The 141,600-nt window shown below is 50.1% G+C and overlaps 2 protein-coding genes and 1 long non-coding RNA gene across 5 annotated transcripts; 2 read left to right on the plus strand and 1 right to left on the minus strand.

The window, feature by feature from the left end:
• The first annotated feature begins 2,838 nt into the window (after positions 1-2,838).
• Positions 2,839-95,010, plus strand: Fbxw8 (F-box and WD repeat domain containing 8). Its single transcript, XM_021642678.2, has 11 exons — positions 2,839-3,232; positions 15,000-15,104; positions 29,861-30,025; positions 34,079-34,167; positions 44,617-44,774; positions 62,212-62,408; positions 65,185-65,391; positions 82,076-82,203; positions 90,756-90,929; positions 92,733-92,843; positions 93,289-95,010. The coding sequence occupies exons 1-11, from the start codon at positions 2,924-2,926 to the stop codon at positions 93,431-93,433; spliced, it is 1,788 nt and encodes a 595-aa protein (XP_021498353.1). The 5' UTR covers positions 2,839-2,923; the 3' UTR covers positions 93,434-95,010.
• Positions 95,011-99,917: 4,907 nt separating this feature from the next.
• Tesc (tescalcin) lies at positions 99,918-127,801 on the minus strand. 3 transcript variants are annotated; one of them, XM_021642689.2, is made up of 8 exons: positions 127,551-127,801; positions 113,342-113,411; positions 107,486-107,566; positions 106,385-106,524; positions 105,071-105,132; positions 104,875-104,982; positions 102,133-102,180; positions 99,918-100,166 (listed from the first exon to the last, which is right to left on the minus strand). In XM_021642689.2, exons 1-8 carry the CDS (start codon positions 127,606-127,608, stop codon positions 100,089-100,091), a joined length of 645 nt encoding a protein of 214 aa, XP_021498364.1. In that variant the 5' UTR covers positions 127,609-127,801; the 3' UTR covers positions 99,918-100,088. The 3 variants fall into 3 exon arrangements, with proteins under 3 accessions (XP_021498364.1, XP_060238510.1, XP_060238511.1); XM_060382527.1 differs by lacking the exon at positions 127,551-127,801 and adding an exon at positions 123,035-123,068; XM_060382528.1 differs by lacking the exon at positions 127,551-127,801 and adding an exon at positions 114,198-114,332.
• Positions 127,802-138,300: 10,499 nt separating this feature from the next.
• Positions 138,301-139,463, plus strand: LOC132653701 (uncharacterized). Its single transcript, XR_009591501.1, has 3 exons — positions 138,301-138,771; positions 138,874-139,040; positions 139,342-139,463. It is a non-coding gene; the product is annotated as an uncharacterized LOC132653701 (long non-coding RNA).
• The last annotated feature ends 2,137 nt before the right edge of the window (positions 139,464-141,600 follow it).

Raw genomic sequence — 141,600 nt, forward strand, 5'->3', positions numbered from 1 at the left:
AACAGTAGAACCCTGGGTTTGCATATTACCAGTCCTGTGTTTTGGGGGCATGTTTCTCAAACTTTTATTCCTGGGTTTCCTCCTCTCCAAGGAGTCACACTGTGCATCTGGTAACTAGTTAATCCAGTGCTGGCTCACCAGCTTCCAAGCTGAAAGCCAGTCATCCCCAAGGGAAGAGAGACAGCACCGGCTAATTTTGCTAATACAGTTACCAACTGTGTTAGGTGCTGTGACGAGGCGAACATGGATGTTGGGGGATGAACAGCAGGGAGATATGATGGATTCAGAACCAGGATGAGAATGAGCTGTGATGGGAGATGTGGGAGTGGGTGCTCGTCCAGCCAGGAGATGCCCGGAGGAGGGCAGGGCAGGTGCCAGGCATTACTGTAATTCTCGGTTCATTTTCAAAGGTGCCTCGAGACAGCGTTGGTCTCATTACAAATGAGCAGAAGACACCAGACTCTAGTGACTAGAGCCCTGCTAGTGCCCGCTAGTTTCCATACCACCTCTACAAGCTAGATGTTTAGAACAGAAAATTGCTCACAGCCACACTTGCCTGTAAGGCCAAATGCCTACAAGCTTTAGAATAAACAAGATGTAAAATGTCGAGATGGGTTTTGTTGAGAAAAAAGATGATAGAAGCAACAGACAGAAAGATAAAACCCAGATGATTGTTCTCTGTCAATGAGGAAAGGGAGGAAATGAGGAAAGGGAGGAAAGGGCTTGCTTGTATTCAGGTTTTAAAACCTTTCTCTCAGGCAGCACAGCCAGCCTTGCAAAGCCGTAAACTGCCATGCTCTCTTTGCCTTGAGTCTCCAGTGCCCTTATTATGAAGTGAGGATCATTGTTTCTCACAATTATGAAGAACAGATGCCATCATATGCCATGTCAACATAAAAACAATTCTCATCTCAAAGAGGAATAGACATAGTTTATTCTGGAGCCAAATAGGAGTGACGGTAGTGTGGAGACTGTCTTCTGATGCCGGGAAAGGAATAGGGTCTTGGGAGGTGGAAGTTAAGGAGATTCTGATGAGCAGAGGATGAATGAGACAGTGTATTCATGAGCACACAGGTGTGTAGGCAAGCAAGCAGCCAGCTGTCAGCAGGCTTCCAGTCATTCACTGATGTCCATAGGCCACAGGCAGACTGGCATGCAGGCTGCACAGAGATAGGCACACAGGCCTACAGACAGACACAGAGGCCAACAGACAGACATGCAGACATATAGAAGTAGGCACACAAGCTTACAGACAGACACACAGGCCACAGGCCTACACACACACACACACACACACACACACACACACAGGCCTGCAGAAAGATAGGCAGGCCACCCACAAGTAGGCACACAGGCTTATAGACTGACATGCAGGCCTACAGACAGACACACAGAGGGAGGTATACAGGCCACACACAAGTAGGCACACAGCCGACCTATAGACATACACACACAGGATTACAGACAGACAGAAAGACAGACAGGATGACTGGTGAAGGCTCAGGCCTTTGAACTCAAGGCTGTATTTATACAGAGGCCGTACAAAAGTGGCACTCTGCCACAAGTAGTTGTATAAAGGTTGATATCACTGTTTACTTTGTGTTTCCAGGACATCCATTTTTGTGTCAGCCATTTTGTGCTGACTCAGCATGCTCCTTACACCATGTCCAGCCCTAGTCATTGTGGCCCACAGCAGCACCATGTTGTCCAAACATAAGCTGGCCCTTACCTCCTTTTGTTTACAACATATATCTGGGAACACAGAGTTAGGTCCTGCTCCCATGTGGGAGAGGTTTAATGAAAAGACTAAAGGAAAAAAAAATCAAGAGGCGTTTAAAACTCATCAGTGGAAATATAAGGTATGCGTTTACAGCAAGGTGAGGACCCCATTTCATAGGCCTCAGACACTATCTGGTGACATTCTCAGCTTTTGGGTTGGTGGAAGATAGAGGTCCACTAAGCTAACACATCAAAAGGTTTCACGTGACAGGACAAGGATGCAAAGTTAGACACAGAAGTGGGAATGGAATGGCTAATAAGGGGGCCAATGAGAGCACAAGACAAAATGTAATTAGGCTCCAGACCTGCAACATTCCAACCTTCCCGCAGTCACCGAAGTTCTGACCAGTTAATCAGCCTTTCAGAAGGTTCAGTGGGAGGTGGGATTTCTTTCCAGAACTTTTTTTTTCTTCACAGATACTTTCCTACTGTACTGCCTTTGGAAATCTCTGATGATTTTCTATTGCTGTTTTTTCTTTGTATTAGTAGCTTAAATGACATTTCCTTATAAAGGCTGTCATGACTATCCTTAATCACTAACTGGCCCCTTCCTTTGTCAGTTTATTATTTGACCTTATTTTCTATCTTTTTCTACCTAACCTTTCCCAAGGATTCATACATTTACATAAAAAGATTTACCTCCGTTTTATTTGAATGTAAATTTTAAGAAGGCAGAGGTGTTTATTTGGGTGTCGTGTGTATAAATTTGAATGCTTACTTCAGGTTGAGTTGGTTCAGCAGAAAAGAATGCTTGTTGCTAAGCCTGATGTCTTGAGTTCGATCCCTGAAACCCATTGGATGAAAGGCAAGAACCAACTTCTCCAAGTCGTTCTCTGACTCGCCTTCACCCCCCCCACACGTACTAATAAAAATGCAATAAAACCCCACTATATTTTTAAAAATTCTGCCTTTGCATTATGTATATAGCAGCCATTTAAAGCAGGTGTGCTGGATGAAGGAGAAGCGCTTGCTTGGTGTAAAGGAAGCAAAAACCAGGGACAGCAGAGTGGAGGGGCGTGGCCACCCGGAACCTAAGTGCCCTAGTCCCGGAAGTTTCCCGTCAACGGCGGATACTTCTAGCTGACGGAGGGTCCGTAATCGGCTGGCGGCCCCTAGGTGACGTGTAGGCCCGGGAGCGTCGAGCATGGACGAACACTGCCTGGAGGAGTTCCGCCGGCGCTGGCAGGAGGAGTTGGCGCAGCAGGCGCTAAGGCGGCGACGGAGGCTCGAGGCCGGAGAGCGGCGCCCGCGGAGGCCGGAGGCCGGGGCGCGCGGCGAGCCGGCCTCGGGGTACCTGGCGCTGGCGCAGGGTCTGCTGGAGGGCGCGGGCCGACCCCCGGCGTCCAGGCCCGGCCGGGCCGACAGGAGGGATGCGTCCAGCCGCTCCCGCTCACCCCCGGACCGCGACGCCGTGGAACCCGAGCCGCTGGTGGACCAGCTCATCCGCGACTTGGTAAGTGGCCGGGGCAAGGTGACTTTCCCTTTGGCCCACCAGGGACCCTGCACACCCAGGGAGTCCCTGGAAGCGATGATTGTCTGCTCTTGAGCTTTGCCTGCAAACATTTTGGAGTGTTGACAGTGAGTGTATGCACAGCAATGCTCAAGACAGGACACCGCCCGCTGCCGCCCTCCCCCTCAAAGAGAGAATCTACCCGTAAAGGGCTACGTGTGAGTTTGAGGAATCCTGCTCTAGAAACGAAAAGTTTACTTTGGAGAGGAAGGTCGAGAAAAAGCACAGGGTGGAATTAATGTTCACCTTTCTCCGTATCATTTGATTTTCCTAACTTAACGTGTTACTTAAATTTAAAAAAAAAAATCAGAAGAAATGAAAAACTACGACTAATAATGAGTATTATTTAGTAGGTCCTTAGCCTATGGAGGGCATGAGTCCCTCGGAGAATCAGAAAGCTCTTTCTCCAGCCTCCTTTACCAAGTCGGGAGAACCAAATCAAGACCCCTGACACGGATCCATGGCATGCAGGTTAAGAGTTAGGCCAGAACAGAAGGCTTTAATGGCTTAACTTAAACCAGGTTCAAAGAAAATTTCCGCAGAGTTGGGTAGGGAATACTTTTCTGTAAGTGAAAATTGTTTAGAGAAATAATGCGACAGACCTGGAGAAATGTTTAAGAGAACAGGCTGCTCTTCCGGAATTGGGTTCCTAGTACCCATGCCAGGTGGCTCACGACCTTCAATTTCAGGAGATTTAATGTCTCTGGCTTCCATGGGCACCTGTATACATAGTGCCCAACAACACACACACACACACACACACACACACAAATACTTAATTTTTAAAAAAATGAATAACTATGCAAAGGACAGTTTTATTTAAATAATAAATATTTTGAGCTTTTATTTTGAGTTTCAGGTCCATCTCCCCTTTAAACCAAGTGTCTTGTGCTCTGATTTGATTCTAAAATGGCCATAATATGAGGTAGACACTAACTCCTTCGACGAATGAAGGGACTCAAAGACAAAATTTTCTTCTGCAGTGTGCATATGATTACCCAGCTGATAAATTCTGGAGATTGAATTTGGATTCCTGCATTTTAACTTAACCAGGTGAAGCTTGAGTTGGCCTCCTGGGAGGCCTTGGTAATGTGTAGGTTCCTGAGTCCCCTCAGATCTGCTAAATCAGCAGCCCAGAGAAGTGGCTCCACATTTGATGTTTGAGAATCTAGTGTGGGGAGAAGTAAGGGGGGGTGAGGAGTGAGGGGGTGGAGGGGTGTGTCTGGGTATGGGTGTACATATTCTCAGCTTTGTAGCCTCTGTTGTTAGCCCTGTGCTGACTAGTTTTATGTCAACTCGACACAAGCTCGAGTTACTGGAGAGGAGGGAGCCTCAGTTGAGAAAATGCCTTCATTGGATTGAGCTGTAGGCAAACCTGCAGGGCATTTATTGTGCGTGGACACACCTGTAGGCTGGTAGTCCTGGGTTCTACAAGAAAGCAGGCTGAGAAAGAGCCACTGGAGAGCAAGCCAGTAAGGAGCACACCTTCATGGCCTGTGCATCAGCTCCTGCCCCCAGGTTCCTGTTCTGACTTTCTGCAGTGATGGACTGTGATATAGAAGTGTAAGAAAACCCTTTTTATCCCCAGATTGCTTTGGGTCATGGTATTTATCACAGCAATAGCTTCACTGGGTCAGATCCTAAATCCTATACACAAGACTTTCCAGTCCTCACACTCAGACAGCATCCCCCAGACAAAAATAAAGTGTCCTAAAGTGGAAGGGATCTATGTAGGCGGAAGATCCAGGGCATACCAGAATCTTAAGGTTTAATATGGAATCAGCAAAAGCCTTTTCTGTGTCCCATCACTAGATTGAATGATAGTAGCTCCTCTGCCCTTTCAGAACATCGCATTAGGTACTGTTAAGGTTTCTTTTGAGCAACAGCCAACTCTTCAGTTCACTGGAGTTACAAGAGGTTGAGCAACCTGATGTGTGTTAGGAATTGAACTTAGGTCCTTGGAAGAGCCAACTCTGCTCTTAACCATATGGGTGTTGCTGTGTAGCTTAGATCGGCATCAGGCTCTTTGTCTTTCTGTGTGTGTGTAGAGAGAGAGAGATCATGAAGATATTTATCTGTATGCTCAGAGGACAGTACCAGATGTTGACCCTCAGGCACCTCCACATTTTATTGCAGACAGAGGATCTTGTTGGCCTGGAGCTTTGTCATATAGCCCAAGCTAGCTGGCCCTTGAACTTTCAGAGATCTATTTCTTCCCTCTTCTTACTGTCTCTGGGATCACAGGCATAAGTCACTGTGCTTGGCTCTTTACATGGATCCCCAGGGATCTAAACTGAGCTCCTTACTCTTGTAAGGGAAGTGCTTTACTGAGCCCTCTCCCCATTCCTGGCCTTGAACTTTTGACACCTCCACCTCTTGAGTGTTGTAATCATAGCAAGAGCTTGGTGCTTGCTGTCCAATGGTTCATAGACAATAACTTCATTGTTCCCAACAATCCTCTCCCATGGCAGTTTTCAGCCTGTCCTGGTAAATGACCAGGAGGAAAGTAGCTTGGGTATTTTGTTTTGTTTTGTTTTGTTTTGTTGAGACAGGGTTTCTCTGTGTAGCCCTGGCTGTCCTGTATTCACTTTGTATACCAGGCTAGCCTCAAAATCACAGAGATCTGCCCAGCCTCTGCTCCTGAGTGCTGGGATTAAATGTGTGTGCCACCATACCTGGCCAGTGGCTTAGTTTTTAAGAAACAGTAAACTCATCCTGTATCTTCAGTCAAGAAATGGCAGTTAAAAAGCTGGGATCCTGTGGCAGTGAATGTGAGCCCCACAGTACACATACAGGGGTCAGATGTGCCAAGCAGGTGTTGGGTCCTTGACTGCTGTTCATCAGGGGCTTTGCCCCATGTCTCTCCAGAAGGTTTTGTGAAGATTTGTTTTATAGTGTCAACCAGAATTAAATACCAAACATGGTAGGTAGTGTAGGGTGTTTTTTTCCAACTGTTAGTTTTCTTTATTTAAACAAAGCTCATACATGATCTGAATAAAACTATTCTGTGTTCGAGTGTGCCCACTGGAATGTACACATTCCATGAAGTAGCTTTTTTTTTTTTTTTTTAAACAGGGTGTCTTAGGTGTGTGTGGTGGTGCACATTTTTAGTCCCAGCATTTGAGAGGCAGAAGTAGGAAGATCTCTGTGAGTTAAAAAAAACAAACAAATAAACAAGCAAAAACCCCAGGATATCTTAGTTATAATGCTGTGAAATGATACTATGACCAAGGCAGCTGTTATAAAAGAAAGCATTTAATTGGTAGCTTCCTTACAGTTCTAGAAGTTTAATCTGTAACCATCATGTTGGGAAGCAGACAGGCATGGTCCTGGAGCAGTAACTGAGAGCTTTACAGCCTGATCTGCAGACAACAGGCAGAGAGAAAGTGCCTGTGGACTTTTGAAACTTCAAAGCCCACTGTCTCTTCCTGTAAGGCCTCTCACCTCCTCCTATAAGGCCACATCTCCTAATCCTTCCCAAACAACTCTACTAACTTGGGACCAAGTATTAAAATATATGAGCCTATGAGTCTCATCTAGACCACCACACAGATGTCACTGTGTAGATCAGGCTGGCTCTTAACTCCTAAATCCTCCTGCCAGTTCTGGGATCAAAAATGTGGCTGATGTGTTGGGAAGAAGTAGGCTTTTTTTTTTGTAATATATATATGATACATGTTAGAGTTGTGTTTTTTCAATGGAATTGCCTTTTGTGAATGTTGTGTTTGAACCTTTTTTTTTTTTTTTTTTTTGTAGTCACATTATGAAAGGTAGAGATCTTAACTGCCCAGCTCCATGCCTTGTCTAGAATATGCACATATACACATCCAAAACACCTGAACACAGGTTTGGGTTCCCAGCCTGTCTATACCGTACTCCCCACCTGACCACCCACCCCACTTCTGATGCCTCTGCAGTCGTGTCAGGCAGCTTTATTCTAGTCTGGATTCTGGTGCACAGCATTATGGACAAGTTGGTCCTGGGGAATGGACCTGCTGCTGCTGCCATCTGCCTTGCGACAAGTATGAGTAGTTGGTTTAGCTGGTCTAGGGGAGTAGTGCTGTCAGGAACATTCTGTATGTCTTTTGGATTGCGTACACATTTCCCTTGGTTATTTGCTCAGGAGTAGCATTACAGGCTTGTGGGCATGCAGGTCATAGTTATAGCAACCTAGCCCACAAAACTTCCCATTCTAGTTGGTAATGGATGCAACAAAAGCAATAAATGCCAGCACTGTAAGGTAAACTCAGCAGTCTGTCAGGATCTTTTTCATCCTGTGCTTCTCCTGGAGTTTTTAACTTAGGAGTAACTCCTGGAAAGGAAGGTGGAGTTCCCCTGGGATCCTTGAACCGGTAGGCTGCTGCAGCTGAGGCAGAGTGTGCAAACCTGAAGCTGGTTCTGTCTCCTACCTACTCCTTTAGCAGCTGTGTCACACCATTACCTGTCTTGTTTGAGATGAGCTCCTGTAGCCCAGGCTGGCCTTGAGCATGCTGCTGCTGACGGTGACCTTGACTTCTGATTCTCCAGCTTCTCCCTCCCCCAGTGTGTGATTACAGTTTTTTTGTTTTGTTTTGTTTTATACCGTGGTTGAACCCAGAGCTTGCTAGGCAAGCACTCTTGTAACTGAGGTACATTCCTAGCCACCTATTGTGTTTTTGGTGCTGTCTCATTATCTTCATTATCACTGGCATGAGGGCAACCAAGAGAAGAGTTGCCATTCACTCAGCACAGCTGCATCAGAGTTCTTTGGCTGGATGGACATAGGCCGGAATCTTTGATGGACAAGCACAGCTAAAGTGAAACTGTGGCATGCCTTCTATGCAGCCTTACCTTCTTACCTTCTTTTAAGAGCACTTAGCCTCTTGCTTATGGGAGAGGCTTGTGAATACCTACTTGTACTGGATGGACCAGTACAAGGGATGGCACACCCTGCTCAGAATCCCACAGGCAGTAGACACTGCCTTCCATGCCCCTCTCCAAAGCCAGGTTTCTTATGGACAGTGGTGGCACTTCAGGTATGCTTATGTAAGCTTCTGTAGTACAGGCTTTCGACAGACTGTTGCTTGGTCAAATTTTGTTTAGGCCAACACATCTGGACAACAGAGACACAGATGCCCAACTCAAACTGGCCTAAAAACACCCACTGGGATCTGTTGATCCATGAACAGTTCCAGAAGGCGGTGCTAATTCTGGGCACTGTTGTAACCCAGCTGGGACCTCTCGCCTCAGTCTTGCTTGTCTGCTGCCTTTTCCCATAGTGGCTATCTCTTCTTGAGGAGAGGATGGCTAGCAGCTGCAGCCTTATGTTCTGCCAGTGTAGCAGTGCTGGGAGAGCACAGCATCTGTTCTTTGGTGCTCAGCTGAAGCTGTATTCTTATTGGTCCAGACTGGGTCATCTGAGCAATCTTGAGCCAGTTATTGACTGAGATTTGTCCAGGTCTGTGTCTAGTGTCCACTCCTATTCATTCCACAGGTCTGTACTGATGGTTGAGCTAGAGCTGGGGGATCAGTGACGTCCAGAGTGGGCTCTGCTCTGGCCTCTCTAGCTTCTTGACTGTTAGAATGATTTTAGTGGAGGCAGGCCAGCCCTGTTGAGGCTCTGGGTCTGCCCTGAACTCAGAATCAGACCATGCTGCTGCCTAGTTGCTTCTCTCCTGGTGTGCTGAACTCATTTGTCAACTGAGCTGGAGTGACTCCCCTGCCCCTTTTGTACTCTACCTTCCTATTAAGGCTCAGTTTCATTCCCTCTGCTGTGCTAACTCTGTCTGATCCCTCCAGTCCAAATTTCTCTTCTAGCTAAAGTGTTCTTCTTAATGCCATTCATTTAAAAAAAAAAATGTTATTCATGAAATAACAGGCCTTTGCTTGGGGGCCCTTTAGTATTTACTGAAACAAGTTTGAATGTCTTTACTGGAAGGTTCTGCTCCTTGAAGAGGTATGGTGTTTGTCCATCCATCCGTCTGTCCATCCATCATCCACCCACCATCCATCCATGTATCCACTCCTCATTCCACACTGTTGATGAAATGGCTTGTTAGCACCAGACATATTCTAAGCTCTGGGTTTACCGTAATGAACAAGATGGAGAAAGTCTGTCCTGTTTAGACAGATATTTGCCAGGTAAACAAGTGCTCTGGAGAGAAGAAAACATAGGCAGAGTGGAGATTGTCTTTGAGGAGCAGGGCTCAGTCTTTCCCAGAGCCACCTTGCAAGGCTTTCTGGGAGATCTAGCAGCTCTCAGAGGACTGGGGGAGGGGCTGGCAGAGATTCTCTGGTGCTAGCAGCTTTATGGTTATGCAAGCTGAGTGGTCACATGGGTCATACCCTGCACTAAGTTCAATGCTTGTGATTCTTCTTTATTTTAAATGATGTGTGTGTGTCTATATGACAGTCTGTGCCAGCATAGGCATCGGATTCTCTTGAGCTGGAGTTGCAGGAGGTTGTGAGCTATTTGACATGGGTACTAGGAATTGAGCTTGGGTCCTCTGCAAGACCAGTAACTGCTCTTAACCACTGAGCCATCTCTCCAGCCCCTGCAAATTTTATAATAATAATTATTATTTTTGAGACATGGTCTCTTGGTGTAGCCCTGCAATTCTTAAAATTCGTTTGACTTAGTAACCCTAACATACTTGTTTTCACAAGCCCCACAAATTCTATATTGGACCATGATGGTGAGATTGTGCTTTCACATATGTGCAGGGCTTCTTGAGCAAACATTCACATGTGGTCCAGCCCTTCCTGAACTGCACTGTCTTCCTGAGAGCACTTCCTCTGCCTTCCATCCAGCCAGGTTCCTGACTCCCATCCCAACTTGACTCAGCCAGCTCTGGGAGCACAGGATTCCTTCCCTGCCACACCTTACCCTCCTGAGAGTCCTCAAGTTTATAGCTGCCTTTTGATGTCCCTTCTCCACTGGAGTCCCTAGGGAAATCACCAGCCAGGAGGTGATGAATGAGAAACCAGTTCTAAATAAGTAAATAGATCTCAAGTGTTTTTTCTAGACATGGGCAGTGTGCAAGAACTGGGCAGGTTAGCTTGTGTAGGTGGCAGCTGTCTGTCCACATCTTTATTGAACACTGCTGCTTGTCCTCATGACTGGGCTTGGGATTAGGTTTGATGTGAGGAGATAAATTGACTTTTTGTGGACTGCTTGGGAACTTAACCTCTCTTTACAGCGAGAAAGGATTTCTGGGCTCTAAATAGCTGACTTATTAATGAGCCCTGGGATACCTCAGGGACTATCTCCTGTATTTATTCTGTTTTATATGCGATGACTTATCTCCATAAAAGATTTACCTCCTTCAGTGTAGAGGCTGTTTCTCGTACATTTGCTAATAGCATCTCCCTTCCCCCAGCACTGGGCATGGCCCTGAACTGACAGGGTTTTGCACATACATTAATTTAAGCTGGGTGGTGTGCCTCCTGTACTAATATCTAGGAACTTCAGAAGAATGAAAGTCTGGAGTTGGTGCCAAGGCTGCCACTATTGGTATTTGGTGTGCTTTGACATTCCTGTTTGCTCATGCAGGAAAAGGTATTTCAAGACAGAATGGGTGACTGTTTTGAGTATTTGAGATTTTCCCCAACCTACCAGCTTATTTTCTCAAGCCACAAATGAAACTGGATGCCATCCATTCCTTTGGTGGGACTGTGCAATATGTGGTGGTTGAGATAAGCTGTGTAGACAGAGGACTCTCCATCCCAGAGTTGGTAGAAGTGGCCCACGGATCTGTTGAAACACCACCTCAAGAGCACCTGAGTGACGGTATCCTCAGAGATACTTGTTGGGAAGTACGTCCCGAGTCGGTTTCTTCCCTCTTCACTGACTTGGCTCTTAGTAATTGCCCCTTCTTCTACTAAACAAGAGAAGGCAGATTAAATTTCTAACTCAATGGCACAAAGACCGTCCATTTATGGAGTTAGGCTTCTAGTAGCACATAGAGGACAGATCAGCCTCTCTGGGGACAGTCCCTTCACAGTGTGTCTCTTACCTTTTTGGAGTGAGTCCAGTAGACTTTGGGAAAACCCAGTATTCACGGAGTTTAGCTGTAACCCAATTCCTTTGTTGATTCTCCCCACCCCCGGATTTTTCTATCTGCCCATGGTTTAGGGCCATCATCCTCAACGTGTAACATTCACAAAGCACCTCTGAGAAAAATCTGTGAGCTCTGCCCAAAAATTTTGGGGCACTAGTTCTGGGAGGTACTTTGAACATTAAAACAAGCAATCCCACATGTGATTTCAGTGTCACACGAGAGTCACTGAGTAGAGAATTGGTCTTGGTACCACGGTGAAAGCCATAAAAGTCTTATTGCCACCAGCAAGGTACTTCCTTTGGCCTAGAGCATGAGCTTGGCCAGCCTGCTGTCACTCTCGGTCAGCCGATGTTCTACGTGTCACTTTGTCTTTAGGGTCTCTGTGTCATTCCTTCCTGAGAACATCCACGTTGTCTGTGTCATGGCTTGGCTGTGTGCTGTGAACATTGACTATGCACTGTGGGAGGAATGGCTGCATGTCATCACAGGAGACCTCTGCAGCAGCCGAGCCAGTGAGTGCTTGCAGTGGTTGCTGAGCTACAGCTTGAGTCAGGATGTGGCTTCAGGTCTGGCTTAGGTCCTGCCACAGGGTTGACCAGACTCGTAATGTAGTCTCTGGTGAGGTGGTTCCCATGTGGTAAGCTCTGAACACAACAACATCTGAAGGTTATGGGCCAGGCTCTTAGCCTTGTTTGCTCTATGGAAGGGTAGAATAACCTCTCCCTCTTCACCTGAGTGCTCATATACCACCTCTGTGGATATTGGAAGGAGGTTTCCCCCCAGCCTGTCTGTGGCTGTGCACTAGGAACCCTGCACAGGATCACATAGCCTCCCTCACTGACTGACTGGAGGAAGGTTGGACTTAACAGAGTCTACTCTGAGGTGCAGATTCATGTGTGTGTTTGGTAGGTTGGCCGCTCAGAGGTCAGAATTGAGGTGAGTGGCCGTTGTACTCAATGCACACTGTTCTCTGGAGGGGGTGGTGCTTCAGTGAGGCGGCCCCTCTGGTCAGAGGCAGCATCTAGGAGGGGTCTCAGCTGTGAACCAGTGGCAGGCAGCCTTCTCTCTCACGTGGGGGAATCGGAATGACCATACTCCATCGGTGCAGACTGTAGCACAAAAGTCAGTGTGTGGTCTCTGACTGGTGGTGCATGTCACTGAGCTGCCAGTGCTCTGTTGGTGACTGGCCTCCTTTTCCCTCTTGCCATTCCCTAACCAGTGGTTGCAACAGGGAAGCTCAGCCACATGGAAGTCAGGGAGGGGACTTAGAGTGTTTTGAATTGGCATTGTCAGTCATTTGAGAGTTTAGTGGTAATCTTTAATTGGCTCTGCAGTGTTGTTTACATTCTTACAGTTCAGCCTGGAAACAGGCTGGCCTCCAGATCTTACAAATGCCCAGCACAGTGCCTGACTGACTGTTGGTGTGGTGGCTCTGACAGTGCTGGCGGCCATTGCATCCTAGTTGATTTCATCTCTGTTCCTCACGCGCCGCAGCCAACCTTCCTGAGTGGCTAGGTGCCTGTTAGAGTTGGTGATGCTGCTTTGTGTGGTGTGTGGATCCTCCACTGTCTGGACTTAACCTCACTCTGTAGTCCTCTTGTTGCTGCTGGGAATGTCTCCACTCATGTGGGATAAGGTTCAGGGCAGTGAGTCACCAACAGGCAAGCCTAAGAATGGCTCAGAGGTCTATAGCATAGGAGAAAAAAGCTGCCATGTCCTCAAGGAACGTGGTACCCAATCTCTCTATGCCTACACCAGGCTTGCACTGGGCCTCTGTGGAGAATTTCTTTATGTTCCTTGGGCATTTACCCCAGTGTGTTAGACAGGAAGCTTATATACCTTTAGTCTGGTGACTTGGCTGATCATTTGAGATCTTGGTGCCTCCAGGCTGTGCTCATTCCAGAACTGAGGCTGGGTTCAGGAGAACAGTAGGAGGATGGGTCATGCTTTCACAGAGGGACTGTCTTCCATGTTAAGCATGGGAAATAGGCCAACGAAATAGGAATTTGATGGGAGACTGTGATTTCTGCCCAGAATAGAAGCAAAAGATGGCATCTTATATTCATCTCAATACTAATTTGTAATATGGCCTACCATAAAGGAGCCCAGGGTTTGATAGAACATGCTTCACCCTACCTCACACTGTCTCCTCAGCCTCACCCTCCTTAGCTTTGGTTGTATGAGGGACTTTTTCCTCTTGTTTCTCTACCATGTGGGTAAGCTGGTCCTCTCTGCTTCTGCAGACACGCTAATGTAGAAGAAAAGGCAGGAAAGCATCTGGGTGGCTTTATGAAAGATAGCTCCCCACCTTACATGTGCCTGCCAGGTCACGGACTAGCAGTGACTCCCACAGGGGGTTGGGGTGTCTCTAGTGGCATCAGTGCTCTTCACTGATTAGTGAAGATAGTCATTGTAGGCAAGGACCTTGCCTGACATGAGTCCCAGTGACTCTGTTTTCTTAGGCAAGACCTGTACTTCCCAATTATCCTTGCAGATTTGTTCCTGTTTTTCTCCATTACCAGCATCCTTCCACTGAGTGAACATTCTGTTCTTTCTTTGCCCACAGAGTGTCCTGGTCAGCGTCTTTTCCCGGGAGAGCCTTTTTGGCCTATATGCTTATTAGTAGCCTCTGTTTTTTTGGCCAAACACTGTTTCCTCCTAGGCTCCAGATGCTCCTTCAGTTGTGAGACTCCAAGATGAGTAACATGATTCTCAAGCTTTCTTTAACCTCACTCTTGGAAGGCGTATGCTCCTCAATGTAGCGGACACTGTTTTCTGAAGTAGCCACCTTGAAGTATGGAAACTTGTAGTGAGTGGTGACTTAGCAACTTGCTTCCAGCCAGCGAGGCAGTGATGTCAGCCAGAGCTTATTAAACATGAATTTCCCAAGCTTAGTCTGTTGGGACAAAGGGCACACTCTGCAGCTGAGAAGCACGACCACAACAGTGGCTGGCAGGTGGACCTCGGGACATTTATGTCACACTTGGCCTTTCCCTAGCCTCCCTTGGATTCCTTTGTGTGCCGGGATCCACAGGACCTTATCTTTCAGCAGAAGCCCTTACCTCATCTCTGATTGCTTACCCTAGGGCAGGCGAGCTCTTGTTGCTGAGCATTGATAAACAACACTGGAGAGCTGCTTTGTTTGTACTGGCTAGCTCAGGTTAAGCAGCGTGAGATCCAAGAGTTTAGGAAACCTGGAGGAGAGATGAGCCTGCCCTCCAGCAGAGCAGCCTCCACCCTGTCCTTTCCCCACCAAAACATGTTAGTGACCTGGTCAGCACTTTTCTAGTTGCCCCTCCCCTTTCCCCGGGTGTGTTGGGGAGGCTTGGTCAGCCTTCAGCCTTTGGGGATTGTGTCCTCCCTGGCCCAGGCTGGCTTTCTTGAGTATCTGCTGCCTCAGCTCTCCTTACAAGTCAGGAGGCTTCTGTCACGCCTTTGTACCCATTCCTGTAGCATCTGTGCTTCTCCTTCTGCAGCATCATGAGAAATAGTCATGTGGATTTCATAGTGACTGAAAGGAGGGTAGATGTGGGAGCCACAAACTCCGCTGCTTCAGATTCTTTCTGAAACAGCCTCCACTCTGGTCACCACAACACTGTCCAGGAATGGAAAGGCCTGCGAGCACAGGCTGCTGTCAGCCTCATCCTAACCTCTTCCTTCTTTCTCCACAGAATGAGATGGATGAGGTGCCCTTCTTTGATGTCCAGCTGCCTTATGAACTGGCGATCAATATATTTCAGTATCTGAACAGAAGAGAGCTGGGTCGCTGTGCTCAGGTAAGTGCTTGCAGACACATGTCCAAGGGTCCCCAGCTCTGACCAGGTGCAGGGAGCCCCCACAAACAGTTGAGTCTATAAAATCACACAAATAACAGAACTGATGAATTGTACAGCAGCTTTCCTAAAGGAAGGCTGCCTTGAACTTACATTCCCACGTGATGTATACCTTCTAGTTACTGACTCTGCACCAAGTCTGAGTTATGGCTGAAATCCTGGGCTCTGCCTGCAGTGAGCTAGCCCATGTTAATATATTACACGTGTTAGTACAAGGACGTAGCCCTTAAATCAGACTGGTAGCTGAGGGTCAGCCCAGGGACAGATTGGTGAAGTCATGTTTAGACAAATAGTCTAAATTACCCTTTAAATAGCAAAATCACACTCTGAGGTGAATGAGGAGGGGGATATGTTGAGGGTACTGCACAGGAGTGGTAGTCATGTCCTGCTGACTGTGAAGCATATGTCCATGGAGTGGAACATCTGTTTTTTCTAGCTTGGTTGCTTTTAGGGGTGTTGTGGGCATTCTTTCCCTGGGAGACATAAACAGATATCTCCCTACTTCTATAAGGTACTGATGGCAAACCAAAGAACAGTTCCACTAAAGTGTTACCTGGGGAGCCAGAGAGACTATTGGGCTTCTTTACAGAGCATGGGTGAGGAGAAACCTATAAAGTAGAGATGACCCCAAAGCAGCCACACCCAGAAAGCCTCACCTCAGCACGGATATGCACCCCAGCTGCATAGGTGGAGTCCCCCCTTCAGTTAACCTCCCACAGTTAATACTCCAGGTCTCTGGAGACTCCGGTTTGGGCAGAATTACATGGCCGAGAGGTGCTGGGAAAGTAGGACCCTCCAGTGAGGGTCTAGTGACCATCTCCACTTCCCTCACTGTCTCTGAAGGAAGTCAGCAGGTCAAATCAAGCTTCTGCAAGTGGTCACAGCAGCATTGATTATGGTGACAGTTGTCAGCTCAGTGTATAGTGTTCTGCAATAAGATCCCATGGAGGTCTGGGTAGGCCACATTTCTGACCAGGTGTGCACTGGGGAGGCCAGGGTTTATACCCTTAAGATTGCTCTCATCTTTTTGGCCACAATCATATAATTAAATTACTTTTTTTCCTTTTAGTTTTATTTGTTCAGTTGTCAAAATTTGTATGTCCATTAAAACTGAATAATTGCTCAAGGCCTTGACTTTGACTAGTAGTACCACAGCCAGAAAGTAAAACAAAGTTGCATTTGCCTAATGATATAACTAGTGCCTGCTTAGCCTGAGGCCCTGGGTTTAAACCCATCAATGAAAAAATAAAAATGATTCATTGGGAATGTGTAAATGTGGTCAACATGGCTAGTGTGAAAGTCAGAAGTTGTGTCATCATCTCAGTAGACATAGAAAAAGTACTTTGTACAGTCCCACATCTGGCATCCTTGTTCACAGGCAGCTGCATACACAGGCTGATGCAGTCCCTGGGTGGAAAAGGAACTTTCATTCACCTGTTTCAATTGTTTATTACCTCTCTGTGTTAACCTAGGCCTAGTCCTGGAAGCTTCTAGCGTCCATGCAATCTAACCTAGGCCTAGAACCTTTTCAGCCTTTGAGACTTACTGCTGAATAAGTTCACCCTTTCTTCTTCTCACTGAACTCTGGGCTAGTTGATTCAACTCAGCTGTTCTGGCTCAAACTCCTTTCCCAGCTTATTCAATCTGGCATCTCTCTTGGCCTCTCTTGCTCCTCAAACTATCTCCAGCAACCTACTGTAGTCTCCTGGCTCCTTCTCATTTTCAGGCACATTCAGTTTTCACCTGAGTTCTATCTCTGCATCCTGTGTCTGTATTACTGTCCCAGTAAAACTGCCTCCTCTCTTTGCATTGCCCCTTAGGTAGCTTCCCTTTCCTCTCTTCTGTGAGAGTTGGCTGTGTCCTATTCTGTTAGATCTTTTCTGATCTGTCACTTTCTTTTACTGCTGCTCAATTAGACATTACTTCCCTGGGTTTGGCTTTCTGTGAACTATCTGCTTTGTCGCTTACTTGGAGATGCTGAGTGTCTTTGGTATGTGATCACTTAAGTAGAGATGCCAGCACACATTCTTGATGCAGTGTGTCTATAGGAAATGATGAAATCAGTGCAACACTGAAACTTGCTCTGAAACCCGTGCCACAGTGCAAAAGGCACTCAGAGCTGTGAGTTGCATGAAGAGTACTTATGTTGTCAGCTCCCTCCTGGAAATTTGGTTTGTTGTTTTCCAGCTCACACGTTGGCTCTGCTCCCAGGAGTAGAGGATGAGGGCAGAGCTAGATCAGCCTGATGCCAGGGTGGGAGCCTTGGAACGTCTTTTGCCAGCTCCACCCAGCACAGTCGGCTCTAGGTGCTCTGATTTACTTTTAGGTAATGGGCTCTTCTTAAAGGAACATTGATTATTTTGCTCTCTCATTTTGTGGTGAGCCAAGTGGATCAACGAGTTTATCAGGGCGTGTTAAGGTCAGGTGGGAGAGGTCCCTGTGATACAGTAGGGTTGTACTGCAGGAGAGATGGGCTCTGCTGGGTAATTATCCTGCAGGTGTGAACTGTTTAATTTATAGCACACCTGTCTACATCTCACTAGAATGCTGCCCTGTATGTCCAGTTGGCTTCTGTGTGACTGTGTGTGTGTGTGTGTGTGTGTAACCAAGTTTTGAGAACGCGTGTAAGCATGGAAACTATTCTCAAGCAGAGCTTCTTCAGTGCACAGTGATGGAGTTGGCTATGATGGGAAGCAGGGCTCTCACTGAGTCTTTCCAAGAAGACAACAGTGGATGGCCAGCAGTCAGTAGGATTGGCTTGGTTTCTGTCATCGTTAAAATGAACTACAAAGTAATAAATTTAAGTGGTGTTTTCATTTGTTCTTGTGGCGTGTTTGTTTTTGCAGTAGGAAGAAAGTCCTTCTGTTGAATGGAGACCTGCTGCTTTATGGGCTCCCTCTGCTCGGTTTCTTTCTCTCTAGGTGCTTTGGGACTTAGTGAAGTGGGGCAGGTTTGTGGAATTGGACCCTAGTTTTGTACTCTTGGATAAACCTGTTGCTTAGTTCTTTATGCCAAGCTGCTCTCATACTAGCAGCAAGGAGGCCTGTCCAGGGAAGCTTCAGAGATGTCCTTTTCCACCATTCTGCCTAGACTTTGCCTCCTCCTACATTGCTCTGCTCTCGCTCTGCTGTATGGGCCTCATGCTTTCGGCACCACAGTGCTTCTCAACGGGTACCCTGCGTACTGATTTCCCCCTGCCCTTGCCAGCAGCTGACCCCTGGGCACTATGTGGCGACTGTGTGCCTCTGCTGGAGGGCTTCATTCAGAATGTCATGAAAACAGCAGGACTTTTAGGAAGCACGTTATCAGTTTGACAGCTTTAACATTTTACTGTTTATGATTTTGTGTCCATCCTTTTTCATGCCCACAGGGGCCCTAGTGTTTTAAAGGGTAATAGTTTATCATGCATATTGAGAAGATTACTAATTTCAGAATTATAAAATTGTTTGGTTTCTATGAGAAAACTAAGTGTTATTATATTGCAACATGAATACTTCTGAAGAGGAATCCTTTCTGGTATTTACCAACCTCCCTCCCCCCGAGACAGGGTTTCTTCCTGGCTTGGACTCAAACTCAAGAGATCTGCCTGCCTCCTGAGTGATGGGATAAAAGGCGTGCGCTACCATGTCCAATTCCAGCATTGTTTTTAGTTTTCTAGATTGATTTATTCTCTGTGTGTGAGTGTCCTGGCTGCATGCTTCCACATGCACCACTTGCATGCTTGGCACCTGCAGAGATCAGAGTTATCAAATTTCCTGAAACTGGACTACAGATGGTTGTGAGCTATCATGTATGCACTTGGGACAGAGACCAGGTCCTCTTCAAGAGCAACTACTGCTTCCAATTGCTGAGCCATCTCTGTAGCCCCCTCCAACATTCTTTTTAAAAATTTGAAAGTAATTATAAATCCACAGGAAGCTGCAGAAAGGCATGCAGGCAGGTGGTGTGTGTCTTTGTGCCTGTTTCTTCCTTTGATGATAGCTCATGTGCCCAGCAGCCATGGCATCAAAAACACTGATGCCCATCCACTCTGTGGTGCCTGCTCAGGTTCCACTGGTTTTCTATGTGCCGGTCTGTCTATTTAACTCTGTCCTGTCTTATGGTAGATAGAGATCTGTGTGCTCACCACCACTGTCAACAGCATAGGTGTCTCTTGGACCCTTCATGACTACCACCCCCATCTGTGCCTCCTGTAGTCCAGGCAGCCTCCGGTAGCCTTTGGTCAAAGAAATATGTGTTGTAACTATGTATATTTCTTAGTGTGTAGTTTTAGGAGAGCTGCATATGCAGTTTTCAAGTAAAGGGCAGGAGGTTGCACATGGAGATCTAAAACATGGTGGTGCCCACCTGTAATCCCAGCACTCGGGAGGCTGAGGCAGGAAGACTGTGTAGGTTGAAGAGCAGACTGGGCTACATAGTAAGACTCAGTCTTAAAACTGTCAAAGAAAAGGGGGGCTGCATCAGTGACCCAATGCAGATGGTGGTACAACCAGTGAACAATAAGCAGGCAGGACCAAAACAAGTAATTCTAGAGCAGAAGCCCAGGCTGTCAAGAGTCAGGCTGTCAGTTTTTATGGACATGTAATGCCATGAACTGGCCAGATGTCCACCTCAGGAAGCTAACATTGGCATGTTAAAAGAGCAGCTCTGATTTTGAAGTCTCTGCAAGTCACAGATCCATTTTCAAGTAAGGCAGTCCTGACTCTTACACCATGATTCTATGGGCTTTAGTTCCCAGCAGCTCTTCCATGTGGTTGTCAGATCCATCAGGGCCTTATGGAAGGGTCTTTGTGCTAAGTACCCTCAGGAGCCACTCTAATCCCCAGCCTCTGTGGCTGTCTTCTTTACACGGGTTTAGAGAAAAGCAGAGCCACTGTAGGAGGGTCCTGAATCATCAGAAACAGTTGGTGGACTGAGCAGTGGCTACTGGAAGGCCTTTATACTGTTAGCCGTATCATCATGTAGGAAATCTTTACAATTGAAACATTAGAAAGAGAATAGAGAAGACAGGAGAATAAGAAAGGCAGAGCCTCCTGGCACAGCACACACATCAGGACTATAGGGTTCATAAAAACAAGAGCAGTTCTTTCCCTTTTTTTTTTTTTTAATTGGATTTTTAAGAAGTTGCGGTTACCTTTTCCTCACTTTTCAGAGGGTTTGCTTAGGGCCTGTTCCTGACAGCAGGTGTTGAAGTGAGTAGCCTCTGTGGAGAACTTGCTTTGTAGAAGTGTCAGTCCTCTGCAATGAGTACCTTATAGCAGAGTAAGGTGGAGTTGAGTGCAGAGAAGGGGCCTTTGCAGTGAAGACTAGACAGAGGTGTAGTGAGAATTTTAGTTTCTTTAAAAACATAGAAATGTTATGTAGATATGTTTTTGTTTTAATCCCAAGTGTGGGATATACGGCTGCTTCAGATTGTCCATAGCAGCAGACTCTCTGATTTGCCTCATGCTCTGACAGGGACATGATTTTTGCTAGTTGCAGATAGTTTCTGCAGTGTATGACGTTTAGAAATCTAGTGACTTTTGAGAGGGAATGTAAGTGCAAGAGCCCTGAGAGGGACCCTGGTGGCAGCGGTGGCTGCTGTGGTAGCTGCTGCTGCTGCTGCTGCTGCTGCTGCTGCTCATGCTCATGCTCATGCTGGTTGCTCCTGGTTGCAGTTTGTTAAGTGGTTTCACACAAAGAGATGAGTAGAAGAAATTGGATATCCTGATTGTGAAGATCAACCCTGCCCCATAGAACTCAATGCCATTTTTAACAGGATGTAGGCTAAACAATATCAACACCCCCTTTCCCTCTGACTTTTCTTTCTCTCCTACCTAGTGTTGGGGGTTTGGAAGGGGAGTGAAGGGTGTTAGATAAAAGAACCCAATAAAGCAGCCTAAAGTCCGGTCACAGGGAGGGAATGAGGAAGCCATGCAGAAATCCTGAGGTAAGTGCAGCTGAGGCTGTCCTGCAGAGCATCTCCCATGGATGAGGAGTGGCAGCAAGGTCAAAATGGCTGGTCTGTGGTGTATCTACAGTGGCCAACTGAATGTCTTCCTGTTCCAAATTCATCACTGGGTCCTTGTACCTGTGTTCATGGTAAGAGGCCTTTGCAGATAGGGCTCAACAAGGATCCTGAAGAAAGAAAGTGGCAATGGGGTTCCAGGACAGGGATGGGCTAGTGCAGCTAAAAGTTGGGAGCTCAGCTGGAGAGGAAAGGACATGATGATTTGATGAGAGTTATACAGTAGAGTTAGGATTGCCTGTGGGCTGGATGAGGAGGAGAAGGAATGGTTAGTTAGGATGTCTGGGAGCATGAATGACATTTCCTGAGGAGCAAGTTTGGGGATGACCAGTGGTAGGGTGAGGCTGTGGTTGAGTCTCCAGTTGAACCCTGGGTGCTCTCAACACATCAGCAGTATTAGTAAGCAGAGAAACCAAAAGAGAAAGGACATGGGGGAAAAGAGTATCAGAAGGGTGCCCAAGATGACATTGATGAGGAGATGCGGGGGCTTATCTGTGAGTCAGGAAGGACACAGAGTTTCAGTTGCCTTTCTTGTCACTGTCACAAAATGTCTGACAAGCAGCTCAGAGAGAAAGGATCGGCTTTGGCTCAGAGCTTGAGTGCACAGACCCTCGTTGCAGAGAGCATACGGTTGAAGGTGGCTCCATGGCAGCAGGAGCAAAGAGGGCTGGAAGTGAGCTGGACTGTAAACCCCAAGGCTCCTCCCACTTCTAGCTATACCCCACCTCCCAAAAGTTCTTCATCTCCCCAAACATCTGCTCCCTGCCAGCTGGGGACACATATCCTAAAACCATGCCTGGCACCAAGGCATGAAGGCTTTCAGTGCAGCAGAAGGGACAAGGCATAAGTGCTGCTGTTTGTCATGTGGGTCAGGACTCAAACATGACCACAGGTGTTGGCCCTCTGGAGGGGCAGAGCTCCTGGGTTCGAGAGCACATAGGAAGGTAGCTGAGATAAGGAGTGGATAGAGTGCTTTTTGCTCTGTGGTGTGCCCTTCCCAGGTGGACCTGTGGAGAAAGCCATGCTCCACATCTACTGGTAAGCTCAATCCAGGAAGAGCTAATAAAGCCAACTTTTTGAGCCAAAGGCTTTTTTCTCAATGTGGTAATTCACACTGGCACTATAAAACAAAATGCTGGAGCCACTTTTATTAGTGAGTTCTTGCAGCTGAGGCTCGCTCAGTGGGGCTTTGAGCTGGGGAGTCCAATTCTGTGCTATTAAAGACCATTAGACGTTTGGAAAATTCAGGCTTGTAAACTTGCTGGGTTGTGATATAAGAAATCAAAACCATTAAAAAGACTTTCCTTTGGTGGGACCCTTTCAGATTCTCTTGTGAAAGTTTAACTGCATCCTTCTGTTTCCTGAGTTAAATCCTTAAAGGCTGTCTGTCACTTTCTTTAAAAAGAAAGAAGCTCTTGTTTTGTAGTTTCCTGATGCCTCTGTTGGTGCATATCTCTGTGTAATACCTGGTCATAAGTAGGATTGTGATCCTTGTGGAGATCATTCTTAACCCTCCCTCTTATAAGTCCTCTAAGAGGTGTGTGTGTGCACAACTAAAACTTAAACTTTATTTTGAATATTCATTTTGCAGAACACAGTCACAAAACATCCTTCTGTTCTCGGTTTCCGACTGTTACTGCCGGGTGGACTAGAAAGTGTTACCGAATATAGCTTGGTGGTTTTCTTGGAGATGGTTATTATCTGCGATGGCTTCCAGACTCCTTCAGGTTCTCATAGCTGCTTCCAACTGTTTAATGAAACCAGTTCTCCCCTTTGCAATCTCTGGCACCTGGTTCAGATGCTCTAGAGATGTCGGGGCCTCTGGGATGAAGCAGTGTGACCTGGTTGGTGCTTTTCAAAGGTCCTTCCTCCAGGTTAGTCCAACCGCCATAGGCAGGCTAAAGCAGGCAGCACACATTTGCAGAAGGACCCAGTTTGGGTGGCTGGAGGTTGGAGTAGGGAAATTGCTGCCTCAGGTTGAGATGCAGAGCTGGCGCTGAGGTACCTGGTGTGAGGAGGTTCAAAAGCAGATGGGTATAGGAAACATAGCCTCCTGTGCCCTTCATCTTAGAGATAACTCCAGACTGCTGAGGCCCAGAGGAGTCCCAGCAAAGGAATCTGTTGCTCAAACTAGACTTCTCTTAACTCATTTCACTGTGGGATTTATCCTCAGAAGGTTACCAACACTCCAAGAAGCCAGCAGCTGTCAAACATGCTTTGCGCTGCTGCCTGTGTTTATAGAATCTCTGAGACATTCTTCATACTGTGTTCAATAGTTGTATTGCAGGGTTTTCATAAGTTTTAGAGGTTTTTGTTTGTTTGTTTGTTTGTTTGTTTTTTGCCAAAAAAAGGTTATGAATTCTAAGGGTCAAAGCTCATACCCTGTGCCAAGCTAGTACTTTGTCCTTGGAGAACATGTGTTACTTCTTGTCTTAACCACAGTAGACCCTGAGTTCTAATGGCCTAGAAGGCAAGCGCCTTTTGCTCTGCGGTTGAGTGTGCAGCTCAGCCACAGCTGACTCTGTTCCGTTCTCCCTTGTGCTCAGCCTCGTTCTGGCACAGACAGATGAACAGACACTACTTGGGTAGAGTCATGGGTAGGCTCAGCTGTGGACCAAACAAACCAAAGATAAAACCACAGTGTTCTGTGTTGTAAAAACTGGAGTTGCCACTTTACTGAGTTGTTTTCCTGGTCTTTATGTTCTGACCATGTGTGCTCAGATGAGAATTTATTTGGGCCCTGTGGCTGAGGTAGAGGAGTGTGGCCTCAGTGTGGTTAAGTGGACTTGTGATTGATGGTGTGGCTGTGCCGGCATGGACTATGTAATGGACTTGTGTCAGCCGTAGGCTAGGGTTCGTGGTTTATCTTTAGCCCTGTCTTGGCAAGCTCCTGCATTTCATTCTCCCCTTTTACGGGCAGAGTGAATGGAATTTTATGTAAGAAATGGGAAATAGCAAGAGCTGGAGAGGACAGGAACTCCACAAGGAGAGCAACAGAACAAGAAAATTTGAATACAGGGAACTTCCCAGAGACTCATACTCCAACCAAGGACTATTCATGGAGATAACCTAGAACCCCTGCACAGATGTAGCCCATGCAGTTTAGTGTCCAAGTAGGTTACATAGTGATGGGAAGAGGGACAGCCTCTGACATAAACTGATTGCCCTGCTCTTTGATCACCTCCCCCTGAGGGGGGAACAGCCTTACCAGGCCACAGAAGAAGACAATGCAGCCATTCCTGATGTGATCTGATAGACTAAGATCAGAAGGAAGGAGAGGAGGACCTCCCCTATCAGTGGACTTGGGGAGGAGCATGCATGCAGAAAGGGGAGGAAGGGTGGGATCGGGAGGGGAGGAGGGAGGGACTTATGGGGGGATACAAAATGAACAAAGTGTAATTAATAATAATAATAATAATAATAAAATAAAAACAAGACAGAAAGACTGAGAAATGTGATGGATGTGAGGAATAGCTATTTTGGTGGGCATGTGGAGGCCAACCTTGGTCATGTCTCAGGTGCTGTGTATCTCTTCCCTTCCCCTTTCCTTCTCCTCCCCAACCTTGTGGGTGTTAGAACTGAACCTGGGTCCTCTGGAAGGAAGGACAGCCAATGCTCTTAACAACTGAGCTGTCTCTTTTAACCCTACCCTTTGGAATTTTATAAAAATTGAACTCTAGTTCATGTTTTGAAAGACCTTAAGGAATGGTGGATACTAATTTGAAGTTCCTGATGGGAAAATGGGAAAGAATGTTGAGAGATTCATAGTAGTTGGAATTTTAAGAATTTTAAGTAGGTGGCATGAATGTGAAGCTGTCCATAAAAAAATTGTCTGCTTTTAACATTTAGTAAATTGAACTGCTCCAGAGGCTTGAGCACATTGACCCTGAGAAGGCACAGTCTAAGGGCAGGGCTGCTGCTTGGGGTAGAAACCAGCCTACTACATATGTGCCCAATGCCAGTTATCAGTATCATGAACAGTAGCAAAGCCTCCATCTCAAGATCCTGACACCCCATGGCACCTGACAGCCCATGGGTTGGGGGACTCTTCTGTTTTGCCTACCGAGGCAAAGAGGGGTAGTCTAGAGTCACAAATATTAGGTAGCATTCTGAGAGGTGGCTATGGAAACCAGTCATGTGACAGTGGCTGGACTGAAGGAAGAGAAAGGACAGAGCTTAGTCCAGTCAAAGAATGGTGAGTGTGGTGAGGACTGCAGGGTGGGTGGGCGAGTGGGGAACTGGTGTCCTCAAAAGGGGCAACCAAGGTGGTTTAGCAGGGTGGAAGGAAGCACACTCAAACAGGCCCCTGTTGAGAGAGATAGCTCAGCGCTGAAGGGAGTGCCAAACCCCCACCAGCCAAGGATACTGGGGTGCCTTCCTGTAGTGGGATGTGCCCAGTTGATCTACACAGTACCTCTTGGTTCTCAGCTTGAGCCCATGTCACTGGCTCAGAAGAGTGACAGGTGCTGTGCAACTTCTTTGTCATTTGGCCTGACTTTTTGCTGTGGGTCCCACATGCTTGTGCCTGTAAGGAAGTGACTGCTGTGACATGTCCATTCACAGCAGATGTGGTGAAGCTGAGCTGCCGGCTGCACCAGTGTTTTCCTGGTCAGTGGTGTTTGGCTTGCTTTGGGCTAAGATAGGCTGAGCTCACAGATGTCAACCACCTTTGACTTTGTAAGTTTTAGCTTCTGTTTGATTGTTCATGTATTTTTTTGGGGGGGGGGACAGGGACTCACTATGTAGCCCTGGCTGTCTTGGAGCTATAGATCAGGCTGGCCTTGAACTCACAAGAGATCCACCTGCCTCTGCCTCCTGAGGGCCACTACACCCAGCTTGAGAGTCTTTTAGATTTCTTTTTTATTTTATGTGCATGAGTATTTGCCTGTATGAATGTATGTATACCACTTGTGTGCCTGGTGCCCATGGAGTTCAGAAGACAGTGTTAGATCTCTTAGAGCTAGAGTTAGAAACAGTTGTGAGCTACTGTGTGGGTGCTGGGAATTGAACCCAGGTCCCCTGCAAGAGCAGCCAGTGCTCTTACTTGCCAAGTCATCTCTCTGGTCTTCTTAGTTTTTGTCCATCTATTCCTTCATTATTGCCTTGGATTAAACATTTTCTAATGTGCCATTTTACTAATAGTTTTCAGTTACTTTGTCATATGATTATCACTATTATTATTTGTGATGTTTTGGAGCAAGGTCTCACTGCAGAGCAGGCTGTCCGGAACATGCAGAGATTCTCCTGCCTCTGCCTCCAGTGCTGGGATCGCAGGAGTGCTCCACCAACCCTGCCTTCACTTTTCTTGCTGCTGCCCAGGTTACAGTGCACCATAATTCAGTCACCTCAGATCTCTGCTCCTGTCCCTGGTATTTGCAGATTTTGTGCATTTGGCCATTGGTGCCCACCGGTTTCTGAGACCTTTTTCCTTTCTTCCCTAGAGTGGATGATCTCAACCTACTGGCTGGTCCTCTGCCCGCTCAGATTTGCCAGGGAGCCCTCTAGTGACTGTTTCTGCAGTTAGTCTGCTTTCAGCTCTGCCTCCTTGCTCCTCTTCAGTTACTTTTTGTTGATATTCCTGTGAGCTCCTGACTTGGCGTCTTCCTGAGCTGGCTGTCCCAATATCTTAAAGCTGCTGTCTTGCCTTGTGCTAGAGACTCCTGTGATGTATGCTTGTGTTTCATACTTGATTCTGCTTTGTTTACAATGGGGTTTAGTGGCTCTGTGGCAGAGCCTATGCTTAAACATCACATTTGAAATAGTTGCTCCTGTCCCCATAGAAGGAGTAGGTGGGCTAACTATTGTCTGCATGCTGCTGTGGCCACTGAAGTCTCACTAGGCTAGTAATTTGAATAGAGACTTCTTAACTGCTGTGAGCCAGTAACCCTCCAGCCTCTGTTGAGGGCCCATTGTGTGTTGGGACACACCTTCCCATCCCAGAAGGTCACAGCTCTGTCTGCCTTACACCTTCATGCTGATACAGAGGTTCAAGGCCAGCTGAAATCTAAAAGTAAGAGTTTTCTTAGATTTTTTTCTCCCCAAGTGCCCAGCACAACCCCTGCATGTGGCTTCTTGAGCGGTTTGGTTGGCATCTTGTCAGTCCTAACAACAGAGCAAGTAGCTGCAGTATTAACACTACTCTTTCTCCTTCAAGATAAGGGCTTGAAAAACAAAAAAACAAAGATTAAGAGCTTGCTATGTAGTTTTGGCAGGCCCTAACTCACTGTATAGCCCAGGCTAGCCTTGAGCTCACAGTAGTCCCTCTGCTGTAGCCTCCTGAGTGCTGGGAGTATGGGTGTGCGCTGGGCTGGCAGTGTTAAGCTTATTTAATACTCAGGGCTTGGAACAGCTTCCTTGCGGGTAAGAGACAGCAGCTAAAGCCTCTGCTTTCCAGCAGTCTGCCAGACAGGTCAGCTGCTGCCAGCTCTTTAGAAGTTAGGTTTGGTGAGCTCGAAGCCTGTCTGTCCTGCCCCATGCTTCCACCCTCAGTGTTGCTGGCTGGTGTAGCTGTTATGAATGTCTAGGAGATGGAAGAAGAGATAACACAGGTTCATTGGCTACTGCCTCACAGCTCTTAACAAGTCCAGCATTTCTTTTTCTTTGTTTTTAAAGGCAGGCTCTCACAGTGTGGTTCTGGCTAGCCTGGAACTCACTGTGTAGACTAGCCTGGTCTTGAACTCACATATAACTGCCTGCCTCTTGTGGACCTCAGTAGGGATACAAAGCATGTACCACCACACCATACCTTTATCCTTTTTTTAATTTTTATTTTACTTATTTATTTATTGAGTACTTGGTCCTTAAAAGGTTTCAAACTTCTCATTATCTACCAAGGTACTTAAAAAGTTAAAAAAAAAAATTCTTTTGTTGATGCATGTTTAAGTGTGGGTGCATGCAAGGTGTCAGTCCTCACCTTCCACCTTAAGATAGGGGCTTTCTCTTTTTAAATAACTTAATTATTTTGTGCATAGCGTGTGCATGTAGTGTGCATATTTGCATAGTGTGCATAACATGTGTGTGTATAGTAAGGGTGTGTGTATGTGTGTGTATGTACAAGACACAGTAGATCTGTACGTGTGTGTATGGTGAGCATGTGTATGTGGTGAGTATGTGTGTGCGCTGTACATGTGTGTATGGTGTATGTGGTGTGTGTGGTGTTTGTGTGAATGGTAAGCATGTGTATGGCATGCATGTGTGTATGGTTTGTGTATTTGTATGGTGTGTGAGTGTGTATGGTGTTTGTATGGTATGTGTGTATAGTGTGTACATATCCCAGTAAGTGTGAATAGAGGTCAGAGGACAACTTTGTAGAGTCAGTTCTCTTACCTTGTGGGAACTAGGGATCAAACTCAAGTTGTCAGCATGTGCAGTAAGCACTAATGACCCTTCTCACTGGCCTAGGGACAAGGTCTCTGTTTCCCACTGTGTGTGTGTGCTAGCTGGCCCTCCAATGCCAGGGCCTCTCCTGTCTTTCTTTTACCTCCCACATTTCCATAGGAGGCAGGCTGCTGTGTCCAGCTTTACCTGGGCCTTGAGGATCCAGACTCAGGTCCTCATACTGATACACCTGACTCACTGACCTATCATCTCCTTTGCACTCCCCTCCCCACAACACTCACACATGCTAAGTACTCTACCACTGAGCTACAGCCCCAGCCTGACCAGGAAGCACTCTACCCCTGAGCTACAGCCTCAGCCCGACTGTCATTTTTGGTAGTGCTCTAATTGCCACCATGGAGGAGCAGATTTTGAGACATCTTCACACCCCCATCCCAGCTGGTCCCTCTCAGTCTGTTCTCTCACCTCCTCCTCCTCCAAAGTCTGACTGGTCCCAGGGGATTATTATCAGCATAGGATCTTGGAAGCTTTTGGCCCCCTCTGTTTGCCAGGAGTGAACTTGAGCCTCAGCATGGCGGCAACCATAGCCTCCATCGTGCATCCGCAGTGCATGCTGGAGGCTGGTTATGTTGATCTGGGGTGGGGGGTCAGTTTCTCCTTTGCCTCTGGGAGTCCATGCTTTGTGCTCTATCAGCTTTATACATTGTCCTGTGAAGAAGTAAGCTTGTTGTACCCCTAATAAGGCTAGGAAACAAAATTCTGGATACTGTTGGGATTTGAGATTTGTGCCAGATGGAGCACTCATTTCTCCATCATCTACTGTGTCTTGTTCAGCAGCTCAAGTGTTGTATTGATACTATTACTAGTCTTTAGTTTATACATATGAGTTCTCCATGAAGCATAAGTTTGAATTTTATACTGTCAGAAATTTGGTTTACTAAAGCTTTCCACAGTGCAGGCACCCAGACTCCTGCTCTGTAAGACGGTCATGCAAATGCTGTCCATAGACGCTTCTGGAAAGCTCTGTGTGCTTATGTGGTTATGTGTACAAGTTTGTTTCAAGTTTGTTTAGTATTTTGTGTATTGGTGCTTTTTTTTTTCTCTTTCATTTGTTAGATGATAGTTTATCACGCCATCTAAAATGTGACGTTACATAGTGGTATAACAGTTTTGAAGTCTTGAAAGATAAAACTGGAAACATTTGCTCGTATTTTTTCCACCTCAGAGTGTTTTGTTAATGAGATGTTTTATGCTGCCATAAGCCTGGGGCTGTGATATAGGTGTTGATTGATTTTGGATGGCAAGGCCTCTCTAATTGCAGATCTTGACATTTGCGTCACTTGTGCTGTTGTAGGTGAGCAAGACATGGAAGGTGATTGCCGAGGACGAGGTGCTGTGGTACCAGCTGTGCCAACAGGAGGGGTACCTTTCCCAGAACAGAATCTCTGACTACTCCTGCTGGAAGCTCATCTTGCAAGAGTGCCTCGCCAAGGAACACATGATAAGAACCAACTGGAAGGTAGGTAATGGCGGGTAGCATCCCCTGAGGCAGGACCGTCTGCAGTTGTGGCCCAAGACTCATTCCCAGAGTGGAAGGAGTAGGCATGTGGAGCAGCCCCAGCCCCTGTGGACTCTGCTGACTTCAGCATCAACCTTAGAGTTACCCTTCCCTCAGTCTTGGGCCCAGGGGTTCCTCCTGCAGTGCAGGAAAGGGGCTGGGGTGGTCTGTCTGACACCCTTTCCCTGACTGGTTAGGGTCACCGGAATCTTGCTCTGTGCCCCCACCTTTTCTCTTTCCTCACCTCCAAGAGGGCTAACAGGGCAGCAGTGCTATGCACACAGATGTAGGCCTGGAGGCCGCTGTAGAGCTGCTGCTGGAGAAGTGGTGCTGAGTGCTGTCTGCTCTTTCCTCACGTAACCCTTGGCTTGTCGCCCTGGCATTTATCACTTTGAGGCTCTACAGAAATATTAGATCACAGCTAAGCATTTGCTGAGAAGCGTTTCTGGGGGAGCAAGCTGTCAAGAATTGAGTTCCAGGTCTGTGTGAGGCGCAGCAGGATAGTACATGGCCAAGCTATTTTCCCTCCCAGGCAGCTGGGAGTTCAGCCATTGGAGATGGGGCAGAGCTCAGCTCTTCCCTCACTTACAGGTTGATCTGAATAGACTTTGAGACAAGAAAGCCTTGTCCTGATTGGTGCTGACATCTTGCTTGTGTACATGAGTGTCCCTAGTCACTCTGTAACCTGATTAATGACCAGTGCACTGAGTCTGTAACATCAGTGAGCAAGCAGCGCTTACCCCTCAGGGGTGGCCAGTTTCATTACTGGTGATGTGGGATCTGCTCACTCTTCATAGGATGCTAAGCAGCACCCCAGGATCCCCACTAGATGCCAAATACACCCTGCAAGATGTCTTCCGGCATTACCAGGTGTTCCCTGGTGGCAAAATTGCACCTAGTTAAGGACTAGTCATCACTGGAGAATTGGCCAAGTCAGTCTTCCTTAGTTCATTAAGACAGCACCCTCTTAGTCAGATCTGGTGACCCCATGATGTCTGCATCTACAGAACGTAAGCGGAAATAGGCTTGTTTGGAGCCTGGGCACCTGATTAAGCCCTCTGATGGACAGGCAGAGTGATCTGTTGAACAAGGCTGCTCAGCCGAGCCAGGGGCTGGCCACACAGTCCACAGTCCACCTGAACGCAGAGGGAAGGGAGACTTAGGGAGCCGGCTTCCCTACCTTTCTGTCTATAGAGGAGGGAACCAGGAGAGTGAGGTTGTCCCTGGCTTTGAATTTGAAGATGCCAGAGCTGAGGGAAAACAACTGCCCTGTTTGTGCTACTTCTGTGGGGCGTGGTGTGTGTGCATGTGCGTGAGTTGGGGATGGGTCAAGGGGACAAGAGCAGGATGTCCTCACTCAGGCCAGAGGCTGAAGAACTGAAGAGCATTTGTCATCCTGTAATAGTTTACAAAGAAGATGTTATGTTACCCCATGTCTGTTCATAGTATTTCTCTAGTAAGGACAAACCCAACAGAAGTGCTTAGTGTGTAGTTGTCTATCATGTGCTATCATGTGATCTTGTAGATGGGCGGCAATGTGTGAGGGGCTTCTGCTATCCGGGGCCCACCTCTCAGAACTGTAACCAGTGAGGACCACTTGGGTGAGATTTAAGTAATGGATCTTTTACTAACCTACAGTTCTAGAAAGGACTGTCATCAGCACATGCAAAGGCGTCATGGCAGGTGTGACATCTCTGCATGCCTCCATTCTTACTGGGTGGCTGGAGCAGCACTGTTCCCAGACCTGCGGCTGTGGGGAAGGTGGCCCTGGGGATGGCCTGACGTGGAGCCTGCCGGTGTTCGGGGCTCTGGCCAAGCACAGATACAGTGATTCTGATTTATGATTGATTTCAGGAAGGCTTGGGTAGGCATTTGGCTTGCTTACTCCTAAGTCAGTGTCTGGAAACCCCAGAAAGGACCCCAGAGTTCTGAGGACTCTTCCTAGGGCATGATCCGTGGATGCATGTTTGCCTGGACCTGCAGCTGACCTGGGAATGGGTTGACAGGTGGCTAAGTTTGCCACAGTGTTGTCCTTCTTGGTGTTTGCCACCCTGGCATTCTAAGATCTGTCTTGAGTGAGAATAACCAGCATGGCTTGTAGCCTAGGGTGGGAAGACAGCTACTTCACTGAACTCCGTGAGTGCTGGGGTATACAGCTTTCATCTCAGGTCCTCCACTTTCTTTCAGTACCTTCCCCTCAAGAGAGCTCTTCTGTTGCCTCCTCCGAATATGCCCAGGTCCTCCCTCCCGACTAAGCTCAATCTGACAGCGCTGAATGTCTTCTGCCCCTGGGCTGTAGACTGGCCTGATGACGAAGTTAGGATCATGCAAATTTTCTTGTCTAATTTCAGTGACATAGCTGTTTAATGACTTGATTTTAATATAATTGATGCCATCATCTTCTTCCCAACAGCAACTTGGTCTGGGACTTATGCACCCTAGTGTGAATCCTTGGACCAGGCCAGCAGAATTGACAGTTCAGATCCTGTAGTATTCTTGAGCACTTCTATTTATGCTTACTTTGGAGCTCGCTGTCGTTCTGTGTTCTCCTTACACAAAGACACTTAATATCCCTTCAAATTTTCTTCATTTCTATTTTTAAAATAATTGATATGTTTTCTGAATTAACAACAAATGACCTGTACAGTCTGGAGAGTGGTGTATGATAGCTATACTTTTGATGTTGAATGAATAAATGTATAAGTGTATAGCAAGTAATAGAAGAATAAATAGTGGTTAGAGAGAAGCAGCAGATAGCAGGACATCAAGCCAGGTGCTCATCTAGCAGAGATGACTGGAGTAGCCGATGGAAAAAGCAAATAAAGGCAATGACATCAAATTGTGCATAAAATGTTAGGCAGAAATGGCCTGGGAAGTTGAGGCAGTCCTCTGGGGTTCCTGGGGGAATGCTGTCTGCATGGGTGAGCTTTCCATCAGAGTGCTGGCCCAGGATGAGCTTCCAGCTTCTCTTTTCCAGGGTTTTTTTATGCCATAGGAAAATCAGGTATGTGACCTTTGTAGAAGAGGTTTGCTAGATAGCAATTGGTAACTCTTTGGAACTCAAGGATGAAAGGTTGGTTTGTTTTTATTTTATTTATTTATTTATTTATTTATTTATTTATTTATTTATTTATTTATTTGAGACAAGGTCTATTACATGTCATGCTGGCTGTCCTAGAACTTGGAATGCAGACCAGGCTAGCCTCAAACTCTCATAGAACCACTTGTCCCTGCTTCCCAAGTGCTTCCCAAGTTAAAGTTATGCACCACCATACCTGGCTTAAGGATGAGTTTTTTAAATGCCCTAGCTACTTGCTGTTTTTTCCTCTCCCCAAAAGGGAGCCAGGACCATGCTTGAGTCTAAAATGGAGAGGCAGCTTCTCCATTTTCTGAGTTCAAACAGCACCTGACAGTTTACCAATATAAAGTACGTTTCAGTGATCATGAGAAATAGCCCAGAAGTCACACAAGGGCACACAGCTGGAACCTGCTTCCTCCCACCTTCTCAGCATCCCACCTACTGTTCCCAAGGAACAACCCAACTTTAGGGTAAGACCATTTTCTTGAGAAGTCTGACGCTTACTCAGAATGGCATTTTCTCTACCCTTCCCCTGTCTATGTCTGCTGTGACAGTTTTAATTTCTTCTGGGAGTTCTTATATATATCCTCTAAGTGCTCTCTCCTGACCTGCTTAATGTGTTTGATGCACTGCTTCAGGCCCTGTCATGTGCAAGGACACTTAACTGTATGTACACACACTTCTTCCTACCTAGTGACATTCTGGGGACAGGCCAGCATTTCATGTTCTCTGCTCCATGAAGTGCCTCTGGTCTAGAGGCTAACCTGGGCAGACTCACCATACATGGTACTGCTGCTTTATCCTTCTGAATGCCCAGTGAGTTGAGTGTGGTCCACAACACAGAAAATGACTCCCCCATATATGTAAGAGCAGAGCATATTATTAGGGGATACCCCAAGAATAGTATAAACCACGTCCCCCCTTTCCTCACACAGAATCGCAAAGGTGCCGTGAGCGAGCTGGAGCACATTCCCGATGCTGTTTTGTGTGACGTGCGCTCTCATGATGGCGTTGTCATCGCAGGGTAAGCAAAGTCGTGTACCTTTGTGTCCACTCAGTCTTTATCTTCATCCCCTGCCCTCTGCCTGACCACCTCAGCTTCAGCTGCACAGTTGGGAGCTGTGGGGAGCAGGTCTGTGCTTGTTTGTCTCGGTGTCCATGAAGACAGAGAGGTGGAGCGGGGACAGTTAGTGTTGGCACACACAGACCCCCACTTTACTCTCCAGTTTGCAGCCTTCACTCCCAGCAAGGCACTGGCCACGAGCTCTTCTTTTCCTCACCTGCAGCCAGGCATTTGTGAGTCTCCTGGCTGAGAAGTTCAAAGTAAGTTCCTGTGACTCCTTCAGCTGCTGTTCTGGAACCCACCACGAGGAATTCTTCATGGCTGTTACTATGGAGATCTGAAAATGTGTTTCTTTATTGTACAATAAGATCAACTTCGTTTTAGGGTTAGGATATCTCTTGAACTAATATCTCAAAACATCAATTTTATATACTTTTGTTGTGTGAGGCTATGTGCCAGAAAGCAAGGTTGGAGTCCCTGATCTTCAGGCCTGTTGGCTTTGTGAGAGCTGCCTCAGGGCTGCTGCCTCAGGGCTGCTGCCTAGAAGAAATCGGAAATAAGCACCCACCTTGGACTACACAGCCAATAGTCACTAGCCTTTCCTTTAACTTTTCTCTCCTTTAGTATTCCTCAGTGAGCACCACATGAAGGCCAGCAAGATGGCTCAGAGGGTCAACGTGCTGCCACCAGACCTGACTATACCCAAGTGTGACCCTGAACCCACATTTATTATATGTTAGTGGAAGGAGAGAACCAATTTCTGCAGGTTGTTGTCTGACCTCCATATGTGCCATGGCACCCCAGATGAATGGGGCTAAATGAAATGTCAAAAAAATAAATAAATAAATTAAAGCACGTTTGAATTGAAATTCCAAAAATTCCAAATAGATTACTAACTATTTTATGGCAAGCTCTCCCATTAAAAAAAAAAAGTTTTTTTGTTTGTTTTTGTTTGTTTATTTGTTTACACTTTATCTATTTACTTTTTTGTGTGTGTGTGTATGGGTGCTTGAGTGCCATAGTACGTGTGTACAGGTCAGAAGACAACTTGCAGGATTTGTTTCTCCTGCCATTGTATGGGTCTCAGAGATCCAACACAGGTTGTCAGGTTTTGTGACAGACGCCCTAACCCGCTGAGTGGTCTCGCTGGTCCTTCTGTTTCAAGAGGATCTAGCCAAGAGGGCCGGCTTCCTTTAGCTTTGTTCACTGGCCTTGCATCCTCAAGAGAGACCCCTCAGCTCTCACATCCCAGTGGGTAACCTATCCATCTGGCTGTTAGGATGCTGTCAAGCTTGCAGCTTTGTCGTGAGGTATGGTGAAGGCTTTACCTAACCACGTCTGACGACAGGTGGTGACTGTGCAGGGACACTTTGTTCTGACTTCAAGGTTCTGCCTAAGCACATAAGGCAGTGCCGGGGTGGGGGGGGTTAATGCTGAGCTGGGACTAAGAATTTTGGGGAAGTAGAGATGTAGGACACTGCTTCCCCAGGTCCAGTTAGGACCATCTCTGCGTGGATCTCCAAGAGAGAACACAGGCCAGTAGCTCTGAAGGCAGCTGCCTCCTCCCCCTCCTCTCCCTGAGGATCTGCTCAGCACTAGATAGGCCACCAAAGGCCCAGCGATGCCAGTGTTCTGGGATCGATTGTGTGAAACTTGAGCTGCGGGTCAGAGAGGCTCCTCGGCTCCTCTCGGTGAGAGATGTTCCAGTTGATGGCTCAGTCTGAGACCCTGCCATCTTGCTTGTGTGCAGAACATCTTGTGTTTATCATTAAAATTTCATCTGGTGGTTACGATGCTTGTTTTCTGGGTCAGCTCTTGAATCCCTTTTCATTTGAGACAGTGGTGTTTGTGGTTACCTCATTCCCAATCAATGTTGTGTTCTCCAGGCTTTCTGCACTTGAGCATCTCCAAAGAGCCTCTTAAAGAGACAGCACTGCCTCTCCTTGCTCTCAATCATGCCAGCTTCCTTATTCTTCCTATTTCTCTTTGTTTGACAGAAGTGGAAGGTGGCTGGGCTCCTCTGTATCCAGCCTGTGAGATAAGGGTCCAGAATTCAGACTTGTTTTCCCCACATAGTGTTCTCTGTGCACTGGTCTTGCTTTGGCTCAGGCTTCGAGGGCCCAGGCTGGCATTTTATGGACTGAGCTCATCCTGGCTCTTCCTCAGTCCTTTTCTCATATTAAATGAGAGTGACTGTGAAGTCACTGCCTGCTCACGCATTTCCTGTCATGGACACACCAGCCTGTTCAGCTGAGCTGGGCTGCGTGCACACATGTCTGCAAAACTGTCCACCTTCCTTACCTTTTTTATGCCTTGGGCATGCTGGCCTGTTACCTTTCTGATGGGCAGACTTCTGTGTAGTCTATGGTGACTCTTAACTCAAGTGCACCTGTGTCTGCCCACACTGTCTGTTCAGTTACCTGGCCACCCCTGTTTAAATTGAGACATAGTAAATATACCATGATACTCATTCTTTCAAAGTATCAAGCCCAGTCAATTTTAGTAATTTGTAAGACTGTGCAACTGATACTACTAATTCTGGACCCTTGTCTACGTGATACAAAGAAACCTAGTCCCCATTTATTTGTCTTATTTTGTTTTAAGACAGGGTTTCTCTGTGTAGCCCTGGATGTCCTGAAACTCTTTGTAGATCAGGCTGGCCTTGAACTCAAGAGATCGCCCAGCCTCTGTCTCACAGAGTGCTGGGACCAACGGCCTGTGCCACCACACCCAGTATCCCCCATCCCATTCTTGATGGGCCAAGTCAGCCCTGCCTCCCTCTAGGAGTTCCCAAGCACTCTTGACTGAGAGCTGCCTGCCCCCCTTTCAGTGCAGGCTTCCCATGTTACTTTTCATTCCTTCCTTAGATTTACTGCAAAATTCCTCAACTAGTTTCTAATTTTCCCATTCATTCACCCAATGGCAGACAATAAATAAGTCACTTCCTGTTTTCTAGATGTTCTAAAAAGTATACTGCAGACAGCATCATAGGATGCACATGACTGGACTGTTCTGTGGCACACAATTGTGTCATTGTTGTAATCATTTCATGTGGCTAGGTCTGCACATTTTTCTTTGTCTGCTTTGGTGCCACAGATAGTCTTTCAACTTAGAAAACAAAGGCTACTGTAGAAATCCCACATTCCTTGTAAATAGTGTGTCTAGTTAAAGTTTGCCACAATCACTGTGTTCATATTTTTCTAGCTAGACTCTTTTATGTGGAGCTACTGGGATTAGAGAAATTTTATATCTTCCAGACTCAGAAACTTTAAAAGTTCTTTCATAGCCCTCAATGTTTCTGGTGTAACTTGTGATTTGAAGACCCCAAACCATTCCTCAAGTTTGCTCCTGCACACAGCTTCCTACTTCTTGATATTGCCAGAAATACCATTGCCTTTTGAGCCTCATGGTAGTTTGCTCCTGTTGATTGCACCCTCCTTGAAATGGCAGGGATCATGTGTTATGTTAGGCATCTTTGGCCCCACAGAACCTGCTTGAGCCTAGCATCTAGGAGACATGGAGAGCAGGTCCAGAGTGCCAGATGAAGTGTCTCTCAGCCGCTCAGGCCTTTGCCCCTGTCTTATTGAGTCACCATAGGTCACAGCTATGAGGCAAGCATCCTAGAAAATGTAAAGGCCAACAGAGACTCCTTCCACTAGGACTAGCATTTCAGACCACTCTGTTCCAGCTAAAATTTCCCATTTCTTAGGGGAAAAAAAAATTGTGTTGAAGGTTACTACCAAATACCATCCCTTTCTGCCTTACCAGACTCAGTGTCCACCTATGTTCTCCATGCTCTGGCCTTGGCAGTGCTAGCCAGGAGGCCCCAGCTTGCCTTCTCTGTCACACTTCCAGAGCTGGGTGGCAGTGCATTAGGAAATGTCTGGTTTGCCTCCTTTTTCCTTTTTCCTTTTTTTTTTTTTTTTAATTTTGATTTTTGTAGGTGACAACTCTTAAAATTCTAGGATGTTCTTAAAATTATATGTTGGAATTGGAGGTATAGCTCAGGGATAACTATGTCTGCCTAGAAAACATGAGTTGTTAGGTCCAATCTCTACCACAAAGAAAAAGAATGACAGTAACATTCTGTGTATTTCATTGAGGAGAATTAATAGGAGCAAAGAGCCATGACAGCATCTCTGTTCTGTGGGGCTTGGGCCATACTTCTCCCCAGTGGCCCGGTGAAAGCTAAAACTTGCAAACAGATGACATCATGGGCTCAGAAAGGTCACAGCATCATAACAAGGTGTGGGCCCATGTATAGTTTGCTTTAAGTACTGCAGGAGAGCCACCTAGTGAAGAGCCTCCCAGGTAGAGCTCTTCTGGAGAGCTCTTCTGGGGTCTAGAGAGCCGAGCCCAGGCTCCCTTGAGCCCTGTGCCAGCTCTGCCACCATTAAGCTCTTAGCTCACCGAAAGCTTTTATCCATGCCCAGGAGTGTGTGGTGGTGTGCAGTGAGCTACCCCCCCCCCCAGTATCACATGTCTGAAGCATCCCATTTCCATCAGTTAGCTCACTTTCTACTCACTAGAGGACTGTGTCTCCCAGATGTTTAAAAGTATTCAGCCCTTTATATGCTGAGGGATGTTTCAGTCTACCCAGGTGTTTTTCCCAGGTTTCCATGTCATCATGTACTGTTCCTGCCTTTCCTGGAGGAAGCCACAACTATGTATCCATGTTTCTCCTCTGCAGATGGGGTTGGAGGGAAAACTATCAGTCAGTGCTGTGAAAGTTAACTCTCCCTTTACCTAACAGTGCTTGGCTGTCCTGTTCCATCTCATCTTTTAAATCAGTGGCTCTCAACCCTCCTAACACTGGCTCTCCTTAATACCATTCTTCATGTTGTGGTGACCCCCAACCATAAAATTATTTCATTGCTACTTCATAACTGTAACTTTGCTACTATTATAAGTTATAATGTAAATATCTGATGCAGGATATCTGATATGGGACCCCCAATTGGATCACAACCCAAGACTGAGAACCACTGCCTCAGTGTCCATCACCAGAACCTAAGAAACACTACAGCTTTCTGGCCAGGTCAGGCCTGGCTATGTCACAGCTGCAGGCCTGGTGCAGGTGTATTTTCTGGGATCTGAATGTTTGCTCTTGGACCTGGAGCTTCTTTAGGTTCAGAAGCTTTGAGGTCTGAATCACTGTGCGTTGTTATCTCTCCCAGGCATTGGTCATTTACAGTGAGCGACACTTAGGAATGCACACTGTAACACAGTTATCTAAGGTAAGTTAACACAGCCCACTGGCAGACATCTTTCCTCCACTTTCTCAGTGAGGAAAAGTCTGCCTTTGCGCTGACTGTGGGCCAGTATTGATAGAGGCTGTGTTCTGAAGCAGTGTACATTTGCCCCAGTCTTAAACTCTTTTCTGCTTTGGAACTGAAGTTCTCAAGTGTGGTGATGCTCTGCTGGTTTCTGAGAAGGCTCCTGGGATAGCTGGGTTTTGTGAGTGGAGATTAGTGATGAGGTTCTGTTATGTCCTTGTCACCAGTACTTACACTTAACATGGACTTGCTTTCCAGCTTTCTCCTTTAAAAAAAAAAAAAAACCTCGTCCTGGCAGTTTTCCTTTTAGCCTCGCCTCATATGGATTTTGTGCTGCTGCTTATGGCTCTGGACTGCTTCCCATAAGGGGCTCCGTCACGACCCACTAGGGACCGCTTTTTAAAAATACTTTGAAATTTATTTATTTTCTGCCATGAGGCATGCGTGCTCTTCTAGTAAATAAGTCTGAGGTAAGCTGCTCATACTCGACTCGAGGAGAGCTTTGCATTTATTACATCTTTAATGAAGGCGCTCCAGAATGTCCTTAATAAATACTGATGAACTCATGGCTGCATTTATCCATCTCTGCTTCTCCAGGGAGTTATGGGAAGGGCCACAGCTCCAATAACTCTGCATAATCATCATCGACTCTGACTCTATTGATTGTCATTAACCGAGATGTATGGAGAGCTGTTCTAAGTGTGCAGTGCCTGCACGCGCAAGGGCCATTAGAAGGTTCATTATTTTTCAATTGCTCCGTCTGACGTTCCCCTCGACGTTTGCTCTAGCGCACTTCCACAGATCAGCTGCACTGTGGGGCCGAGTTCATTTTGTTAATTGTGCAGTACAGCAGTCATGGTCTGTAGAAAACGGTAAATACTCTGGATTTTATTGATCACCACAGAATGCACAGAGCAAGTGAAGAGTTATCCAAGCTTATGTGTGCTGAGGGTCTAACTCTCCTCTGGTATGTGGGTGCTGCACCTCAGCAGCTCTCAGCCACTCCCACTTTCCAGGTGAAGCCAGTAGATCCCTCATTCTGTCACAGTCCGAATGGGTAGACTACTCACAGCACTCCTTGCACAGGAGTGTATTCTAGGGCAACAAAGGCTACAAATGCCAGTAGTTATGGAGCAGCATGGGAGATGCTGGGGGGTAGGGGTTTGGAGCACGGGCCATGACACCATGGAGAACACCCCAACAGGCCCAGTACCAGACCATGTTCTTCTCTGGAGCAGCACTCCAGCCAGTCCCAAGAATTGTCAGCACTTAGGAGTACTCGGGTGGAGGGTGGGAGGGTTGTCCCTCTGCACTACTAGGCAATGCTAGTAATCTACTGTAGCATGTGTTTGTCTTCCTAGCAGAAGCCTTGGCACATGGACCCAAGTGTTCAGAACCATGTGCTGCCAAGGCCTGAGCAGAATAGACTTGGAACTTCATTTGAGAGTGGCAGAAACAAGGTCCTGTGAAGAAAGAAACTTCACTGATCTTTGTACTTACCAAGGATATGAAATTGAGTGTGGAAGGCAGTCTTGGGTCAGCCTAGCCCCACACTCCAGCTCCTACTTCTGTAGTTTTGGTTGCTGGCATCTGGCTTGCCATAAAATAGGGCAGTGGGACTGATGGAGAGAGTCTGGGAAGTGCTGTGTCCTGCCCAGCTGAGCACACTATGCAAACTTCAAATATCTTATGTTTCACTTAAATGGGCTGCTTCTTGTGAGTGATGTCTGTTCAAAGTCGAGTAACTCGTTGGAAGCAGAGTAAGGGAGAGCTGGGCACAGTTCGAGCCCAGTTGACCTTGGATAAGCCACTAACTCTGTGTCTCAGCATTCCTCCATTAAGCCCTCCTCCTCTTGTCGAGGTTGTGTGGAAGAACCTCGAGCACATTTGTTTTTAGTGAATGAGAGCTGGCAGTGGGGAGTAAACATGGAGGCATAGTGGGAGGTTGTGCCTCCCGCTTTTCTTGTGGCCTGTGCCTTGAATAAATTGTCTGCTCCTTTTTGGTATTCATTTTAAATTGACAATTGCCCTTATGTACCAAGGAGCCTGGCTTGGGAGGCTTTCTTTCAACAAAAAGTCAGTTGCTATCTTTGACCTCCTTTGTTAGAGGTAAGTGCTGCCTTGCCAGGTGTAGCATGACTAGGAAAGTACACTGTTCTTCGTGTTCCTGGGTACATCCTGACGTGCTATGAAGAAGCCACCTCAGTTCTTCTGTGCTTATGCATCAGCTAATGTAGTTGTAGTTGTTCTGCGCACAGTAATTACAGCCATCAACGCTGAGGTCCAGAGGCTTCCTGACAGTGCGGCTGTCATAGTGGTGTCTTAATTGGTTGAGTGTAATTGTCATTAGGCAGCGATGAAGACATCTGGAGCCTTTTCCACCTCCCTCCCCGTGTTTTCCTTTGCTTCTCTTGGCCAGTATGAGTAAGCATACTTAACCACACTTTGGAGTTTGTGCAGGTCCCTCTACCCTAAGCAGTATTGTCCACTGGTGAAAATGTCTTTGTCTGCAGCATGGTTCAGTAGCACCAAGTCCTCTGCTATGGCGCTTTCTCCTTAGCTGTCAGAGCCTGCACATGGGTCCAGCAGCACCTGCTCCAGTGCGAAATCTGCCCCATCAGGGCAGACGTGCTGGATTCTCATACTTTTTTGGCTTTGAAGAACAGAGTTAATTCAAGTGACTGTCTGCAGGTTTGCCTGATGTCTCCTAGAGCTGCAGTTTAGTCTGTTTGGAAGGAGATGGAGCAGTCTGAGGAGGACTGTCTGTTCTGGGCACTTCACTCCTCATTAGTACCAGGGGCTGCTGCTTGGGAGCTTGGAGAGCCATTGCACCTGTGAGGGCACTGCCAGTGACCTGCTCCTTCCAGACAACACTTTTCTATAGCCTTAGCTGTATGTGAGGTGCAGAGAGGCAGGCCAGGTGAGGAGACCTGGCCTGCAGTGGTGATAGCACACAGTAGCTGAGTCAGCAAGGGGGCTGGCTACAGGTGGGATGGGCAAGGAGTCTGGGACAGTCCCTGGAATGAGTGGGACATGGTGAGAAAGTGTTGGAGGAACCTGTTTTTGTCCTGTGATGAGACTGGTGATGGCGCTGACAAATGTAAGGCATCTGTGCAGAAGCTAGGGAGCCTTCGAGCCAGAGCCTCAACGGGGGTGCGTGCAGGGCTGTCGTGAGTGCAGCGACTTAGCTGTGTGCTGTGCTGTGTGCTGTGGCTCCTTTTACCCTTCTTCCCTGCTCACTGCTACAGAGCAGTAGTTGTCTTACAAGGCTCACCACTGTGTAGCTCAAAGATGAAATGTGTTTTCCTTGTGGTGTTTGTTGCTAGTTTGCCTCAGAACTCTCTGGAGAGGGCATTGAGCTGGAGCCCTGGTCCCCCAGAGCCTGCCTTCCACAGCCTGCTCCTCCCGCTGGAGCCTCAACGGGGCATTACGGAACACAACATGAAGACAAACCATGGATCTGTTGAGACAGTCCAGGCAGGGCTGCCTGGAGCAAGAACATCTCACAGTTATGTTTGCTTCTCACTCACCGTGTGCCTGCGAAGAGTCAGGCTGAGGGTGCTGAGCTGGTGCCTCAGAGCAGCTGTAGGAGACACTTCCTGTGTACAGTTCCTCATGGTGTGGTCATCCAGAAGAGCCTGGAGCCTGTGGCTGTGATTGGTCAGGGCCACATCAGTGTGCAGTTTTGGTTATGCATTGCCACTGTTGAGGACAGTCAGGAGGGTTAGTGATCACAGAGTGTCAGCAGTCCAGTGTAGGGATGCCTCCCCACTGTGTGCCCCTCTTGACAAGTGAGCACACCCACAGCTCGATTTGTGGGCTACATAACATACACATTTACTGCAGATTAATAGTTGGGAGGGCATACTCCTGTGTGTTATAAAGAAAATGACCCTGAGTCAGGACACTCACAGGACACTCGGGAGGCAGAGACAGGTAGATCTCTGAGTTTGAGGCTAGCCTGGTCTACAGAGCAAGTTCTAGAATAGCCAGGATTACACAGAGAAACCCTGTCTTGAAAACAAAACAAAACAAAGAAGAAATCTCACCTTGAGTGAGTGAGATGGCTGAGAGGATAAAAGCGCTTATCTTAAAAGTCTGGTGTCCTGAGTCCATCCTTGGAACCCACATGAAAGTGAAAGAGGATCAGCTCCACCAAGTTGTTATCTGGCTTTCACACATGTACCCCTCTTCCAGCATGCATGCACACAGTAATACATAAACATGGGTATCTCTCCTGAGATTGGCCTTCTGTAGCCACCTCAGACACGATCATATCCTAGGTTTTGGAGGTGAACTAGATGTTTTGATTCTGTAATGAGACCCTGAGGGGGTGTGGTTAGGGCCTCAGGAAGATTGTCCTTAGAATCCCTGCTTCCCTGTACTCCTCAAGAGATCCCTGCCCTTGCCTGGGGGATTCAGCAGGAGGACTATAGACTCCTCAGCAACAGGCAGTGCGTAGCTACCCCACCATTCTGAAGGCCTCATGACGGAGTGGGTCATCCAGGAAGTGGCCATAGCCGCCGGCCAGAACTAGGGCCCCTGCTTTTTTTTAGTGGGCCAGACAGGTGCTCTTCGTAGGAAGGCGGCAGTGCCTGGCTCTGCAGGGAGACATTTGAGCAGACCTGCTGTCCTTAGGGACCCCAGTCGGTTAGCTGTGCTCCTGGAGGAGATGTGAGGAGCTTGAGAATGTGGGGCTGTTGGCTCTCTGTGTCCCAGATGCATCTGTATCTCTGCAGGTAGGTTTGATGGAATACCAGTACTCGTTCATGTTTGTGCTCATGATTCCTGGCCTGGAAGTGGTGAAGGTAACAACTTAGTTATGAGAGTAGAAAGGGAATGTGCCATCACAGTGTTCGTTCATACTCCCTGGCTGTCCTGGAACTCACTATGTAGACCAGGTTGGACATGAACTCTCAGAGATCTGCCTGCCTCTGCCTTCCAAGTGCTGGGGTTAAAGGTAGTCATATTGTGTTGTAACAGTATAGGCTGTGTCCACAGCCTTTTGTGGTCCACCTTCCCCGTTAGTCACCCATTCAAACTGCCTTAGGAACAGCACCTCCCAGCCAGGCCACGTGCTGCTGTGTATGGCTTCCAGATTTCTCTTGGAACCAAGAATGTTCTTCTCTTCCAGATACACGTCAGGGGATGTGAGGGTGTGGGACACCCGCACCTGGGACTATGTGGCCCCCTTCCTGGAATCCGAGTCTGAGGAGGAGGAGCCTGGAATGCAGCCATACGTCTCCTTTGTGAGGATCAACAGCTCGCTGGCAGTGGCAGCTTACGAGGATGGTGAGTACCTCAGTCCTCCTCCTTCCTGTCCCACTGCAGTAGCTGCAGCCTGCCTGCCTCCTCCAAGCACACACATTCACACGCCCCCTGCCTCCTCCATGCACATGCACATACAGTCACACACCCCCTGCCTCCTGTACACTGGGCATATACACATTCACATGTCCCCCTGCCTTCTCACACACACGTTCATGCACCCCTCCTGCTTTTATGTGAAGAAGCTAGCCAATAACCCTGGTACATTAGTAGGCACTGGAACATGGGTACCCGTTAAAACTGGTGTTTAATTCATCCTGGAACCATTGAGCTGGACATCAGTGCCAGGCATCATGAAGCTGGCCAGACCATCTTAAGCAAATGGTGTGTTTAGTTTAAAATATTAAATATACTTGGCTTCCTTTTCCTGTATCCTTGGCTCAGTGTAGAAAGAATAGAGACAAGGATGGAAAGGTGACTTGACATGTATGGGCAAAAAACTGGAAGTCAGCGCCTGCCCTCCCCTACCACTCACACCATGCACAGTCCTTGATGTATTGTCCCTGGCCTGGACAGACACTGAGTGTGTGTGAGCAACTGTGGGTTTACAGAACTGTTACAGAAATGATGGACCATAGGACATTGCTAGCTGATAGGAATGATCATGTTGCTGGTGAGGCAGCCTGCCTGTCTACTGCTCATGGTCCCCATGTCCACTGGAAAGTTTGCAGCCCGAGAGCTTTGCCCCCACTGGCCTGAAAGTTGCACCTGTGTTTAGGACTGAGTGTTCACACCAGGGTCATGCAGGTCAGCAGGCAGTGTGGTGTTATTTTGTACAGGGGGAGAAGCTGCAGGAGCTGTTATGAAGTTTTATAACTAATACTTAACAATTAAAATTCAGAGCTAAAAAGGTAAATGTAAGAATTTTAAAAATTGAGCAGAATTTTATTGTTCTGATTTAATGCTAATAGACAGCACAAACGGTCATTAGCTAAATTGAGACTGGAGGTATGGCTCAACGTTGTAGTTGCCTGCCGTGTAGGAGGCCCTGGGTTCAACCTCAGCATCCTCAAAACAGCAGCAGCAGCCTCAGCAAGGTGCTTCTATGGCCTGGTTAGGCTTTTCCATGTATGGTTGCTGGTCTCAGGTACACCATGTAGCCTCAGCCTGAGCAAGCTTACTGCTTAGGCTACAGCTTTAGAATGTGCTAACAGCACTTCCTGTCCTGCACACTTGACTGACACACAGACTCTTCTACCAGTAGGGAAAACTAAAGACTAGAGAGTGAAGTTGTTGAAACCATAGGGAGTGTTGGCTCCTGGTTCCAGTGTTGCTGTAGGGTGTTACTGACAGCAAACATGGAGACTTGTAAAGTGAGCACTGGGCTCATCATATCTGACAGCTTTGCAAGAGAGGAAAGGAGAGTGTGCTGCAAGTTAGGTGTGCAGACAGACAAACAGACTCATGGTGATGCACATGCACACAGACACCCATGGTTGCAGGCACACGGGCAACCTGGTGCATGCTAACTAGTGCTCCTCCACTGAACTGCACTTGGTATTGACAAGAATGTCTTTGGGCCATTATCACTGTCATTGCATAGGTGCATGGGAACCACATAGATACCATAGAGAACTTCCTTTATAGTAAATACTTGACAGGTGTTTTCAAAACATACTTCAAATACTTCACTTAAAAACCTTAATTTATCCAGGAGTAGTGACATTTTTACCACCAGCACTTGAGAGGCAGGGGTGGGTGGAGCACTAAGTTTAAGGCCATCCTGATCTACAGAGTGAGTTCCAGGCCAACTGGGGCTGCATGGTGAGGACCTGACTAAAAACAAACAAACAAACAAACAAACAAAAACAACAAAAACAAAACAGGACAGCCAAGGCTACACAGAGAAACCCTGTCTTGAAAAAAATCAACCAACCAAATGAACAAACAGAAAAAAAGGTAAAAGAAACTACCCAAAGTGTTCTTCAACTTCTAGGCCCTCTCTTCTTCCTAGGCCAGCTTTGTACTCCTCAGTGTGTCTTGCTGTTTTGAACCTTATGACACACTTGGGTGACCTTCTTCGTTACTCCTTTCTCTTCTCAGTGCCATGTCATGCTATGTCGTGCTATGCTGTGCTGTGCTGTGCTGTGGTCCATGCTGTGCCATGGTGCCATGCCATACCTATCGAGCCCCTATTGCAGCACATAAGAGCTATTTGTTGTTGAATGCAGTGACCTTGACCATGTGCACTTGCACACAGGGCCCAGTAAGAGCGCTTGCTGCTGGGCTAAAGGCAGTGGTCTTGGCATTTGGTAAATGGCTGCTGAATTGTCCCCAGAAATGTTCCTCAGTTGTGAAGACTGTATTGTTTTTTTGTTTTGTTTCAATTTTATGTGTATGGGTGTTTGCCTTTATTCATATACTGTGTATGCAGTGCCCACAGAAGCAAGAAGAGGACATTGAATCCCCTGGAACTGGAGTTACAAACAGTCTGAGCTGCCATGTGGATGCTAGGGATCAAATCAGGGTCCTGTGGAAGAGCTTCCAATGCTCCAACCACTGAGCCACCTCTCTAGCCCCACTCCTTGGCTTTTTGATGTAGTGACATGTCCTGAAAGCCTCCCTTTTCACACCTATGTAATCATCCTTTCTGTACAAGCCTGTGGCTCACTGAAAAGCAGCATGTCTGTATTCGCTCAGCAGCATTGTAATGAAAAGCTTTGTTCAGGGGTCCTTTCCCGATTGTGCAGGGAAATAGCTTCCTCTAGGAAGGGTTTCCAGGTGGGAGACTGAGTACAGATGTTGTGCTGTCTCCTGCTCTTCCAGCAGGTGTGAGCTGTCCCTCTGTTCTCGGTGTGGGGTATTGCTGGGTTTGGTAGGGAATGGTGCGTAAGTGTGCTTGTCCCCTAACAGGAAGGTTGGAACTTTTCTTACGCATACCTGCTGCTTGTAGACCTTCTGTTTCCTTTGTGGATATGTCATATTTAAATCCTAGCCAATACGAAGTCCATTCTGGAATGGTAGGAAATATGGACCTGAGTATTGGTGGTCTCCAGCACAGTGAGGCAGGCTGCCACACCCCTGTGGGTAAAAAAAAAGCTGTGGATAAAAAAGTTTCCACAATCCTCAGCCAGAGGTGGTAGGCAGCTCATAGCTCACATGAACCTCCTCATTCTTTTGCTCTATTTCTGAAGCTTTCCTCTGGCCAAAGGGAAGGGATAAGTTGCACACTACACTCCAGCAGCGGTCAAACACACACTGGCAAAACTGTCAGACCTCACTTTGTTTTTAAACATAACCCTAGGGGCACCCGGCCTCCAGAGCTGCCACACACAGGTCCAGATTTGCAGATAAGAGTAGCCTGTGCATGGTCTGCTCAGGGCACTCTTGACCTGTTGGTTGCTTACATCTTGTGAGTTAGGGTCTTGGGTCATGTTGGAGGGCAGCCACTTCGCTTTGAGGTAAACTGCAGTCCTTCTAGGGTTCAGGATTTGCCTTGATGCTTTGGCTTTGTCTGCTTAGGTGTGAAGACCGTTCCTCTCCCAGGAGCTCACCTCTCACCCTAGCAGCCTTTACCAGTAAGATCAGATTGTTGGGATTTCTGTTGAAGATGCCACCTTCTGGTCCTTTTCTTGATCCCAGGTAGCCTTGTCTTTAGTCCCATTTGGGTGACAGATTGATACAGTCCCAAAGAGCTGAGCCAGGGTTCACAGGTCCAGATTATCAAGTGCACACTCTCCTTGTCCTTTCCGAGAGCAGTGGCCGGTGCTTCTTGGGCAAGAACACTATAGAAAAGGACCTTGTGTCTGCTGTGTGCGGTTGGTGGAGTTAATGAACTCCAGCCCTCCCACCGTGCCTAAGTGAACCCCTTGTTGAAGCTGCCACACTCTCCATGACAGGAGCCTACCTGCAGGAGGGCTCTGGGAGAAAGCTAGCCCTTCCTTGTCCTTTCTGGAGCCGTGCCCCGCACATGCACCTGGGGGCTGGGATTTGGCAAGGCAATCCACAGTTGTGATTTTTTGAATTCCAACCCACTGGCCTCATATTTCTTATGCCTTGTTTCCAATTGTCAGCACTGGCCACCCTCCAGTTTGATTTTACCACTAATTGTGCTGCACGTTACTGTCCCGAAATGAATCAAATCAAAATGCTTTTCCTGGAGCATTAGCTAAAGCAAGCGAAGGTTCTGAGTAATGAGCAGCTGCTAGTTCAGGGACAGTGGGGACCTTGCCAGGACTCCATCTGCTCCATGCTTGCCTGCCTGCCTTTGGCCTGAAGCCACGATATTAGGGGATGGCAGTATGCTGGGACCCATTCCCCACCCAAGTTTCTCTTCAAAGCTCAGTCTTTGGTGAGAACTGAGATGAGGTGCTTATTCCATGAGAAAGTTCTTAGTCTGTCTACCTGAGTTGGAGAGAAGAGGCAAAACCTGGGGCTGCCAGCACTCAGCCTGGATGGGTCAGTGCTCTCTCGGGTGCCATCAGGCATGGTGAGGCGGCTTGTCTCCTGCAGCGCCTCGTGCAGTTGTCCTTGTCCGGCTGAACCCTGCAAAGCATTTCTCATTTACCAATGGGTCAGGTGGGTCAGGTCAGCAGGTCAGCAAGCTCCATCGCTGTAAAAGGTGGACTGCATTTGACTTAGGCAGCTCTGGAGGCCGGGTGCCCCTAGGGTTATGTTTAAAAACAAAGTGAGGTCTGACAGTTTTGCCAGTGTGTGTCTGACCGCTGCTGGAGTGTAGTGTGCAACTTATCCCTTCCCTTTGGCCAGAGGAAAGCTTCAGAAATAGAGCAAAAGAATGAGGAGGTTCATGTGAGCTATGAGCTGCCTACCACCTCTGGCTGAGGATTGTGGAAACTTTTTTACCCACAGCTTTTTTCTTGTCACTTTTCTCTTGAAGTCTGAGTAATCAGCGCTTACCAGCCATCCCGACAGTCCTGAGGTGCAGGAGCACACAGCAGAATTAAAGCTCCTTTCCAACAGGAAGTGAAAACTGCTAGACCTTATCCTTTTAGAAGACAGGACACACTATTTGCACAGCGGTGGGAATGCTCACCCACCGCTAGTTTTATCGTATTCGGAGAGAATTAACAAACTTCTGCTGAGACGGGCTCAATCAGTAAAGAAAGGTGTTTGCTGCAATGCCCGATGACCTGAGCTCTTCCCAGACCATGTGGTCGAGAGAACCAGCCTTTGAATGTGCAACACCCCACCCCCAACAGTGTTTTAAAAATTTTAAGTGTGTAGTTAGAAGTGGTTTAGAAGTATTTGAGATAGTGAACATTTTTTGGTTTGGTTTGGTTTTTGAGACAGGGTTTCTCTGGGTAGCCGTGGCTATCCTGCACTCACTTTGTAGATCAGGCTGGCCTCAAACTCAGAGAGATCTAGCTACCTCTGCCTCCCCGAGTGCTGGGATTACAGGTGTGCACCACCGCACCCAGCTTGAACATTTTTATTTTTGAGACAAGGACTCTCTATGGAGTCTAGGCTGTTCTAAAGTTCGCTGTGCATAGTAGGGTATCCTAAAACCCTCTGTGTAGTCCAGGCTATCCTAAAATTCTCTGTATGACTCAGGCTATCCTGAAGCTCGCTGTATATACCAGAGTGGTCTTGGAGACCACTTAGACTTCAGTGTGACTGACACCTAAAAAGCTGGGAGACTTAATGTTGTTGAGCTGTTGCATTCTTCCCCTCGGGGAAGAAGAGCTGAGTACCTGCAGTGCCTGTTGAGTGTGCCTGGGCAGGCTGATCTTTCAGCTGAGGCCATGCAGGTGACCAAGGAGAATTATTTTGATGAGATATGTTGTTTTATTTCCTAGTGCTGATAGTGACCCTTTCTTTGAAATAGTTAATACTTGAGAGCTAGTAATTCAAGATACGTTGTCCAAAGTCACTCCAAATATGTCTTGTGGTTCACTCTTTTTGAACAGGTGACATTATTGCCCAACAGAACTCCAGTGTCCCCAGTTGAAGTGATACTGATTGCCCCCGTTTCATGCCTTTCTCTAACTGACCTTGAACTGTAAGGGGCTCCCTGCCTGGGAATGGTGGTGTGTGCTTTTATGGCATCCATGCTTCCCCTTCAGATGGCAGCACATAGGACCTGCTCCTATGTCTCCCTTCCAATGTTTACCCTTCTAAAACGTTAGCAAAGCAAGATCATGGGCTGAGGCAGTTTTCCCACAGAAGAGAGCAGCCAGCTCAGGGAACCATTTAAGTAAACCCATCTAACTTCCTTTCTGAGAATTGCTGGATTCAGCCTCTCACCAACAGGCTCACTGTCCATTCAGGATAGGAGAGAGCCATCCTCTCTGTTAGAATGTTTGTTGTTGAATACATCAGTCAAGGAAGAGGCAAAAATGTTTCCTGAAACAACTGTAAATAAACAACCTGGGGCTTTCCTATTGCTCCTGCGGCTGGCTTATCTCTAATGTCAGCTTCTCTTCAAGGAGGGAGGGAGCTAGGTGTACCTTGCTCTCCCTTAACGATGGACTATAAGCTGCAGGCTGAAACCAAGCCTTTCTATTTGGTCAGTGTTTTATCAGAGCAGCAGAGGTGCAGCTAGAACAGTGTGTGGCCATGGAAGACCCAGCAGCACAGCACCAGTGATGGCTTGAACCCTGTTCTTGAGGATAATACTCCCATCAGCAGGAGCCAGCTGTGGGGAGAAATAGATCACTGGAACTTGGGTGAGGAAGGACAAAGTTGAGAAGCATGTGAAGACATCGCATACAAAGAACATAGGAACTAGCTCAGTGGTATCACATTAGTCAGATCTGGCATGAATAAAGACAGTGACAAATGATGACCCACTGAATAAACAGGAATCCACAAGCATTCTGTGACAAGAGTAGAGGATTAAAAGGGGAAGGTGAGAAAACCCCTTAAGCTGGAACGCCAGCTCATAAATATAGCAAAGATGGTAGGAGTAAAAAGTCACTAATCAGTGACTAACAACTATATCAGAAGAAAAAATAGTTTATGCTAAAACTAGTGGATAAGAATGAGATGAGATTAGAATTTCCTTTAGTCCCAAAGAGTAGCCTCAGAAAACATCAAAGAAAAGAGTAATGTATTGTGGGGCAGCTTGACAGAGTCTGTCTTAGTGAGGGCCATGTTGAGTATTGTCACTTATGGCCCAGGCTGATACTTCACTGCATGCATGAGGGCCCAGCAAGACCAGCACAATGCAGCTGTGACCTTCCAGCCCCACACAGTCGTGAAACAGTGAAGGGCAAGCACAAATGGAGGGCTCCATGAAAGGACTGCCCTTCTCACAGGGCTGACAGCGTTGTGGAGAGCTAGGATAGTCTCTCAAGGCTATCAGCATTTTGCTGGATGTACCATTGTTTTCTTCCTATACTAGGGATCAGACCTAGGGTCTTATGAGCTGAGCTGTATCATGTCCTCTGTGCTTAGGGAGAGGCCCACTGAGGTGTCCTGTCCTGGATCTCATCAAGGATGTGGTTAGACAGTGGCAGAGGCATGATGACAGGGGTTTATAGGACTTCTTGCAGCCCCACCAGGACTTTGAAATTGTTTCAGAATAACAAGTTAAGAATAAAACTTGTCAGTGCTCAAGATTGTACATTTAGAATTGGATTTATCCTTCCCATTTTTTTAAGTCTGTGTATGTACATGTATGTATACGTATGTGTATATGTGTACATGTATGTGTGCGTTATATGCATGTACATACACAATATCTGAACTAATGTCCTCATGCTTATGTGGCAAGTACTTTACACGCTGAGCCATTTCTCCAGCCCCTCTGTTACAAGGAACTCGAAAACTGAGTAAAATATGTTAAGCCATGAGTTTCCAACATGGTCATTTCTTAGAGAAAAGTAAAGGTGAGGCCCAAAGTTACACCAGCTATGGGTAAGAGACAGCATAGGACAAGGCAAGGGAGAAAAATAGGAGACCAATAGGAGACAGTGTCAAGAGCTCCAGGGTACTTGGTGGACAGAAACCTGCCCAGTCAAGTGACACAAAGATACTTTTATTCTTTTAACAGTCTTTCTGACAGTGAGTAGTTACCTCATACACAGTAATAGCAGAACATTGTGGGGTTAGAACATATGTAGAAGCTATTTCTATTTTGGTTGTTAGAAAAAAAAATCTTTGCTAACACAGAAAAGAAAATGTTCTGTTTGCTTAAGAGCATTTGTGCCTATACCCAATCCATCACTAGTGGTGCACAGCAGTGGCTTCTTAGAGACCAGGCAGTGCTGCTTCACTGATGCATAGAACTTCAGTGAACTAGGTGCTTCAGGAGAACTAGAAACAGAAGAAAATGAAGTAAAAACACCTATAGATAATTTAAGTATAAAATCCATATAGTACACTTAACTGTGTTCCTGGATCTAACATGAATACATAAAAATCAGTTGTATTCAAGTTAGAAGCAAACAGTTAGCAACTGGTTTATTTTTAATATGAGGGGGAGGGAAGAAAAAAGTTTCATGGTTAAGAAGGTAGGAAAGATCTGGGAAGAATTGGGGAGGAGAAAATGTGATCAAAATATATAAAAAATTGTTTTGGTTTTTTTTCAAGAAAAGTGTAAGAAAGTTGAGGATTAATTCAACAAAATATGGTAAGATTTCTGTGCCAGGAGTTTTGTGGAGTATGCTAAGGGGACTAAATAAAGCCACACACAGGGAGCTATAGTGTCCACAGCCTGCTCATCTGACAGAGATCTCAGGCAGAATCCAGGCAAGCTGAGTATGTGTGAAAATGGATATACACTAGTGCTAACGTGTAAAACCTAAAAGAGTTTAAAAATACAAAAACACATTAACCAACGAAAAGAAAACAAAAACAAAGCACACACACACACAAAAACACCACAGAGCTATAACCTAGAGGATACACTTAACTCTTAAGATTTATAAAAAAAACCTCAGTGATTAAGACAGCGATGTTTGCACCAGAGTGGACCCGTACACCAGTGGGTCACACAGAGACTACTCTGGTGTTCATCCACCCTGCCCCTTGCTCCTACCCAAAAGGCGCTAGGCCACTTCATGAAGTGCTTACCTTTTCAGTGGATGGTATTGAAGTGTGCACTGTCCCATACATCCTGAAACAACCCACTGTCCTCCTTGATGCTGCACGCAAGTTGCTCAGCGTGGATTGTAGTGCTACAAGTAAAACTTCCCGGAGAACTGTAGAAAGTCTTCACAATCTTGATCCGGGCAGAGATCCCTTAGACAAAACCCCACAAGTTATAAAAGAAAAAAAAGTTAACTTCATCAGAATTCAAAACCCTCATTTAATAAAGATACCACTTAGAAGTAAAAACTCGGGCACACTTTAGTTGGTGTGTGAGCCCTGGAAAACCTAAAAATGAGGCAAACTAAAGTCTCATGCAGTGGCCAACTTTATTCAGAGCATCAGACAATTTATACTCTGAGGGGTAAGAGGAGTGACATGAGTAAGGTGTTCAATCACAAGGGCAAGCCACACATGGCAAAAACATGTTTTTCTGTGGAGGCCTCTAAGAACAGCTGAAGTAAACTCACTCCTATACATTGCACTTGGGAGGAGCATGAAAACACATTCTGAAGACAATGCTGTGTTTTGAAGAAACTGAGGTTACAAGAGCTTCACAAGTACTCAGAATTCTCACTGCACTCCATTCTTGGACTGTGTCCCACTAGCGTGCATGCATGCCTGTGTGCATGTGTTTGACGAAGGACTTGTTAGCTTGGATGATAGGACAGAGTCTGCGTGGTCCAGCAGATAAGAACCTGGAGGCCTCAGCAGTTCCAGTCTGGCATCTTGAAGTCTTGGAAGATCCCTGAAGAGTCACTGTTCTCTGTAGCCATTGGAAGGCCCAGGAAGCTGCAGTCTGACATCAGCCAAGGATGGTGTCTGTTGCAACAGTAGGGACAGACAGGAGTGAGAAGTAAGGCAGGCAGGCAAGACTGCTTGTTGCTCAGACCTTTGTATGTCTAGACCACCTGACAGAAGGGGCTACTGTAAGCAGGTCTGCTCCCTAAGGCACACCTCCCTGAAAGTGCTCTCACAGACTCAGCAGACAGGGTGTCTCAGTCGATTTCACAGCCTAGCAGGGTGAGAGCCAAGATTGAGCCTCCCAGTCTGCTGTGTGGCGTACAGCAAATGTAGGAAGAACTTTATAGAGGTACAAACAATGGTCAGATACAGCAAGACTTTAACCATTGCTTCAGTGAGGTGCTTGGATGCCCAGTGCTGAAAGACAGAACCCAGTCTCATGGTAAAGCCATTGCAAAGCTTTGTCCCCTACCTATAGTACCTTAAGTGAAAAGACATACTAAGTGCTGGTGAGCCCAGCAGTCAGTGTTCTAGTGCCTTTCTGGTGGAAACAGCATTTAGCAAAAAGAGCTCTTTACTGATGCAGTGTGGGCTGCCATAGGGCACAGCATTCCCACTGGACAAACTTAGCTCGGAGGACTGTTAGTTCATTAACTAACACGAACTTGTGCTTGGTTGTTAGAGAATTCTGTCTGTTGTAGCCCTAAACTGGAAGCAACCCAGATGTCTCTGAGCTGGCGAGTGGTGTATGTGTTGTGTGTCCATGCAGCGGATGCTGTACATCAGGGGAGTTGGGCAGACTGCTGGCCACATGGCAACCATGAGCTGAACCTCTGCAGTGTTACAGTGTGTGGAATCAGCCAGATTGTCATAAGCAAAAGCAGCTCAGGGGAAGAAGGTGTTTTGCATGTATGTTTGTGTACCACATGTGTGCTGGTGCCCAAGAAGACCAGAAAAGAGAGTTGAAATTACAGATAGTTCTAAGCTACCATGTGGGTTCTGGGAATTGAACCTGGATCCTCTACAAGACCAGCAAATGCTCTTAACCACTGAGCCAGGTCTCCAGTCAGAGACTCCCTTTTCTGGTGACCCTAGGCTGTGTCAACTTGACTGTTGAGCTAAATGGGACGATACATAGTTTCTATTAGATAGAAGCAATCTTTTTGAAGAAAACAAGGACACCAACTTTCACTAGAGGCACCTGGCCTGTGCTGGCGTGGCTGGCTCTGTCTGATCCAGGGAGGTTGTGGCAATGATAGTTTGGGACTCTGTCAGAGTTTAATTCACTTGAACTAATCAATGAACCTTTTAGAATTTGGGTTTCTAATTTAATTTTGCCTACCAGAATTAACTATACACTATAAAATGATGAATATAATGATTGATAAAAATCTCATTACTAGTTAGATTATCATAAAGGTGTGTACCAGGTTGTTTTTTGTTTGTTTGTTATTTTTTCCATAGCATTACATGTGGCATGACTTAAGTGTTATGAAGTGTGAATGACAGCAAGCATGTATTAGTTTGTTTTAAGTGGTGTTGAGCACCCTAGTCAGCTGTCCCGGCTGAAGTGTCTGAAGCTCTCCTGGGTGCCTCCATGATGTCATCTGTCTCCTTAGGTCTCCCTGGTACACCTTCCTTCAGGTTTGTTGGCTTCTCAGTCAGTCTGTTCTTCCTTGGACTCATCTCTAATTTGCACTGAGACACCAGGATGTTAGCAGTGTGCTGTTCCTCTCTTCACCCCACTATCTTGTTCAGGGGTTCTCTCTGACAGCTTTGGGCTTGAGAGCTTGGAACTCACCCTTTCTTCCTCCCTCCTTGAGTCTCTGCTGCCCTGGCCTTCCCAGCTTCAGCCTCTGTTCTTCTCAAGCCCATTGAGAATGCAATCTAAAATGTACCTTGCAGAGTATTTCCTACTTACCGTTTCTCTTCTGGAGGCAATGGCATGCGGCCTTGGGGAAAGAGTCTGCTTCATTCTGTCCTTTTCTCCTTCATGCCTTACCTGATATAGCCCTCAGCACCCTTCTTGCACTGATATAAACCCTTATTCTGGGGAGATGCTTCTGTGGCAGAAGTGCTTGCTGGGTAGCACTCACACAAAAGCTGGCCATGGTAGCACTGCCACATGCTGTGACCCCAGCACCAGTGGACAGTGCCAAGGCAGTGAGCTCCAGATTCAATGAGAGACCGCTTCACACAAGGGAGAGAGAGACAGACAGATAGACAGAGACAGCGACCCAGAGAGCAAGCTTTGATCCTCTCAGGCTTGATGCATGTCTGCAGTCTGAGGTGAGTGTGCTGTGTAGAGTTAATGAAGAGGTGCATGCTTATGTTTAGTGAGTGCTGTGGGTGCATTTTCCATTTCTGTTAAAATGTTTTTCCCTTGTTGGAGAATTCCTTCTGTGTCCTTCTTAACTGATTGTAGAAAAGCATTTATTTCCATAGTGGGAATGGGACATGCCAGCTGTCTATATAAAAAGGCAGCCTTATTCCACGTCTCTAAGCACAGCTAATTGATCCTGTCTGTTTAGCTGTTATGGTGTTAGGACCGAGCTCCAGGTGTTAATCGTGTAAGCTCAAGAGGCTGGGGCTCACAAAGGATGCGTCCTTGCAGGGAAGGCTCCAGAGACCACAGCATACTTGGTAGTTGAAGGGTCCAGTGTGTGGCTGTCTAAACTCTAACCTTTAAGCCGTAGGTACATGGAGTAGATCAGAGGAGAGGGGCAATGCCAGTGCGTGTTTCCAAAACCAGTTCAGTGGTTATTTACCTTTCAAGCAATTAACGTAATTACCATTGTGCTGAGAAGTAATTGGGGAAGTTCTGCCCTGAGCTCTGACGGCCCCGCCGGGACAGTTTTAGTTGGGACTTATTTTTTTGATGGAAGCCTAATTGCAGTTTTGGCTTTGTGCACACAAACAGAAGCAGCTAATTGTTTAGGCAAATAGCAGATTAATTTAAATATGCATCCCTAATAAAACAAAAATGGTATCCATTATGGTCCTTGTTCCCATGCCGAGGAATATAAATATTGTGCGCAAGCACCATTAGGCGGAGTTCTTAAAGACTGTCATCACTGTTGCACAGTGGTAGCACTTTCCAGATACGAGTAATCTTTACAAAAGCTAACATAAATCAGCTTAAACTCATTTAGATCCCATTTCTAGTATGTGCAGTTTCATTACCACACTCTGGCTGGCCTCCTTTGGGAGGTGGAGGGACGTGCTGCAGACTGGCATGGGTGCCCATCCACAGCTGCTTAGCAGCCTTTATGTCTCCTCCAAAGCCTGGCCCTCGTCACTCATGTCACTGCTAATGACTTCCTGGTCTAGGGCAAGTGCTGAGTGCCCCTAGCCCGGCTGCTGCTCATCAAGGTGGAGGCACTGAGCAGGGAGCCAGTGGCGCTGCCAGGTCCCACCCCTGCCTACTTGGGGGCCATTGGCCTCCACTCACTGTCTTCTCCCAGATGGGCTTTGGAAGACAGTGTTTCTTTGTCTACATCCTTTCAAATTTCTGCTGAGTAAGCTGGTTTTATTGTGGTCCAGCACTGCCTAGAATTCAGCATCTCCTCAGCAGCTGTTAAGGTTAGCTCTGTGGAAGGATGCTTGCTGCCTTTGTTATTCTCCTGTGAGACTTGGACTCCAGCTCTTAAAGCTCCGGGCTGCTGCAGGAAATAGGAACAGGTTCCTAAGATGTAAAGTCGCTGCCGGGGGTGGGGGGCCCCGTTTGCCTTTGCTGAGCAATTGTCTTGTTTCACCATGGCCTAAGATGCAGCTGAATGTGAAGGGCGCCTTTTCAGTGCCTCCTCACTCTACAGTCTCTTTCAAGTACATAGAGGGTGGGAAGGCTCAGAGGACTTGAGTTCTGTCTTTTGGCATTGGCTGATCAGACCATGGGTGGGGACCTGTTTGTGGACCCAGGCTCACATTTTGTTGTGTGCTTGGGGGAGAAGCCCTTGTACGATGGAGCTGGCTCCTTAGAGAAAGCTGAATTGTAGAGACTGGAAGGAAGAAACATTGTAGAGATTAGTGATAAGATCTGTGACAGGCACAGGTGGCCTTGGTCCCCAGTGTTGTCTGGGTTGCTGGTTCTAATCCCTTGTCAGCTGGTGTATGACACAGCTTGTGTGACACAGCCTGTGCCTCTTTGGTCAGTTTCGCTTCTGTGGAGCTCCACTGGGGTCTCTTTCTTATAACTGAATGCTTCTTACTGAAGCAGGAAGTGCATGTTGGCCAGGCTCTGCTAATAACACTCTCCCTCTAAACCCACTGTTGGGGGTGTGCAGTAGCCTAGCACACAGCCTGCCTCTTTAGATGTCACCCGATGCCAGAAGCCAAGTCCACCTTGTTGCTGGGGCTAATCCACATCAGACTTTGAAACCCTGTACTGTTTGGAGAACGGATTTGCTTTGGTTCTAACCACTGTTGCTGCCGTCTCCCTTAAATAGTCTCATGGTGAATGTGGGCCAGCTCAACTCAGTTCCATGAAAGGTCAGCTGCTCCTTGCAGAGGGTGAGGGCGTGTGTGTGTGTGTGTGTGTGTGTGTGTGTGTGTGTGTGTGTGTGTACATGCATGAGTGTCTCAACCAAGTTTATGGATTCCTTTCTGTTGCTGGGATAAAACACTGACCAGAAGCAACCTAAGAGAAGAAAGGGCTTATTTGGGTTACACTTCCCGGTCCCAGTCCGTCACTGAAGATGGGCTAGGCAGGAGCTGAAGCAGAAACCATGAAGGAGAATTCTTGCTGGCTCGAGAACCACCTGCCAGGGAATGGTGCTGCCCACACTGGGCCGGGCTCTCCTATGTCAATGAACAATCAAAACAGCCCCACTTCCACCCCCATCAAGCTCTCTGTGCGATTCTTGAATTGAGACTTACTTTGCAGGTGCCTCTAGGCTGTATCAAGTTGACAGTTTAATCTTCACGGGCCTACGAGTGAGATGCTTTGTCATTGCCATCGAATTCCACTCTGTGCAGTAGGGACTTCCTGTTTTGTATCATCCATACCCAGTAACTAGCATGGTTCCTTGATGCAGCACAGACCCCAGTGAGCACTTACACAGTGTGTGACAGTATTGGCTTCCCTTTTTTCTTCGTGATAACCTTCTGTAGCATGGAACATTTCTCATAATGGAGGCATTCACTCTTCAGGCCTCTACAGTTGTCAGGTTGAAAAGTGATGTGATGGAAAACTGTGTTCACTGATAAGCTGCTCAGTCTGGTGTCTGTCTGTCCCTCCCTTAAGTTCTTTCTACCTTTAATGATTTGGGAACTGGGGAGCAGGGGTGGGCTTGTGAAGGCTGAGTGGATGCTTGTCACAACTGCCTAGTTGCTACCATGCTTCTGAGTTTCTGATGCTGTTGAAGGTGGTGTTGGTACATGGTGACTACACAGGGAGTCAGAAGGGGCTCTCCTTACTTCCAGCACTCTAAGAAATACTGGCTCACCCACTACTGCAAAACCAAGTATGGCAGCAGTAGTTCAGAGGTCAGGAGGGAAAATAGCTGCATAGCTCTGGAGTGCTTAACTCAATGAAAATCAGTAGTGTCACTTACAGCCAGGCTGTGCTGAGCTGAGCATGTGTCTTAAGGTCCTAAAGAAGCTGCTCAGTAATTGTAGGGAGAGTTTTGGCCAATAAGCCAGGAGAGGACTCATAATGGAGCACACAATATAAAAAACTAGGTCAGAGAAAGATAAAAAACGTATATGTAAATAGTGGGACAAGAAAGATGGCTCAGGTATTAATAAGGCCATTTGCTGCTCTTTCAGAGTTTGAGTCTCACATCCCCACTGGGAAGCTCACAACCACCTAGAACTCCAACTTGAGGGTATCCAAGACCTCTGTCCTCATGGGCATCTGCATTCATGAAGTACAAGTACACATAGACACATTTGCATAATTAAAAATGAAATAGATCTAAAAATGTAAATAGTCTTAACTTGTTTTAAAAGACCAAATAAATGAGATCTACAAGAAGTCTACTGTATGTATTATGTATTTAGAGACAAATTATGGCTCACGCTGGCCTTGTTATGTTGCTCAGGCTAATCTCACAGTGTCTGTGTGCTGCCTCAACCTCCCAGTTGCTGCAGTTACAGATGTGTGACCACGCATGGCTCCAAGAACCCCACTTTGAAAATAAAGACACAAAGCAAAGTAAATGGATGTGAAAGCTCCTTGTTTTAATAAGAATCAAACAAAGCCAGAGTTCTGGGTCAGTGGCAAAGTGGACTTCAGAGCAGAGGCACTAACCAGGGACAGAGAAAGACAATTAACTCAAGAAAACCTAAGAGCACTGCATGCTTACACACCAGAGTTGATTTTAAGTTACACCAGTGCTAATGACAAGGGGCGGCTGGCCTAGTGAGTTAGTTAGTTGTACCCATAAGAATGGAACTGAAGAAGAAAGGCTGTTAATGGTGACAGTATGGTGGGTGCTCAGAGAGAGTGGCCATTATGGTAGAGGAGCCTTGAGTGTCTGAGCAGCTTGGAGCTCGGCTCTGTGCTGAGGTGTGTTTACTGCATGTTTACCTGATATTTACTACATCCAGTAAGAAAAGGATGCCAGCCAGATCAGCCTGGCTAATAATGAGATCTGTGTCTGGAGACCCACTTCAGCTGTGCCCAGGGTGGTTAAACAGCTTCCACGCCAGGCAGAACAGAGGGCGACTTTGGTGGTCTGTCAGTCCTCACCAAGCTCCAGTTGTCTCAGCCCCAGCTCAGCACTGTCACAGTGAGTAGTCATGAAGCGGTTATCCAGCCACTTAAGGCTTCTGCTATTCCGTTTTTTGTGGAATGGAATAACTGCTCTTCCATGATGAGAGTACACAGTGAGGAGGCATGTGATGCTGAGCACCCAGAGGCTCTGCACAGCAGTTGTCACTGTGTGTTGCCATGGGACAAATGCAGAGCAGTGCTTGGAAAGGACATGTAAAGATGAGGCCTCTTGAGGAGACACTAATTCCTACTTAGTGAGTGGGCACCCACAACATGCATTTTCTATAGCACATTGCCTCCCTTTGAGGCGGAATAGAGAGCATTTACTAAAGTATTTGCCAGGGTGACCATGTCACGGAGCTTTTTGTGACCTGCCTCCCTCCATGTGATCATAGTTCTTAGAAGCATGCATAAGGTTCATGTTGAAGCCTTTCCCTGCAGGAGAGCCTTGTTGCTGTTCGGGACTGTCTGCGGTGGGCCATTCGAAAGTCTTGCAGCACCTAAGCCCATGTCTCTGTGCACGGTGGTACTGTAGAGCAAGAACCTGAGTTCAGGCACTTTGAGTATAGAGATGAAGTATGATACTAGGAAGAAAAAAAGAGAAGACAGTGGACTGCACAGAGACCAAGAGGGAGTGGTTGTCACTCTTAGGCAGTAGGAAAGTCAGGACCAGAGCTGGCTTTATGGACGAGCCAGAGAGGGAAACATCTGCACTGTTTGTGGAGGGTCTTCTGTGATGTACCCAGTAGTCCTGTGTGGCTACTGCTGTATTCAGAGGCTCATGGTGTGGAGTGACACCTCCAAGTCCTTGTACAAGGAAGCAGTGAAACAAGTTCAAACAAATAGGCATACACATTTATCCTCACATAGTAAATCTGAAAATGATAGCATAATTATTCTGTGCCTGCATGTACTGCATTTACAGCTGCTGTCTAAATTGCTTCTTTCTAGGGATTCTTAACATTTGGGACCTGAGGACCGGGAAGTTCCCTATCTATCGGTTTGAGCATGATGCAAGAATACAGGCCCTTGCGCTCAGCCGGGAACAGGCCACTGTTGCCACAGCTTCTGCCTTTGACGTTGTGATGCTATACCCTAACGAGGAGGGCTGCTGGCATGTAGCTGCGGAATTTGAAGTCCAGAAACTGGTAAGCTCTTCATGTGCTTCTTAGTTTGCATTCTTACACTCTCTGGGTCAGATATAAACAAACAGCCTGGGGCTTCTGTTCTTGAAATTTCCAACAGCCCACTGAGATGGGTGATAACAATGTCCTTCATTCCCCAGGAAGTCAAGAGCACCTCAGACTGGTAAATTGACTTGACCTTGGTTTCCAAGCCAAGAAGTTGTGATGTAATCCAAGTGCTGGTTAGAGGCTATAGCTTAATGTCAGACCCTTTGCTCAGTGTGCGTAATGTCCTTCTTTATTTATTTATTTTTTATTATGCGTTTGGGTATGTGCTCAAAAGAGGGTCAGAGGTGTTGGATCCCCAGGAGCAGAAGTTATAAGTTGTGAGCTGGGAATCTGATTCAGGCCATTATAAGAAGCAGTGCATGCTCTTAACTGATGAGCCATCTCTCCACCCCCAGCTTCTAAAACAAAAGAACACAGCAGTGCAGGCAAACATGGAGCTGGCTTCAGGGCCAGAGTGTTTTCCTTACCCATGATCCCAGCCTCTTTTCTGCCAGTATGGCACACTCACCCTGGGAGTTGGAGCTTCATTCCTGGCCTAACCCTGAGTGAGCAGCTGTGGTACATTGCAGTGTGTGTAGAAGGAAGCATCCACCCCACACTGTTGTCTACCTACAACTGAGAATAGCTTTGGAGGGAGTCCACGGATGTCAGCTCCAGGATGTCGTGTGAAGCTGAGCGAGCTCAGTGGCCTTTGCACAGAGCTCTGACAGGTTAAGTTGTTACCAGTCTTGTTCACCAAACACACGTGATTTGGTGATAAAGCAGTGTTAATCTCTCTATGCCGAATTTGGATTTAATTTGAGCATACTTCCTTTTGGCATTAGCCAGGGGAGTGAAAGAACCAGCCTTGAGTAAGGATGGATGGCAACTTGGAACCAGCTCCTCTCTCCATTTCCCTGTGGTAACTTAGATATGAGTAGCAAGCACCTAGTATCACTGCTTCACCTCCCCTAAGCATCCTCTGTGGATCAGCTCTGTTTCTCATAGTGTTCCTCTCACACGATCTGATGCTGTCAGTACATCCTGGGGCTGTGGAGAGACACATGGGGTGCAGGGCTTCCGTTTGTTCTGAAGGGCTAAAGAGCGCTATGGACCAGCCACAGTTATGCAAGCCAAGCACCCCTCATGAAGTGTAAATCCTGCCTTGGCAATCAGGTGCGATCCTGGGGCCGGCTGGAAGCTTTTGAGGTTGTTTACACCTCCCATCGAAAGATAGCCACTGCCAATCTGAGCCTCTTGGCCTGCTAGAAATTCTGCCGGAAGATGAAGTTAAATGGGTAACCAAAAGATGTATTTTAGGAAAACAAGAAATGAGGTATTTTAGAAACAGGAGTGAGCAGTCCTGCTTAGGGACCCATCAACTCTCAGCAATCTTTTCCAGTCCGGGTGCCAAGTTGCCACAGGATGCACTGTGTATCCCTGGATCAGGCACCCCTGGTCCATGGAGCCGGATCATCTTTGTTCCCTTGCTGTGCTTCCTGAATAACAGTGGCAACGTTCCCAGGTCTGTAGTGTTAGCTTGGAGCAGCTGGCCTTTGTGATGGACCCGAAGCCCAAGATGTTGGGCTGCGCAGCAACGGTTTGGGCCCAGGATTAGCAGAGACACTGGATGCTTGCTTGTGCTCAGCTCCCCAGGGCAGCCTGCAGAACTCAGGCTTTTGAGCACCTCGGGCATATTGTCAGGGCAATGGCTTTTCATGATTCCACAGTGACTCACCTTCAGCATTCACGCTCCCTGAGATTACCAAGCAGGTACAGTGTGATATAGACTACTGTGGGGAGAAGCAGATACTCTGAAAGTGTGCTGTTTCCCTGTATAGTCAGAAAACACTGACAAGAGTGTGGTTTGTCTGTGCTGGCCTCTACCCTTAGGTGGTCACATGGCACAGGGGGTCATTGCCTGACAGGCAGGCAGGAGAGAGCTAAGAACACAGATGTTTGGGCCATCATCTGATATTGTGTTTGTGGTACTTACACATAATTGGCAAAATGCTTTTGTTCATTTGGAACTGGGGGTATTTTACTTTTTAAGTTACCAGTAAAACAACAAAACAGACAAGGATAGTTCTAAACATTGCTGTGTTCAGGATTTAAAAGACCCAGAAAGATTAACAGTAGGAAATTGCCTTTTTTATCTCACAGCCTGTTTCCCCCTTGAAGACAGCCATTGTTATAAGATATACCCATGCCTAAGCCAAGTGCCTTGTGGCTCTGCCCATCTGCCAGAATTTCAGGGGGTAGCCCACTAGGAATCCTCTTCCCTTGCTCCCCCCAGCCCTAATTCATCCCTCAGTGATCTCATTTAGATCATAAGGAAGTCTTCAGGTTTTTTTCCTGTGGTTGTATGGTATTTGCTATGCGGGTGTCTATAAGTACTGACGGAGGGGCCTCCTAGGTCAGTAAGATTGGCACTCTGGTGAGCCTTGCCAGTCTCTCTTTAGAGGATTATGTCTCTTGTTCACTGCCAGCTCTGTGCCCTCAGGCCTCCAGATCCTCCTGCTGTGACAGGTGGAAATAGTGTTTGTGTAGACTTTGTTTTGTGGCTTCCCTTTTCAGAGTACATTGAATTTTGCTTTTGCTGTTACAGGCATCTTTTCATCAGCCATGTTCATCCCCCATAAGTAGTCCCTATCCCCAGCTGTTTCTATGAGCTGGGCCTATGTCCAGGGGAAATTCCTTTCTTGACTAAGTCAAGATGACTGTGGTGACTAAACAACACCTTTCTTCACAGGTTGACTACCTTGAAATAGTTCCGAACACTGGAAGGTATCCTGTGGCAATAGCCACTGCTGGGGACCTAGTGTATCTGCTGAAGGCCGAGGACTCAGCCAGAACCCTTCATTATGTCTATGGCCAGCCTGCTACGTGTCTGGATGTCTCAGCCAGCCAGGTTGCCTTTGGAGTGAAGAGTCTGGGATGGGTGTATGAAGGAAACAAGGTATGGAGACAGTGGCCTGTCCGTCATCAAAAAAGAGCATGGATTTCTTTGTTTTCAAAGGCAGCTGAAAATTTAAACTCTCTTTTGGTTTGGTTTGGCTGTTTGAAACAGGGTCTCACATATCCCAGGCTGGCCTTGAACTCACTGTGTAGCCTCCTGCCCTGTCTTGTCCTGAATTCTGGGAGTAGCCATGTGCACCACCACAGCCCTGGCAGTGTGGTGCCACTCTTGGCGCTCGTGTCTTCAGCTGGATTAGGGCAGTGTATGAGCATGGTAGAAAAATCCAAGCAATTAACAGAACATGAGATGGAGAGTTTCTCCTCCACTGCACATAAGAGATTATTAGTGACTTCCAGGGGTCCACGTAGAAGAGTCTACCATATCCATAGACGTGTCTGTAGACTAAGGACAGATCTTTGCAGGTGCCGGGTCATAGTGTGTGTCCTATTCTGTGCCTAGTGTTTTACTCAGCAATATTTTATATCTCCTGCCCTAGCTCCCCACCCTAGAGTTCCATCTTGTGCTTGGAGCTCAGAGGCCATGTAGCCAGTGCTCTCGATAGTGGACAAATATGTAGGCCGCCCTTACTGTTTGGGCTATCTTGGACAATGCTATAACCACACACTGCAACTTGCAGAAATCTTGTGTAGCCTGTCATTAGGATATGCATCAGAGTGCAGGTAGTCATTGCTGAACCGAGCTCTAAGGCAGAGCCAGTAAGACAGCTCAGCAGGTAAAGACACTTGCCACATAAGCCTGATGACCATCCTCCAAGCCCCACACATGTGTAGTGGCATATGTGTCCCCTGCCACCATTCACACATGTACATACAAACACACAAACACATGAACTAAAATGAGAAGTTTCTATCATAGTTTCTGTTGTCCCCAGCAGTGTATGAGAGTGCCTGCTGATATGTGTGACAGGGCAGGAGGACAGTCTTTTTATTAACCCTCGGCTGATGACTGTTTATCAATGCAGGTTCTTACCATCCTGATTGCAGGCCAACTCCTCAGTCCTAACATTGATTTATAGAACGTGTCCTATCACTGGGATCAGGGGAGACTTTGTTTGGCTTTCATTTCCTTCTGGTTTGCTTACTCTTGATGCCACTGGCAATTGAGGTCTTCCTGGAAAGGAACACCTGAGCCAAAGGCTCCTTCTCCTAATAAAGGTGTTCCCTTTCCTACACAGCAGTGATATGAATTGTAAAGGCCAGCTCTACATGTACACTGCCCAGCCCTGCCTGTCCCTATGACCCTGTGTGACCTCGGGCAAGTACCCCAGTCTTCCTTTGCCCCAACCCCTCTTTAGAAATTTTTTTAGATTAATATTTTATATCTTATGTGTGAGTCATTTATCTACACGTACCTCTGTGCACCACATGCATGGGCCCCTTGAGGTCAGAGAGCACCTCGGATCCTTGGGCTCCGGCCCTGAGCTGGGCCCTCCACTCCATGGAAGAGAGGTGGACTTAGTTCACATCAGTGCTGCTCCACTAGCCCTTGTACAGTTCCTCCTCTCTGCTGCTCACATTGGGTTCCAGGCCCCAGTGCAGTTCTACATTTCACTTTCCACATTTGTTTGAGCTGTGCTCAAAAACTGAAGCATCCTGGCGTCTAGTTACATACAGAAGAGACTGGTCAGAGGCCGCAAATTCTCTCTGCAAGGCAGCACTTTGTGCTTCAGCAGACCCACGCTTCTAACTGGGAAGCCTGCAGTGAGAACGAAGGAGCAGGAGGAGGAACTAGTTTCTCACAGTGTTCTGTGTCCTTCCTTGCTCTGAGGAAGGATGTGACTGCTCATTTTCTGTTTTGCCTTCACAGTTTTGTTTCCTAGTTTGTTAGTGTTCTCAATGAAGTTGGGGGGTGGTGGTAATACTAGTCTCTTTGAAATCTTGGTATTTTAAATCTTTGTCTCACTCTCTCTTTTTAGGTCCCTAGGGATTCACTTTCTAATAAGTGTGGGCTCTACTACCGAGCCATGTCCAGCTCTGTGCTCCTCTCTGTACTGTTGTAGTAATCTCGCAGGCCCTTGCTCCTTAACTTAACTGGATGGATAGATTTCCTCTACTAATGGAATTTTTTCTAATGCCTCTCAGACTTCCAACCCAATGCAAAGGATTGATTGTAATAATCAGCTGAATGAGACATTAATTTTTTTAATGTATGCTTAGCAATGCCTTGCCTAGAAAATAACTCACTCCTAGTTCTGTTGCTTCTAAATAACTCGCTGCTAGTGTTTGTTGCTCTTTTAAAGTGAGGCATGGAGGTGTGCTGACCACAAGAGTATTGCTAAACCTGTCGTTCAGCGCTGTTCTTTAGTTTCAGAGAGCATCTCCTCATCTCTACTGTGTCTTCTACATTCTCACAACAGCTGCATGTCAGTCACAGTTGCCAACCCATGTCAGTTAAGCTATGTAATGGAGGTTCAGTGACTCTTGTGAGCACTGTGATTTGGCCACATGCACTCAGCTTGGCAGTGCAAGGCCCTGCACCACCATTTATTAGCTTGCTGTGAGCCGCCTAGCAGCAGGTTTGCCTGGAGCTATGCACACGGGGGACCAGTGTCTGTGCCTCTGACCTCTATCTCTAGGACTCAGATGAAGGCTTTCTGAGAACAGAGAGTTGGTTCGTCTTCGTTTGTACCTGATACAGGGCTGGGGCTTAACTACAGTCCTCTGTTGATCAACCGTGCTAAAAGCACACTCAAGTCCAAATGCTGAGATGAATTTAGTCAGGAGCTTAAACTCTCCGTAGCCTGTAGGAGTGTCCAAGAGTAGTATTTCTGGGTCACTGGACAATGTTCTTGTGCCATATGCTGACAACATTGGGGTTTTATAGGCAGCACAGCTGTGTGAGCATTGAGTAATAGTGTTTCAGCATCCTTCCTCCATCCGCTCAGCAAGCCAGGTCATGTGGTCATTGAGGATACTTACTACATCAGTGTGTTTCTGGCATGGGAGTGTTAAACGGCATTACACACAGATTTCTTCACACTGGTCCTGTCAAGTGACTGAGCTCTGTTAATAAACCATTGATAGAGCTTATCTGCCTGAGCTTGGAAGCCGGGCTTTCCTCTGTGGTGCGGGCTGGAGGCCTCCGAGAGTTAGTATTCTCCACATCTGGACTCCCATGGACCGTTGTTCCCAGGCTTGATTTGGAGGTCAGGGCTGGTGGCTATACAGGATTTACCAGCATCATGACTGTATAAAGTAATAGGAAAAAAAAAAAGTCTAATTTATATTTTTGCCTTTAAAAGTCAGATTTTTAAACATTTTTATGTGTGTGGTGTTTTTCTTGTATGTATATTTGTGCACTGTGAGCATGCAGTGCCTACAGAGGCTGGAAGAGGGCACTGAAGCCATGGAACTGGAGTTACAGATAGTTGTGAAACCACCATGTAGACTCTGGGAACTGAATTCAGGTCCTTGGCAAGAGCAGCCAGTGCTTTGAACCTCTGAGGCATTGCCCCAGCTCCTAAACTTTTATTGTGACTAGATGAAGATATCTCCTGATCCAGATACAGATGTGGGTGGCACAAGTGGGAGATTCATCCTGGAGCCTCTCAAGCTGCTACCCATCATTTGGTTTTGGAGCCAAGTTGGTGTTGCCCATTTCTTGCACATCCCTATCTTTTTAAAGTGTGAATGCAGCCAGGTGTGGTGGTGCTTGCCTGTAGTCCCAGCACTCTGGAGGCAGAGGCAAGCAGATGTCTGCCTTCAATGCTAGCCTGATCTACATAGGGAGTGGAGGCCGGTCAAGGCTCCAAACAGAGACCCTATCTCAGAGGAGAAAAAAGAAAGCATTAAATGGCAGAACTGTGTTGCACCTTGCTTTTGCATGTAGTGAAGCCTGGTGAGCTCATTTTGTAGGACACAGAGCTCTCTGGTGCTGTTTTGTCGGGGTTTCGAACCTTCTGTCATTGTACCTGATGGACAACCTAACCCATTCAGCCTGCCACTGTGCAAGTATGCAGCACCAGTGTAGCATGAGCTCCTCGTTGAGGACCTGCTGGGTAAAGCAATGTGCTCCTTCATGGCACTGCCAGTGCTGCCTGCACTAAGGATGCTTGTGAGGGGTGACGGCATCCCACCCACAGGCCTCCTGGAGGTCCCTCCTCTCTGTAGGCTGTATGTACAGCTGGGAGAGAAGTGTGGGGCTTGGTGTGACTTTGCTGTTGAGTTCATGTTGGCATCTGTCTACTTGGAAGGCGAATGCTTTACTAGCATCGTGTGGCAGGGCCGGCAGCCCTCTTAGGCCGATGTCATGGTGCAAAGAGTAGTATCATGCATTGTTGTGTGCTTCCCCACTGCTTGTTGGATAATCCTTTGAGGGTCCATGATTCTATTGAACAGTTGGCAACTGTCTCTTCTTCAGCAGTGAGGGATGGACACGTGACTTTGGGTTAGGTGAGTGGTGCTGAGTAACCAAGGCTGTGTATTTTCTCTAAGGGCCATGCTTGCTGCTAATGGCAGGAATGATGGGCAGGAATAGGGCTTCCCACCAAGAGGAGTTACTCAGAGGTCTTTAACTTGCAATGGAAAAGAATTCTGAATTCTTGATGTTCGTTCTTGGGTTCTCAGAGTTTAGTGGTAAATGTCTTAGAGGTAGCCATTACTGAGTGGTAGGTGACAGTAGAAAGAAACAAAAGAAAAGTCTCTTGACCACATGACTTCATACTGCAGTGGAGAGTCAGCAAAGCTCTTAACACAACCCTTGATGCTCAAGCAGCCTTCCAAAATTTGTTTTGTGTCTCATAGTTGTGAATTCATCAGCAGTGCTTTTGTTTCTGTAACCATTTATAACAGCATGCCCCCTTTATTAATCTCTTTGCTGCCTGGATTGGGCTCTCTGGGTGGACAGCTAGGGCAGAGCTGCCACTGGTGGAGCATCATGCTGCTGATGAGCCTCCTGCCTCATAAAGGGAGCTGGAGCCCCACTTAGTGCTCTTAGCATCATTCTATGGATCTGGACATATTTCCCAATTTAGTTCTGAAGCACTTGGCATTTGATGGCAGATTGTATTAAGCAGCACGCGGCGCGCATCCTAATCAGGGTGAGGGATGAAGTCATCGCAGGCTGGAATGTGCTGGGCAGGGAGGCTGGCTTGGGCTGCAGCAGCTTACATCACACCAGAAAATAATTGCCTAAGTCTCTGAGCTGATGGCTTCCCACGTGCAGCTAGGATGAGACTTGGGATTGGTTGCCTGCACTGGCCACAAGGTGAGCTGTCTGTCTGGAGCCTCGGAGGTCAGAGCGTGTCTGCAGATGGGCAGCACTCTGCAACATCCTGCCACAATCAGAGAGCTGTGTTTCTCTTTTATTGGTCAAGTCTTGATACTTCACATGCAGGACAAATAAGTGAAAATTGAAAGTTTATAAAATATTTTCACATTCTCCCCAAACCTTTCTGATTTTCTTGTATTTGCTTTGTTGGGGCATTGATGGCTAACTCCTAGAGATCAGTTTTCTGGAAGGAGGAACGTCCAGCACTGTTATATCTTTCACATCAGTGAGCTGGTTGCACAGGGACAGCTTTTGTGCTCTTTGATAGTGACCGGCAATGCGGGTGTTTTCTCTTGTGAAGGTAGACACGGCGAACTCTGGGAATTCCAGAGTGCTGAAAATCTCAAACATAAATGGATGAGAAATGAACATTCAAGATTGTTTTGTGCAGGTCTTAGTATTAAAATAATGTCAATAACTGATCTTGCTGGTGTTATTGGTAATGAAAGATGAAGGAAACTCCCCTAAGTTTTAGTGAAACCCTTGAAGCATTCCCACAGAGGCCCAAGGTTGCTTGGGACTTATGCACCCCTTTCCTCAGAGGCCTCTGAAGACTTGGCGCTGAGTGTTTCTTGTTACTTCTCGGGGAAGTTAAGTATGATTTAGGATCTCTGCCTCCTAGAAGGTGAAACTACATGGTAGACAGTTTATAAAGGGAACAGGGGCTTTGACCAGGGAAGTGGGCAGGGCTGTTGGAATCATAAACTTCAAGCAAGTTACTTTCCTTGATTTTCCTGAGAAATTGGGATGATGCTTGGCATATGGCTGGTGTTCTTGTGTCTGCTAGCATTGGGGTGAAGTTGGACTTGTACATGCAGAAGCAACAGGCCTGTGGAAGGGAGCCTGAGGTGGCCCAGGCTGGCTGGACCCTGGTGGTCTGATCCCTGGGAGGTATGGGAGCCTGGCTTAGTTTCTTTTCCTGAGACTGGTAGAACAGGCCATGTGATGAGCTATGGGTACTAAGTCACTGGACAGCCTTGCTGGCAGGGCTGGCACCACACCTCAGATAGCTTCTGTCTGTACAAACCTTGCATAGTTTTGGTTGCCACTGACATTAGTAATGTTTTCTGATATTTAACTTACTTCATCAGTATTCTGAATGCATTGAGAAAAATTAGAAAGCATTACATTGGCTATAATGTCCATTAACCCTTTCTTATTAGGCTTTTGAACTAAGATTAGATTTTTATTTAGAATCTAACTTTTCCAGTGGCTTCCCTGAGTATATGTAGAATTCCTGTCCTGGTTCACCAGCCCGCACACATGGGAGACTGTGAACTTGGAGTTGACTGTTGTGATTATTTTCCCAGCACAGATGGGGATGGCTTTGATTTCTCTGTGCCAGATGAGTCTCAGGGTAAATATTGCCCAGACAGCAACTAGGTTTGTTAGTGTTAAAAATCAGCATGTTTTTCAGAGAGTCAGGATCTGAGGGGGCCTGGTGGAAATGTTTGCCATCTTCTAGGAGTAAAAACAGTAACTATGGGGTAAAACACATGCTCCCACACAGTCCAGACTATTAAGACCAATGGGCTTAGCAAGGAGGGAGAGTGGGAGAGCAAGGACACAGTATAGCGCATGGCCTCAGCAGGCTCAGTCTCCAGCTAATTCAAGTGTTTGCTGTATTCAGATAACACATAGCATGTAAAGTCCAAGACTTGGGCTTTTCACCCTGTACCCAGGAGACAATGCTTTATTAGCATAGCCCACCTCCCCGTCTTCTGTAAGGCCTTAGATTAGAGAGGGGGTTTAGCAACGTGTTGAGTTGCACAACTACTTCTAGTGAGTGGATGACAAACTACTCCTCACAACATTCCCTCAGCAATTAACTACACAGCGGATTCCCTTGCAGCTAGGCAGAGGAAAATTCTAGCTTAGCTCACACTTGAGACAGAGTGATTAAAGTTTGCCAAGTATTAAAATGAGTCCGCAAGTCCTCTGAAGGCTATCCATAAAAGGTGCCCAACCATGATCCAGCTGCTAGCCACTGCTTACCTCTGCTTCAAGGATAGTGCTCTAATGAGGGTCAACTTGCTCTTCCTAAACCTAGCTCCATGTCCAGCTTTATTCAGGTTCCTGTTAGCAGGTAGGCTTGGGCAGTGCCCTGTGCTCCTATTTCTACAGTGGGCTGGGGACTCCACTTCCCTATTTCCTTGGGTTGGGAGCTCATACATCTTGTTCACAGGAGATTTTGAAATGCACATTGAAAATGCCTCCAGAGCTAGATCCTTGTACCCCCACTCCCATTCCTGCACCCTTGCACTCCTTGGCATATCTATACATACTTGTACCCCCTACCCTTACAATACCCCTGCACTCTCTGGCACACCCACAGACACACACCCTTGCATTCCTTGGCACACACACACACCTGCAGCCTTTGCAATCTTTGTTGCACACACATCCACTATTTCAGAAAATCGTTTTATCAGAAAAGTGGCCCATGCCAAGCACTGTGGGTGAGGCCCTGTTGCCTGGCTTTCAAAACTCTCAGGAGTCAGACCCCACCCCAGCTTCCAGCTCTCTACCGGCACCTACAAGATGAGTCTCTATGCAGCTCAGAGGTGTCCCCCTCCTGCCCGGGACTAGCAGACGCCTCCTTTCCCTGCTCCCATCTCATCTTCTCATGTCCTTTCAGAAGAGGACATGAGGCCTCAGCTTCAGTCCCACAGTCCCTCCCCTGACCTCAGCACACATGAACCTGCAGCTCACATTTTGACCCTGTTGCCACCCAGCACTGTAGCTTACCAGAGGACAGTGGCCAGAAAGCCGGAGGCAAGGGCTTCCAGCCGAGGGACACTTGAGTTCCTCAGCATCTGGGAAGCAGTACGTTTGGGGGGGGGGGATAGAGTCCCGACTTGTCTGGGGGCAGCACCCACAGGAGCAGAGCTGGTGAGGAGTGTGTCCTGGCCAGGTAGAGCTAAGAGCCTACGGGTGTGCCATTCCCAGGACTACTGTTGATACTCGTGCTGGGACTGCCCTTGGGGTGCCCTGGGGTAGAGGTTTAAAGAGGGGGACATTGATGGCCAGACCCCAGTGAAGCCTACTTCCAGAACTCCCTAGCTGGGCAAGAGATGTGTCCTCTGTCAGTGCCATTTTCTTGTAGAAAGTGAGAAAAGTAGGGATTCCACCTTCTTTCTAGCGTTGTGAGGATCAGAAGAACCACGGGCACAGTGGAGTCCTGCACACAGAACTGTGCTGGCTTTTGGGAGTAGCCAGTTTAGGCAAGGATCAGGAAGAGGCACTCTAGTGTGGTAGCTGGGGTGGGAAGGACTGGGCTGTGCCTGGCCTGCTTCCCAACTGTTCCCTGCGTAGTGTGGGGCAAGTTATTTCAGATGGACTTCGGTTTCCTGGTAGCTCAGTGCCGGTGTTGGTATTCTGAATACACTCTGTAGTATATTCAGAAGGGCTTGTGGAAGAACGAGTGCCACACTGCTCTGCAGGTCCCCAGGGACAGCATTGCGTACAGTGCGGTGAGCAGAGGTCGCCATGCTTAGGGGATGTATATATAGCAAGTAAGGACACCCCATCTGTGGACTGGACTGTGCACCCACACCAAAGGCTGTGGCTGTTCACTGCTGATTTCAGCCCCCTGCAGCTGCCATTTGTTTCCACAGTCTAGTTTAGGGATCTTCTGCTTGTCTACCCTCTGAGCCTCTCCAGTCTAATTTGGGGTTGAAACAGAAGTCAGGCTGGTTAAAAGAAAGGGTAATTAGGTAAATACTCAAGTTTTCTGGACAAAGTCATCTGGTCTGTAGGCTGCAGAGTGCTCTGATCACTGATTTAAGATAACGCAGCATTTTCACCTTAAAGAATTCACATCCTGGTGTACTGCTTTGGTTTCTCCCCACACAAAGTGCATGCGCTGACCCCATGTCACATGCAGAGTGTCTGCCTGTGCCACTCTCTGTGATGACACACACCACACAGTTAGTCAGTATTTGGGCACATTTGCATAGTGACTCCAACTCTGCTGGACACAAGTGTTTCCTGCTCACTTCTGTCATCATGCTCATGATGGTCACAGCCTTAACTTCCCCTGTGGTGATGGTTACATAAGGAAATAGCTGAAGCCCATGGGAGCTACATCTGCTCACTGCTCTGAGGAGAACTGTACTACCCTGAGCATGCATCAGCAGAGAGACATGGGACCAGAGAATCCTGGACTCCACAGGATGCACTTACCCTGGCTTCCCTAGGCTTAGGTCACAGTAGGTGTTGGTTTAGCCTCGGTCTGGTCCTTTGTAGACATCTGCCCACATCACAAAGCCTCAAGCCTGGCACAGCCTATGTGATTGGCACTGCCTTCCCAGGAAGAGCCCAGTCCTGGAACGGCCAGGGTTGCAGGTGCATTGGCACGTGGTGGGCAGTGTGTGGGGCCTTGCCTACCCAGTGCCTGGCGACGCTCAGCAACACCGTCCCATCCCTGAAATATCTTGGCCTTGTGGGCTTGTTGCTCCAATTAAAACTTAAACACGAAAGCAGCCAGCTTCTTCCTTTGTGTGAGTGAGCTCGGACAGTGCCAGAGCATGTCATGGAAACTGTGGGGGGCTGTTTTCAGGGAGCTGTGCTCATGTTGAGGAGCCATCTCTTCAAGCGCTGCGTCTTGCTGGGGTGCTGCTGGGGGCGCGTGAAAGGAAGGTTTCTGTTTGCCAACAGTTAAGTCACCTCTGAGACGGTGGTGAAAGTCATTGTCCACATGTTCACAGACTTGGCTGCGCCAGGCCTCATGCTATGACTTATCTCTGGCAAGGACTTAAAATCGTCTCTCTGGCTGGTTGTCAAAAATTACATCATATCAGAGTAAACTGCTTTTAAATCAGACATCCATTATTCATGTATATTAACTGCTTTTTTATTTTTTTATTGGCTGTTTTGTGTGTGATTTACTTTTTCCCCCAGCCTCCTTGCCCTCCCCAGTTGTCCATCTTTCTCATCCTTTTTTTAAATCTGAGCTCATCTGTGAATTCCCTGGGCTGTTCACTTAGCTTTGTGTGTGAAGCAGTGTGCACACCTTGCTTTGTGGTGAAATGCCTCGCTTGTTATTACCAGGATTTATAGCCTTTCCCTTGTCTTCTGCATTTACAAAAATGAGAGTACCAGTGGCCTTACCAGGCAGCTGGACTGCCGGGTGGACAGCGGGCATGTGTGTTCATGGTCACACTCTTGAAGCCTGTCTTTCTAAGACAGTGTCGCTTATGGCCATGGTCAGACAGCGTGTGTGAGCTGCATGCTTCATCCACTTCATCTAGTGCATGGTCAGCCTGCATAGCACCTGACGCTGCTCTGTAATCCAGAGAAGTAGGCTTGTGTTCACCCCATGTGACTGGTATCTGGTGGCTATGGGACATTTCTCTCACTTCTGGCATTTGGAATAGGGGTTAGGGTCTGTCCTGTTATAACCACAGCTGTGCTGTGCCCGCAGCCATGCTGACACTTCACTGTGCCATTGGCGTTGGTTATTTTCCTGCAGTTAGTTGAGTCGCTGCCCCCTCCAACCTCTCAGACTGTTTTCTGAAATGCTTTTCACTTTACTCACTTTGTTACTGAAGCCCAGAGCATGTTTCTACCCGAAATGTCCTCATTTCACTGTCCCTCTTGAAGGCCAGCATGGCCCAATGGCCATGGTTCTAGGTTGACAGGTGTTTGCTCAATCGCTTGAAGATGCTGCTGGTTTTTGACACCCATTGACACTGGTGAATCAGTGGCTATGGAAGTAATTGCTGTCCCTCTGAGGACTCCAGCCCTCCCTTCACTATTGGAAGGTCCGGTCCTCCAGTTCTGAGCCAGCCTAGGAGCCCAGCAAAGCTTTGTCTCAAGAACAACAACAGAACCACAGCACAAGCTCATCACTTGGCTCTAATTTTCTGTGGTTTCACTCCAGCACCTCTGTATGGATTTATTTCAGTTTATCCTGTTGGGGATTTCTTGTGTTTCCTTTCAGCTGTACACTTGGGCAGTACCTGTTGAACACTTCTCTGTTCTCTCTGTGGAGCTCAGGTTAGATGTGTGTTGGACCAGTATGCTGATCCCCACTCACTTCCATCTGCATGTCTGCATGGTACTCTGAGGAAAGGCTCAGATCTAGCTTCCTGCTCACCTGTCTCCCTGGATCACCCTCGATCTTTGCTTAGCCCGTCCATCTATGGTGATTTCTAGAAATTCTGAGTTCAGTTTCTCAAATGTGCTCAGTTTGCTGCCTGCCCTGTCACATGGTAGGTGACTGTGTACACTGAGACTGTCTGCAGCCAACTCTGTGTCCTGAAACTCCCAATGCCTCCAAAGCCCATCCTGCTTCTCACTGGCTCTATAGAATTTGTCCTTTATTTTGAGTGGGATACACAGCTGGAATTGATTTGCAGGCACCACAGATGTCTGGGTGGCTCCAGGGAGTGGGAGCATTGTGCTCCCCTGAACTGAGCTGAGCTTCCCCAGGGAAGGGTTCCACCTTCACCCACCATCATTCTGGGGTCCACAGGCTCCGCTTTATGCAGAGTTCTCATTTGTGATGTCCCCTGTGCTGTCAGATGCTGGGTCCCCAGCTGCCATTCTCAGGGGTTCCCAGAGAAGCCCTGGCCTGGCTCTCATTCCTTTGTGGTCTCATCACTTTGGGCACCTGTGAATCATACCACTTCCCTTGAGGTGAGGAATGTGCAAAGAGGGGTTTGGTGGCAGACTTCAGTTGCACTTTGAGCTTTGTGCTGGCTTATTGGTATGCCGCTTTGTCAGACAGGAAGAGAGCCCAAAGGCTTGGGTGGGTGGACGTTGGGGCATCTGCCTGGGCAAGCTGCAAGGTCACCCAGGAGTGGAGAGAAGATAAGCAGGGAAGGAAAGGCCCAAACTGGAGTAAATTCTAGGTTTCCTGGTTCTTAGTCTGAACCACTTCTCAGCAAACACAAATGCATGCACCTAGCCCATTGCCAACCCACATCAGGACCATGGCATCTGGTATCTGCTGCTTGTGCTGAGCACTGCATGAAAGGCGGAGGGCAGCAGCACTTATGCTCCAGGGAGCTTAAAGCCCGAATCAAGGAAGAACTCTGCTCTGTGTGTAAGTGCTTGGTAACTAAGCTGCACCTGGTGCTCAAGACAGTCTTGAGACTGTTTGACCCTCAGTGTTGGAGAACTGCAAGCAGATGACACAGTTCAGGGTGGCACTTGGGAACACCAGATGCAGCATGCTGGCTGACAATAAACACCCCCTGCTCTGTTGATTGTAGAGAATCCTGAGTGCCAATGGTGAGGTTGGGGGATGGAGAGCGGAGCACACTTGCCTGGATGCAGACGGAGAACGTGAGGCCAGCTCGCTCGCTCTGTTCAGAAATGGCTTCTGCCTGGGGCTTTTCCCCCAAAGATCAAAGTATATGTGGTAGTGATGAGAGAGGCCGGGTAGCCGGGAGGGAGAAGAAGGGTCAGTTGTGTCTGCAATATCCAAGACTTTGGGTCAGGACTTCCCTTCGTGTCTTTGGAATTTACTCCATCCCTGTTGAGTACGCACCTTGTTTAAAGGGAAACAAGCAAATTCTCTTTGATTCAAAAGGTTCTTAAGAGTGCTGATGTCATGGGGAGAGGCCTTTTCCACCACTGACCACATTGGTTAGGCAGCCTGGGGTTCTGAGAACATTCTGAAGTTTTGGTCAAATTAAAGTCAGTTTGCCAGAACATAGCCACAATTCTGTCATCAAGGTGCCAAGCTCCTTGAAGACATCTCTGTCTATGGTGGCTCATGTCCACAGATGGTGATGTCAGTCCTGGGTTTAGGAAGAACCTGTGCTGAATACTGGTTTCACAGAGTGGAGGAGAGGGTGGCAAGCTTTGAGCTAGCCCCAGTGTAAGTGACGGTGGTAGCCATCTTCCAGTCCTTCCATTGTGATTTGGCTAGAAAGCCACAACCTCTTGACACCCTAAACAGACCTGGTCATGTGTAGAAGGTACAGACCTCCCAACCCAGAGTAGTCTCTGATGCTTTCCAGATATTGGATCTGTGGCCATCTCCTTCCCAACAGCATAGGCCAGTACAACAGCTCCCTCATGCTTGAGACACCAGCTGCTAGGACACAGCAATACAATGGCTCTGTGGTCCCAGAAGAGGCAGGTCCCGCATGCAGAAGAGTGGGACAGCTGGGACAGCAGCAGCTGGCCAGACACGGCTCTTTGATCTGGCAGTGTGTCGGCTGCCACACCCATTCACTCCAGTGCCTGCTACACAGAGGAAGACTCATAAATGTTCTCACCAGCTGCTGAATGTTTTATCAAAAACCAAATCGAAGCAACTTATTTACCAGAATGGACTTATATATGCACAGACATTCAAAAGACCCAGAGTCACTTGTATTGGAGACATCAGCATCAAGAAAACACCAGCCTCTCACAGAAAGGACTTTTGCACGTACCAAACAAGAGAGACAGACCTTCACACTAAAAACCTATACATCTATTACCAGAATGTTTGGGGTGGCTGGATCCTCGAGATGGATCACAGTGGACCACCACACTCTTTTGTTACACAATTTACTGTAATAACTCACTATAAGAGGCATTACATTTGGATAAAATATGTTTTTAAATATAGGCTTGAGAGCAGTTGGAATAGTTGAAAATTGACATTCTAAAGCTGTGTTTTATCAGAAACAAGTTAAGTTTTCTGTGGAGGAAATTAGCAGAAATAGAAAACCTTCCTGCCTGGTCCCTTATGAAGAGGATGCTTTCATTCACATAGGGTCACACAGATTCACCTGGAAGACAGAAGGGAGACGTGAGAGCTTGAGCTCACAGTGCATCTCCTGCAGATGTCTGCAGGACACAGCATCTGCTGGCGTAGCTTTAGGAAAACTCCTAGAGACACAGTGGATGGCAGCACACGCCTGGGCCGTGATTGCTGCCAACGCTGCCGAACCTGCATTTGATGCTTGGCTAATCTATCGACTCGGTGGCCACATTAGTGCAGAGCATCTGCTCCCAGACTGCAGCTGAGGGGAGTTTCCCCTTCTCTCAAGCATCTCTGAACGCCTCTGAGAACAACTCAAGTGGTCGTGGGTTAAGACTCATCCAACCAGGGCAATAAAGAGAAAAATTAGTCTAATGCATGGTCTTAACAAGAGGGAGTGTGAGCATGAATAATTGATATCACTAGTCTGTGGCAATCAGATAAAATGAAGTCCCATTTGCTCAACCTTATTAAAAGAGAGAGAGTGTGGGAGGGAGGGAGCCATGGTAAAGGTCGTTAAGGGACTTGTATCGTGGAAGACCTGCCTTGGAGATGGTAATGTGTTTTCCAATCTCTGTGGTCTTTAACTAAACGCAATGGTAAAGGTTCTCTTTGGATGGTTCTGATCCGTTGAATTATTGAACATTTTAGAAATACTTGACTGCTGACTTAGATGTCTTTATGATGAATTTGCAGAGTCTTTTTGGCGGGGATTATCTCCCTGTATCACTCAGAGATGATTCATCCACTTGTCAAAAAGGAAATAGAAGAAAGTGGAGGCCGCTGCTGGCTTCTGTGAGCCTCAGTTCTTGCGCTTTACCTGTCTGCTGCTGAAGGCCCACCTTCCTTCCACACTGATGTACTGTAAAAACAAAAAGGTCACTCCAAAATATTGAAATCTCTGTGATGATAATTAGGTCCGAAATGGTTGCTTTTAAATTTTTAATAAATCTTCTTAAATTGCTAAACAGTAACTGTACTTGTCCAGGGGGTGCCGTGGCATTTCTGTGCATGTACAGAACAGGACCTGTGCCTGAGTGTCTTACCTCAGAACTGCTGCTTCATGCTGGGAACATTTTCAGAACACACCAGCAGGTTGCTGGTTTTCAGCTTTCCTCCTCCCAGAAACCACCTGTGATAATGTCCACTCAGCTGCTGAAGATGGATTTGATCATGTCTGTATTGAAAACAGCACCATTTTAGGGCTTGTTTTGGTTTGTTTTTTTGTTTTGTTTTGGTTTGGTTTTTTAATTGTTGAAAACTTTTTGTCAGGCCATAGCACACACCTTTAATCCCAGCACTCATGGAGGCAAAGGCAGATGGATACACTCTGAGTTGGAAGCCAGCCAGGGCTATACAGTGAGACCCTGCTTTTATGATGAATGATTGAATGAATGAATGAATCAATGAATCAATGAATGAGCGAGTGAGTGAGCAAGCAGATCTAACTTTCTATAAGGAACTTTTGTGTTTTGTTGCATCTTGGCTTGTACATTAGGCGTTGAGAAGGCGTTGTGGATTCTGCCACTGTCTTTTGGCAGTAGTTAATTCCCCTGACCATGGTGTTAGACTCCCATGGATTCTTGAAGATTCACATGTTAGAAATGTATGCCACCATGAGACTGATGGTTCTCACTGTGGAGATGATTTAATTTGTTAGGAGTTTCTCAGGACTGACATAAGAATCACCACTCATAAGTGTTAAGTGTCTGGGTTAATCAGAAGAGTTCTCATGGTCTCCATGGAAATGCCAGAGTCACTCTGCAAACCCAGAGTGCTCACCATGCACACGTTCAGCGGAAGTCAGTGGAAGTGTAGTGGGAAGGCCTTTGCACTGTGAATTTGGACCAGGATTATGTACTGTTTACCAAATGACACCCAGTTGAGTAGTAATATCTTTTATTTAAAAGCTGACTACACATACACCTTCAATCCCAGTGCTCAGGAGGCAGTGGCAGGTGGATCACCAAGTTCAAGGCTAGCCTGGTCTACAGAACAAGTAGACAGCTAGGGCTACACAGAGAAACTTTGTCTCAAAAACACAAACAACAAATACAAAAACAGCAACAACAAAAGCTGACCCCAGGAGAATAAAGGTAATCCATCCTTTATTCCCCTGTGCTGAAGAAGAGGCACACACACCCTCAGTGAGAGTATATAGCCTGCAGGCATCTGCCCTCTGTCCTTCACACCCAGAACAAAGTTTCCAAACCCGGAGTGGAGAGCTGGGAGAGAGGTGCTGTTGGACTGGAGCTCAGTGTGAGGCACCATGGTGGTGTATGTTTACAGTGCCGCTTCCCTCAGTTGCTGTAAGCTCTTCAGCTAACCCCAGCACAGCTAACCCCTGTAACCTGTAGCTTTCATTCCTTAAACACAAAACACAGAAAAGTTCAGTTTAGCTGTGGAGAGAACAGGCTGCCTGACCTGCTGCTCATCATTCGTCTCTGCCCTCCTGCTTTTGCTTATACTTTGGTGAAGGAACTCTGGTTTTCCCCTTCTTGGTCTTTTGTCACTTGAGTAGCCAGTGTCCCTCTACTCTCAATGGCCTAGAAGTGTCTAAGCCACTGAGTAGCAGAGCGTCCTCTGGGGACAGAATGAAATAAATGCTCACTCAAGGTTGGCACAGTGCAGACTGTATGACATCCCCTGACGCCTAGGACTGACAATCTGTGCTTTCTTCCCACTCAGATCCTGGTGTATAGCCTGGAAGCAGAACGCTGCCTCTCGAAGGTAGGCAACGCGCTTGGAGACTTCACCTGTGTCAACCTCCGAGATAGCCCTCCCAACCTAATGGTCAGCGGCAACATGGACAGAAGGTAGGTCAAGATGATAGCTGAAGGGGCTGAGAGTGCCCCACTCTTCAGCTTTGTCCCCAGCCCCCCACCCAGCCCCTGGACTTGGAACAGTCTTATATTAGGTAATAGTTGGACCTGCTATGCCTGTGCTTCGCTTCTGAAGCAGCACAGGACAATTCTCCTTTAAGGCAGTTGGTGGACGGTCCAGTGAGACCACTTGGAATATCTTTTGTCCCCCTGCTGCAGAATTAGTTTGGCACCGAAAAGCTTGCTTTCCAATATTAAAAACAATAACCTAAGGGACAGGCCGTGTTCAGCACAATAGGGATGCCTGCCAAGTGATGCCAAGAGTGTATTTCAGAGCTCTGTGTGTCCCTCTGCTGACAGGAAAGAGACTTGATGGGAACAGATTCCACTTTCTATTTAGCTGATTAGCGGCCTTCTCTTTAACATGTTGGCTGAGGGAGTCAGTTTTCCTGGTACAAGGGCCAGTGCCAGCCTTCCACACTGTAGGATTAAAGTGTTTGAAAAGACCCTTCCCATCCAAATTTTAGTTTTTCCTCTTGTCTTGTCTTTTCCTTTGCTTTATTTCTGCTTTTTGGCTAGTTACCTGCTATGTCTGATCCAGTGCCCCAGAGAGAGGTAGACTAGATGGGGTGCCAAGGCTGCTGGCACCCCTCCCCTGGGCCCAGCCCGGGGCTGCAGGTGCTGGGCTGCCCGGCTGTGAGTATCAGCTCTGAGGCGGGTGTTTCTTTGTGCCAAATCCCAGAGCTCTGTCCCAGAAGAGTAGCAGCTTACAGAAATCACTATTGAATCACATAGTGTTTCCAACCCCTGAGCCTCACCCACTAGCCCCACCCCACCTAGAGCAAAGAGAGCCTGAGCGTGCTTTGTGGGGAGAAGGCAGTCGGTCCATCTCACAGGGGCTTCTCAGTGACTCAAAATGTGGGGCTTGTAAATGGAGCTCTGAGTTCAGTGTGCCAAGGCTTGGGGGCTGGAGAGACAGCTTGGTCAGTAAATGACTACTGGGCAAATGTGACCTGAATTTGGATCCCAGAATACATGTTAGGAAAAAAAAAAAAAAAAAAAAAAAAAAAACAACAACAACAAAAAAAACTGGCAGTCTGAGCATGGTGGTTCACGCCTTTAGTCTCAGCACTTGGGAGGCCGAGGCAGGCAGATTTCTGTGAGTTCAGAGCCAGCCTGATCTAAATAGTGAGGGCTAGGCTGGCAAAGGCTACAGACCCTGTCTAAAACCAAACAATGACAACTGAAAAAGGCATGGTCACACTCATCTGTAGCCCTAGGGCAAGGGGCACAGGCAGGCAGGACTGGCCTCAGAGATCAGTGGCCAGCAAGTCAGAGAGCTCTGGGTCCATGAGAAACCTTTCTCAAAAGATAAGGTAAAGGACAACTGATCATAGGGATGCTGACCTCTGTGACTTCCACATGGCCTTTTCACAGGTGCACACATTCCACACATGTACATGCATACACACACACCCCCCAACAACTGCCACCACCACCTACGCTTGGAAAGTAGCCTCAGTGTGTGACTAGGGAAACAGATCACTCCCTGTGAGCTGAGTGTCTCCACTCTTTCTGAGTGGAGCAGATGTCAGGAGCCTTTGGGGAGCCCAGCTCCAGAGCAGGGGAGCCCTGTATCTGAAGACCTTAGCCCAGACAGCTCTAGGATGGCACAGCCACTGTCAGCTGCCTCTCAAGCTGTCCTCCAGGACACGTACCTATTCTCAATAAAGCTGCCCTTTTCTTCTGGAGTGTACCCACCTCATCACACACCATGACTAGATGAGGAGCCACGTGCCCAGTTCAGAAGGCCCTCTTGTCTGTGTGATACCCAAAATGGATTTTAAGAAATCCCTTTTTTTTTTTTTTTAAAGAATGTAGTGGAATTGAGTTTTTTAAAGCAGGGAGGTCCCAGGTTCTCAGCACAGCACAGATGACAGACAGGGACAGAGCTCTTCAATGTTAGAGCCCTGGCTGCCCCCACCCTTTAGAATAAACCCAAACAGTAAACCCAGCGTCCAGGCCTAGGCTTGCATTTCCAGTGAAGGTTTACAGTTAGTCCTTGGAGGAAAAGCTAAGAGCTGCCTCCCCTAAGAATCCAGACTCCTCTAGCCTTCCCTTGTCCAGGCATGTAGTTACTATGGAAGAACTGAAAGCATTTTTAAGCCAGTATCGGTAAGTTTTCTTACATATGTAGGCTAGCCCCTGCTAGGGCAGCCATGCCCAATAGCTAGGAGTAGTTAATAGACCACTGTCCCCAACCCTAAATCATTATTCTTCTCTCTTCTCCTGAGGAAACAAAGGCTTTTTAAGGGCTTAAAAACCTCATTCAGTTCCAGAAAAGTGCCTAAAGCCTCCTGCCCCACCCTACAGCTCTGTCGTGGGAACCCCTGTTCAGGGCAGGCCCGTAAGAAAACACTGGGGACATTGGGAAGCCTCCTGGTGCAGCCACTTCCCCAGGGAGCTTCGCAACAGCCCATCAACTTGACTGCCCTCTGCAGCTCTAGGTGCAGAGGGCTTTTGTATTTTATCTGTGGGTTTGCTGGTGGTCAGACTGAGGGCAGCACACTGAAACCAGAACCTCCATGCTCTTGTCAGTGAGTGGAGGAAGCTTGTAGGTACTGGCAAGTGCTGTGTCTAGTAAGACCCCTCCCTGTGTGCCTCTTGGACTGCTTGTCTCTCACCAGTAACACCCAGGGTCTGGAGTAGAACATGCTCAACTCTCCGCCTGGGAGAGCCAGGGCCATAGTCAGTGCTGACAGCAGCTGTTGGATTGCTAAGGTATACTCCTTGGACCAACATTCTCACCATTCCCAGATTTAGTTTAGAGTGTGTGCGCGCGCGTGCACGTACACATCCATGTGTGGGTGTATGTGGGTGAGTGTGTGCATACTATAGCACAGTGTGGAGATCAGAGGACAGCATTGTCTGTCAGTCCTTGCTGCCTCCATGTTGCCTATGCATGCAGACTGGCTGGTCCAGGAGCTTCTGGAGATGTCAGGTGGAGACCTCATATCTCATCACAGGACCACTGGATTACAGACATGTGCTGCTGTGTCCAGCTTTATCTGGGTCTTGGGGGCCCAAACTCAGGTCCTTATTCTTGTCTGCCAAGCAAAAGCCATCTCCCCACTGCAAGTTCATTTTCAGAACCCCTTCCTTGAGGTAGAGTTCACATGCCATGTGACCCACCAGCTAACTGCACAGTTTCAGGACAGTACCCAAGACAGATGCCCTGTATCATGAGTAGTCACTGCCATCTCCCCCAAGGTCTCCATTTCTGAGCAACCACCAGCTGACTTTCCTTTGGTATGCATTTACCTGTGGACATTTGTGTAAATGGGTGACATGTGATCCCTTATGACTTATTTCTACTTAGTCTAATGTTTTCAGGGTACACCCATGTGGTAGCGTGTATTAAAACATCACTCCCTTTTTATGGCCAAGTAATACCCATCATTGGACAGACATCTGTCCATCTAATACAACATCTAATCCAAGAATTACAACATCCGTCCGTCCATGTCTTTAAGCTAGTGGATGTCTGAGTGGTTTAGTTCATTAAATTCCTTAATAGTTTTGACCATTGTTGTCATTCATGTGTCATGTTTTGTGCATCTTCAGTTCTCTTGGGTGTAGACACCTGGGAGTTGAGTTGCTGGCTTCAGTGGTACGCCACGCTCTGCCTGCCCTGGCCCTGAGGAATCTTCCAGTTCCTCCATGTCTTCAGCCATGTGCTGTCCTCCGTCTCTGTGGCTGGCAACTAGTGTGTGGTGTGTACTTGTGCTTTGCATCGCCCTCGGGGCCCACCTCCTGTGCTTTTGACCCTCTGCATGTTCCATGAGATCTGTCTATCCAGATCCTGCTTTTAGGGTTGAGATGTGGTTCCACTGTGTACATGCCTAGCACGTCACGTGCTACCACACCCACTCCCAAGTCTTGCCTGTTTTTTGAGACAGGGTTTCTCTTTGTAGCCCTGGCTGTCCTGAAACTCACTCTGTAGACCAGGCTGGCCTCTAACTCACAGAACCGCCAGCCTCCGCCTCCGCCTCCCAAGTACTGGTATTAAAGATGTGTGCCGCCACCGCAGCCACCACCACCACCAGGCTCCTAATCCTGTTTTTAACTGGGGTTTTTATTGTTGGGTTGTGGCAGATCTTTTACTTCTGTGGGTGTCAGTCTCTTAGCAGATGTGTCACTTGCAAGTATTTCCTTGTGTTAGCTGCGTCCTCACTTGTAGACAGTGTGTAAGATAGGCTTTAAGTATGATGGAGTGTTACTTATCTAAATGTTGTTTTATTGCTTGTGCTATCACCTGTTTATAAGAAACCACTTCCTAATTCAAGGTTATTGGTCTGTTTTCTTGAGTTTTATAATTTAATCTCCTGATTTTGAAATGCATGGCCTGCTAGGCAATTTTGGGTATAGTGTAAGGTGGAGTCTGGCTTTGTATTTAGTCTTCTCAGCACTTTTGTTGACAAGATTGTCCTTTCCAACCTTGAAAATTAACTGACCATAAAAAATTGAGTGTTCCCAGTTCTGATCCTGCCCTGTTTATTAGTCTCACCAGCAGCTGGCTGGAACTTGCTGCATCTGTAGTTGAGGATGTACCAGATAGACAGAAGCCAGCCATGTTCTGCAGTCTCTGTGGGTGAAGGGAGGATGTTTGTGTAGGAGGTGGGTATGGTGCACCAAGTGGGAGGTTGAGGCACAAGTTTCAGGACAACTTGGGCTATATAGTGAGGTTCTCTATAAAAAACTAAATGGGCTGAAAGGTGACTCAGCTATTAAAAGCATGTACTGCCCTTTTAGAGGACCTGAGTCTGATTCTAGGCAGCCACATCAGGTGCTCACGACTGCCTGCCACTGCAGCTCAGGGGACCAGATGCCCTCTTCTGGCCTTTGCAGGCACCTGCAACTCAAATTGCACACACAGACACACTATTAAAAATAGAATCTTAAGAAGAACAAGACAAAAATGTGCAGCATGGATATGTGAACTATCTAATATTTTTAAATGTATTATGCATGCACGATGGTGGGGGTGCACGTGCCATAGTATGCATAGAGGACAGCTGTGGAGCTGGTTCTCTCCTTCCACCCCAAGCAGGGTTCTAGGGATGGGACGCAGGTCAGCTGGCTTGCTGCAAGCCTTCAGCTGCTGAGCCTCACTCATACACTTAAAATGCAGAATGCTAGCTTAGAGCTCCCACATTTCCTATTTTGGCCCTCAGTGCTGTCCTAGGCTGGCTGTTCATGAGCTACAGTGCTCAGGATTTGGTAGATTCTCTGAGGAGTCAGCTTTGGGGATCACCCCAGAGGGGTTGATGCTTAGATTTCATGTAGAGACCTCCACCATAGTGGCACTGCTTAGCTAAAGTGTGTTAAGCTCAACGGAGCCAGGCAAGTCCACCTGAAAATGCAAGTGTTTCAGTTGCTCTGAAAATGAACATTCAAGTAAGACTGTCGGTGCGGTGCTGTGTGGGTGAGACTTGTGTGCAGTCTTCGTCCATAGCTCGGGTACAGTGAGGTCAGGCAGAAGTGTGCACCAACCTTTTAAAAATACCAGTTTTCCTGACTTGTTTAGTCAGTTTTAAATTTCACACATTTACCTTTAGTTCCTGGATAGAAATGCAGCCAAGGGTGGGTTCTTCCTGAAGAACAGCCAACCCAGAGTCTGAACACTGCCAGCTTTGCCGCCACAGTCTGCCTTGTTATCATGCAGGACTGGTGAGTCCAAACCAATAGGAAGCACGCCCCAAAGTGTGACCCCCCAATTAAAGAATCTTCTCACTTCCTTCCTGCCCAGCATACAGAAAGTTGTGGTGTGTGCTCGCGTGTGCTGCCTGCTGCCAGGGAGCGTGCAGGGCGCGAACATTACGCTCACTCCATCTGCAAGTGTTATAATGAGTTATTCAAAGCTCTTCACACAGGACCAACCAGAGCGTGCCTCCCTCTCCGTTCCAGCGCGTTTTCCTGCCCATCAGATGGATGCTCCTCTGCTGGAGTCTTTGGAAGGTTCTGGTGTCTTTTGTTTTAATTGGCGGGCTAAAGCCACCTCCTATGGTGCGGTTTTCATTAGTGAGGGCTGCAGAGAGGGAGTGTTGGGGCTGTCCTCCAAGCCCATCCATGAATATTAAACATAAGACAATTATAGCTTTCAGACCAATTATTTTTCTTTCAGCAGGCGAAGTTGGTGATACTCACTAGATGAGGATTCGCAGTTTCTACCATTGGCCCCTCTTGTCCCTGGAATGGGTAGACCTGGCATGTGCCTGTGCCCATTTGCTGGGCTACCTGTTTCCCAGTGTGGAGTGTTCGATTCAAGTGCTGAGGCTGCTGGGTCTGGCAGGGCATGCTGCATTTTGGGTTGGGACTGCACGCTGTCAGATGTTCTGGGCCAATACCTGCTTCCTAATGTGAATTTGATGATTTGAGTGGACAAGGCATTGCAGTATGTGCAGTTTGGTCTGAGACGAGAAGCCAGTTGTCTCTAAGATGTCAGAAAACTGTTTTATTGCTTGGGCTGGTTTCTGTTTCCCTAGCGAACCCAAGCTGCTGTGTCTCTGGTATTTGTTGTCTTGTTTGGCGCTACCATGCTGCTGTAAACACAGCAAAGAAACAGACGGCAAACTCTGAACTAATGGACCAAACGTGTTTGCCTGTGTGTCCATAACAGCTATGCTATAAACACTCACAGAGGGACTGTTGATAGACCTGACTAGCCAACATGTGTTGGTCAGCATCTACCCCCATCTGTTTCAGGGTCCCAGCCTGACACTCTTTCCTTGGGTGCCCAACAGCCTTGGGTCTCTCTGCCTGTAGAGGCTGAAGACAGGTGGTTGTGCATGCTTCCAGGAAAGCCTTCCCCATTGGAGCCTTGGAGTGAGTGTCACTCGTAGCCATAGACCTGAGACTCTGCATCACTATCTTGCCGTGTGGCCTCGATCCTGCACCCCAAGACTGCAATCATCTGTATGTGGTTGGCTTGTTGTTTGTTGGTGGTGTTTTGTCTTTATGACAAAGTTTCTTATACCCTAGGCTGATCTCAAACTTGATTTTTTAGCCTTGTAGTCAAGAGTTACCTTGAACTCTTGGTCCTCTTGCCTTCACCTCCCTGATGCTAGGATTCCAGACCTGTACCACCACATCCAACTTCTGTTGTTCCACATTATACCTACTTATCACTTGCTAAGAAACAAGTAAGCCATCTGAAACCAATGAGGTGTGTGCATTCTTCTGCACCAGGGGGAGCTGGCACCCTGTGAGGCCTGATCTGTAAACAGCGTGATAGTAGTGTCTGGAATAAAGTAAAAACCTCCTTTGGAGCTCTAGTTGCATCTCCCCTCCCAAGGAACTGCTGCATTTAACTTCTGAACTGTGCTTAGGGGACAGGTGGTCTGAACCCAAAAGCAGGTGCAGTAAGCCTCCATGCAGCCCCGTGACGGCTGCCTGTCTCCACACACAGCTGCTCATTGAAGGAGGACTGGTCCCTGGCCCCAGTCATGCTCACTGTCTCAGCTGAGCAGTTCTTGTCCGTCTGCACACAGTGTAGACACACAACACCTGCTCACGGTTCAGGCTCCTGGAGCAGGTAGAAATCTGAGTGTCTGCCCCAGACTCTACTGTTGGCATGTCCTGTGGTTGCCTGAAGTGGGGCACAGTTAATTATGCCAGTCCCATCTAGTCATTCAAGCCTATGCTGTCTTCAGTGCTGCCTCTAATTTCCCTGCCAGCCTAATGATCGTTCCTTAACTGGTGATTCTTTCCCCTCGGGCTGCTGAAGGCCACCTTGTATGCTCCCACTTTTCAAAGTAACAGTCTGCAGCATGTACTTTTTATTCTGATTAGTGCTCACGAGCACTAAGCCGGAGACTTCCTTTCGGTGTGATGCTGCGGCTCTTGCTGCCTGGCATGCTGCAACAACCCCTTCTTGCCTTCTCATAAAGTTCACGTTCAGGGTCTGTGTCTTCATTCTGGAAGACAAACAGCTGTTTTCAAGCAGAAGTCATGCCTGGCCAGCCCTTGCCTGTTGCTCTTTGTAGGGGCAATGACCTTTTTCTTATCACTTAAGCTATTTGGTTTTTTTGTCCTTTCCTAGAAAGTCACTTATTCATCTAAATTTGCAGTTTTGGAGATTAAAAAAAAAAAAATGAAGTCAAGCAGAAAACCTGGGTAAGTTATAGAGACTCAGGAAACCTGAAGAGGTAATAGAGACTCTTTGGAAATAGAATTATAAAATCCATAAAATACTCTGTCTGTAAAAGAAGGTTAGGTCCCCATAGCTTTGAGAGTGAGTGAAGCATAATCTCAAGGTTAAACTAATTCCCCAGGACCCTGAAAGCAGAGAGTGTAGAGTCTTACACAGCACATGCTTATCTCTCTCTTGCTGTGGCTTTTCAGCAGATCTGTTTCTGATCACAAGACAAAGCTCTCTCTTGTATTGCAGAGGAACCCCCACAGGAATGCTGCAGAGACTGCAGTGCTGGTGATGCAGCCTTCCTCAGTAACCCCTCTCCTCCTGGTGCTCTTCCTTCATCTTCCAGAGTGAGGCTCCATGACCTCCGCAGTGATAGAATTGCACTGTCGCTGGCTGCCCATCGGCTAGGGGTGTCTGCAGTCCAGATGGATGACTGGAAGATTGTCAGTGGAGGCGAGGAGGGGCTGGTGTGTGTCTGGGATTACCGCATGAACCAGAAGCTGTGGGAGGTGCACTCCAGGTAAGCTGGCTCCTGGTGTGTGCAGACTGTGGGTGCTGGAGTGGTTCCCAGGCTTCCTGTGCCCTCTCTGCCGCCTTCCTGAAAGCAGCTTTGCAGGAAAGGAGACCAAGGCCTGGAAAGACACCAATCTGGAGACTTGAGCGCCTCTCCATTCCCCACTGTATTGACCTGAGTACTACGGCTCTCAGAGAGCATCGCACTTCTTAGGATGTGGTGAAGTCTTCACAGCTGTTGCACTGGTCTCTGTGAATCCCTTCATCGTAATTACCAGGGAAACCAAGAAGCCAGCTTGGGGAGACTGATTTCCAGTGTGCACGTGGATGCTTGGCACTGGTCCCCCGTGTGTGAGACTCGGTGTATCCAAGTGTGGTCTATGTAGCTTGTGCCTCCCTTCATGATGAGGGGCCCAGGGGGAGCATCAGCCAAGGGGAGCTCCTCTCACCTTGAGCAGGAGTGTTGAGAAGAGGATCCTTTGCCGAGCACAGGCCAGGGTCTTCTGAGACCTACTGGTAAAATGGTTCATGGGAGCCTACCTCAGTTTTGGATGTAGAGGCAACCTAGAGTTCCCACCTAGCCCATATACCTTCAGCGGGGAGACTGCCTGGAGTTTTCTCTAGCTGAGCTCAGGCTCCTCTGTAGCTAGTGGATGTGGTGCCCAGCTTGAGATCATAACAGATGCAACTCTCCCACCCCGATGCAAAATCAAGGCAGCCCTGCCTTTATTTCAGAGCAAAGTCGATGGCTTTGCAAATACCCAGAAAAGTAGCAGAGTAAAACTGGTGTCTTTCTTGGCCTGTAAGGTAGTGAATACTTTGCCCATGGGCTTTTATTAGATCAGAACCCCAGTGGTATTACACTGGCTGCCCATCCTTAACTTTAATGGTGACATACTATGATGCCACCAGGTGGTGCCAAAACACAGCTCAAACTCCCACACTGGACTCAGCATTTGCCTGAATTTCAAGATAGCCAGTACCTACTGAAAGTTGGTTCTCTGCGCCTCCAGGACTGTGCCAGCCTCTCTGGGCTTCTACAGTGACATGAACAGGCTGCCCCACACCTTGTAAGCACTTGAGAGGCCCAGGGAAGTGAGGTCCCTCATGATATGAGCCTCTGTGCCTTCACATCCCTGCTCAGCATCCCAGGGCATTTTTACCCCACCCTTGGAGCCTTCTCTGGCCTTCTCCAAAGCGTTAGTCAAGCTGCTCTCTCTGACTACACATCCTCAGCCTGCCTTCCCTCACCAAGTTCCTCTCCTTTTTGCACTTCACCCTAAAGGCCTGGTCTTGCCACAGGCCTCCTTCCTTCCTGGTGGCCTCAGCCAGCCCCACATAGTGTGGTGTGGACCTCCTCTTTACTGCAGAGGTGGGCACCTTACCTTCCTGCTAGTGTGGAGCCTCTGAGGGCAAACCCTGCCCCCCTGCAGGAGGTTGCATTCTTTTGTCCCCTAGCTCACAGTATGACCTCAGCAGGTACAGGGGCTGTCAGTTTTGGCCATCACTTCAGGACTGGGCCTCACCCGTGCGGCTTGTCAGATTGCTATGCCGTATTGCAGGTTTGTTTCAAGTTGAATGTCCTTATATCCCAAACACATCAACTTGGTGTTGAAGCAGTCGAATGTGTAAAGGGTGCAGGTGTGTTTGAAAATGGCACCAGAGAAAAAGGCCTTTTCCTGCCTGCTTTGGGAGCTGAGGCTGGGCCCCAGTTCCTTTCCACAGTAGAAAGTATGCCTAGAGGGTTCTGCTGTGCACAGCCGGAGCAGGCTGCACTCTGGCCTTACAGTGCTATTCCCCATTGCTACAGGCACCCTGTGCGCCACGTCTCTTTCAATAGCCACAGCTTGATCACTGCCAACGTACCCTACGAGAAGGTGGTGCGCAACTCCGACCTGGACAACTTTTCCTGTCACAGGAGGTCAGTGAGGGCTTGGGCTAGGCTTGTGCACTCCCTGAGAAGTACCTTAGTGTGGTTCCCTGTTCCACCCCCAACCCTGTAGTCCTCTCGGGGTATCACAGCTATGAGCCCTGCTTTTTGCAGAAATTTGGAACACAGTGGCTGCTGTAGACCATGAGTATGTACTGAGTGTCTGCAGTGTTCTGCGCCTGCTTTTGGCATCTGTGGCAGAGCAGGGGCACAATGTCAACTCAGCAGCAAGGCACTCTCTACACTGAGGTCCCGTCAGATACCTCTTCATAAACATTGTCTTCTGGGCCTCCCTGCTTGCCTCAGTCATGGGTTCTGCATCTCTGACATACTGTGGGCTCAGAGCACACACTCTCACAGTGGAGGCGTAGCCTAGATTGTGTGTGACTCTTGCCACAGCTGCCGAGCTGACCATGCTTATCTCTGCTTCCTCTAGACATCGAGGCCTGATCCATGCCTATGAGTTTGCCGTTGACCAGCTGGCCTTTCAGAGCCCTCTTCCTGTCTTCCGCTCAGCCTGTGGCACCATGGCTGGGTACAGCTATGACCTAGCACTGTCTTTCCCCTATGACAGTGCTTAGGGCCTCACTCACGAAGAGGTGGGAAGGGCTACTTTTACAAATGTTAGAGCTGTAAGGAAGCTCTGTAGCACACAGTGGAAGTTTGGGGGCAGTGACCTCCCCACCCACCCCCTCCTGAGGTGTGCCTGTGGCCATACAGCCTTGCTGTCTCTGCAGCCACCTACAGACCCTCTCTCCTCCTCCCTCCTAAGGAGATTCACTTATGACTCAGAGTTAACCTTTGCAGTGGCACCTCCTCCTCAGCCTGTGGCAGCAGTGACACTCCTCCCTCCTTCCCCACGCTAGGGACGCAGGGCCTTCACCTCCACTGTCTCCTGGGTGGTGCTAAGGATAGAAGCAAGCACTCACCACCAGTCTGATCCCTAGCTCCGAGTAGTCTCTTGACCCTACCCTCACCTGTGTGAGGACTCTTCATTTCACTGGCTGTTCTGTCTAGTACAAGTGCTACAAAGGGAACAGCCATCTTTCTGTAGAGAGGGAAAGGGCCACCCCACAGGGATGAGGGTGGGAGCTCAGTCTCTGAGCCTGGCTGGTGGCATGTCTTCACTCAGTGGCTACAGCTCACCCGCCCACCTTCAGAGTGTCACGGGCAGCTCCACACACAGTAGCCAGGAGACCAGGCACCTAACAGGCCTGTACAGAGGGAGAGTCCCTGTCCCGGCAAATACCAGCTCAAAAGGCAGCAGAGTTAACAGGTGGGCCAGGTAACTCCACATTCGGTCTACACCTTCGGTGGGAAGAGACTGACCCCTCTAGGCTGGCGTAATATTGAGAGCAGCCCAGACAGCATAGAAGCAGGGTGCTCACTGGGCCTTGGTGACCTGTTTCCCAGTGCAGGGATGGAACCTGGGGCCTCGTGTGTGTGCTAGGCAAGTGCTCTGCCACCAAGCCACACCTCCAACCAATATGTGGTTTTGTGGCATGAAAGAATAAGTCCATTGTCTAGCTGGACAAGAGTACAGAAGCAAGCCCATTCTCCTTACAGAGCCCCCCCAGGGAAAGGACTTTGAACCACCCAGATGGCAGCTCACCTCTTGCTGGGCTGGTACCCCCTGCTGGCCTGGTCTTGCTGGGTCTTCACTCAAGCTTTCCCAGTCCTGCAGGTGGGCCACTGGAGAAAGTTCTGTCAGACAAGTTGGCTGTTCAGGTCAGCTCCCTTCCAGGCTGTGCAGCCGTGAAAGGCCACTGAAGAGCAGATGCAGAGGTGACTAGAGTGAAGACAGTTTCAACCATCTGTCCTCCCCCCCCCCTTAGGAAAAGCACCGGTTTCAAGAAGGGATGCCTAGGGACCTAGTCTTTCACACAGCAGCTCTGTGGGTGTTCTCTGCTGAAAGATGCTCCTCCCCCCAAGAGCAGCAGATCTACCCCGAGATCTGTCTCCACTGGCTCCCGAGGCTGCTGCCACTGCACCTGCTCATAGGGTGGAGGAGAAGTGGTCTCCGTTAGCTCCCTGTGCTGCCTCTAAAACCAGAAGACACCAGGACACACCCGTGGGAGCCAGAGGTGGCCGCACATCTGCAGCTCACCTTTGTGCCTTAATCGGCCACATCTACTGTTATTAAAGGTTCTGGACTGACTACGGCCTTGTTGTTTGCTGCTCCTGTAAGGGTGCACAGTGCTGATCCCTGGTCCCTCTTTAAGTCTTCCGTCAGCAATTGTAGATCTGGTTTATGGCCCACAGCTGGGAGAATGGGGCACAAAGGACAGGACCTGGGGGAAAGTGTGGTCATCTTTGGCTAGGCTTTGTCCATGCAGGCCACAAGCAGTTCCCATCAGCTGAGCAACAGAATGACCAACCTTCCTCAGCAGTGGGGTTTGGGTTCTTCTGGATCAAGCCCTTGGTTCCCACCCTAAGCTCACAGCCCCTTCACGAGAGGGTGGCATGCCCCAGTCCACTTGCTGTATGACACATGGCAGCAGCACCTTCACATGGCGTTGAGAACGGACTCCCCTGGGGAGGGGCTTTCAGATAACTTCCACATGACAGTGGCTCAAACAGGGACACCCACGAGCTCTTGCTTGAAGCAGCAGATGGCACAGACCATGGCATTGTGGCCATGCATCCCACACAGCCAGGCCAGATGGTTACCTGGCTACTGCAGCAGGCCCGCAGCGACTTGGCCAGCACTGCCTTGTGTGCGGTGGCAGGCTCCCTTCTCACACCAGCCTGTGTTCAGCCTCCGATGCTGCCCACTGCTGTGCACTAGGGAACGTCACCCTGGAAAGGAGAGGAACCGCAGCCTGTGCCCAGCTGAGCCTGAGCTGTGGCAGCTATCCTTGCTAGGGCAAATGCCCTCTCACACCCACTGCAGGGGCCCTTGCAGGCTTGACATCACCGTGTTGCCACCCTGCCCTAGCCAGAGTTCCGAGCCCCCCTATGGCTGTGTTCCTGCACCAAATGTTTGTCCAGGCATTTGTCTAGCTCATGGTGAAGAGACAAAGGTCCCTCGATGCCAGTGGGAGTGGCCTGGTTCCGGCCCTGGCTCCCTCAAGGTCACAGCATGCAAGGACAGCCTTTATGGCAGGTGTTTGCCAAACCCTCAAGGTGACTTGCATTTCTGCCTCTCCATCCACCCACTTGGGCCACTTCCAGCACAGTGGAACTTGGCCTCGTCAACTGCAGACTGGTCAGGATGGGATCCAGCGTCAGAACTGAGGGCTTGCCCTCTCCCATTAGCACAGCACACAGGAGTGTAAACTGGAGCCTAACAGAGTGGCTTTGTTCAAATCTCGAAGAACCTGCTTTCCAAGGGATCAGAATTGCAGGCTACTCTGATCTTGCTCTGTCCCTTACCCATAATTTGTGTGTCACTAGGCTGTAGGTATCCATCAAGCCATTTCTGTGAGGTTATCACACAGCCCTCTGGGAAACCTACCAGATTAAACATTAGCCTTAACCAACACCAAACTTAATAATAAAAGCAGCTTTATATGTAGAGCACAGTGACTCCCCCTTGTTATTCCAGCACCCAGGAAGCTAAGATAGAGTTGGGAGGGTACATCTATATCTCTAGAAATAAATATTGGTAGCAGAGTAATGTAGGGCTAGATCCCACTTTCACTTGACTGCTGTAGAATATAGAGAGGGTGGCCAGGTGTGGTGGTGCACACCTTTAATTCCAGCACGGGGGGGAGGGAGGAGCAGAGGCAGGTAGATCTCTGTGAGTTCGAGGTCAGCCTGGTCTACACAGAGAAACCCTGTCTGGAGGTGGGGGAAAAGAATATTGAGAGCGCTCCTGACCTCCACCCAGCTGCTGAGGACCTGGCTCTGTTGGCTTTGGTCTGATGCCCGTCAGCAGCCAGTGTGCCCGATGGAGTGCATGGACTCACCTGTCCTCCAGTCTCAGCACAAACCCTGCCTCACGCTGCTGATGGAGGCACCGCATCTGCCTCATGATCACACAGGGACAGGGTACTGTTGCTCCAAGGCCAGAAATCCCATGGAGTACTAAAGAATTAGCCTGCACTTCATGGGAGCAGCTGAGCAGTTCAGTCCTTCCCCTGCCTGCTTGCTGCGGAGTGTGCTCAAGTACTCCAGTTGAGTTCTACAGCAGGAATGGGGCCTGGCCTCGCTTGGTCCCAGCCGTTGTGAACAAATGAGCCTGCTTCTGGGCCTGGAGGACTGTGCTCCCAGAGAGTCAATCTCATTTTAATTAGCTGTTTGGATTAGCCGTGCCCAGAGCTTCAAAGACATTAGCAGGCCCTCAGCGGGTTGCACAAGTGGGCACGTTTGATGTGCGTCCATCGCAGCATCGTCCCAGCTAGAACTCCAGGCACCGGCTGAGGGAAGGCGATCCATTATTTATGAAAACATTTTACATTCATGAACTGCCTTTGTTGGGAAAAACACAACTGAGACAAACGGGGAGAGTCTCGGGGTACCACGCCCGGGAGACACCATCGTGATGGCTGCCCACTCACTGAGCCCCCAGCTCCCCTCACTCACCATGGCGGGGAGCACTGGGAAGCTCAGGAAGGCAACCTTTGGACGCTTCATGCATGATACCTCCATGCTGACCTGCTGGCCGAAACCCAGAAGCCAGGAGGCCCCCAAGTTGTAGGGGGCACCTTGGCGGGGTTCTCCTCAAAGCTGACTTGCTTGGCTCTGAGCGGGGAGGTGGGAGCCCTGCATCTGCTCCTGCCTGCTGCTTTGTCAGGGCCTCTGCCAGACTGAGGCCTGCATTCGGAAGCACAGCCCCTTCAGTGCCTTCAGACCTCTGTCCTCAGCAGTCCAGAGATGAGTGGGTGCTATGGGTGGCCCTGCAGTCCAGCATCCATCACAGACCCATCGGGCCAAGTGCTTACTCAGAACACCTGCAGACACCATCCCCCAACCCCCGGGCTCCTCCCTTTCCTTGGGAGTTTGACATAGTAACCAGTCTACCCACACACGCACAGAGGAACATACACTGCACACAGAGCCACCCTACCACATCCTCCAGGCAGTCTCTGCACACCCCTATAATTGACCACATAGGGTTTTGCTTTTTAATTACGAAGCGCTAATTTGAACCTCATCCCAGCAGTTGCCCAGAACTCCCTTATGTTGTCAAGTTACCTTCCCCCGTTTTGTGCACATTAAATATAGAAACACCTGTTGATGAGAAGACCCATCCACCACTTAGAACCACCTCCGACAAGCTGCTTGGGGACAGCAGCATGGAAGGGACCCATAGAAGAAGCCACTGAATCTGGAACATCTCCATGGAGACAGCCTGCCATCAGCCGTGACAAGCACCCACGGACAGAGAAGAGGCTGCGGGGGTCTCCACCAAGACCAGAACAGTTTGTCCTGTTCTGGCAACAGTGTTGTTTGTTCGGGCATGAGTCACTGTCCCCTGGGCAGCGCTAACGGCGGACAACATTATTTTACCAAATCAGCGGAACTAAGATGCATGTGCCAGGCCAGCAGGGCGGCTTAGGAGGGACAGCATTTGCTGAAAGAGCCTGACAGCTTGAGTTTGATCCCAAGAACCCATGAGAAAAAGAGCTGGATGCAGGGCTGAAAAGACAGAGTTCTGTTCTCAGCACCCACTTTGGGCAGCTCACAGCTACTTGGAACTCCAGCTCCAGGGGGTGTGATGCACTCTTGGTTTCGGACACCCACACAAGCATATACATTTTTTTTTTCAAAGCTGAATGTGTGGCCCACATCTGTAATCCAGGAGCTCTGTGAGATGGGAAGCAGAGACAGGACAGTTGCCAGAAGCCCTCGAGCCAGCTGACCTGGAGTTCACAGCAGACGTTGGGAGAGGCCCTGCCTCCGCATGATGGGAGACAAGAACTGACACCCAAAAGTTGTCCTCTGACCTCCACACATACATCATGCTCCACACATACATCCATGCTCACACACTAATGATAACTTAAAATGTGTGTGTGTGTGCTGGAGAGCTGGCTAGTTGGTTAAGAACACTTGCTATGCAATTTATAAGAATGAGAGTTTGGATCTTGGGAGTGGTATCAGAAATCGATCCCACCACTGCCAGACACCCACAGAACAAGCCAGGTGCCCTTATGACAAGCACCCCTAACCCCAAAGGATCTGACCCCCCCCGCTAGCCAACATGTACTGCCACGCACACGTGTGTATACACATAAACAACAATAATAGTGCTTGAAGAAAAAATGTCTATTGCCACATCCACCTACACATGCATGCCAAGGGCGTGGAAGGGAAACATGGCAAAGCATGGATGAAGATACACCATGACTGCCCCCCCAACCCCCGTGGCCCTTAGGGCCTGAGACTACACAAATGCGATGAAGCATGCTCAGTGTTGAGACTAGAAACTTGAAACAACTAAGCATGCAAACAGCAGTAGCTGCCAGTTACCCAGAGAACTTTCTAGGATCTAGAAAGACACCTCCCAGTGTCAGAGGAGAGAACAAAGCATCATGAGGGCAGCAGCTGACAGAGACCTGGAGAGCAAACACGAGCTGTGAGGAGACTGCCCCACGGTCACACAATGGCCATACTTTAGCTCTACCAGCCCCACCCCACCCCCGCCCACCCTGAAATGAGCAGTGACAAGCTGAGCTGCTGCCCAAAGCTGCTTACCTCTAATAGACATCCATCTTGGTTTCCACTAATGCCTACGTTAGGGGCTGGAGTGTCCTGGGCTCAGAGCTGGGGCCCGTGCTGTCAGGAGAAGCCGTGGCAGCCCCGGCTGCAGGCGCCCACCAACAGGAGCAGGCGCCAGCATCCAGCCAGCTATGGTGGTGCTGAGAAAAGCCTGTTACCTACGTTCCAGGTCTTCTGGAAACCCGCCCAGACAGGCAGACTCCTCCTGGCTTCCCCTGGGTGGAGACCGCAGGTGGATGCCCGATCCTTCAAGGAGGTAACAGATGGTACACTAGGACCAGCAGACAGGGCATGGGGCCTGCCTTCCTCACCAGTCTCTGCCTGCTCCTCAGAATCAGTCTTACCTCACCAAGGACCAAGCTCCTTTAAGGGATGTGAGGGACGGAGGGGATGGCAGGCTCATTAGGAAACCTTTATTGACATCATTAGAGATAAAAACATTGGAGTCCCATAACCCGCACCCGGAGGGAAGGATGAGAAAGGGCAATGGTTGTTACAGCAGCTTAGGCAAGGGGCTGGGCAAAGGGCCTCCGCCACTCCCAGCTTCCAGCCACCCCCTCCCTTGCGTGGTCAGTGGCAGAGGGCGATGGTCTCCATGTTGAGGAAGCGGATATGCATCTTGGTCTCAATGTCGATACCCTGCCAGATCTGCAACAAAGGGAGTGGCGTCAGGAAGCCTTCCACCACTGCCAGACCCCTGCCTAAGCCAGGTCCCCCGCCTGCCCACCTTAAGCGAGGAGCAGGTCCCACCCACGCGTCTGGCTCTACTCTGGCTCTGACCTTCAGGTGGTTAGGATGAAATCCTGAATCCAAGCTTCTCTCGTTGGGTGGGCTCCTATCTCACTCCCCTGCCTATATCCCCTCCCTGGCTCTGAGAGTCCCACGAAGCGCAGTTCCAGGGTTGCCCCGTGCTGCTGTCCACTTTCCAGATTCAGACTGGGCCAGCCTCGTCCTCAGAGTACTATGCAGACTATTAGGGGCTGTGACATGGGAGGGCATCTGCTTCAAACTTCTGCTCAGGTAGAGTGACACTGCTGTGGAGACTGTCGGTCCGGGCCAGCAGGGCCTGAACATTGAGGTCATGAGGCCATTGGCCTATAGGACAAAACCTTGCCCCACACGAGATCACCCTCTCTCCAGTTCCTTGCCAGTTAGCAAGTGTGTGATGATGGAAGGACAGAGGGGCCTAACAGGCAGGTGACCCCTATGATGTTGGGGTGCCACACTGCCAGGCTGTCACTCAGCATCTACAGAGACACCCCCTGGGCTCCCTAGGGTGAGGTAGGCCTTGGAGCCAGGCCTCCCACTCTCCCCTGCACTGCTCCTGCGGGGACACGCCAACAGTCCCACTTCTCCAAGGGCAGCCCCAACTGTAGGGAGTCTGCGATGTTCTCTGAGAAAGATCCATGATGAATTCACCCAAGTTCTGCAAGAGGGCACAGTCCTTGGGAGCGCCAGAAGGGACAAAGTGGGGAGCTGGCTTCTGGAGAGCCCTGGGGAAAGCAGTAGGGTTGATTTGTCACAGCAGCAGGGGTCTTACTCTAGGCCAGGCTGGCTGAGAAGATGCCCCTGCCTCAGCCTCCTGGGTGCTAACACTGCACCTGTGTGCCACCATGCTGCACTCAAGGCAGCTGCCCCCGGTGTCCACGTCACCTCCCTGGATGTTCAGATCCCAGTGCAAGCCCGAGCAGATTCACACACTAGCAGTGCCGGGCCTCTTCTGCCACACACCCTGTCCAGCCTTGGTTGTGGGCCTCTGGCAGGAGACAAGTGACCTCTGTCTCCCCTAAGAGGCTGGGGCCGCGCTGCCTGCCTGCAGTCGGCCTCCCTTGGGTGAGCAGAGGGCGGACTTAGAGAAGAGTGGCCCACTCTGGCCCTGCTAACCAAACCCTACAGTCTTCAGGCTCCCTCCCTGCATGGGCCTTGGCGGAGCCTGTGTGTTGGGAAGCCGGACTGGGAGTTCCTAGGTCCTCCTGTGCCCTGATAGCCCTGCCCACCTCCATATCCAGATGGCCTTGGAGACGTGATTTTAGCCTTTTCTTCCTGCTTCCAGCTAACCTTCGAGGTAACCGTCACAGCAGCCAGGAGCCAGCCTTAGCACCCAGTCCTGGAATGTGTTTGTCACAGTGAACGCTGTCCACCAGACTGGCTGCAGACGCCATCACAAAACGCCATCACAGGAGGGGGCACAGGAGAGTGGGTGGCCACTTACAGCACCCAGCAGGACACTCTAGGGAGGCAGAACTCAGCCACATGTCACCTGCTCCAGCCTGCTTGCAGAATGCTAGTGTTTGTCCAGGTGCGGAAAGTTTTTGGAATCTCTCAGAATCCCTGCTGTACTGTGGAAAGGGACTGCTCCCAGGAAAGGGTGCCAGTGTCCCAAGAGAGACTGAATTCTCCCATCTATCTGTGCACTGCTAAAGTCGCAGACCACATAGCAACACTACCCTTTCCACAAAGCCAAACACGGCACTTCACGTTCCTAGCAAAGCCTACCCATAGAACAGCCCTGGTGGGCGCCTGGGATCTGCCAACAGCCGCAGCCGCACAAGGTCCTCGTGGTGGCCTAGAGCCCCCTGCCCAGGCCTTCCCATCATTTCCCCCTGACACCTACCTTCAGGAAGTCCTCAAAGGTGATCCCCTCATACACCTGGTCCGGCTCCTGAGGACAAGATTGTGGACAGAATGAGCTGCCAGAGTCTCCCAGGCTCTTCTGAGACAGGCCACCTCCTCCCGACATCCAGAATACAGAGGCAGCATTTTTGAGGCAGGGTTAGAAAAGGGGGAGTCATTTGTTTCTAGCCAAGGCCAGTCTTCTTGGAACCCCAACAGAGGCTGAGGCCATATCCCACCAAGCTCTCCCAGGAGGGTCAGGAAAAAAACGGGGGGTGGGGGGGCCCTGGCATGGGTTTTCCTTCCCAATACAGCCTACCTCACTCTGACCTTAGAATGCCAGCCACCAAGATACATCCTGCCAGCCTGGGTCCTGCCTCAGCTCCCTGAGCCGATAACAGAACTATTCTGGGCTAATCTATGCTCACAGCCCACTGGAATAAAGGGGAAGGGCCTGGAGTACCCTCCGTGACCACCCCATGAGTCACCGTGATAACCAGGGAGCGGGGAACAGAGGGTGGCTTCAGCCAGGGGACCAGCATACTTGCCAAAGCAAGTCTCCAGCTGTGGAGGGGCGGAAGGGATGACACTGGGGCTCAGTACACACACTGAAGAAGTCCTCAAAACACTTCCCCCAGCAGCCCCCTGGGACAGTGAACATTAGCGCAGGGCGCCAAAGGTCCTTGCCGGGTACTCAGGGTCCCCTGCACTGCCCTGGTCCGCCTTCACGGCTCTCAAGGAGCTAGCCTCTTCTTGGTGTGGAAAGGCTCTGAAATGTACACAGAGCCAAGAACAGGAACCCCACAGAGAGTAAGTGCCTGCAGCTCCCAAGCTTGTAGAAGTGTCTCCAGCCCCACCTGTCCTTTGGATATGTGTCCCTCTCTCTGCTGAGGGGAAAGGAGGCCATGTCTAACCAAGGCCGTCTGATGGAACTGCGATTGGAGTCTGGGGCTAGGCTGGAGTAGCATGCATAGGGCACTGGGTTCAAAACCCAGACACCCAAAATGCAAGCGACCCAATACAACAAAACAGACACACACACATCCACTGGCACTGAGGAAAACCTCCCAAAGGTGGTTCCCTCAAGGCGCTGGAGTGGGCATGGAGAAGGAGTGACCTTTCACCCTCTCCTGGTTGCTCCCGGGAACAAGAGTCAATGCCCTTTTAAGGTTTCTTTGTTTCTTAAAGCATTTCATAAAAGCCCCCAGTTTTCCACTGGCCTGGGCCTGCCCTGTCCCCAAGGGCCATTACTCACTGCTCCTCCCCGTCCAGGGCACCAGGCTCCCAGGCTGAGTGAGGGGAGCTAATTATAGACTCCCACTGTGGGGAACGGAGCAGGAGGGTAGTGCTGGCGAGAACAGAAGGCCTTGCCTGGGGAGGCCAGGATGAAGCCTCGCCCAGCGGCCCCACCCTCTACCTGCCAAGATTCCCTGCACAGACAAGGCCGAAAGATAGATGGTACTTAGAGTCCCCGCCCGAGTCAGTAAGTGGCTCTGGAAGAACATCAAAGTGGAAATAGTGGGTGGCTCTCTGGTGACTGGCGTGGTCAGAAGCATCAGCCATCGGAAGCCAGCGGCTGCCCTGACCCACAGCTCAGCCTCAGAGTGGGGTGTGTTGATCTGGCTGATATACGGCCTGTGCTCCATAGGCAGACATACACGCCAGGCTCCCTAGTGGCTCTGTCCCTGCCACACTGGGGATCTGTGCTGGGGACGCCTCCACCTCCCAGGCAGAGTGGATTTTATACAAATCAGCAGGCACCAGCTGCCAACAATTTTACTACAGCAAATTAAGAAAAGTTACCAATTGAAAGTGGAGTGGGATGGGGAGTCATTTAGAGAAGGAGAGTGTAATTAAACCAAATGGGTGTTTGGCTCTGACACAGTTACAAGGGGAGCTCCATTCTCCACTGGGTCAGGGCCCTTCCCCAGGGCGGTTTGCATGTTTTACCAGGGCCCAGTTGCCTCTCTGAGAGAAGCACAGATGGATACAAGCCAGGAGGTCTGCTCTGCCACCACAGCCTCTGTAGAGCGAGGACCTGATCCTCAGTGACAGGCCTAGAGGGCAGGGTCTGGCATGGAGCCGCCTCCACTCTGAAGCTGTTGGCAACACAGGTGCAGAGAGGCCAGAGCTTTGCTGGAAGCTCCCTGCCCACAGACGTGGCCACCTAGCCACCCTAGCCATTGGCTCCATCCCCAACCATGCAAGAGGGACCCCGCACAGGAAGGATCACAAGCTCCGCAGACTCTTTAGTGCTGAGCCTCAGTTTCCCCACCAGTAGAATGAGGCTGAAACCATGAAACGGTGTACACACACGACCGAGCCTCTATTCTGCAGCCTTCGCCCAGTCCCTCTGCTGCCCCCCAACACCAACAGTTTTTACAAACGAAAGGTGCTGGCCCCAGGGTCCCGGCCTGAGAACACTTCCCTCAGTGAGGATGCTGCATGTGTGGACCATTGTTATCAGCACTGCCCCTCAGGGCTGAGGGAGGCCACAATGGCACCACCTAAACTCCGATTTACTGCATCACGAAGCAGTCCAGACCCGCAGTCTCCCGAGGGCGGAAAGAGCTTGCGCTGGGTTCTGACCTCCCAAGAAGCAGACTCCAGCCATAGGAAAGGCATTGTGAGCACGTGCGTGTGCATGCTTTTGTCTTTGTGTGTGTGTGTGTGTCTGTCTGTCTGTCTGTCGGTGGGCTCCTGCTCCCTACCCTTCCCACCCTCTACCCCAAGGGGCGCTCACCATCTGCCCCACACACACGCTGGCAGCCTCCATCATGGCTCCATCTGCAATGGAGCGAGCTGACTCCTTCTCAATGTGAGGGTTTCCGGAGAGCAGCTCCTCCACCACCTGCCAGTGGGGCGGACACTTGGTGACCTTGGGAACTCCAGGCTGGCCCGAGAGGGGGGAGGGGCGGGACCAAGGGAGCACACTTTACATTTCTGTATTCTTCCAGGGTGATGCGGCCATCGCTGTCAGAGTCATACATATGGAACAGAACTGCAGGCAGCAGAGGAGATAGGAAGGAGCCAGTTAGTGAAGCCAGGAGTGGGGACCGGACCCCTGCTCCCCCAGACTCCCATTCTGAAGCTATACCAACTGAACACTAGACATTGTGGCAATATCTGGATGCCAAAGCCTTAGAACAGCCTGGCACAGGGCCTGGGACCTAACTGGTCTCCCTAGTGGGATGCCTTGAGCAAGAGACTTCTCTAGGCCTCAGTTTCCCATTGGGAATTGGAGGCAGCACCTGCCACCCCAGCACACTCCAGACAAATGTGACAGAACTGGACATCTCATGAGCACAAAGCTTATCAGGAATTATCTTAAAACACCAAGTCCCGAGTCCCACTTCCCACATCCTGATTGCTGACTGGTCCTAGGTAGAGCCTGAGGGTGGGTGAGAACTTAGCAGGGCCTGGCTGCCTCCCTTAGCCTTGGCAGTGGCCCCACAGACATGAGGGGGTGGAGAGGCCACTCCCTGTCACTCCAGCACTCTGCCCTGGCATCTGTCAAGGACCAAACACCCAGAACCATGCAGAGAACTTCCTGGTCACAATGTCCTAGCTGAACCTGAGAGCCAGGCTGCCGCAGTCTACTTCACAGATGGGTTGTCAAGGCCCATGCGTGTTAAGCCGGGGATCCTGAACCGGTTCAGACCTGTGCTACTCTGATTTCATGACCCTCACCCCAGGCCTCACAGCAAACAAACACTGGGAGCGCAGATACCTGCTAAGTGGTGACATAGGAGGCCCAGGGGACACCCAGCTGCTCCCAGACTCTGCAGCGCTAAACATAGCCAAACACCCGGAGTTGAGGTAAAGACCACGGTGGTGAAAGGAGACAAGACTTGGACAACTGCCCACAGCACACCATGGGGCAGCAGGTGCGGGACTCAGGGGCTCCCCAGGCCCAGATGCAAGGTTCTGTCTGCACCTGAGTCCTCAGCCCCACAGCTACCCATACTCAGTCAACATGCCATGCCCGGGCTCAAGGCCACACAGCTGAGCAGAGGGCCTCAGGGGAAAGCCAGGTCTTTTAACACTACATCACCCCTTAGTCCCTGGCCCCTGTCCTGCAAGCCCGATGCTGCTGGGCATTTTAAGAGGCTCCCACAAAAGTGCAGCTGCACAGAGACCACCCCAAGCTGCCATTCAGGGACTGAAGGCGAGGTGATGTCCCTCCTACAAATGGCCTCGCCTCCTGCTCTGGGGGATCCTGGCACTCTGAGAACTTGGGACCCGGCACGCACATTTCAGCTTCTCCTTCCGGTGCAGCTCCACCTGCTCCTCGCCCAGGGTGGTGTCAATGGGCCGGAAGTAGGACATGATGGTCAGGAAGTCCTCAAAGTTGATCTCGTCGGCCAGGCCGCTGGCTCCCTTGCGCAGGTTCCTAAGGGGGCAGCATGGGGAGGGAGGACCTCAGTACATAAAGACATCCCTTGAGATGGCTCTGACCTCTAGATGTGCAGAGGACAGTGGCGTGTACATGCACATGACCGCACAAGTGTGTACACACACACTCCAGCTTGAGAACACGTGCACTTGTATACAAACACATACACACACACACACACACACACACAAACGTAAGCTCATGACAACACGTTCCCAAGAACCTGCACCAGAGCCGCCTGCCACAACCCCTCTTACCCCCATCAAATGACAGACCATCATCCAATCAGATCTCTAGAGCCCTACCAGCTGGGGCTGGAGCCATGCCTCCAGCACGTGCCCTTAGCCATGGCCACAGGTGGGAGGGGAAACTGAGTCTGAACTTCCTGGCCCACAGAAGCCATGAGAAGTCAATGCTGAGCTTGGGGCTAGGGTCATATCCGTGTGGGAGAGTGCCTGCCTGGCACACCCGAGGCCTTGGCTCCCTCCCAGAATCACAGGTAAAATGTAAAATGCAAGGCTGGGAGATAGCTCAGTAAGGGAAGTGCCTGTCCTAGGATTTGGTGCCCATAATCCCAGTTCTGGGGAGGTGGAGGTCAGAGGATCCCTGGAGCGCCCTTGGCTGGCCAGCCGGGCCAAGTTGGCAAGCTCCAGGCCGGTGAGAGGTCCTTCCCTCAACGGAGAAGGTTGTCTCTGGCCTCCATGAGCACGTAAACATACATGTACACCTGCATACATGGGAACACGTGCAAACGTAAAGCAAAACCAGGGGCCCTGCTAAGTTTGGAGTCGTTTGTTACAGGGCCAGCAATGGCGGACACAGAAGTGGAGGGGGCCCAGGAGAGCTGTCCCAAGCCAGCCGGGTCTGTCCAGCCCACCCAGGCTCTGCGTTTAATGCCGAAAGCAGTAGCCCCCGTCAGCCAGCCCCTGTCAGCCTGCCCCCAGGAGGGAGCACACACCTGTTGTCGAAGAAGGCACGGATGATTTTGGATCGGATCGGGTTGAGCTCCAGGTCAGGGACATTGTTGAAGTTCTCCTTGCTGTATTCCAGGATGCACGGGAGAGACAGTCAGAAGAGAACAATCCTCAATGCCACCCTGCACAGGCGGTGTGGCGTCACCTCCCCAACAGCCCCACCCTCTCCCCAGGCCTCTTGTCTGCACACTGGACGAGGATGGGAGGACTGAGGGAGCCTTACACTTGGAGGAACCTGTGAGGTGGGTGAGACACTCACACTCAGGCCGCAGAGACAAGATCTGCAGCTCTGGATAGTCATAAGGCTTGCAGGGGCCACTGTGAGCTCCAGCAGTAGGGTACTGGCCTGAAGGGCCTTCAGGAATTAGACTCTCTGGGCATTTCATGACCTGGCACCTCCCAGCATATGCCCAAGAGAAGCAAACACAGATAGTCTCTACAGGAACAAGGCCCATAGGAACCAGGGAAGGGCCAACAGAATGTCTTCTCCCAGATAAATCGATAGCTGAACTTCATGAAGACTGCCCACACAGAGGAATATTACACAGCCAGGAAAAGAACTGAGTGCTGATACCCACTTTAGGAGGATGAACCCTAAGATTGTCACTGTTGGAAAGGCACTGACATGAATAGGTCACATGATTTCATTTAAACAATGCGTCTAGAAAAGGCTGAGCCACTGAGGTTTCAAAAAGCAGGAGAGGGGGTCCAGAGCTGGGGGAGCCAGGTGGCACCTTAGGGGTGGGGGCGGGCTTCTCTTGGCCATGGACACAGCCACATGTCTCAACCGCCTGTCCTCACAGGAGGGCCACAGCTTCTGCCTGTGCCTGTTCTATGGCAATGACCTTCTGAGGGATCTAGGGCACAGCCCTATACTCCAGGGGGCAAGAACGAATGCTCAGAGTGGGGAAGGCTTGGCTGATTAAAACAAAACAAAAAACCTGAGGACATTAGGGGAGGGATGTGACACCGGAATAGACTGAGGCTGTTTGAGTCAGGAGGTTCCACAAACAGCCCCTTGTTCCATCCTGGCTTCACCTCACAAGAGAGGCCTCGGGCTCCAGACACAAGCAGAAGCAGGTGACCAGATCTCTCTTGTTCTCACCACTCCTGGGGCAGCTTCCTGACCTTCTCTCATGGCTGGACTGGTGGCATCTAGCCAGACAAGAGCTGGTAACTAGACACAGCCAGCTCTCACATTCACCAGAGCCCGGTGTGGAAGAAGAACACATTGCAGGCAGTTGTCCAGGTGTGATAGGTGTCACTATATGACCAAACAGTAGATTTGGGCAGGGTGGGTGTAAAAGGAACAGGGGGGAGGGGGGCTGGTGAGATGGATGACCCAGAGGGTAAAGGCTCTTGCTGTGTAAGCCTGGTGACCTGAGATCAATTCCCAGCAGGAAAGCACCAACTCCACACAGTTGTGTGAACCCACAGTAACACCTTTAAGAAGGAATCCAGTCAAGTAGGTGATATGGTTCAATCAGTAGTCCTGGGTACTTGAGAGCTGAGGCCCAGACTCTGTGGCCAGCCTGGGGAGTACAGAGAGACCCTGTCTCAAAAACAACAAAAATCCAACAGCATGGAGGCACATGCCTGGGATCCTAGCCTGAGGAGGCTGAGGCAAGAGGATCACAAGTTCAAAGCCATTCCCGGCTCACGGACTCTATCTGATGAGAACCTAACCAAAAAAGGGAACAAAGCAAGGACACACACTGCCACTGAGCCTCAAGAACATCAAGCTCAGGATGGAAGCCAGTACATGTGGAGTCTGGTTTCCAGGGTGATGGGGGTAGGTGACAAGGAAAGGGTTTCTTTCTGGATGCTTAAAGTGACAGTACAGCTTAAAATGGCTGGGAATGATCTCTCCCCAAAACTACTAAAAACTTTGCCTTTGGTTTCGTTAAAACAGTAAGAACCACGGCACAGTCCATTTCCACAGAGGAAGTTTCCACACAGGATAGCGACTGCTTTTGCAACTGGCAACCAAGAGAGAAAGAACAGAGGGAGCTTTAGGGCCTGACACCCAAGGTCTCTGCCCAACCCCACACAGTTTTGCTAGCCTCCAACAACCACAGAAGGAAGCAAGAGAAACCAGACCCTGGATAAAGGAGTCAAGGTTACCATGGAGACCATCAGATCAGTAGAGGCCTTCCTCTTGGTGGCCTCTGCTCAGATGACAGTCACAGGGACTGTGTGAGCGGTGAGGCCTGCAGCAGGTACCTCACCTGAGGGAGCCCTGCCCGGTGCTCCTATGACACAGAGAAGGCCAGTCACCTGCCAGGCTCACCCAGCTGTGGCAAGTCACATGGGAATCCAGGTAGAGCAAAACCACGCTCATACCCCTGGCATTGCCCTGCCCACTTTCCTCACTCTACCTCCACAGGTACCTGGAGACCCACACTCCTATCCCCCTCCTACCCCACGCCATCTCCAGCCTCAGATGTCCCATTTGTAAGATGGGGATTGTGTGAATACCTGGATCGCTGAGGCAGGAGGATGGTTAGTTGGAAGCCAGCCTATACAGCTTAGCAAGTCCCTGTCTCAAAAGTAGAAAAAGGACTGAAGGTATAGCTCAGGAGGCCCCCAAAAAGGGAGGGGAAGGGAGGGAGGAGGAAGGAGAGTAGGGATGGAGCTACTGCCCACATGTGATGTAGCAGCCTTGGTCTGGAAGCAGTCACTCACAAGAGGTAGATCTGGCCATCTGGTAACCAGAGGCCCCTGCCCTGACAAAGAGAAGGCAAGTCTTGGGGCCAGCGCTGGGCCAGGCTCAGTGGAGCAGCCTTGGGGTCTCTGTCTCCACCCTAGAGCCCTGCATGATAGCAGATTACTGCCCTTGAATGAAGTTGAGCCACTTACCGTCAGGCCAGCATGGCCACCTTAGTGGCCAGTGAAGAGAAGGGGCCCATAAAGCCCCAAGAGACACCCACCTTCCCTGCCTTCTCCAGGGCCCCGGGGATGCCCACCCCCCAGTTCTACAGTGACCTTCCTGTGCCAGGCCACTGGCTATAAGGCTCAGTCACCCTCTCACCCACAACTGGGGACAGTGATGGGTCCATTTTCGTAGACGAGAGCATGGGGGTCCAGAGAGGCCCAGCCAGTAAGTTGTGCTCAGGCAGCTGGCTAGCATAAGCGCTCTGGCTCCAGGGAGCACACCACCACTGCCCTACCCCCTCCAAGTTGTACCTCTTCGCTTTGGAAAGACTTAGAGCTCTGTGGGCAACCACTCCTGCCCAGCTCCAGCCTGAGCCCCCTGGGGACTCACGAAGAGGGTAGGACAAGCACCCAGCCCACAGAGGACACAGAGAACCAGGAAAACCACTGAGGCCAGGGCCAGCCTCTTCTGTAAGCCCAGCGTAGTAGGCCAGTTTCCGGTGGCTTCTGAGTCCCAGCTCAGCTGCCAAGGTCACTCATAGGCCGAAGAGCAGAACTCACAATGGGCCCCACATCCTGCCTCCAGGCTCTCTGGTTTCTGAGGGCTTCCGCATCCTGAGGGACCATGGTCCTTCCTTTTCATGTGCATGGCTCTGCCAAGTCCTCCCAGCACTCACTGCTGGGCAGTGGGGAAACTTCACTGCTGGACAAAGGGGAAACTGAGGCCTCACTGGGACTCTTCAGGGAAGGGACCATGTCTCACAGGGTAAATATCTCCCCTGGCAATGCTGGACACAGGACTGGAGGATAGAGGGCAGGAGGCAGGGGGAGGTGTGACAGAGGACTGGAGAGGACTGTGAGGAGTGACAGCTGAGTAAGGTGGGCAGGACAGTAACCCCAGACTCCAGGTACACTTGTGCACTTTCTGATAGACCAAGCAAGAGAGACAGACAGGCAGACACCACAGGGCAGCTCTGGGAGCAGGCAGGCGGTCAATAGGGCAGGCCCCATTCACTATTGCTAAGGAGCAAATGGGAGGGCTGAGGGCTCTCACGTTGGGACTCCAATCGGATATGTGGCTAGAATGTGCCATGGCATTTGGGCTGAGGCCTCGGTCAGGCACACAAGCAGGCAGGAAGCATGCAGGAAGCTTCCTCTAGGGAAGTTTGGGGTGAGCGCCTCTCCCCTGAGAACCCAGCCTGAGGCAACTCTCCCTGCTACCGCCCCAAGGAGCCCAGCCGGTCACACTGCTCAGCATACACAATGAGTTGGCTTAGACACTATAGCCTTCTTGGAGTGTCCCTGGGCACCTTCTGTATGAGCGCACACATGGGAGGAGTCCACCGACCATAAATATTAGCCACGTCAATAGCAAGGGTGCTGCCCACAGCACGGGGTCCCTCAGCACCCACTCACACCTTCCTCAGACCCTTCCTCGGACCCCAAACTTGAGCCCCTCCCCCACAGGACTCAGGACTTCTATACCCTCCAAGCAGGTCAACCAGGCCCATTCCACTCTCAGGTGGGGTGCAATAACTTGGCCCATTTGCCGAATGCCTGGGAGCCACCTGTGTGCATCTGTGGGCCTGCTGCTCAGATTCAAGCCCAAAGAAACAGCGTGCTTTACACAGGCCAGCTCAGAGAGAGAGAGAGGCCCAAAGCCACACAGCCAACAACCTGAGAGTCAAAGGGCTTGTCCGCCAGGTTCACCCCTGCACCTCGAAAGCCTGAAGGGATAGAATTAGACTCAAAGCCTCTCTCCAGGTAAGGCTGGGTCTGACCCCAGAGCCTACTCCTTCACAACGCTAGGCAAGGCAAATGGTTTGTTTCTGGCCACTGGCCATGACAGTTGGCTCAGAATGAGGCACCTGAGCCTGTGAGAGCCAGTGAGAAGCCAGTTAGCTTCACAGGGTGGCCAGACTTTTCCTCTGGCCTCAAAGGGCAGGACAGCAGCTGCTCTCCACATTGTGTCTTGGATAACCCATGTGGCAAATTGAGATCAGAGGCCACAGGGCCATCAGACCATAGGGGAAACCTTCTAGGCGACACTCTGGGTCAACAATGTGCCTTTGTATAGCAGGCAAGAGAACATGTGTGCACACATGGTTCCCTCAAAGGGCAGAACAGAGCCCATCTCTGAAGGAGGATGCCTCCCTGCGGCCCGTGCTTCCGAGTTTCAGTGACAACACCTTGAGACCTCACGTGTATTTTAGGCCACTGCTATCTGCTAGGAAGTTTGTGACCAAGGTCTCCTCACTTTGCAGGGTCTGGCGGCTCCCACCCGTCATTCCAGCTGCTCAGCAGGTAGGAGGATGACAAGTGAGGCCAAGGCCAGCCTGGGCAACTTAGTGTGAAACATATAAGGAAAAGAAGCAAACACAAAGGGAGCTGGGGCTGCAGGCTAGAGTAAGGTGCAGGGCCGTGTTCATCCCCAGCACCAAAAGATAAACAAGTGACGTCACAGTGGAAAATGTCAAGTTCCCCATCAGAAAGTGGACACCGCCACCCCCCTCATCTTGTGCAAGGCTGGAATGACCCAGAGGAAGTAAATTCTAGAGATAGGCCCATCGGGGTGACGCCAACACAGCTCAGTTAGCTGGCTCTCACACTCCCAGTGCCAGGGAGGATCCAGCAGGTGCTCAGGGTATGGGGGACTTCAGGACAAGTCCAGATCACATGTGACATAAAGAAGTTGGACAGGGCCAGGGGTCTGTCTGTCTGTCCCTCCAACCCCCACTTCCTTGGCTTCCTCTGTAGGTACCTGATTCTGTAGAAACAGAAAGGACTCCTTCCTTCCTCCTTCCACATCTTGTCTTAGAAAGAGTCAGGAGAATTTAAACAACAGCTTTGTTTCAGAAACTGGGACAGCCCTTGGACCCAGCCCAGAGCCACGTGCACCCACGGTAAGAGATAGCAGGATAACGGACAGAAAATAACCACAAGCCCCGCTGGGCTGCGCATCTTACCGAATGGTGGGCTGGTCCCCACTCAGCTGCTTGAACCTCCGGTGCAGTTGCTCTATTTGGTCCGAGGAGACTGAGAATAAGGGGGAAGGGAAAATGGGAGAGAGGAGAGAGAGGAAAAGGGAGAGAGAGACAGATCATTGACATTGAACTTGAGGCAGTCGAAGGCCACAGGATCCTTGTGCCCTCCTCCTCACTTGGCTACTGCCTTCCCTCTTGTGACACTGTGGCATTTCTTTTGACCACACTGAACCACAACTGAGGGACACAGCAGAGCTTCCCTTTCTGCCTGCTGGGGCAACTCTGGGTTCATCTTCTCCCTCACAAAGACCGTGGCCATTATGAATGACAGCTCCTGGTGGAGGCCAGGGACCAGCCAGTCCCCCAGGCTTTGTCCTCCCACCACCCATGAAAGGAGACCTTGTACCTGACTGTTTGCCCACCCCACCCCTGCCATCCTGTTCTGGATCTGTCTGTGCAGCATAGGCTTGGCTGGGAGCAGCCAGTTAGGGAGAGCAGAAAGAGAAGGGAGAAGTTGGGCCTGGAAGGATGTCCCCGAGACACACAGTGCCCCTGCTACAGAGAGCATGGCAGTGAGTGACCAAAGCAGGGGTCCACATGGCCATCTCTGGCTTTCCTTTTGCTGGCTACCTCTCAGAAGGCTGAAGACCACAGCACTAGCAACCCTATCCAAAGCATGCTCTCCTGACATGGGACAACACGTATGTACCCAGGTGCCTGACGCTCAGTGCATTCAAGTCCTCTTGGGGACCATGTCCAGTTCAGGCCAAACTGGGTTGGGGACCTGCCATACCCACCTGTAATCGCCTCATCCACACACCTCCACACACAGTCCTACCTCTCATTCTGAGACCTAACAGGCCTCCTGTTAACAGGCCTCCTGCTGTCTTGGAGTCTTCCCTCCCTCCACCTAAGCTCAAGACTCGGTTTATTCAGGAATCCACCACACTGAGTTCTCAAGCGTCCCCGGCAGCTGCTGCTCACCAGGGAAGAGCAGGGGAGGCTGCCAGCCTGGGCTAGGCACCGCTCCAGGCGTTAGCTCATCGATCCCACCCAGCCTGGGGAAGGCAGGGCTGCATCCCCACACGGAATGTGCAGTCACGGATGACCGCAAGCTGAGTGACATCCAGGACAGTATCTACCTTTCTAGAGAAAATGCCGGCCATGTCTGTTACCGGCAAGACAGCAAGCAAGGTGACTGGGCTCCCACGGCCAGTGTGCACCCAACAGAAGCGAGGAGGGACACGGGATGTGTGTGGCCTTGTGGCTGTGCTGTGTGAATCACTGTAAATTGGAAACCACCAATACACCTAGCAGCGGCAGACCAACCAAGGTGCGACAGGGGGATGCAGCCAACGGATGGGATTCTATATGGTATGGAAACTAGGTATCGTATGTAACACGGAACCAAAGAAGCCAGACATGAAAAGGCGTGTGCTTCATGATGCCACCTGAGCAGAGCTCATACTCCGGAGGGCCTGGCCTTCGGTGTTAGCAGTCAGGGCAATGGCTGCCCCAGGGGACAGAGTGATGAGAACGGAGTGTGAGCGGGCACTTAGGGGGCAGAGAATATTCTCTGTCTTGATGCTGGCACAAGTGACACAGGGGTCTCCCTGACAGGGTGCGGAGCTTCATGCTTATGGGTGACATGCTTTTTGTCATCATTGTTTTGACAGGGTCTCATGTAGCCCAGGCTAGCCTTAAGCTTACTATGTAGCAAAAGGTGAACTTGAACTCCTGATCCCCTTGCCTCCATTTCCTAAGCATGGAGATTACAATTGTGTGTTACCACACCCAAGTTATTAGGAGTTGGGGCGGAGCCTAGCGCTCTGCTGTGGTTTTAGGTGAGCGCTCTACCCACTGACCTATACTCCCTACCCAGGGGCACAGTGCTTTCTGATCTCCACAATTTCCAAAAAACCAAAACCAAAACAAAAACAAACCTTTATCTACCAACTTGAGAACTTTGTGGGGAGGAGTGGGCCCTGGAAATGAGCATCCCATAGGTGCAGAAAGTGTGTGTGTGTGTGTGTGCAACCCCGCTGCGGCCTACCACCCTCACGGAAACGCTTGGGAAGGACCAGAAGTGCCTCTGATTTGGGACTGTTTTCAAAATGTCTCTCTGTGCCCAGGCTGCACCTGAACTGAGCCCAAGCAATCCTCCTGCCTCGGCTTCCTGAGAAGACGCAACTGTAAGTCCTGTTGGATCTTCAGCAATTTCTCCCGCCCGCCTAACGTAAAAGTGTGGAACTGTACAGCGGAACTGGGTCACACCCCATCACGAGAACACCCGGGCTTATTCTGTCTTGCATGACATCTGTACCAGACGATGGTGCGCACACCCTCCAGCCAGCAACCCAACCCCAGGCTAGCCTTGAACTCTCTATGTAGTTGAGGATAACCCCTCAGCCTCCACCCCCCAAGTGCTGGCACTACAAACACGCACGCCCATACCTGTCTTAGGCATTGCTGGGAATTGAACCCACGCCTCCATGCACGCTAAGCAAGCGCTCTACAAACTAAACCACATCTCCAGCCCTTGAAAAACTATTTTGAGTATCGAGAGTCAATATTTAATGTTCCCAGCCTGTTATCAAGGGGCAGATCCAACTGGCCAAAATGGCTCTTCCCATGAGGTTCGTGTTGAATGCACAATGGCCACGATGGCGGGACAGAGCTCGCCAGACTGGGACTTGAGACTTGCCTCTAGTTCACCCATGTTTTCTGGTTTCTCTCCGTACAGTGCGTGGGCTTCAGCCATAAAAACATTTCCCGGCACACGGCACAGTCCATATGGGACAGCAGACACTCACAAAAGCATTAATAAGTCATCCTTGGCTCGGTGCTCTGGTCCAGGCACATGTGGTCTTATAAAGGACACACTTCCCCTTCCCTTCTCCCTTTTCTCCCTTTTGGAGACAGGCTCTCATGAGGCCCAGGCTAGCCTCCAACTCATTTAGTCAAAGATAACAACCTTGACCTCTGACCTTCACCTGAGAACAGGGAACACAGCCATGTGCTGCCAAGCCCAGTTTAAGCCATGCTGGGGACTGAAGCCAGGGTCTCGTGTATGCTAGGGAAATGTTCTGCTAACTCAGCCATAGCCCTAGCTCTTCAGCCTATATTATTCACCTGAGAAAGGCTCTTACCACGTAACTCACTATGTAGACCAGGCTGGCCCCAAACTCATAGAGATCCACCTGCCTGCCTTTGCCTTCCCGAGTGCTGGGATCAAAGGTGTGGCCACCATGCCCATATACTTAAGATAAGTGGTAAACTGTGCTTCCTGGCTTTCTAATAACATCGGACCCACATCCAGATGTGATGAATGTTAGGAATATGTTTTCTTTAGTTCACAATATCTAAAATACTACCATATCAACATGTAACCCACATAAAAGAATAACCAGGCCTTAGGAGGCCATGGGAATTCTGCACCTCACATTTCACTGGGAAGAAAGACTGATGGGAAAGACAGGGTGTAAGGGAATGTCTTATGGGGGTTCCCTGCAGCATGAGACAGGAGGCATAGGAGGGCATAGTGGCAGAGGACCCAGGACTGGTGGGGAATGTGAACACAGGGGGGGAGGGGACAGGGTGAATTTTGCTGGCTTTATCCACTGGGACAAGTTTTAGAGTCTTCACCTTCAGGGAACATAGAACTCCAAGCCAGGAACCAAGACCTGCCACATGGCAAGCCTGAGAGTAGACCCAGAGAGGGCCAGGACCTGTGGGAGCCAGCTGGTATAGCAAACCTGGGGTGAAGCAGTGGGGCACTGGGACGGTCTGCTCTCCTCAGGGGCTCCCTAAGCCTCCCTGCCTCCTGCTATCCCCAGCAGCAGCCTGAATACAGAGGCTCAATGCCACCAGGCACAACCAGGTAAGATCTGAGGACTTTCCGGAGCTCTGTGGCCCACCATCCCCATGAGACGGGGCTAGGGCTCTTTCCCAACTACACAGAGGACCGGCACAGGCCAGAGCCTGGGAGAAGAGGCAGCTTTGCGCCCCTTCTTCAGCAGGCGCCGGTCTGCCTCCTCCTCTGAGAAAACAATAACACCTCCCACCTCCTAGGAGGTGGCTTCCATGGCGACTTGCCTTCTCAGTCACAAATGCTATTCACAGCTCTCCAAGGTGGCAACAGCCCTGTCTCCTGTGGATGACTGATTGTATGGAAAGCAAAATCCACAGGCAAAAATCCTGCTCAGCAGCAACAGAGGCGCCTTTGGGACCCTCACTGGTGTACAGGGTGGTGACATCGGTGTGCATGGTCCCAAGGGCCACCTGGCCCACGTGTCTATATGTCAGACCCCCAACAGTCGACTCCATGGAAATGAAACATGGACTCTTGCTCAGCAAGGGCCAGGAGGAGAGGGTAAAGATGGATAACGGGTGGACACAGGGTTTAACTGGGGGTGATGGAATGTTCTGGAAATGGAGATGGCGATTTAGAACACTACCTGCAGGGAACCGACCAGAGTTACTTCAGAGTAGTTAAAACGGTCAGTGAGGGTGTCCGTGTGTGTGTGTGTGTGTGTGTGTGTGTTCCTGTGGGTGCATGTGGAGGGTGAAAGGTCAACACCGACATCTTCCTCTGCCACTCTCTCCCTTGTGTTCCGAGCCAGGGTCTCGGCCACTCTCTGCCTCCCCAGCACTGGAATTAAATACATGTGACTATTTTTTATGTAGGTGCCAGGGATCAAACTCTGCTCCTCATGATCACAGGGAACTTTTCCTAAACTGATAAATTTTATGTCATGTGAACTTGGGTCCCACTTGAAACAAAAGAAAACAAAAATCAATGTTTACTCTGCAGTGTTTAGCTCTGCATCTGGGTAGAGAAATAAGAGCGATCAGCCTGACTGTGACTGGCTTGCTGCGCCCAGAGCAACCCAGGTCTTCAGGGCTTTTCTGCTGGCTTTTCTGCTCCACAGGGAGGCCACCTGCGGCTCCAGACACAGCAGTGACTAATGCAGGGATGGGGATGGGGGGGGGGGGGAGGGCAGGCTGGGGACGGAGGCTGGGCTTCCGGAGGAGCTTCGCAGGAGATCTGTACCAGCTGCCCTCTCTCGTGAGTGCCCCTCCTCCACTGGCTAGCGCCCTGGCAGCTGCAGCCCTGGTACGAACCCACCATGTTGGCATGGAGTTTAAACTCTGAGGATGCACCCGGCCGTTTGAGGGGGGTTTTCAAATCCAACAGGGGGGCAGGAGCACAGACCCTCAGACCCTCTCTTCACACAGACTTCAGGCAGAGTCCCCAGGCAGAGCCAGCCACATCAGCGTGGAGACGTCACCTGGAGCCACCCTGGGCACCTAGGGTCTCCCCGGGGTCTCTTCCACCTTCCTCTGCACAGAACACATCCTTGGAAGGGGAGTAAACATGACCGGTGGATTGCCTTCACTCTGCCTCACACCCTGCACTCTGAGCAAGCGAGGCCATGCTGGCAGCTGTGGGAGTGGGACAGCACAGCTCTGAGCATCGCAGTGGGGGTGGGGCGGGCCACCTTCCTGGCTCTTCACCAGTCACCTTATTTTGGGAATACAGAGAGTGACAGCCTGACTTGGGCAGGAGCTGAGCCTGGGCTGGGCAGGCAGCACACCCACTTCCCTGTTTGGGGAGGCAGGATCAGAGAGGCAGAGTGGCTCCCTGAGGGTCACACAGCAGGAGGATTTGTTCTTCCTGCCTCGTGCTGTGCTCTGTGCCAAAAGCTGCAAGCACCCAGAACAAGGGAACACATTACATTTCTGCATTAGAGTGGAGCCATTCAGAAGGGTGAGGGCACCCTCTTTCCAAACAGACATTGAGAGTAGGCATGACACAGAGCATCCTGGAGACAGCTCAGCCCCGCCTGCAGAACCATCAGCTCCAGATTTAGCCCAAGGCTGAATCAAGTGGTGGCAACTTACCTCACACACAGGGGAAAGAAGTCAGAGAACCTGGGCCTGCTCCTGAGGGCTATCACCGGCTCCACCTGCCACTGCAAACAGGTGGCCACTGGAGAAAACCAGGAACCACTTTAATAACCAGCTAAGCTTAGAAGAAAGGGTTTTCTCTGAGCAGGGGCCTACAGGCACACTTCTGAAAACCCTGTACTTTGGAGAGAGGCTGAGGGAGGAGGATCACCAGTTCAAGGACAGCTTGGGCTGCAGGACAAGATCCTGTCTGGGGGAGGAAGGAGGACACACCTAGAAACAAGGAGACCAAGACCCACCGGGTGACAAACAGAAGCTTCGAGATGGTGTTAGAATAGCTGCAAACACTAATGGCTAAAGGTTGGGGCTTTAACCCACCGAGAGACCTCCCTGGCCTTGGGTCTGGGCAAGCTTAAACCAAGGCCCCACAAAACACTGAACCTCGAACAGTAGCCTTCCACATCAGGTGGGTCACACAGGTGGGTTCTGTCAGCCAAAGGGTGAGTGGGGCTGGGAGGAGGGGATCGAGGCCCATGGTCCAATCAAAATCCTGAGCCTGTGCTACAGCTGGTCAAAAATATGCGGCACTGAGGAGTATCCCGGGGCCCAACATGGACTAGCGGCAAGCACTTCCCATGGACCTCCCCAGCTCAGGCCCAAATTGAGAAGTTCATATAGCAGATTGGTCAGAACCCCGAGACACTTAGAACAGATGCAAAGCGCCTTGGAAATGACTTCTGTGGCTCAGGTTGCACAGGAGCCCCTTGAGAGGGAGGGACAGACAGAGCCCCACAGCAGGAGATGAACTCTAAATCTAGCCAAACCACACAAGCAAATGAACCAAATAAAGATACTCAAACTCCACAGCATGAGCCTAGAAACAATTTGTAAGTAATTAAAATTTAAAATTGTTAATGGATGCCTTAGTCAGGGTCACTATTGCTGTGATGAAATACCATCACCAAAGCAACTTGGGGAAGGAAGGGTATTTGGCTTACACCTCCATCATCAAAGGAAGTCAGGACAGGAACTCAAACAGGACAACAACCTGGAGGCAGGAGCTGATGCAGAGGCCATAGAGGGTGCTGCTTACTGGCTTGCTTCCCATGGCTTGATCAGGCTGCTTTCTTATAGAACTTAAGACCATCAACCCCAGGGATGGCCCCACCCACAATGGGCTGGGCCCTCCCCCATCAATCACTAATTAAGAAAATGACTTACAGCTGGATCTTCTGGAGACATTTATGTCAACTGAGGTTCCTTCCTTTCAACTTGACTCAAGCTTGTGTCAAGTTGATATAAACTAGCCAGCATAATGGGTAAAGGCTGAAACCTAGCTGAAGAGAGAATTAGTGAATTGAAAGGCAAACCTAAGGAAATGTTGCTGAATGTGGCTCAGAGCAGTGAAGAAAACATGAAAGAAGGGTCAAGAAGTGTTCAAAAGACAAGAAGGTCCAAAAGACAAGAAGGTCCAACATATTTATAACAGGAACCACTGAAGGGTAAGATCACTCACAGAAAGGCAATATTTTTGTGATAGTAGATATGAGTCTTCTTTAGAATGAAATAGCACAAACCATTCCCAGGTATGATCATATAAAAACAATGATACAATTTTAAAGCAGAGAGAAAATAGGTAACAACAAAAACCCATTAGACAAAACCTAATTTATCAATAGTAATCCAAAACTGGGGGTTAGGAAATTATCCAGCAAGCTAAAATTTTATACCCAGCTCAATGTTCATTCATACACACCAGCAAAACAAGTTCAGTTTATAACTACAGATCCTTGCTGAGAAATCTTTGGGAAAACATATTAAATAAGAAAAGAAAATCCACAAGGAATAGTGTTTGCAAGAATAACTGTTTGCCCCAAAAGAATAAATTAGCCAGCTTGTAGGCTTCAGAAGTAAAAACACATAGCCAGGCAAAATTTAGCACAAAGGCAGAGATAACAGCTCACTTTAGGTATGTCAAAGAAAGAGATGGGGAAATTATTGATGTAAAAATTGCCATGCAGGGCTGGCAATATGGCTCAGAGGGTAAAGGTTCTTGCTACCAAGCCTGTGCTATGGGGTATGCACACTCAAGAGCTGGCGTGCACGAGCACACACACAGACACACACACACAAATATAATTTAAGACAGTTTTTGTTGGAATGTGGCCAGCTACAGACATTTATCACTCTCTAATTAGAACAACTTGAAAATCTTTGGACTATGCATGTTTCAGGTTCCGCATTTTTATGGATGAGGTACCTTAGGGATGGAACCCAAGTCAAAGCACAAAAGTGATTTTATGTATTATTTTATTTTATTGTTTCCAGGCAGGGTTTCATGTGTGCCCAGGCTGGCCTCAGACTCCACATGTAGCTGAGGATGCCTACATCTCCCAAGTTCTGGAGCCACTACACTGGTTTTATGTGGTGCTGGGTTATTGGCCTAGGGTTCTGTGCATAGCTCGGCAGGCAAGCTATGGACTGAGACAATGTGTGTGTGTGTGTGTGTGTGTGTGTGTGTGTGTGTGTGTGTGTGTATTTGGTTAAGACAGAGTTTCTCTTCTCTTTGTAACCCTGGCTGTACTGGAACTCTCTCCATAGACCAGGCTGGCCTCAAACTCATAGTGATCTGCTGCCTCTGCCTCCCGAGTGCTGGGATTAAAGGTGTGTGCCACCACAGCCTAGCCTCTATCTTGCTTCTGTGGTGCTGGATCTGAACCAAAAGCCTCCCTACTTAGACAAGCACCCCAGCACTGTACGTGTCTTGAGTGCTCTTGTCACATGAGGTCAGAGGTCAGTGCTCAGAAGTCTGTATTCGGGAATACTCTAGATTTGAGACAGGTGTTCAGCCCCTGCTTGCCAAGAGACCCTCTTACAGCTGTACACTTGGGGCAAGACACTCCCCACAGATGGCCCTGAGGCATAGCCGGTCACCTCTTGAAGGGGCTCTCAGAGGCCCAGTCTCCTCAGCAATGCCCCTGCCTCCTGCCTTCCCTTCTGGAGGACCTTAGGCCCCGACATGACCTCAAACGCTTCCTGTCGCCTCTCAAGTAGAAGGCCACTCATGACAGCATACCCATCCACTAGGGTCATGCCGCAGGACAACAAAGGACCTTTTTGTCCTGGTGCATAAGGTAACCGCTGCTACCATCGGAAATGCCCGGTCGACCTTCTGGCTTTATGAATTAATAATTAAGTTGGAACAAGTGACAGGCTGCCTGGTAGGACTGTTCCTCCCTTGGGCCCTGGCCCTGCCTTGTTCCTAGAGCTGGGTCCTTTAGAGGTGCCCAGATCCCACACCCTTTAGCTTAAGGTACCGGGGACCAAAGCCCTTTAGGATATAGGAGCTCCGGATCTGTGCACACGGCATTCAATTTGGCCTGTCATCTAGCTGTCTGGTCTGTGTCATCCAGCCGGCTGTATGCCTGAGCAGCTCTGATTAACCTCCTTGCTACATCCGGGGGTGGAAGCATTAGCTCAAAACAAAATGCCGTGCCCATGCAGGGTGGGAAGAAACACTGGGGAGCTCATTATGCAGGTCCCCAAGCTGGCAACTCCAGCAGCTGCCACCTGCTCTCCCACAGACAGCACAAGGTCCTCTTTGGAACAGCTGGGAGCCACCCGGGAAGCCCCCAGGAGACAGACGGGGTGGCTCTCACCCCAGTCTAACCAAATCCCACCACCAAAACATGCAAGTTCCAGAACATTCTATGTCACCCAGGACCCATCCGATCAGCCCTTAGCCCCAATGCAACTCAGTATTACCAGCTTCTTGCTGTAACATACTCGTCTCTCCTGGGCATCCCAGGGACCCGTGCAGCTGCAGGTTCTGTCCTTCACACTCTGGAGTCTCTCTCTCTCTCTCTCTCTCTCCCTCTCTCTCTCTCTCTGCCTGCTCCCTCCCTTTCCCACCCTTCCCTGCACTGGAAACCACTCTAGAGGATCTGCTTTGGATTCAAATCTGGCATCTAAGTGACTGTGGGCAGTCACTTTCTGAGCTCAGCCTCTGTTCTGTCTGTAAACTGACCATAAGGATCCCGCCCTCAAGGAGCTTTTACAGGGGGCGATGCTGAGCAGCTGCTGGGCGTGGTGGCGCACACCTGTAGTCCCTGCACTCAGGGGGCAGGTGCAAGAGGCTCTCTGGGAGTTCAAGGCCAGTCTGGTCTACAGAGACATTCCAGGACAGCCAGGACTGTTACACAGAGAAACCCTGTCTCACAAAAACAAACAAACAAAAGAAGTAGATGTTTTAATTCGGTCACTCCCTACCCCCCCCCCCCCATTTCCTAGAGACAAGATCTCTCCATACAGCCCAGGCTAGCCTCAAACTCATGCTCCTTCTATTTGGGATGATAACAGGTGTGTGCCCCCATACCAGGGACAGGCGGCTTGTGATGGTCTGGCATTGAGAACCTAGAGGGATGTGGAATGAGCCCCCTTTTGTGGGGTTCCCAGGGTCGACAGCCTACCACTGCTGGGGAAACTGGCCTTGGCTGGCTGCCCTTAGTGGCTGGCTGAGCACAGAAGTATCAACCCCACGCCATGCCAGCTTTCCCCCAACCACCCCTTTCATCCAGGGCCTACAATGGTAAGGAACAATGGACAGGGGCCACTCCCAGACAAAGACACAGGCCAGAGATGGGATAATGCTAGGAGGCTCAAGCAGGAGGGCCCTGAGTTCAAGGCCAGTGTGGCCTATGTGAGAAGACTCTCTCAGAATTTTGTAAATGGGGGAGTCAGGGTAGCACTTGCCTAGCATGTGTGAGGCGCTGGGTTCCAGCACAGTTCTGTAAGACAAAGAGAACTATGGCGCAAGAAATCACCTCTAGGGGATTAGCCTCAGTGGAAAGACAGAAACCAGGCCCCAGCCAGCCTTGGCACTCCCCTGGAGAGGGGACTGTCCCTCTCATCCATCTGCAGAGCCTCCATGACCTCATCCATGCAATGGGCCACCAGTGTCCCCAGCAAGGCCCAGGAACAAGACCTCATCACTGACTGCTGGGCTGCTCTTGGCTCTTGGCAAATGGCATGGGCCTGAGCTGATCCAAGGTTCCGCTGCTCTGGCAGCTTCCTGGCCTGTCTGCAGGCGTGGAGAGATGGGAGACAGACCCCTTGCCTTTCCCAGGAATCCTCCTGGCTGCTTTCAATCAGGAGCCCAGGAGTGGGGCACAGACTGAGGGAGCACCCCAGGCTAGCTCAAGACCTCTGAGGCCCTAGGCTGAGTCCCGCCTGGATGGAAAGACAAGCTGTTGGGAAGCAGTCTAGGCAGGCACCTAGCTTGGTGGGAGGGAGGCTTGAGACATGAGTCAACCAGTGCATTCTCACCGTGGAGGGAGGCAGCATGTGGTGCCCCATGCCCGGTGCAGTCGGCTGAGTCCCCCCACCCCCTGTCAGGCATATTTCCCAAGGGGTGGCTCAGGCTGGCATGGACAAGGGGCCTGCAGGAGGAGGCAGCCCTCAGCTCAGTGACACTTTCTGGGTTATGGACTCAGCGACAGCCCACCCCACACCCTGAGTGAGCCCCGTGGGGTCTCATTGCCAACTAGCCACTCTGTGGAGACCAGGGGCACCTTTTAGGGGGAGGCAGGTGATGGTCTGAGACAGTTGATGATCTGAGGAGGTGATGGGAGGAATGGGGGCGCTAAGGACACTGGGTCTGAGCGTGTCCACCAAGGCCACATCAGAGCACCAGACAGGGCAGTTGTCTGGAAGGGAGCCCTAGACTATGGCAGCAGGAACTTTGCCCTGAGACAGGGCAGAGAAAAAAAACATCTGAAATCTTAACCCAGGACAAAGTGACAGTTGGAGTCTCCCATATAAACAGCAAAATCAAGTTGGGGCAGAGTGGCCCAGCAGTGGGAAGGTTTATGCAGAGGTCCTAGGGTGAGGAAAGGAAAAGCAAGCCACCATGGCAGCCGGCTCCTGCCCTGGAGATCATAATATGTGGTGGGGACTCTCCATGCCCCACCCTTCCACTCCCAGCTGTGGGACTGCAGGCAAGACACTTTTCTCTCTGAGCCTCAGTTTCCCTCCTGAGAGGAAATGGCCACATCTCTATCACCCTTCCTGGAAGATGAGGGTGAAGACCTTCTGGGTGTCTTATAAAGTGCTCGCTCGGGGTTGGGGGGGGCAAATCCGAGTGCAATGTGTCCACAAATTCTCACAGTCAAGCCCTGTCCAATCCCACACTAAGCCCAAGGCCTTCCTCCCTAATGTCACCTCCCAGGTCCACACAGCTGCTCAGAGGCGATGCCCAGATGAGGCACCGAGGTCCAGAGAGGCAGTAAGCTGCTGAAGGTCACACAGCAGGGATAAAGGGACCAATACCTACCACAGTGTGGCTCTGAGGGCTGGGCAGCACCTCTAAGGAGGGCACTGTTGCAACATCCATCTGACCACAGAGGAAACTGAGGCACAGAGAGCAGAAAGGACTCCCCAAGTTGGACTGCTGTGCAGACTGAGCCTGGAGGACTGCTATGTCACCCAACACTCTCACTGACATGACCAACTGCCTCCTGCCACAGGGCCTTGGCACCTGCTACTCCAATGCTTTTGCATGACTGGCTCCTTCTTAGTTATCTGGGCCACCTCCATCCACATCCTCAAAAAGCCTCGTTCATAAAGATTTATCCGATGGGTGAAAGTGCCCAGACTGTAACCAACCACCTTCAGGGCCCTCGGGACCTCAGGAAGCACTATCTCCGGGGTGTAACCTCAGATCCGCCCCCCAGGCCCCTGTTGGACTTGAATTCTGAGCCCAGGCAGCAAGAGAAGAAGCCACCCCAGCCTCCTCCAGGCAGCCACTAAGTCTGGGCGCAGCATCTGTCACCGTGGGAGGCTGGGCCCAGGAAACTGACAAGGCTCCCAGCATGCTCTGCGGCCCATCACTGTCAAACCCACGGCCCGTAGGAATTCCCCCAGAAGGCCCTGGTTGCTACCAGGGTGGGGGACCCAACCTGCACCCGGAATGCCAGCCGTCTCCGCACCAGCTGGGACAATCGGTCAAACAGAGGCAGGAGGGGGTGGGGACTCCTTCTGTCCTCCATCACGTGGGCCTAGGGAGGCGGGTTCACAAAACTTTTGGTTTGTGGTTAAGATGAATTCACAGAGGAAATACGAAAGGGGTGGGATGGAGTGGCGCGCTGCCCTGCAGTCCCAGAACCGGGGAGACTGAGGCAGGGGAGGGTCCAAGATCCCAACAGCCTAAGCCCCGCGCGCTCCTACTTGCCTCTCACACAGGCAGGGCGCACACGCTCCTGCATGCCTCGCACACACAACCGCACACACCGCTGCTTGCTTTGCACAGTGCGCGCGCACAACGCCCCTCACAGCTGCTCTCGCTCTGGCCGCCCGACGGCGCCCTCGGCGGGCGGTGTGAGTGGCTCTCGAGGATCCGCCGCACACCCTTGCCTACCGCCTGCAAGGGCGGAGGCGCGCAGCACTTGGGGACTTTCTAGGACTTTCTAGGACTGCACCGGGCTCTCGGGAGGCGGCTGGCAGGGGCACCCTCCTCGGGTGGGGCTGACCGGCTGCAGGCGACTCGGCAGCACTTCTCCACCCCGCCCCCGGCCTCAGCAGCCACGGGGCACCAGCCTCCCATTGCACGGAGGAGGCAAACCGGCTTAGAGACGACGCGAACCGACCGGCCCAAGGTCACAGAGGCTCCTGTCCGGCCACGCGCCTGCCCACTCTGGCGCACGGCCCGGTCCACGCGGTGTTTCCGAGCCCAGGGACGAGCGCGGGGCGGACGGGCGCTCGTCCACGCGTGCCCCGCCCGGCCTCCCCGGGTCCGGGGGAGCGCGGGCCAGCTCGGGGGACGCGGGGCGGGGGCGGGGGACGCACGGGGAGGCGGGAGGGTGACCCCCGCCTAAGGTCACCGCGGGCCGCGCGGCTCCACCCGCTCCCGCCACTTCCAAACTTTCCTCCGCCCTGCGCAGCCCGCAAGCCGCAGACTTGCAGGTGCGGCGCGCGCTAGGCGCTCTCCGGGGCTGCCGGGGCGCCGGCCCTCGCACCACGACCACTGGCCCGGCTCCGCGCCCGGCCAGGGAAGGCTTGGGTCCTGTCGCCTCCGGGGCCACCATCTCCCCCTCCCCCCACCCCCAGCCGGGGTCCCGGCCCACCCCTCCCCGCGGCGTCGCCCGCACCCATCCGTAGCAGCGGGAGAGCGAGGCACAGAGAGGGCCAGCCACTAGCCCAAGGTCACACAGCGCGGCGGCGCCAGGCGGGGGCATGCAGGCGACGGCCCCCGCGCGCGAGTGCCCGGCCGCCGCGTGGTACTCACAGCCGGTCTTGCCCTCGAGCTCCCGCACCTCCTCGGACGCCGAGTGGGCAGCGCCCATGGTGCGCGGCGGGGGCCGGGGCGCCCCCTGCTCGCAGGCCGGGGACTGCCCGCGCTGCGCTGCGCTCGAGCCGAGCCGGGACGCGGGGACAGCGGCGCGGAGCCGGTTCCGCGTGGGGCCCCGGCGGCCTCTTATAGCGGCGGGCGGGCGGAGCGGCGCGGTCCTAGAGCTCGTCGGCTTCGCATTTGGCCGCGGGGGCGGGAGTGGAGGGGGGAAGAGGGGGGGAAAGGACTCAAAGTTGTCATGCTCCTGCCTCAGCCCGGAGGAGTGGGTTGGGAGCCGGGAGATCCTCATCCTAACGCCCACCTCAGGACCCCAGGGGCGAAGCCCGGGGGACCGAAACAGAGGGGGGCGTGCTAGTGAGCGCAATCTGAAAGCCATCCCTCCCCCGCGCCCCGAGCCCCGCACTCTCTGAGAAACGCTGGGCCCGGGACCCGGTAAACTCTAGGCGGTCCTGACCGGCCAGTCCTGCTGCTGCTCCAACCTCCAAAAACCGGGCGCGGTGAGATGCTCACGGCAGGGCGCACACGGAGCAGGGCGCAGAGGCTGGAGGGTCCCGTGGGATCGTGTCCAGCTGATGAGGGAGGGACTGGTGCTCCGGGAGGGAGGGGCCGGGAGGAATTGAACCTCAAGGCGGCTTGGGGGCCGGCCATGCCCTGCTTGGTGACACCTGAAAAGGCTCAGCTGCCAACAGTCTGTCCTGGCTGCAAGTGCAGGGGTTCCCAGATCTTGCCAGTCATGGCCGTGGGTGGGCCCAGGTCTTTGGTGCTGGGGCTCTCAGGAGCCCACCCTGGCCAACCCAGGACCTGGGCCCTGGCAACTCTTCCAGCAACTGGGGTCCTGGCAGAGCCAGAAGAACCGGCCCCATCTCTGCAAACCCGATTGCCACCCACTCTGGGCCTCCGGGAAGCCCTGTCAGTCCCTGGAGGTCCTCCATGAAGGTCCTCCCTGGAGGTCCTCCGTCCTCCCTACAGCTATCCAGGGCTCACTGAGCCTCCCCACTCCTCCCAGGCCACGGAAGCTTGGTTGTGGGGCATTGCAGCTGTCTGGGCTGGAGGCCTCTGAGGGATTCCACTTGTGGTCCCAAGAATTCTAAAAACCCAGACAGACCTTTACAGGGGTAGGGGCAGGATAGGGCTTCCCAGGTCCCGGAGTATTGGGGTTCCTAAAACATGTCATGACCTATGCCTTCCTGCTGAGTTTCATGTCTAGATTCTGGTTGGGCTTCCAGTAGGAGGATCTGAATTTTCAGGGTCTGCCCCCCTTCCCCGTACCCAGCTGACAGTGCCTTTCCTGGGTGCTGAGTCCTTCTGCCCAGATCCCCCAATGCCCTCCTTCGGGATCTCGGCATAGACTTCCTCAGGACCCTTATCGGGTTCCCCTATTTTTCCCAGCCGCCGCCAAGCTAGGCACCTACCACATCAGCCACCTAGAGGAAGGCTGGGGTGTAGTCGCCAAGGAGAGCCCTGCCTCCCATCCCCAGGGGCTGCTAGCAGTCCTCAGGAGGCAGGAGAGGAGAGAGGACAGTTTGACTTGCCTATTTCTTCACTCATTTAGTGCCCGTTTGCTGATGGCCTGCTATGCGCAGGGTCCTGACTAGGTCTGTAAGCTGCCAACAGGGACAAGATACCACCTTCGCTTAAGATGGAATGGGAGAGACACCAGAACCGAGCAGAGGAGGGAGTGATGGGGGTGACAGCGGCAAGTGTATGCTTCCAGGGGGATGGCAAAGAGCTGAATGTCCGAGGGAGTGGAGCTTCAGAGTCCATAATTGTCCCCACCTGTGGCCCCAGAGAGACCGACAGCTCCGGGAAGCCGAGCGGGTGCTGAGGTGGCACCCACCCCTCCCCCTCTGGCAGTGACGTGAGCACCCAGCAGGACTCTGTCCGCACAAAGCCTGCTGCCGCTGGTCCGGGACTCCAGGGCTTTCATTCAATCTTACCAATGCTCCTGTTAGCGTCATCGGAGCTAGACTGAGGTCCTTAGCTTGACGTGGGAGCTGGCTGCCCTGGGAAGACACCATGGGTGCCAGGCTCCCTCCTCCCCCAACACAGGCCTCCTTCCCTCCCCAGAGCTGTCTCAGTCACCCAGTAACTAATTGCTTGTCCTTGTAAGCACAAGTCCCCTGGAGGAACTAAAAGCCAGGGGCAGACAAACCTGTTTGGCCCCTGTGCTAGTGCAATTTGCATGTCTGGTCCCTAGGAAACCAGAGGGCAGCTGAGCCCAGAGATGTTGAGCAGGGAGGGTCCTGCCTTTAGCTCTGCTGTGCTTGTTCAAGTGGGTGAGGTCACCTCCCAGAGCCTCAGTCTCCCCATCTGTAAGATGGCAAGAGCAGCAGTGTTGTCTTCCTGGGGTGGCTGTGAGGGTTTAATAAGGACTCATCTGCTCCCAGTGCCAGGAATGACAATGCCCAGGTAATTGTCCAGGAAGTCCATCGGTGGTGGTTGCCAATTCCAACAGTTTAGAAGACAGGCTGCATGGGTGGTTCAAGCAGGAGCTCAGCAAGGAGCCTGCAGGATCCTCTCTGTTTAACGAGACTCTGCACGAGCCAGCTGAGTCTGGCATGTTCCTCGGGGACTGTGGTGGCTCTGCATGTCCACATATGCAGGCTGTGCATTGGTTCTGGAGGGCCAGGAACACTCGGTCTACAAACGGAGATGTGGGAAGCCATCACGGCTCTCCACTTCGGGGCCTGAGGGGACACCAAGCACATCCCTGTTCTATTGGTGGGAGACCCCAGTGGGCTGTGAGTCACAGTCAGAGCACGGATTTGAACACTTAGCAGCCACCTCTATGATTGTGTGAGTGTGGGGTGACTGCCCCGGTTTTAGAACACTGGAAGGGTACAGAACAGTTTTCCTTTCCTTCCTTCCTTCCTTCCTTCCTTCCTTCCTTCCTTCCTTCCTTCTTTCTTTCTTTCTTTTTCTTTCTTTCTCTTTCTTTCTTTCTTTCTTTTTTCTTTCTTTTCTTCCTTCCTTCCTTCCTTCCTTTCTTCCTTCCTTTCTCTCTCTCTTTCTCTCTCTCTCTCTTTCCATTTTTTCAAGACAGGGTTTCTCTGTGTAACAGCCCTGGCTTCCTGGACTCACTTTGTAGACCAGGCTGGCCTCAAACTCTCAGAGATCTGCCTGCCTCTGCCTTCTGAGTGCTGGGATGACAGGAGTGCCTGCCTGGCCACTGACTCCAAGAAGTTAAAAGGGACTCTAAGGCGACACCCACCTTGACAGCCAGACCACCTAAAACAGGAGACCATCAGCAAGGCTCCTGTCAAATTCTTCTAGGGACACAGGTGTTCTGGTGCAGGCCTGTGATCCCAGACCTGGGGAGCTGAGTCAGGAGGATTGCTGGGGACTCACAGCCAGCCCAGGATACATAGTGAGACTTTGTCTCAGAAAAGGGAGTGGGGGAGTTAGTGTTCAGTTAGTACTAAATTAGCCTGGAATGCAGGACAGGCTGGGCTCCATCCTCAGCCCTGCACCGACCATGCGTGGGACTCCTGTAACTCCAGAATTTGGGAAGCGGAGAGTTGAGAACTCAAGGTCATCCTTGGCTACACAGTGTTCAAGGCCAGCCTGGGCTACATGAGACCCTCTCTCAAACAAGGGTGGGCAACCTAGTGGCGCATGCCCCGTGTCTCTTGAGTGTAGTTCAGTGAATAATGGTGACCCACCAGGGGTCTTCACCAGGCCTTTTTTATTAAATCACGCTTTGATTTGGAATCTGAACTCAACAAGCAGATCTTATCCTTGGGGACCTTGAGAGCACCCCCCCAGGTACCTGTCAGCCTGGGTGACTGGGTATTGACCTCAGGCCTCATTCCCAGCGCTAGCTCCTTCTAGCTTGCAGAACCACTGAGCCCCCAGGACTTCAGAGGGACACAGTTCCGTGGGGCAGGGGTCCTAAAAATAGGAGACTGGGTCTCCCTGGGGAGGGCGGCTTGAGTATGCTTCTCCATTATTTACACAGCTATAAATAGTGTCCAATCGCTTGGTCTGGCAGGGGCTAATGGAAGCTTGTCCCTGGATGGGCTTCAAATCTGCTTGGGGAGGCAGTGAGAGATGGCCGGGGGCCCAGAACCCATTTCAAATTCACTGTCCCTCCTATGGAGGGTCAAGGATGGGTGGCCTCAGGATCAATGCACACAGGTGAATGACTGTGGCTCTCCTCACAGCCAAGTGCACCCAGTCTCTGAGGGGCTCTGAGGAGCAGCCTCCATCAGCACATCAAACAGGCCCAAGGAGCTGTGTTGGTTTGTGGGCATGGGGGGGGGGGTTGGGCTGAAGAGGGGAAGCCTTGAGGCTGCTCTACGCTGACCAGATGGGTCCCAAGCAAGCACACCAAGGGATATACAGGGAAGAGGAAGATGGAGGGATGCTGCCCCCAGAGTAACAAGAGATAGGTCACTGGACCTGGCCCTGGCCCCGCCATGGCTGACTTTGAAGGTGGAAAAAGGGACTGTGAACCAAGGAATGCACTGCAGGAAAACAGATCCCCTTCCCCAGGCTGCTGCAGATGGTTCACTGAGACCCTCAGCTCCCAGAGTCAGAAGGTAGACCTCCTGTAATCTTCTAAGCCACAAAACCAAAACAAAGCAGAACAAAAACAAAAAACAACAAACGGGGACAGAGCCTGAGCTTGTAAGACCCCCAGGGCCTCGGACACGGTGGGGACTGGGTGGGTGTTCTGTTTAGTTTGTGTGTGCATGAGTGTGTGTACAGATTGCCTGGGGTTCTTTTTAAAAGTCTGGCTCCTGAGTCCAGCCTCGCAGTCCAGAGTCTGGGATGTGGGCCTTTCAAGTGACAACCTGAGGTGGTTCTGGGGCTGACTGGTTGCAGGTGTGTGTGACCTTCCCATTGATATCCCTGATTACAATCAATCAACCTGTGGAGCCGGGCTCAGTGACACACGCCTGTAATCCCAGCACTCAGGGAGGCAGAGCTTGGCTCTCTGTGAGTTTGAGGCCAGCCTGGTCTACAAAGCAAGTTCAGGACAGCCAAGGCTATGCAGAGAAACCCCTGTCTCAAACAAACCGAAACAAACCAAAAACAATCAACAACCTGGCTAGCTTTAGTTTCCTCCCAGGACTGTGTGACCATCGCTACAGTCACCTTTACAACATTTTTCTCATTCCCAAAGACACCTCACACAGGCAGCCACGAAACCCCACTTCCCCGAACAGTCTCTGATACGCACCAACTTCAGATCTTTCCTGTAAACAGATCTGCGCCTGAGGAGGCCTTCCTCATCTAGCTGATTCCCCATGATGTGCGTTTCCATGCTGCGGCACTCCTCCTTTTCATGGCTGAACATTATTCCACAACGGGGACAGCACTTGTTTGTTTGTTTGTCCTTGGGGTAATGGACAGTCAGTGGGCTCTGTCTTTTGGTAGTTGTGACTTGTGCTGTAGGGAACGCGGGTGTACAAAGATCTGATTGTGCCACTGTGACAGCCGTTATTTGGAGACACAAGAACCCCGTGGCTGGATCCCAGTCACTAGCCCACGATTGCTGATTATCTGTCTATCTATCTATCTATCTATCTATCTATCTATCTATCTATCTATCTATTTTTGCTGAGACTGCTACAGCCACCACGGGTGACCCAGCTGGCAGACAGGACAATAGAAAACACATCTTCAGACCCACAGAGCCATTTCGTGAGAACGCAGAACTTTCCAAGTCATATCACCCACAATGCAAGCTGTCACTCCTCCCCTCCACAGGGCCTGGGGGGCAACCTGGGAGGCAAAGTCTCTTGTAGCCCAGGTTCACCTTGAACTCACTATGTGGTTGAAATGACCTTGAACTTCTGATTCTCCTGCCTCTGGAGGATAGGATTACAAGCCTGTGCCACAGAGCCCTGTTTTCATAACTAGGGCTGGACCTCCCCCACTCCCAGCATGCTAGGCTCTCTCACAGTGAAGCCACACCCTTCTTCAGGTCCCCATTGGTCCTGATATAGCCAGGGACAAATAAATACTGGACTTCTGGGCAGAAATGGGCTCTGAGACACTTATCTGAGATCCCCTCAGGGACTCTGCAATGTACAGTGTCTTGGTGAACTGCACAGCAGGGGCTGGCTCCTTGGGAACAAGTGTTTTCCTCATAGCATCGGGGAGGGAGGCAGGGACTGTGGAGAAACCATGGGCAGTTTCTGGGGTGATTGCCCCTGTCTGTCTGGCCTTCAGCCAGGCTCCTACCCCCAGTGTGATATGGTGACAAGCTGGGCTGGAGGCTGAAGCTGTTTCTAAGGGCTTCAAGCTGTCCTGCAGGGTTGAGTGTGGGCTGAACCTCCTCCTTCCAAGCCTGGGGCAGGGGAGGCGAGGGAAGCCCTGCAGAGGATCTTCCTCCTTCTCCTCCCTCCCTCCTCGGTCACCTGTCCTCCCTCCCTCCCTCCCTTCCTCCCTCCTCATCCACTTGTCCTCCTCCCTTCCTCTTCCCCTCGGAACACCTGCAGCCTTGGGGTGGTAAACACAGGGTTGGGTGCAGCACCACACAGGGTGAAATTTGAAGCTAAGCGAGGAGAGCCCTTCATCAGGGGACCAGCCCAGGCAGGTTCTGCAGAGCCAAGGGCCCAGCCTGGCCACGCTGACTCAGCAGAACCCCGGGCCATTGCTGCCTGCTGACAAGACAGGGGCAGAGGAGGGTAGCTGGCTTCCAACTGTCTACTCTCGCTGGCGCCCAAACCCTCCAAGGGCTACAGTAGCACAAAGAAGCAAATTTCATTCCTCCTTCATCAGACAGTGGGGAGTGTGGGGGGTGGGTAATTTCCACTGGTAGTGGGGGGCAACATGGGCCAAGCTGAAGGTCCCAGCTGTGTGCAGAGGGAGGTGAGGATCATAGAGCTGTCGGGGAAGGACGCTGTGCCCACCTTCCCACTTCCAAAAGGAACTCCACACAAAAGGTGACTCCAAGCAAACTTGAAAGACCCGCAGGATTAGACAGCCCAAGTCTGCTGTCTCCTCAGAGAAAGAAACCCAGGATCAGAGTGGTCCCTAGGAAGGGTGAGACTGGCTCTACACTCAGACCAGGGTATGGTGTGCACAGGGGTCTGTGACCTCCAAAGGCATACCTGGGCCACCTTGGCCTCCCTAGCTGGCCTGCTTGTGTATACGTGCAGGCTCCTGCATTTGTATGTGCAGTAGAATGACAGTGCCTCCAATGCAGTTGGGGGCCTGAGGGAGGGAGAGCCCAGGGGAGCAATGAGTTCAAGCCCCATGACAGACGCCTCACCCTGAGGTCTTGGCAACACAGGCAAGCGTGGCATGGTGCTGGCATGCCCAGCAGGTTGATGGTGGGCGGGTATGGATTGGAGGCACTGAGGGTCAGTTGCGCATCCCAGTTGCATCCCGGTGGGGACAGCATTAGGGGAGGGCATCTGCTGTGAGGACAATTTGGCTGCTGTCCCTCCCAGCCACCACAGAGGAAGGAAAAAACAGTCACACAGCCAAAGACCTCGTGACCCTAGGGCACAGATGTAGCCACTAGATGTCATGGGGTCTGGGGTAGACCTGAGGTTTCTGGGTAGAGAGGAGGGTGTGGCGGGTGTGAGCTCAGAACCCTGGGGCCCCAATGGAGCAGCAGAACATGGGCGCAGAAGGCATTAGTTGTCCGGAGGGGACCTCAGTCCAAGAAGTGAGCAGTGAGAGAGGACACAGAGATAACCTGAGGCTACAGCAATAGCCCCACACAGCATCATGGTAAACAGAGATGCCCCATTTCACTGACAGTATTTTCCACACATCAACCAAAAGGCGCAGACCAAGGGCCACTGCTTCAGGTCAGCATAAACCTACAGACTTCTCCCAATACACACAAACTTAGAAGCAGCTCAAGGGGCAAAGACCTCCTTATAGGGACTTGTGGGAAATCCCTGTGTGCTCGGGGATAAGAGCCCCCACCAAAATGAGCTAGACCCCAACTATGTTCAAATGAGGCTGGTCTTTAGCTTCCGCTCCCAGGGCTGGTTAGGACTTTGCTCATCCATGCCTGTACCACTATTAAACAAGACACAGTGACATGGTGGGGGACAGGAGGGTGTCCCCAAGGTGATTCAAATATATCCAGCTTCATGCCTCAGTTACCAAGCCTGATGACCTGAGTTTGAGTCCATGACCACATGGAAGGAGAGAATTGAGTCCCATTAATTATCCTCTGACCTCCTAATGTGTGTCCCAGTTGCAGTGGCTACTCTGGATACCAAGGTCCCAGGCTCCAGCAGGCACAGGGACCCCAGAGCATCCTGTTTCCAGGGCTCTGAGAAATCTATTAAGGTGGACATGCCTGTCTCCACTGGCCTCTTGTTCCCTCCTACTGGTCAGGCCAGGTAGCCAGCAAATTAGGACTTGGAGAGGGGCAACCTAGCTCCCTAGCCTCAGCTATCATACCCTGGCTTTTGTCCCCTCCTCCCACCTGCTGAGATGCCCCAGACTGTGCTCAGCTTTCTGCCAGGGAGGAACAGGCCGGCTCCCAGACAGCTGTGGCTGGTGTGTGTGTGTGTGTGTGTGTGTGTGTGTGTGCTGCTATCGTGAGGGTGGCACATGCCTGGTGGCTGCTCCCAGATGATGTCATACGCAAGCAGCCCCTGCCAGGCCCCGGCACTCTTCTCAGGATGTCGACCACACCTCTGCCTGGCACAGGTCTGCCGACTTCTGCAGGCTTTTTATAAATAACCCCAACTGGAGTGCTTAGGGCTGCTGAGGAAGTGTAAGATGTATGAAGGACGGAGCTGTGGTGGGTGGGCACATCCTCCTCCTGGCTTCCTGGGCAGGGCCAGAAGATTGCCCCTCCACAAGACCCGTGTAACACTGATGCACGCCGGAGCAGGGGCAGCTCTGAGGCTTCCCAGAGGAAGCCTCTTTGCTTCTGTCATCCCCATGTCTGCATCATGATGTCAGGTCAGGGACAGGCGCAGGATCCTAGGCTACAGACCCGGAAAGAGTGGAGGCGGTACTAGATGCCGGGAGGAAACATGAGGCCCTGTCTGAGGAGGTGACCCGAGCCAAGGTGGAAGGATTTGTGATCTCCTATAGAATATTTTTTTTGGGGGGGGAGGTTCCATTGTAGCCCAGGCTGGCCTCAAACTTGTTATGAGCTGAAGATACCTTGAAATGCTGATCCTCCCGCCCCCACCTTCTATATGCTAGGGCAATGGGTGCACTCCACAGTCATTCATTTAGATTTTTTCCAAGTTATATTCCTGTACGGGTGGGTGTGCATGCCACAGCCTGTGTGCGGAGATCAGAGCACAACTTAATGGCGCTGGGTTTCTCCTTCCACCTTTACAGGGGCTGGAACTCAGGTCCCCAGGCTGCTGTGACATGTCATCACCCAGAGCTAGGCAGCCATTTTTAAGTATATGGTTGAGGGATGCTGCATGCCCAGACTGCAGTGCCAGATGATTTTGCTTTGAAGGTTTCACGGCAATTCCCTGAACTGATAAATGGCCCACTGCTGTGTATGAGTCCCCCGCCCCCCCATCTCGCCATGACCACAGTGCCTAAGAATCAGGTGTGTCTGCTAGTGCACTCAAAATGCTCCAGGAGATTTCATTAGACGCTTAACGATGCTTGTAGAATGCAGCCAGCTTGGAGCAAAACACTCACAGGTAATCCTGCTTTTATTTTAGCGTGCAAAATATTACACACAGGGGCTCACTACCTAACACAGGCTGGCCTTGAACTCGTGGAAAACTTCTTTCTAAGCCTCCCTGGGATTCGGAGATTACAGGCGTGTCCCCCGTGCCTGGTGGAGAGTATCTTTATTTCATTTATTATGCTGGCGGCTAAAGTTGGATCCAGCTTGTGCTGTTTGACTCTACCAGCAGGCTGTGGCCTAGCCCAGAATATTATATTTAAAAATTGTATTTCTATTACCATTTTTTAAAATTTAGGATCTCTATGTGGCCAGGCTGGTCTGAACTTACAATCTTCCTGCCTTAGCCTCTCAAGTACAGTGCTGGCCAACATGAACCACCAGGTTCCATCTGCTCTAGACAGCCACCAGCCTACAGCACCTTCCCAGCTGGGTGAGCCATGGGCAGGTGTCCACCACAGGGCGCAGGGCCCTCTCCCTTCCCCTGGGGTCAGCGCCCTCTGGGTCTGTGACAGCTATGCTGCTGGCAACAGCTAAGAGGCTCCAGGGCCTGGTCTCCGGGTTTCTCCATGTCACTCACTCCCAATGAGGGCAGGAAGAACTCACAGCCTTAAAAGGGGATATCTGAGCTCACAGCCAGCTCCTGGGCTTCCTCAACTCCTGGTGGGTCCCAGATACAACCCCCAGAGACACCGCTGGCCTCAGGGACGTGCACTGTGCCTGGGCTCTGGAGGTAGATGCAGCGGCATGTCACTTTAAGATGACAGCAATGGCACCCCGGCAAATGCAGGTTTCTGGCAGCTCTGAGGCCTCAGCAGAGAAGGGGGACACTGTCTATGAGAAGGTAGGCAGGTGCTGGCCTCTGTGCTTTCCATCTGTGCTGTGTTGGCACAGGAGAAAAGTGAAGCTGGCAGCCCAGGCTTGCCTTCTCCGGAGTCACCGGGAGAGGATGTGGAAACTTACCTCACCCCCACATCCTCATCCCCTCAGAGAAACACGGGTTCCCTGGAGGGAACAGCAGAGCCCTGGCCATGCGACCAGCTGGCAGGGTGCCTGGTTCATCTTGTGCGCTAGCTCGCTCCTGGCTGTGTTCCCAGCTCAATGGCCTCCTCCGGGCAGGTCACCGGGCATTGGGGCTTAATGAGCTCTACAGGGGCGATGCTGTTGGCCTGTATTTGCCAGAAGGCCATGATGGGGTGACTCATGCCTGATGAGGAGTCTTGCTGGGAGAGGGACCTGCAAAGCAGTTGCCTTCGTGCCCCCACCCACAAACCAGGGCTACCTGGTGGGTCTGTGTGGCTCCCTCCAGGATTGCTGTCTCCAACCTCACAGGCCCGCCATGCTAGTCTGAGAACCAGGGAAGCAGGCTTTCTGCTCAGCAGCATCAAGCCCACCCCAGCTCCAAGCACAGGTGATGCATATCAAAGGACGCTCAGCGAGTAGGGAGAAGGCAGGGGACAAAAGCGTCATAAACAACACTCACCAGCGACTAAGCTGCCAGCCTCAGAGACCAAGGAGTAAGCAGGCCAGCCTTTGAGCATCTTGAGTTGGCAGCTTCTGATCCCTGGAAAGGTAAAATGGAGTTGCACACACACAGCTGTGCCCTAGCCTGTCACTGAGTGTGGGAGTCTACCTTTGTGTGTTTCACTAACAACTAAATTGTTCCTGCCACAGAAGGACCCCCAGGCACCTTCACAGCGAGGATGGCTTGATTTTAGCTGTTCCCAGGAAGACGAGGTGTTCAAACAGACCAGGAGAGCTGTGAGCTGGAGCTGGCGTGGGCTCCAAGCAGAGCTGGGCTGAGCTCTGAGCCCTGTCTCTTGGGAGCTGTGCCATCCCAGGTAAGTTCCTCGGCCTCTCCGAGCCTCCATCTCCTTTTCTGAGACCTGGAAGAATTCTGAGTATGTCCATCTGCATTGAACGCCACCACATCACGGGGTCCATGTGCTTTCTGCCAGTGTCCTGTCACAGGATGACAAAGTGACTTGAAAAAACATTCTAGAAGTGTGCACCTGAGTTTTATATGTCAGCATCTCTGTGTCAAGCAGAGTTCTCGCAAGGCTAGCTCACTTGTGCTCTGAGAATGAAGACTGCTATGTTCTTTGCTGGTAAAATTGCTCAGAACTGTCTTGCTCCTCACAGACAGACATCACAGCGGGTGCAGAGGCTCCAGCACCTGGCAGGCTAAGTGAAGAGATCAAGAATTCCAGGCCAGCCTGGGCTAAACAGTGAGACCAAATGAAGACACAAAAACACTTGACAAAAAAAAAAAAAAAAAGGAATTAAAGCAAACAAACAAACAGGAAGCCACACGCTGGCACATCTAGCCTTTATGAATGACTTGCTACTTTGCACTCTGTCCCATCATCCTTGTGGCGCAGTGGTGGCCAAGGCTCCTGCTGGGCCAAGGGAATACAATTCCCTTGGCCCGTGCCTGGAAAGTGTTAGAATCCAGCCCTTCCAGAGCGACACGTCTCCCCGCTGAGGGTAATACAAGCTGTTTCCTTTGAATTTCATACCGGGAACACGGGAGCGTTCTAGAACCTAACTTGAACTGCAGCGTTGGGCTGTGGGAGGATTGAATGTGTGCAGAAGGCTGCATTTTCCGGGACGACGTCCAGGATGCTGACTCCAGCTGCCGGCCAGAGGGCACTGCAGAAGGGTGGGACCACCGTAAAGGTCACCCTCTTCAGCACTGAATTTCGGCAGGGGTGATGGGCGCTGCCAGGAAGGTGTCCTGAGTCTCCCCAGATGCCGGCCAGCTGTCAGGCAGAAGTGTCAGCTGGTTTCAAATGCATCAGGATGGCGCACAGCACTGAGAGATCAAAAGGGAACAGAAGAAATGCTTGTGGGTGTGGAGGTTGGGGAAGCAAAGTGACTTGGGGATCAGGTTTAGGTTATACTGTTTTTGGTGTTTGCTTTGTAGAGTTTGGAGACCTTCTGCAGGCTGAGTGCACGCTCTGTGCCTGGGCTCCGCCCCAGCCACATTTACATTAAAATTTTGAGAAGCATTTTCAAGTATACTCATCTGTTTGCTTATATATTTATGTAGTCATACATTTTGTACACATGCATATATATGTGTGTGTGTGTGCATGTGTGTTTGAGAGATCGAGTAAATGAGTGCATGCGTGTGTGAGAGTATATGTCTGTATGTGTGTGTGTGTAGGTCAGAGGATGATCTGTGGGAGCTCTCTCCTTCCACCGTGTGCGTCCAGGTAAAACTCAGATCTCCAGGCCTGGTGGCAAATGCCTTTAGCGGTGAGCACTCGGGTGGTGGTGGTCCTTAATTTTTCAAGACAGAATCAGCTGCTGTCCTCGGCACTTGAAGACAGGTTGTATTCCCGCTGGGACAGCATTGGCCTCGGCAGGTAAGATGTTCTCAAGGCCAGCGAGAACCATTTCTGACATAGAGGTCGTGGCTGTGCCAGGATGTGGAAGTTTCACAGGGCCTCATGGTATGCTGGTCCCAACGGCTGAGGCAGGAACAAATGTCCATCAATGCCCTTGCGGAAGAACAGTGCCGCCTGTCACGGATGCTGCCCCTTCCCAGCTATGATGGCGACCTGCTGCTGCACCAAAGAGGCCGGACACAGAAAGCCTCATGGCCAACATTCCACAGACACCAGTGTGCACAGGAGACAGATCCATGGCAACAGAGGGCAGTGGTCAGGGCTGAGGAGGGGGCAGGGGGCACCATCATGAGGAAAGGGGCCCGAGAGGGTGGTGGCATCATGTATGTACTAGAGTTGCAATGCTTTGTGCTCCATGCCATTGACAGGGAACCATGACAGGGAACCAGCCTGGTGTTTACCGACAGAGGAGCAGATAAAGGAAGTGTGGCATATAGCTACGACAGCACACATTCAGCTGTAGAGACAAGGAAATCTCCAAGCTGCGTTGGCTCGGGAAACGTATCTGAAGCGTTCGTATGCATGCTGGCTGCTCTCAGCTGAGGGGGGAGCCATTACATCACAGACAGGGCAGCACAAGGCCACCGAGGAGGCTGGGAACATTCTGGAAGAGAACTATGGTACCATTTATGTAGGTTATTTGGTAACCAACTAGAGATCTCAGGGGGTCATCGGAAGCATGTTAAAAACCAAAGGATTGAGTCCTGGTGTGGCCCCCAAGCTGGCAGCAAGTGGCACATACTTCTGATGTGATCGGGAGGGGCAGGCTGGAGGACCTCTAGGTGGACGTGGCGAGCAGTGTTGGGGACCAATAGCAGTGCTAGGTTATATAAGGCCTCCACTGCTTCTGGAGAGCGGTGGCTTGTGTGCTCTGGCTGCCGTTGACTTGGCCCTGTTTCATTCACCCAGTGGGACTTGGTTGCTGAGTCCCCGCTCTCTATTTCACAGTTTGTGGTGCCCATGGCTGGTGGAGAACTGTGTGGGTCAC

This window comes from Meriones unguiculatus, chromosome 4 (assembly GCF_030254825.1).
Source record: "Meriones unguiculatus strain TT.TT164.6M chromosome 4, Bangor_MerUng_6.1, whole genome shotgun sequence".
Taxonomy (NCBI): Eukaryota; Metazoa; Chordata; class Mammalia; order Rodentia; family Muridae; genus Meriones; species Meriones unguiculatus.

Coding starts and splice junctions, on each gene's coding strand:
- Fbxw8 (XM_021642678.2), top strand. CDS start 2,924: ATGGACGAACACTGCCTGGAGGAGTTCCGCCGGCGCTGGCAGGAGGAG. Junction 3,233..14,999: donor ACCAGCTCATCCGCGACTTG/GTAAGTGGCCGG, acceptor CTTTCTCCACAG/AATGAGATGGATGAGGTGCC. Junction 92,844..93,288: donor AACTTTTCCTGTCACAGGAG/GTCAGTGAGGGC, acceptor TGCTTCCTCTAG/ACATCGAGGCCTGATCCATG.
- Tesc (XM_021642689.2), bottom strand. CDS start 127,608: ATGGGCGCTGCCCACTCGGCGTCCGAGGAGGTGCGGGAGCTCGAGGGC. Junction 107,567..113,341: donor GGGGACCAGCCCACCATTCG/GTAAGATGCGCA, acceptor CCTGGAATACAG/CAAGGAGAACTTCAACAATG. Junction 105,133..106,384: donor CCGGAAGGAGAAGCTGAAAT/GTGCGTGCCGGG, acceptor TGCTGCCTGCAG/TTCTGTTCCATATGTATGAC.